The sequence below is a fragment of the Hyalella azteca genome, unplaced genomic scaffold (genome assembly GCF_000764305.2).
Source record: "Hyalella azteca isolate HAZT.00-mixed unplaced genomic scaffold, Hazt_2.0.2 contig6127, whole genome shotgun sequence".
Lineage (NCBI taxonomy): Eukaryota > Metazoa > Arthropoda > Malacostraca > Amphipoda > Hyalellidae > Hyalella > Hyalella azteca.
In genome coordinates this window covers 140,509-284,687 of record NW_025936295.1, presented here as the reverse complement: position 1 = coordinate 284,687, position 144,179 = coordinate 140,509, and the positions used below count along the sequence as shown (strand labels likewise).

The 144,179-nt window shown below is 35.8% G+C and overlaps 13 protein-coding genes across 13 annotated transcripts in view; 7 read left to right on the top strand and 6 right to left on the bottom strand.

Annotated features, from left to right (window-relative positions):
- The first annotated feature begins 62,885 nt into the window (after positions 1 to 62,885).
- On the top strand, positions 62,886 to 66,301 carry LOC108669001 (extensin). The gene is made up of 2 exons (XM_018156286.2): positions 62,886 to 62,906; positions 64,486 to 66,301. Exon 2 carries the CDS (start codon positions 64,508 to 64,510, stop codon positions 65,663 to 65,665), a length of 1,158 nt encoding a protein of 385 aa, XP_018011775.1. The 5' UTR covers positions 62,886 to 62,906; positions 64,486 to 64,507; the 3' UTR covers positions 65,666 to 66,301.
- A 5,309-nt stretch (positions 66,302 to 71,610) lies between these two features.
- Positions 71,611 to 75,431, top strand: LOC108669004 (annexin A11). The gene is made up of 2 exons (XM_018156289.2): positions 71,611 to 71,673; positions 73,809 to 75,431. The coding sequence occupies exon 2, from the start codon at positions 73,819 to 73,821 to the stop codon at positions 74,356 to 74,358; it is 540 nt and encodes a 179-aa protein (XP_018011778.1). The 5' UTR covers positions 71,611 to 71,673; positions 73,809 to 73,818; the 3' UTR covers positions 74,359 to 75,431.
- Positions 75,025 to 76,715, bottom strand: LOC108669006 (glycine-rich cell wall structural protein). Its single transcript, XM_047880745.1, has 3 exons — positions 76,686 to 76,715; positions 75,578 to 75,888; positions 75,025 to 75,547 (listed from the first exon to the last, which is right to left on the bottom strand). Exons 1-3 carry the CDS (start codon positions 76,686 to 76,688, stop codon positions 75,472 to 75,474), a joined length of 390 nt encoding a protein of 129 aa, XP_047736701.1. The 5' UTR covers positions 76,689 to 76,715; the 3' UTR covers positions 75,025 to 75,471.
- Positions 76,716 to 86,380: 9,665 nt separating this feature from the next.
- LOC108669032 (glycine-rich cell wall structural protein) lies at positions 86,381 to 88,029 on the bottom strand. The gene is made up of 2 exons (XM_018156316.2): positions 87,952 to 88,029; positions 86,381 to 87,341 (listed from the first exon to the last, which is right to left on the bottom strand). The coding sequence occupies exons 1-2, from the start codon at positions 87,964 to 87,966 to the stop codon at positions 86,832 to 86,834; spliced, it is 525 nt and encodes a 174-aa protein (XP_018011805.1). The 5' UTR covers positions 87,967 to 88,029; the 3' UTR covers positions 86,381 to 86,831.
- Positions 88,030 to 91,230: 3,201 nt separating this feature from the next.
- LOC108669002 lies at positions 91,231 to 93,591 on the bottom strand. The gene is made up of 2 exons (XM_018156287.2): positions 93,519 to 93,591; positions 91,231 to 92,609 (listed from the first exon to the last, which is right to left on the bottom strand). Exons 1-2 carry the CDS (start codon positions 93,519 to 93,521, stop codon positions 91,815 to 91,817), a joined length of 798 nt encoding a protein of 265 aa, XP_018011776.1. The 5' UTR covers positions 93,522 to 93,591; the 3' UTR covers positions 91,231 to 91,814.
- Positions 93,592 to 97,256: 3,665 nt separating this feature from the next.
- LOC108669003 (antileukoproteinase) lies at positions 97,257 to 98,669 on the bottom strand. Its single transcript, XM_018156288.2, has 2 exons — positions 98,247 to 98,669; positions 97,257 to 98,091 (listed from the first exon to the last, which is right to left on the bottom strand). The coding sequence occupies exons 1-2, from the start codon at positions 98,247 to 98,249 to the stop codon at positions 97,570 to 97,572; spliced, it is 525 nt and encodes a 174-aa protein (XP_018011777.1). The 5' UTR covers positions 98,250 to 98,669; the 3' UTR covers positions 97,257 to 97,569.
- Positions 98,670 to 105,518: 6,849 nt separating this feature from the next.
- On the top strand, positions 105,519 to 106,757 carry LOC108669008 (vegetative cell wall protein gp1-like). Its single transcript, XM_047880751.1, has 2 exons — positions 105,519 to 105,564; positions 105,729 to 106,757. The coding sequence occupies exons 1-2, from the start codon at positions 105,562 to 105,564 to the stop codon at positions 106,296 to 106,298; spliced, it is 573 nt and encodes a 190-aa protein (XP_047736707.1). The 5' UTR covers positions 105,519 to 105,561; the 3' UTR covers positions 106,299 to 106,757.
- A 6,734-nt stretch (positions 106,758 to 113,491) lies between these two features.
- On the top strand, positions 113,492 to 114,645 carry LOC108669007 (vegetative cell wall protein gp1-like). The gene is made up of 2 exons (XM_047880750.1): positions 113,492 to 113,550; positions 113,709 to 114,645. The coding sequence occupies exons 1-2, from the start codon at positions 113,548 to 113,550 to the stop codon at positions 114,303 to 114,305; spliced, it is 600 nt and encodes a 199-aa protein (XP_047736706.1). The 5' UTR covers positions 113,492 to 113,547; the 3' UTR covers positions 114,306 to 114,645.
- Positions 114,646 to 118,701: 4,056 nt separating this feature from the next.
- Positions 118,702 to 120,520, top strand: LOC108669023 (keratin-associated protein 6-2-like). The gene is made up of 2 exons (XM_018156307.2): positions 118,702 to 118,788; positions 119,422 to 120,520. The coding sequence occupies exons 1-2, from the start codon at positions 118,777 to 118,779 to the stop codon at positions 119,938 to 119,940; spliced, it is 531 nt and encodes a 176-aa protein (XP_018011796.1). The 5' UTR covers positions 118,702 to 118,776; the 3' UTR covers positions 119,941 to 120,520.
- Positions 120,521 to 122,275: 1,755 nt separating this feature from the next.
- LOC108669022 (keratin-associated protein 21-1-like) lies at positions 122,276 to 123,815 on the bottom strand. Its single transcript, XM_018156306.2, has 2 exons — positions 123,732 to 123,815; positions 122,276 to 122,974 (listed from the first exon to the last, which is right to left on the bottom strand). Exons 1-2 carry the CDS (start codon positions 123,732 to 123,734, stop codon positions 122,390 to 122,392), a joined length of 588 nt encoding a protein of 195 aa, XP_018011795.1. The 5' UTR covers positions 123,735 to 123,815; the 3' UTR covers positions 122,276 to 122,389.
- Positions 123,816 to 125,480: 1,665 nt separating this feature from the next.
- On the top strand, positions 125,481 to 127,930 carry LOC125177976. Its single transcript, XM_047880752.1, has 2 exons — positions 125,481 to 125,719; positions 126,594 to 127,930. Exons 1-2 carry the CDS (start codon positions 125,621 to 125,623, stop codon positions 127,806 to 127,808), a joined length of 1,314 nt encoding a protein of 437 aa, XP_047736708.1. The 5' UTR covers positions 125,481 to 125,620; the 3' UTR covers positions 127,809 to 127,930.
- Positions 127,931 to 134,382: 6,452 nt separating this feature from the next.
- LOC108669034 (perlwapin-like) lies at positions 134,383 to 135,995 on the top strand. Its single transcript, XM_047880749.1, has 2 exons — positions 134,383 to 134,463; positions 135,217 to 135,995. Exons 1-2 carry the CDS (start codon positions 134,461 to 134,463, stop codon positions 135,574 to 135,576), a joined length of 363 nt encoding a protein of 120 aa, XP_047736705.1. The 5' UTR covers positions 134,383 to 134,460; the 3' UTR covers positions 135,577 to 135,995.
- A 1,818-nt stretch (positions 135,996 to 137,813) lies between these two features.
- LOC108669031 (solute carrier family 2, facilitated glucose transporter member 3) overlaps positions 137,814 to 144,179 on the bottom strand; it is an 8,795-nt gene continuing 2,429 nt past the window's right edge. The window contains exons 4-11 of the mRNA XM_018156315.2: positions 143,602 to 143,726; positions 142,731 to 142,871; positions 141,681 to 141,818; positions 140,908 to 141,104; positions 140,229 to 140,353; positions 139,130 to 139,602; positions 138,754 to 138,922; positions 137,814 to 138,546 (exon numbers count right to left, since the gene is read on the bottom strand). Coding sequence (XP_018011804.1) covers positions 138,456 to 138,546; positions 138,754 to 138,922; positions 139,130 to 139,602; positions 140,229 to 140,353; positions 140,908 to 141,104; positions 141,681 to 141,818; positions 142,731 to 142,871; positions 143,602 to 143,726 — 1,459 coding nt within the window. The 3' untranslated portion in view covers positions 137,814 to 138,455. The remainder of the gene's footprint in view (positions 138,547 to 138,753; positions 138,923 to 139,129; positions 139,603 to 140,228; positions 140,354 to 140,907; positions 141,105 to 141,680; positions 141,819 to 142,730; positions 142,872 to 143,601; positions 143,727 to 144,179) is intronic.

Below are 144,179 nucleotides of genomic sequence, written 5' to 3'. Positions count from 1 at the left end.
AATTGCCAATTAACAAATCACTTATCTCCATATAGATTTTTTGAGAGAGATGAACGATGACCTAATGAAAGAAAAATTGTTGGAAAAGCAAGTAGCCAGGAGAAAATATATCATCTTGGTTATTCAAAACCGATGGTCAAAGAGCTCCGAGAAATTGAAAGGCTGCCGATACACAGGAGGAAGAGGCAGTAACAGAGGATGCCTTTGATGTGCACAGGCTGTAACCTCTCGACAAGGCAGATTTTTATAGAAAGGCAATTAGTTTTTAGGCCCAAGCAAAATTCTTAAAAATGAAGAGCCGATAGGATTTTAAGTATCCGTACAATATTTTGATCTTCTGGTTTTACGATAATGAAAATAAATTAGCGTAATTTTGAAAGAGATGATTACGTTAGGATAAGTTATATTCAGTCCAGTCTATTACTCATAATGAATTATTGAATGTTTTAAGAATATCTATCGCTTCCTTCATTTCCTTTTAACAATCTGGGGAATTTTATTTACATGTACAAGCTCAAAACATTATGTAACAAAAAAATTGTTTACACTGCGCTCAAAACAACTCAATTTTGTCGCAATAAACTTCAAGAAATCTTTTGAAATAAAACGTTTCTCAAATGAATTTGCTTCAGTAAACCCCATGCAAGCGAAATTTCGATGTTGCACAGATGCTCGACGACAAATTTTGTTTACACTTCGATTTCACTTCAATTAAGCCCTAGAGTTTTCAATACAAAAACAAAAGTTGTCAAATGTTGCAAAAAAGTCAATCCCATTGGCCCTAAAGTAGCATGTACAAAAATACCTAATAAGCTAGTACTGAAGGAGCAACAACAGACCCATTTTATTGAAGGACACTTTTGCCTTTGTTTTATTTTTCTAGTCGCAAACTTTGCGAGACCGTCCAGTTTTATTTGCGGCTCAGAGAATTTAGCCGTGTGATCGTCTGCACGACCATTCTAGTCTTTAGCAACTTGCGCCACGTTTGAGAACAAAACAAACCTTTTTCTGTGCTACTCAGCGAGAGGTAGAGTCCTTAAATTCTTTCGGAGCTTTAGGTCCTCTGAAGAAAAACGCCGACAAAGGATGCCGACGAAACTCAAAGGGAGAAATGCTTGATGTCGACACCGTGTGTCATCGAGTGCGGTCTTTAAAGTGGGATAAAGTTTCTTTTTGAACATCAAAGCAATTCTACAAGTTTTCGACAGAGATCTCAACAAGTATTAATTGCATTACGGAAGGTGACAAATAGATGAGACCACAAAACAAACAAATAAGAAAAACACTTAATTTCTTTCATTTTTTCATAGGTAATTAATCCATTGCATTTATCCCCTACATGCCATTTAAATATACGGACTCTATTGAATCTTAAGCTCACTATTATTAAAAGTATGAGCCCTAGGTAACCTCATGAGCTGGACATCTTGCCATACCTGTAATATTTTCAAGTCGTAATGAATATGAATTAGCGATTAATTCCTATCACTATGATAATATCGGAAGGTATTATTATCAATAATTATTATAGGCTTAATCAAAGTCCTATATTACACTGGGTGATTTATTGCACTAGATTAATATTTAAGGAGACCTCAGAAATCGGGTCCAATTTGTAAAAATTTACATCACTCAAGGGGCATTTACTCAACCTCATGAGTCCTGCAATCAATCATGCTTACACGGATCCTTCTTTTTCAGGAACGCGTCGAAGATATTTTGCATCATCAGAAATCTTTCACATTTTAAAGCTCTCAAACAAACTGAATTTCTTACCTGGCGTCCTCGAACTTTAATTCGGTCGAGCCTTGCTCCTCATGTCCTGCCCATCTTAGGTCACGGTCAATGACGTAATAATAAACTGGTACCGATTATTATTATTCGTAATTATTATTATATATAATCCATTCTACATAATATATATATCTATTCTATATAATACCGATTAATATTATACATAACCGATTCATAATTATTACGTACAATATAACTGGTACATTATCTACGTATGTTGGTACCGATCGTATGACAACTGTGAGTTTTAGATACCTATATTATTTTTTAAAAAACTTTGCTAAAATTAAGGATGGGATACAATAGGGAACGCAGTTTTCGGATTCCAATCTTATATCAACTAATTTTGAATTTGGAAGCCGTATATATGTGGTCGCAATTTTTTATAATATTCCCCCGGCATTAAAATTGCAATAAATTTTCGGATGAGCGCAAAAAAATCTGCCTGTCGTCCAGCGAGCCCAGAAGAAAATAGGCGGACGCCAACAGAATGGACGCATTTTCCAGTCTATGGCCCAACCACATCCATAGGAAGTGGCCGCAATATCCACTTTATAGTTTGATCGGATTCGCAGCTCCAGTGAACAGAAGGATATTGCAGCAGTCAAACCAGCTTGGTTTTTTAAGCTGCCATATTTCTACTTTTTCTTGAAATATTCGATATTTTTCTTGGACTAAAATCGGAACAATTATCCTAATTACGTCTTTTCTGGAACAAATAGTCAGCTAATCGGATTTTTAAATTCGCTTTCACGTCGGTAATACGAAATTATTGATGTATCTACAACACTTCTCTTTAACTTCACTTGTCTGTTTTTCTGTCTGTCTGTCTGCTACAAATCTTATAATCAAAATTTAACACACTTCTACTTATCCTATCGACCTGAAATTTTGCACACCTGTGTAGAGTTGGAGACAATGCATGAATCAAATGTCAAAATAAAAGATTTTAGAAATTAAAAAAATTCAATTAAAAAAAAAATGGAAAAATTTTGTCAACAACAAATCTTATAACTGATATCTGACACACTTTTACCTGTCTAATTGATCTGAAATTTTGCACACTTGTGTGAAGTCAAAGGCAATGCATGAATCAATTAATGGAATAATTATATTTAAAAGAAAATTAAATATAAAAAAAATTTATATATTAAAAAAAATGAAAGACTAATTTTTTTAATTCGAAAATTAAATGAGAATTTCATTGTACATCTGTAAGATTGGAGACACTGGATTGTTTGGAAGATTTTTTGCTGGATCTTAAACAGCTGGAAAACGGTCAAGTATATAATGTTTACTAAAACACTTCTCTTTAGCTTCACTGTTTGTTTGTTTGACTGCTTCAAATTTCATAAACGATATTTATTACACTTCTATTAGTCCAATCAATATGAAAATTTGCACACTTATGTCAAGTCGGAGACAATTTATGAATCAATTGAGAGAATAAATAATTTTGAGAAAAAATTATATATTAAGAAATGTTTAAATTTTTTTTATATATTTTATGGAAGGTCTTTTTACTGCTTACTGCGGCTCATGGAAGGTCCTTTTACTGCTTCAACAGAGGCTAACTGTGCACTTTTCAATGAATCGTACAGACGGGAAAATTAAATGACGTCAGAGGAGACGTTGCTGTAAAGTAAATGTCGTATGATTTCCCATCGAAATTCTGGTAGCACATGCGCAGTTGCATTGTCGTGGTGGAAGATCAAGCGCTGTTGCTGTTACTGGGGATGTTTTCTGCAATATTCTTAAATACTTTTTTTAACCATCTATAATAAACAGCTGTAATAGTTTTCTTATTCCCGAGGAAATAAACTAACAATATCCATTCTGGATACAAGAAAACGATGGTCATTTGAGCGCTCAGATTTTTCTTCGACTGGTCCACTTCCCTCTTCGAGGTCAAACTGGAAGAGTCCTGTTTCATCTCAGGACATAATTCGACATAAGAAAAAGTTCATGGCTCTCATCTCACTTCTTCAAAATTTCTACTTAAAGATCTGCCCTTGACTCCTGCTGATCTGGGCGCAACAGCCTGGGAACCAATTAAACGGAGTGCTTGCTTAGCCCAAAGCCCATTCAGAATTGTGTGTGCGATGCATACGAAGATGTTGAGTGTATCATCTACATATTCAGTGGTTTATTTGACCAATTTTTTCAATGAGATCACGAACAGCCTCAATGTTTTCCACACAAACTGATGTGAGAGGCCCGCCTCTGTTTAGGTATAATCTCAGGTCTCATCTCTTCCTCTTCAGAGACGACTAATCACTTTGTAGGTTACTGATTTCTTTGAGGCACTGTTACCATAAGCTTGTCCCAGGTAGTCAAGGATTTGGCTGCTCTTCCACTCAAGTTTTATTTTCATGAGTTTAATGTCTGACCTAGCCTCGATTTTGGCAGATGTCGTGTTGCTTAACGATGGCCGCTTTGAAAATGGTGGCCTGGAATTGTAACATTAATTAGTAAAATTTTATGCAAAAACACGTTATTGCACGATGGTACCGGATAGTTCTATTGCGTTGACATAATATTATTTTTAGAAAATTTTCAGTTATGTCTTTTTTCCCAGAACTTTTTATTGCACCCTTGCATTGTTCCTCCAAGCGAATGCCTTCTTTCTTAAAATTTTTTAGTGCATGCATTTAAATTTTACATCTTCTCTGTAAATTCTACCCGTTAATAACATGAAAAATACATAAGCTCTCTGCTTCATCTACAGGATTTCTCTCAACTTATGGAACATTTTCATATTTGAAAATTTGTATGACTAAATGCAGCCAAAATTCAATACATACTTTACTGAAAATCATGTAATAACTCATGATGAATAAATCATTCACCATTGGATATTACAGTAGATGACCCATTCAATCACTCGCACATAAATTATACCAAGGAACTCAACATTCTGTGTGTCAGCCGACATGCAAAACACACACCAAGAAAATTAATACAAATCCTCATAAAGATCCTCCCGAGATGAAAAAGTGAAAACCCTTTATCTTTCATGCGGTTACTTGGTTCCTACTTCACTGCGTGAGTTAGCAAGCATTTACACTTCGTTTATTTGTAGCGAGCGAGGTACGCTTCGTGCAGGCTTGACAGAAGGTATTTATCCTGCAGAGAAATACTGTGGGCCGGAACATAAGGCTGCAAAATAGAAAAAAATAGGATATAATATAATATATAATATAATAGATCAAATATATAATATATAATAGATCAAAAATAGATAAAAATAGGCTGCCCTGATAAGGCTGCAGGCTTGGCAGAAGATATTTATCCTGCAGAGAAATACTGTGGGCCGGAACATAAGGCTGCAAAATAGAAAAAAATAGGATATAATATAATATATAATATATATAGATCAAATATATAATATACAATATATAATAGATAAAAAATATATAAAAATAGGCTGCTTCGATAAGGCTGCAGGCTTGACAGAAGATATTTCTCTTGCAGAGAACCCGTCTAGGGATTACTGACCCAACAACACACTCGCTCTGCCGTAATTTTGACTGCAAAAATCTACGACGACAAACATGGTGCAACGACGACTGTTTGCAGATGGAGGAGAAGTGAGCTGAACCATATATTACTTACCTCACTTGAGCTGTACATCGGATTACTTATCTTACTTTAACTGTGCCTTACATTACTTACCTAACTTGAGCTGTACATCGCATTACTTATCTTACTTGAGCTGTGCCTTACATTACTTACCTCACTTGAGCTGTACATCGCATTACTTACTGCACTATAGTTGTATATTTCGTCACTTATCTTAGGGTAAGTTTGGTGTGAATTACTCCAGATTCAAAATAGGTATGAATTTACAATTATTTGGAACGATTTCTTGGATTAGGAATGGTTTACCTACTTATAAAAATTACTTCTGTTCCGGCCTACTTACAAATTTTTCCCAGAAGGTTATTATGTTTGCTTCCTCCGTTAAAGCGTTACAATCAGATGCTGACCAGTGCACATTGAAGCAAAAGAGGTAGTGCACGAATGAGAACAATTTCGTATGTATGTATTGTTCAAAATATTTATTTTTAAAGAATCTCTCTTTCATATTTTTATGTTGGCCAATGGCCACTTCACTTACGGAATGGCAAAGTGTCACTTAGTCTTGCGTATATTCGGATGATGATTTAACAGCATTAAAAACACTTTACTGCTCCGAAATCAAGATCCAGGCTCCTGGTAAGAAATAGTCAAACTAAAATTAATAAAAGACAATTCTTCTCGGATCAATAGAAAACACACAAACTAATACGCAAGCAACAATATATACAAAACATAAGAAAATATATGCACAGAAGAAAACGCAAAACGGGCAAACCTTGAAAAAAATTAATAAACCTTAAATGAAGTCACTGAAAAATACAAACCTTATAGAAGTTAACTGACATCAATGAACATTTGGAATGCCCATTCTCCTGATCTAACCTACTAATTTATTAGGATTAAAAATCCTAAATAAAAAATCGAGAAAAAAATGTACAGAAGCATGCTTACCACTACAATGCAATCCAAAAATCGTATTATTATGGGCTGGTCATTATTTTGTTGTTCTTTTTGGACTCAAACATGTTTTCTGATATATTTATATTTATTTACAAAGATGACGCAAACAACCTTTCTACTTTCAAGCTGCAAAAAAATTGTTTTTAAAATATGAATTTCTATCTTGAAAACGATACCTTTGAATGAATCCATTTGCCGAGCTTTGATGTTTCGCGATGTATTGAGAAATTCCTTGCTGGTAAACCATATGAAAACGCAATATATTTTTACCCACCAGTTATTTATTCCCCGTTTGAATTTCTTAATTAAATTTTGCCGTATTCGGCATGTGCCCAACCGTCAGAAAAATACAAAAGGAATTTTGAGAAGCCAGATTTGATTCCATCGAACATCCTCTAATAGTTCGAAGTTACCACGGATTATCCAATAGTAACTAGATTACCTTGCGCTGGAAATGAATGGACATATCCATGACTCATCATTTTAAATAACATGTGAGGAAACAGAAATGAATTACGCGTTAATTAAGCAACGATGTATAGTTAGAGGCTACATGATTAAAGTTCTTTATGCTAGTCTGAACAACAACTAGATGTTAATGACGCATAATTATCATTCGTGAGTCAAGCTGGTGCGTAAGTTTTAACGGTAAAAGAGACATTTATAGCAAGTTTTAATGATCAGCTGTAAAGGTTGTTGCGTACGTTTTCTCATTGAACCCGAAATTCCTAATGCTCCCGTGCAATTCCCCAAGGAAGCAGGATGTGGTAAGAGATTTTATTTTCTTTTTCGGATTCTGCAAGCGGAACAACATTGGCGTGCAAATTGTGTGATACATCATTGATGGCAAATTTGGTTGATTTATCAATATTCACTTTAAAAGTTGAGAAATCTTCCGTGTAATAACGTCTCATAACGTACAGCTAATTTTTCCGAAATGAAAAAAATAATGTAACCAAAATCATATCTCAGATGCTCTCAGAATTAAATATTATAGCTCCTATCTCTAACAAAGAAATTGTTCATCAACCTGATCTATTATTGTTAGAGCGAGTTGGGAAGGAGGCGTGAATTAAAAAAAAATATTATTCTACATTTATAATTTGTAGCCTTTGACTTTGTAAAAGATTAACTTCAGATAATGGAACCTAATTTTCAGTCGCTTCAGTGTCCATGAGTCATTCATAGTGATTATATAATAGTTTCATAACAGTTATATCCAGGGCAACCTAGGGGAACATACTTTACTGCACGTATTTCTACTGGGAGCCTTTTTTTCTAGCAACCAATGCAACCAACTCTCAATAAAGTATGTTCCCCTAGGTTGCCCCGGATATTACTCTTATAAAACTATTATATAATCACTATAATATAAATATAATATAAATTTCATCTAAAGGATTCAATGTCCTTGAATCCTTAATTCAATCAAATGAAGCAGATTTGAAATCAATTCAAATTCAATCAAATGAAGCGTTCCTAAAATTTTTCTCTTGGCCACAAGTGAAGCAGCCCGTATAGCTGATGAACTGAAAAGCCCACCACAATGCCGGCGAGTATCCCAATCTTCCCGTTATTTTTCGTTTTCTGACTCATGGAATTCAGCAATATTTCTATTTTTATCGCCCAAATAATCCAGAATTATCCAGAAATAATCCAGAAGTTTTTATATCTCCGTGAGTCAGTATAATTATCATTCATGAAATCTCAGTAATATCTTAACATGCAAATCATATGTGTACAACGCATCTTTGAAATAACGTCGATAATTAAAATAAAAAACTTTCTTTTGTCCTTCATTTGAGGCTTAAATGAAACTATTGTAAAATAATACTAAAAATTTATTTAAATCAACTGATGATATTAGGGCGATTGTATTTGATTAAATTATTCAACGAATATCTTTAGCATTTGTGAAATATTATTTACAGGCGACATTGTCATTGAGGATCATTTCGCGATGAAATGCGCTTCCAACCATGCCATGTCCTTTATAGGCTTCGACATATTGATTTCCTCAGGGAAAAAATGATTGAACCTTCATTTCACTCAATTAAATTTCTCATTCGTGCTATTTTGCGTGGCCATCAATGAGCTCTGAAAATATTTTATTTTCCTTTTTACCTTCCCTAATATATATGAAGTTATTGATATTTAGTTTTAAATTTCGAAATTTTTCGACAAATATCCTACAACAAATCGAAAAAATGAGAGAGAAGACGCATTTTACTTCAGATGCACGCAAACTTAAATTGACGGTACAATGATTGACGTAGAGACTATCTGGAAGTGGGAAAATCTGATATATACTTGGGAGAGACGAATGCTCTGATGTGTTGCTCATAAGTTCAACTGACTGAACTAACTCTTGAATATGACTTCAGAGAATCGACATTCAGTCAAGCGAGAACTGATAAAAGCGCTTAGTGGCTTAGGTGAGAAGAAAAGAGCTTACGGAAGCATTTTTGTTTCGTGCAAATTCTTGAGACCATACCGTGCAAGAGCTGAAGAATGTCTTTTCGAGTGTTTGCGAGCGACTTTCGACACTTTTATAGTTAGATATGAAGTTAGTTGTCAGATTGTTAGCATGAGAATAGAAAAAAATGTTGGTTTGGAAAGAACTTAAAACTATACTGCAAAGCTGCCAACTTGAACTATATGAAAATTTATTATCTATATTATTTATAAGTGAATACATTTCTATGTATGAGAAATTTTTGAGTTGAATTTTCAAAGGTTTTTATTCTAAATTAATTTCAGAGAAAGACTGAACTGAAACATGAAATTTGAACATCATTTCTGCCCTTTTAAAGTTGATAAATTTCTAGATTTGGAGGAATTTTCAAGTGGCGCACGAAAAATTTTTTTTTTTTACAAATTCTGATTTGGTTGAACTGACGCTCATGAAATTTAAACAGAGTTTCTGTCGTTTTAAACTGAATAAATTTTTACATTTGTTTGAATTTTCAAGATAAATTTAATAGGGAATTTATAATAATTCTATTTTAGAAACGGCAGAACTGACGGTCTTGAAATTCAAACAGAATTTCTATCGTTTTAAAGTGAATAAATTTCTATGTTTGTGGGAATTTTGAAGATGAATTAAATAATTTATTCATACTGATTTTATTTCAGAAACGACACTCACGAAATTTGTGCAGCAATTTTACCGTTTAAAGTAAATCCTTGCAGTTTTAGGTTTTGGATAATCTCTAAGCTCGAAGTTAATAGCTTGGGTTCTAAGTTAACCTGAAATTTTATACGTCTAGACAGCATTTGAACTCACAACTATTGTTGAATAATATTAAAGTTATTACCGAAATACTTCATTCGTATCTTTGCATTTATTAATTTAAGAAAATAATCCCACCAATTAAATAATTTTAAAACATGAAAACACGTTGAATGATGGGATTTATACCCTAGGCAGTCAATCGCGTTGGCTCTGTTTAATTGAACGTTTAGATAATTGAATAAATTAAATTTAGATAATAGATAATTTAATTGAACATCCATCAGAAACTTGTAGCGCGGTCTGCTTCAAGTTACTGCATGTTAGAGCCCATGTACAACGTATGTTACCACCTCCTTAGAAAAATAGATATAAAAATTATCATGCATTTGTTGAGAACTCTAATAACCACTTTTGAACGTCAACGATTCATATTTTGGTTTCGTTTTTTTTGTCTGTGATTTTATGTGTGAAACTCAGAAGCCGTACTATCAAAACTAGTTCAGTACACTTAGCGGCCTAAATACACGTAGCGGTCAAAGTACACTTAGCGGTCTAAGTATACGTTGTGATCAAAGTACACGGTTCAACCGTGAAGTGGATTAAACGTTCCGCGCCGGTTTGAGAGTAACGGTTTGACGTAAAGTAAATGCAGTGGTTTAGGTACAGAAATCGTCTGATGTCTCGCTTGAGATTGGTGGGCCTTGCCTGAAAAGCCATCAGTGACCACAATATATACACCAGAATATGATTCCCCCTCCGCTACCTTGCCGTTGAAATCTCGCTTTTTTGAACACAAGAACTAATTGCTTACCAAAATATCAACACACCTCAAAGAACGTTGCGATTAAGCATTCAATGCTTAGCATGAACATACCATTCAACATTAAATATACCATTCAACATGAAACATATTACATTAAACTTAGCTAACACATTATTTCTTGGCGTTCATGTCTTTTCCTGAAACAAATAATGAAACTTAAGAAATTACTGTTATGAAGAAACTGTAAGGAAAACTGGGTTACTGTTATGAAGAAACTGTAAAGAAAATTACTGCAAACTCGTGAAAGTCTACGGTAAACGTAACTAACATTTAACTATGTATTCTTGTTTTATTTAGGCAGTTATTACCTCACGTTTTCGCATGTGGTCTTGAGGAGCGGGGGCAGGGGTGTGGATGCATCTTGAAGCTCATGCTGAACTGCTCTCATTAAGAGGAACATGACTGAGTCTAAAGGTTCAACATAGAACGTTTACGAACATTCAAGTCGAATAATGTTAACAGAAGCACACGCACAAGTCCATTCCACAAGATCAATTCATTTACCAGAAACAGTTTATAACATTTCTGATTATCTATGTTGTAAATACTAACTTCTCCAAACATCAGTCGGTATTTAGTCAGAAAGGTGAACATGTCAAAGGACATAATATTACATAATATTCCATCACATAAGAATCATGAGTAGGGAACATTTCAAATTCATGTATACGAATATTACGAATTGAGTTTTTCAAATATTACGAATTGAGATCAGCTTCTTCAAAAAATTGTGCACTAGTTTTGACTGGGTAAGTAAATACTATAATAACAGCACTTAATTTACAAACTGATTCTTCAAGCAGGGACATAGGATGCGTTCTAATTTCTAAAAAACTCTGTGGTTGAACTTCGTTTAGAGCCCAAAAGAAAAAGCTTCGGAAAAATTCCTTGTAGAAATTTTTCTGGTCTAGAGAAGAACTAAGTATTAATTCTTTCTTAGTTGGAATTAAGTTTATACAAGGCATTTAATTTAAGTTAATAACTTTCTGAAGGATTTGAAGTTAATGTAACTTCTTTCCTTCCGATGTCTAAAATTTTAGACATTTATTTCTGTAAAAAGTTTCAGTCGAAAATAAAAATCGTGACATATATATGTCAAATTGTGTGATTTTCATTTTACCTTATTGTTTCGTATCGTAAATTATTGAGTTTCAAAAACTTTAATTCAACTTATAGACTGAGGTATATATTCTCTAGCTCACTCTCACTAGAATTGTTTATCCAATGAGTTAATCAGAAAGAAGAGCAAAGGATAGAAAATCCAGCCCACTGTTCTGTATCGCACGGCAAAAAATATCGGAATTTTCGAGCGAAATATTTCTAATAAATATTCTTTCGCCGTGAACTGTCCTTACTACACGAGTGAGTTCGTCTCGAAGGTATTAGTCAGAGCGCTGCATGTTTCGCTTTCGAATGAAAATCTTGGCGAAAGGTGAGCGACGTAAGAAGCATATTTTAGCACCTCGCTCTTGAATTTTCCCCGTCAAATTAATCGCATCAAAGTCAGTGACCGAAGAAGAAAAAATCGTGCTGTTCCTGCAGTCTTCATTTTTTAATTATCATACGATCGTGATCGACATTTATCAAACTCTTGCCGATACTGCTGAAATTCTCAGAATAAAAGATCGACTATTATCGAACGATGAGAGTAAAAAACTTTTTACAAATTACAGCAAGTATGCCGGTAAATCACTTAAAATATTTTTGTTAAACTAGTTAAAAATGAATTTGGATAATAGATAAAGCATATTAACAATATTTTCACCTTTGCAAACAAAATAAAATAAATCTAACGAATCTCATTGATAATTTTATTTAGAATGAGGATAAAGTTCGTGCACTTATGGCCAAGCTTCCTTTGATAAAAATGATCGAAAATCACGAGGTTTGATTTTGTAAAATCGCAGGATTTTGTGACTTCCTATACGTGCTTTCGTCTCAGAAAACGGCAACGTCTGGAATTTGATTTTCTTCTCAAAAATGAATTTTAACTACAAAGTGATCAACAACATAATCTAAATGACTACAGAAAATATCTCGGTAACTAATGCAATTTTAATATTACGTTTAGGTACCAACTACGTCTCAAGAAGTATTATTTAAAGTAAATCATCAATATAAACTTTCAATTCGCCTGAACTATTAGCTACTTATATTATATCTGAATAAACTATTTATATATATATATATAGCTCGTCAGAACGTGACTCGGTATTAGGGGTTAGTAAGACAGGATTTGACTAGCACTAACACATTCAAAAGCATCGAAATTCTTTTGTTTTGTAATGTGGGAAGTACATGAGGAATGGACGAAAACTTGGTGAGCTGCGTTACTCACACGACAATTTCAAACTATCAAAAACTAAACTTTTCCATGAAACATAAATTTCTTCGTATTCAACATACATATAATCATGAAACTTTTGATATTTTTTATGTAAAAAAACTTGTATAAAAAACGAGCAAAATTTTAATTTGTTAATGCCATATTAATTTTATTTGTAATACATTGGTAGTATTCGAATAACATATCAGTTGCTGAGTGACATTCAAGCGTAAGAAATTTGTTGTTGAAATTTTCACGAAAGTTTATTTAAAGAGCGTGAAGTTTTATCTTAACATAGGTGACAGTAATGCATTTACGTACTTGCAATTAAGTGGAACAGGCGAAAGCAACCCCACGGTACACGTCGACACGACATTTTATTGTATGAAGTCTACGCTGTACCAACTGAGCAGTGCAAGCTCGCACCATGGACTCTGCGAGGACCCCGAGTTATAACAAAGCTCTGAATATGAACCAGAGCGCCTGCCTAAGCATATACACGTATTACAATACAATTTTGGATATTAATTATTTAAATAATATATTAATTAACATTAATTAACACGTATTATTTAATTATTTAATTAATTACAATTATATTAATATTATGTATTATAATAATTATTACATATAATAATAATATAATTACATGGATATTAATATATGAATTACAAGGAATTAATAACATACAAGGATATACAGGTATTAAAATACAATGTTACAATATACAACAGTTGGCACCAAGCCAACTGTTGATAGTATGTTTGCATTGAAAGTCATAAATTTAGTTTGCGTGAAAAGTAAAAACTTACAGGAAGTAAGCAGCGTGAAAACTTTCACGAGTGCACTGAATGATTGAAAGCATAATGTGGTAATGATGCAGAAGCTGCTGAATTTTGGAGTATTTAAAAAGCCTGAAATATAATTTGTAATCGCTCTAATCCCAATAAATGCAAATCTTGTTCCCAGTAAAATTAAGGCATTGAAATCTATCTGTATGTATAATGGCACATAATCGAAAATTTCCCTTATCTTTTTAATTCAAAAAATAAAAATAAAAATTTAAATTCATGAGTTCAAAAGAGTTGTGTATATTAGCGTTAAGTTCGATTTTCCAACGATGAACAAATTTTAATGAAGCACAAAGTTGGTATAAAATATTCTTGTTGCTTTCGGAAGTTCAACCGACCAAGCAAAATTGCCAGATTTTTCGAGCACCTCCGATTAAATTTTTCGTTTGCCCTGAAAGAGATGTTATATAAAAACGCGATGTGATGTATCGTTGCTAGGCTACAGTGATGAATAAAATTTTCAGCTCACATGTTTAGGATATCGATCGAAACCCAGTCTCGTCCAAGTACGTGTATAATTTGTGCAATCAGCTCACAGCTTCAATTTAATTTAAATGAACCTTGTACAAAATGCCTTAATTACTTCAAACTGCACCTTTTTTATGTCACGTTTTGCTCCATTTTAAGTCATATGTTAAATCTGGAGAAACGGGGGTTCTAATGGCACCTGAACACAACAGAAGCTGTCGTCGTTCTCCCATTCTGAAGTTTCGCCAGTCTTAGTAGCACTGCTCCATGTGCCTGTCGACACTGCTCCATGGCACTGCCATATAGTTGTCTCCCGCCTCTCTTGAGGTTACCGGCTATGGTGACCGTTGATGCGTAATAGATCTGGGTCTGTAGTATTCGAATATATCAGTTACTGAGTGACATTGTACTCAGTTAGTGACACGAAATCATCAGTACACTGATGTCACTCAGTGTACTGATTGACATCAGTTACTGAGTGACTGAGTAAGAAATTTATCGAAGAAATTTTCACGAAAGTTTATTTAAAGAGCGTGAAGTTTAGGTGCTCTTCGCTCGCGGGGATGATATCTGATCGCGACTAAACCTTCCTCCTGTTTCCTCCGTTAGGGTACGCACACAGTGAAAGTAGGTTGCCAGCGTGCTGGTTACCTGCTGAGGCTGGCGCCTGAAACAAGCGCGAGAGGGTGTTCACAGTGGAAGCAGGAAACATGCTTGTGCATTCCCAATAACGATTGATAAAATCTCTCAATAATACGAATCATACAGTCAAAACTCATTATAAATGAATAAATCGCATGATAAATTCATCATATAACTCGTCAAACTCTCTGAACCGCTGAAAAGCTGTTAAAAAAAATTTAAGAAGAAATTTGATCATGAGAAAAGCTGAGAATTTATCGAAGTCTTTACTGTCTGTTGAACCTGCACCATAAACATGTCATATGCCAAGCAGGTTGAGCAGATAAGAATGTGCAGTACATTCCGGTAAATAGGTATAAGCAGGTTGTCGGCAGAAGCCTATTCGTACAGGTTTCCACTGTGAACACTCACATTATTATCCTATGTTCATTCTTGTGGCCGGTTGGAGCAGGTTGCCCGCGCGGGCAAACCTGCTTCTACTGTGTACGTACCCTTACACGGGACAAGGCGTGAATTAGGAACGACAACTCTGGTGGGTGGCATAGAGACTATAAGGTGCGGTGTCTTTGCCTTTCCTGACGTTGTTAAATTTGCAATACTAATAATTTAGTCCTCTCTAGTTGTCAAAATTTAAATGATCGCAGTACCTTCATTTCGTTAAGCTTTGCGAATTAAATCAAGGAGCTTGTGAGATCGATTTTATTGGTTGGGTGAATGCTTTATGTATAGGTTCAATATTGTAACCGTTAAGCCATACATGAACAATAAGTCATCTATCATTAAATCGTCCCATTCTCAAATTTCACCATTTATTTAGGCTCTGTGATCTCTTGGGCGGGAGCCGATGGGAGCACCAACCCTCTGCTGTTCTCCAGCTACAGCGGTCCCCAATTTCAGTGCCATCTGTTTGAAACTATATCATTCAATAAAACTTCCTTCAACTGATTAATATTTTACTTCCTGCCCAGCGTTTTCTTACACATTAAATAATTGAATTTGATCCATAGTCTGTTTATCCATCAATTATATTCATTAATTAAAGGGTAACAATTAATGGAATTATTAAATTCCGATCAAGATTACTTATACAAATGCCTTTATTTGTGTCCACTCCTATAAATTTTATGATCCAAATGATCAACAACCTTCATTTGACTTCATATCGTTAACCTGCTCTAATCAACGCTCATGAAACATTATTTAAGAAAATTAAATGGTTTAACTTAAGACTATATACGAGAATGTCTTTAGTAACTCAAATCACACTCAAGGATTCCATGTGAAGATTGTGAAGATATTTCTCACACGTTTCCTGTATTGAATTTCTGTTTCAACACGCAAGTCACCAACAACAATCATATGCTATCAGGTTTTACATTCTTACTTTACATAAATCGTAAGCTAACCATGAATTTGAATTATGCACCTTCCTTGTAAGTTCGATCTTTCTGTTAATTATCTTTCATTCTTCAAATTGGTTGAACTCATGATGGAGTTGTTCTCCGAAATGTTTTAATGTAAGTATATGCCCTTCCTGGCAACTAACGTTGAAACGACGCTTAATGAACGTAAATTCGACATTTATCCGCTCAATCAGTGTTTATTCAACGTCAGATGCTTGATTGCTTGATGGGCCATAGTGAATTTACTCGGCGTCCTATTCGTTTTATAATTTTCGGTATTAAGATAGCGAAATTTTCATTAAAAGTTATGCACATTTTCAAGGTTAAATGAAAATATCTACACAATTTATTTAAATCAAAATTATTTTTTGCATTTAAAATTAAGCACTCATTTGTTATAGGCGTCATCTTTCCAATTGGTTCTGCAATGAACGAAATTTGCTAGAAACCTGTGATATAATTTGTATTGCTTTATAAAGAGAAATTACAGAAAAACCTCATTTTTGAGTGCCTATAAGCTATCACACAAGATGTCAATTTATTTGGGTGAAAGCTTTCGGTGATTTACATTCACTTCATGTTCATAAATTGTATTCTCCACTCACTCATGTTTTAATTTATTATCACTTTAACAGAAGTATTTATTTTCATTCGAAACTTGCATTCGCTACAAAAATAATTTATTTACCACACACCTGGTAATTTCATAATCACCTCAAATTATCAATTTATTGCAATGATTTCAAGCCGTTACGCTAACCATGGCAAAATTGCAAAGTATTTAGGTTTATGGTTTATGCAAGATTAAAAATTCTTCATGGTGCTTGCTCAGCGGTGGTTTATGCTCGGCTCAAATTAAGCCGGTCACGGACACGCTCGCAATATTTTGTCTCCAAGGGGTGGTGATCAATCTTGCTGCCGCGCCGAGGTTTGCGGCCGGGTCATTTAATAGCGCCACGCAATTAGGCGCCAGTTTACCTGCTCATATCGCAGTGATAGTCTGAAGAATGGCGCTTAAATTCCAGTCACTTGCATGCAATCACCCCTTAGTGAATGGGCATAATAAGTGAAACTTTTACTTATTATATTAGGTGTAGATTATTATTATTTACTTATTATATTAAAAATAATCTAAACTTTTCTCAGCGATAAACTTTTTGGGGAATGCAAAAATAGTTAGAATTTACAATTTTTGCTATAGAAATTATAAACACCTTGCCCTGAGATTAACTTTTTTAGGGATTGGGTACAATAGGTAAAGCTTTAGGTGCTTGGTTTAGAGGAATTACCTACACCTTATACAGAGACGACCTTTCAGTGAATGAGTTCAATTGGAATAGTACTTTTTCTTGGAATACAGGAATAATGCAGTACTTGCCTAGCACCGACTTTTTAGAGAATTGAACAATATAGAAACTACTCATAATAATAATAATATAATGTATGGGTAGCCAGGCAGTGACTTGGAAATGTGTACAATTGGTAGAACTCTTAAATAAAATACTGGAATTATATACAGCTGTAAGGCATCAGTGGGTTTAGCAAAATTTTACTCATAAAAACTAATTAATAAAAATTTGTAAGTAATATTCAGAAGTTCATTTATGACCAACTTACGTTTTGATGCGATGGTTTAATACAGTATTGGGCGAATATTTATTGATGTTCTAGTTTGTATCTTCATTTAATCATTCTTCATTTAATTAAATTTGACTAATCAAATACTAAGATACTAATTAAATTTAATTAGTATCTTCATTTAACTAAATTTGACTAATTAACTGCAGCTGTTTTAAATTTCTTATAAAGATCACTTGATTGCTTAAATCGTAAATTTATAAATTTAAAAGCAAAGAAAACAGCAAAAAAATTCACCATTTCTTGTGAGAGAAAATGTTTCGGTGTCCTGCTCCATCGTTAGTTTAAAACCCTAAACGCCCTGAAACACAGGTACAAGCTAAAATTCACATTGCAAACATTGAACATAAATCTTCAAATGAAAAAAAATTAATAGAATTTCTGGTTTGCTTCAAAATGTATCGTAAAAATTGTGCTCAACTATTTTTAGGGTATTAGACTCGTCTAATTTGATAATAAGATTTTTTTATTATCAAGATACTCATTTTAGTAATAGCTTTCCCGCAGTAACGAAGCAGTTCTGCTTCACTGCCAATCTAACAGACACAAGAGTTTTTCGAAAAATTTTTTAAGTATTAAAGAGTTTGAAATAGAGATACATTTACAGTGAGATTTTTGGAATTTTTAAGTTATAAATAGTCCGGGATAAAGATACATGAATGTGTACACAACACACATGTGCACACATGTGGGTTGTGTGAAATACTAAGATACATATGATTTCATGTATTTTTGTATTTTTTTCTAACAAAAACTCCAAACATTTTGACAATCATTTCCACAGAATTTTCGCTCATTACCTTGCACAGCCGAAAAATATCCTGAGCCCAAAGAACTGAAATCACTGAGGAAGTCATTAAGGTGTAGAATTTCTATCTACTTCTTATGAAAATGAGAACAACAATTGTGCTTAGCTTCTCTCATTTCGTATGAAAGCCTTTTTGAATGAGAAAGAGCGAGTTCTATAGCAGTGGAGCCAGCAGAAATTAATTTTTTAGGAGCGATGTTTTCGCACTCAGCAGCCTGGATGAGAGCAAGAAGTAATTGTACTTTAATGGAGGACTGCGTTGCCTCGAACGGTGTCTGTTTAAAAAATGAATTTGAAATATGCAAACCTTTTCACGTTTTGTACTGTAATTAATGTGGGAATTACTTGAGAGATATGAAAGAATGAGCGTAATGAAGGTTAAAAGTTCCATTGTTAATTATTACATGTTTTTCCTATTTAAAGCAAGAACCTCGAAAAAAACACATTTCATTAAGGTCACTTTAGCGTCCGAATCAGTCCATTGATGTATGTTAAGGACGAATAAAAAATGAAAATTTATGATATATTCAAACCTATACCAGATTTAGATAATTTAATATTTATTAATATTTTAATAGATTCAATGTCTATGAGCAACATTTCATATGAGTTGTAGAATTTATTTATTATTTTCATTCTTCACAGAAAACCGATTTAATTTCTGCATACAAATTTTCGAAGGAATTACTTCTCCACAATTTCGGGGCGTACATATCTATATGACAAACCATCGAATTCCGTAAAGCTTGAAGTGCAATAAATTTACCGAGCATACCTAAAAACCTCAAAGTATTCAAATACTCCCGCCGGTCCCTAGAAATAAAAGAAGAATTTCGCGAAGTTAAGCCAGGTCCGACGATCTACAATAAAATCTCAAAAACGACTGAACATTTTCGGAGGGAAGCTTCGTTCCAGGAGGCTCTAGATTCCCTACCGCTAATTCCTCCTTAATTTTCAGCTCAAGGAATGACGAGAAGTTTTAATGGGAATAAGTGATATCATTAGCCAAAGCTCTCGTACTAGTACATTCCAGGAGTCGGTGGAAGCTAAAGACAATGTCTTCGTCCAATGCATGAGAAATGTGATAGAGTTTCAAGCAGACGTTCAAGTCAAAAAATCTCTACACTTTTTGTTCATGGAGGCTGCGTTGCCTAAGGAACATCCTCTTTGAAACTAGTAAATGAAACCTGATGTTCATATATAACCGCGAAGTTAATGTGAAACTGTGAGGTTCAAATGAAGCCCGTTCAATGAATTCTTGAGATCTGTCTATTTACAAAAAAAAAATACCTTCGGGGAGGCTGTTTCAGACGGTCGAATAATATTTTATTATTTTCATGCAGTTATTCATTATACAATTCTGCTATTTTCAAAAATGTATTTGCAATTTTTAGCTTTTTTCAACAATTCTAATCTGGATGTTACCATAAGTTTTGGTGGTAATGAAGTTATCCGAACTCAACTTCAGCACTATCATAAATTTTTGGTCTACTCGTATGATTAAATACAACTTGAAAGTTGAAATGTTTCATATCCTGAGCATTCCGGATTTTTGTTTTTATCCACAGATTCAGTAATAATTCGCAAACTTAAATTGAGTAGATGGAAACTTTATCAAATTACCAGCTTATGGACTTTTGGACTTCGTATTATTCAGCATATTTATTTGCAAGGAACTATTCTGATGACTGGCAATCAAACTTTACTTGTAAAACTTCCTCTTGTGCAAAAGTTGTGTAATGTTCTTTGAGCGCGTTTTGAATAGCCGTAGTTAAGTGCTGCTACTTTATGAACTCTTTAAAGAATTCTTTGGAACATCCACTCGAACTCATCTCCATGATATCAAATAGAGACTTGTCTGCATAACTTTAATCAGGTCAAGGATGCAGGCTATGTATACTTAGATTGTTCATTCAAAGACCGGTATTTTATTCATTCAAAGTCCGATATGTCTAAAGCAGTCGAATCGAATTGTAAATCAACACCTCGCTAAAGAAAATAAATGTTGCTCTAAAATAAACTATGATAGCCACCTTATTATATAGTTCCCATATCTAAGTCAAATATTTTAAACGGCCTCGTCGTTACATTTGCATGTATGAATTCAGTCTAAATCATTTAAGTTACAACGCATTATTATAATGTGTTTTATAGTACACTGTATGCAGTTTTATTTAATTGAAACTTCAACTTGAGTTTCTGTTGACTTGAGGAAGAAAAGTCAACGCGAAAAACAGCCAAACAAAACGACTTCAATATTCACTGATCAAACATGTGGTTTATTAAGGAATGATTTCTGGCTGCAATAAAATTTGCTCATGCGAAATTTATTTCTTGAACCGGAGCTGAAACCCGCGAGAGATTAATTAAAAATAACCAAATCAACATATTCGTCCTTTAATTTTTTTCTGAAACTGTGACAGACATTCAATGGAATTACCAAACAATTTCCGTCATAATTTCATAATCACCCTCAACTTTCTGTAGGAGGCATCATCCATGCATTTTCATGTTCACCCCGGCTGCCTTCATGCCTACTTAAGAATCAGTTTTAAAAATCATCCAGATAATTCCCCACACAGTCATGCATGCACAATAGCTGTGAATTGCGCATTCGATTTACTTAATTTTTTCTAAGGCCGTCGTAGACATTATTTGATCCAAACCCCAAGCACGTAATACATCCTAAAGCTAATAGGAACTTGCGTGAAGAGATCCTAATCGAAGTTCATTTCTTCCAAGAAAAGCTTACTCGTCACGCTTTCGAAGTTGAAAGACAATTTGAAGAGTTACATTGAAAAACTAGAAGCTAAAATGCGAGTAACTCCATCAATCCCATGAGAGATTTTCAGAGATAACTTCTGACCAAAGATCCAAGTAGTTTTCCCAAATCAGTTTTTTGGGTTGTATCTCAAGCTTGCGAAAAAAGTATTCCGTAGTAATTAAGACGATCTTCAATTTTTACACAAGATCTCCAGCCTTAAAATGAAATTACTAGAAGTCATTCGATCACTTCATTATGTTGGCTGCAAAATAACAACAATTTCCAATATTTTCTCCATGTATATTGAATATATCAATAATAACAGCCTCAATTTTTTATTTCACTAGTACAATGCGGTGAAAATTTTCTTCACATTGCATTTGTTTCATCAAAAAGAATTCCTCTCATACGCGTTCACATCAGGTAACATGGTCAATACCCTTGTACGTCAAATCTAAAATTCCCTGAAAATTCGCAACCAAAACCGCCATTGACTCGTTGGTAGCATTTTCCCACAGAAACATTTAACTTCCGATCCTAAAAACACTGAGCAGTGAACCCTTCAAACGCAAAGAATGGGTGTTAGTAGAGATTATTCATTGTACTATTGGGTGCGAAGTGCTGCTTTTCCTCTACTATAACCGTATTTACGTAGAAGTGGGACTAACTTAAAGATATGTTAAACTTCACCATAGCTGATAATAATGGATCTGGAACGGATTTTTTTTTAATTCAGTTTCAAAATTTGTTGAAATAATTTGTATAAAGTTTCGGTGAGCTGGTAAAAAATTCAGGATAACGGAACGAAATTATTTCCAACAACCGATATTCGCCATCTAATTGCGTTAGCCTTTATTGTGTCGCTTCATAAACTTTTGAATAATTATAGAATTGAACTACGATTCTAATAGCACGGCTTGGAACGGTTATGCCAAGATTACCGGGGAAAAACCCAATCAGTGTTTTTTCACCTATTTCACCATAATTTGCACTATTATAGGTATTCCTTGAATGATAATGATTTATTCATTGAATTATTTCATATAAAAATAGTTATTTACATTTCATCAAATAAAGTTACTTCGTGTTAAAATCGAAATCTGAAATGTGTTACGTTCTCATTCCATTTGCCCCGATCTCATCAAACACGCGCATTGAGATAATTAAGATAAAGACATAATATTCGCAAGCAATAAATTTCATGAAGGATCGATGATCAAAAGTTGCAAATTTTGTATCAGAAAAGAACAACTGACATAAAATAATTCCAAAAGAGATAAAATTTGAGATGTATATACTATATATAACAATTCACGGTCTCAATGACTGTATCTTCTTGTAAAGCCACGTGTGCAGCTTGGAAGACGGCGACAGCAGCAGCCAAGGTCTGATTTTCTGTATCTTCTTGTAAAATTGAGGTACAAAAAATTGAGGTATCAAAAATAAAAGGTAAAATTTTTTTCTGTATCTTCTTGTAAAATTGAGGTATACAAAATTGAGGTATAAAAAAAAGGTAAATTTTTTTTCTGTATCTTCTTGTAAAGCTACATGTGCAGCTTGGAAGACGGCGACAGCAGCAGCCACGGTCTGATTTTCTCGTCTAGAAAAACAAGCAGCCCTCATTTCGTCGCCCTGAAGTATCAGTAAGAGCCCTCAGGCTCCCTACGAGAAGAGCAGCGACTCAACGGCTCTCTTGAGTGCAGATGTTCCTAAACAAGGAAAACATCGCGACAAATTGTGTACAGCTCGTCACCTGTGTTTACATTTTTCCTCAGGTGAGCGTGTCCAGGAATGCTGAGGGCATGTTGGTGTTGGCATGTTGTTGACATGTCCTGGCACGTTGTAGATATTTTAGTGCAGGCATTTTATTGACATATTCTGGCATGCTGTTGACATGTTCTGGCACGTTGTAGATATTTTGGTGCAGGCATTTTATTGACATGTTCTGGCATGCTATTGACATGCTCTGGCATATAATGGACATGTTCTAGCTGGAATGTTGAGGATATTTGGTGCCGGCATTTTGTTGACTTGTTCTGCCATGTTGTGGGCATTTTCTGGAATAATGTGGACATTTTTCTGGCGTGTTGATGACATGTCCTTGCATGTTGGTACAGGCATATTGTCGACATGTTCTGGCTCGTTGGTGCTGGTTTGTTGGTGCAGGCATGTTTAGGACATTCTGTGGCATGCCAAAGACATGTTCTAGCATGCCTATGCAGGCATTTTGAGGACTTGTTTTGGCAATTTGTGGACATGTTTTCGCATTATTTGTAAATGTTGATGCAGATATGTGATGGACATGTTTATGTAGGCATGTTGTGGACGTGTTGGTGTAGGCATGGCGAGAGCATGTTGGCACAGGAGTAGTTTGGAGATGTTCTGGCATGTTGTGGCCATGTCAGTGCAGGCATGTTATGAATATGTTGGTTGAAACATGTTGTGTTCATTTTGGTGCATGAAAATAACAATGAAAGCCTAGCTCGTGATATCTGTAGATTGAAACAAAGTTCTTTAACATAAAAGCAAATCTTTCTTATATTACTCGACGCTGTTGTTCTAATGATGGTTAATTTGAGGTTCAATCATTTAGTGAAAGAAAAGCTTTATTTGAGGAGGGTTTTCAAGATTCCTCTCACCTGTGTAGTAAAATAAGAACAAAATCACTGATAAATAAAAAACAGCTGGTGAAGCATAAAGCACTCTTTTTCGTAAAAAAAATTGTGCAACTTGTTCCCTAATACAATCAAAATCAACAAACGGTAAAAAAATAAATTCATAAAGATCATGCATGTAATTGACTTTAACTTGTGCTCTCCTAAATGTAGCGACTAGTTAGTTGTGAACTAAATTACATCAAAATATATTGATATGAACATAAACTGAAATATTATATAAAATCAAATTAATTCACAGATACACCGAACAGCCAAGTCCACATGTCGATGATGCCTTGTGTGAGGTTGGAGAAGTACGAGAGCCGAATTGTAAACGGAGTTACGAAACACTCCTAAGTGTCCAGGGGCCGTACTTTCAAAAAGAGTTAAGAGATCGAAAGTTCATCAGCCAATCATTGACGGCCTTTCAAGCAAAATCCACCAATCACAGACAAGAAGATAGAGCGTAAGTACATACTTTTCACTTAGCGAGTTTTGAAAGTATGGCCCCAGAGCTATTGAGAGCCGAGAGCAACAGAGTGTCCCGAGTTGCAGAATGGTCTAACACACAGTTTCCAGTGGCACAGAGTGTCCCAGAACTAAAGTGTCTAAACCTGCAGAGTTTCCAGAGCTAAAGAGAGTCCCAGAGCTATAGAGTGTACAGAGCTACAGAATTTCCACAGCTACAGAGTGTCCCAGAGTTACAGAGTGTTCAGAGATAAAGAGTTTCCAGAGCTACAGAGTGTCCCAGAGCTATATAGTGTCCAGAGCTACAGAGTGTCCCAGAGCTATATAGTGTTCTGGGCTACAGAGTTTCCAGAACTACAGAGTGTCCCAGAGCTACAGAGTGTCCCAGAGCTATAGAGTGTCCAGAGCTACAGAGTTTCCACAGCTACAGAGTATCCCAGAGTTACAGAGTTTTAAGAGCTAAAGAGTGTCTAGGAGCTACAGAGATTCAAGAGCCTCTCACTTTTGGAAATTGTATCGACATCGGGATCTATTTTTGCGAGGGAGAAAAATTTTATTACGCGTGTGTGTGACGATGCTCTAAGTATTCTCGAGGTATCAATTCGACTTCCATGATTGGAATAAAATTTGATGAGAAGTAATCCTGTAATGAAGGTAATATCTGATTTAATCACATTATGTTTTGTACAAATTTTCTTCTCTACGGTAATGTTTGACATCAAACTTTCAAATAATTATAACATCAAATGAGAAAAAATATAACTCAGTACTCACTGCAGTGAGTGACAGAGAGCGCATTTTCTCGTCGACGAAAACTTGAGGTCACGGACGGACGGACAGACAGATAGACAGACAGACAGACAGACGGACATGGCGAGCACAATAGTGCATTTTTTCCATAAATGAGAAAATGCGCTAAAAAGTAATTAAATTTATTAAGCATTTATTAATGCTAAAATTTAAATTATATGAACCTAATTGATACCGACCACAATAACGAGATCGATCATTGGTGCCTTTAACATACATTTATTCGAAAATTAATGTCATTGAATATATCATTAATTACAATATTATGCATTATTGTATTATGACATTTTTACTGCCTCATTTTCCTCCAGTAGGCGACGAGCAAACATCAATCCCAACCCAATCAACACAGTCCACTCGCTTAATTTTTTGAAGTTCTTCAAAAACCAACTGAGTCGCAGGCTACACAAAAGAGAACAAAGCCAACATTTCACAGAGGGGAGATATGAAGCCATGTCTGCATTCTTTTATTCGTGAAGCCCTCACAGGAATTTTTGTGTTTCTTCATCACGTCCGTACTGACAATGCAAGTATTTGCCCAGTAAACACCTCCGAATGAACCTTATTGCAACAATAGCCGCTCGTATGATGAAGAAGTAATTTAACTTACAGCTCGACTTCTCAACTTTATGAGTGAAAACTATTTTTTAACTAAACTTTTTTTAACGTTTTTTGTCATAGGTGAATCACTAAAAGAAGTAGGCCAACTAATATTACTAATGTCATTATTATTTACAAAGATTAACAATCGCACTATTTCTAATTAGAAAAAGTTTTATAATGCATGATGTAATGTCTGGGAGTTGCTCAAATTATGACCAGTTGATTTCTTTTGAATTCTCATCAAAAATAATCCCACAATCATAAGGAAGACAGACCTTAAAATAAATATTACAATAATTTTCATTCTCGTAATCATCAGCCCAAATCGTGTTAATATTGCCCACATTTCTTAGGCGTTATTATTTTATGTCAACAGCAGTTATTCGTCAAGTTTAGTTGAATTTGGCTATAAAACTGCGAAACTGTACTGCATGTTAATCAAGGATTATACTAAACGTCTCATTTCAATATTTAACAATTAAAATAAAAAAATTATTCACATTTATTTTGGAAAACAATCAATCAGTAAACAGCGTATTTCCCGAAATCCAAAAGAATCAAGATTTCTATGAGTGGTGTGTGAATCATCGTAACAAGATGTATAGTTCGTTTATGTTGGGATAAAGCAGTGAAATGTAGTAACTTCTGGCCATTCATTTTTTATCTGAGCTATAACCCGCCTTACGATCTTGAGGCTTTAGTGTTGAACTCTACGTAGAAACAGGTTTAGCGAAGTTACCAATCGTAATTGAAGTGAGTGCCTCTTATGCACTGTTTAGTAGACTTCGTCGGTGATAGGAAGTGAGATGGTTACAGCATCTTAATAAATTGCCGGCCATAATATAGGTGAAAAATATTTTCTTGAACAAAAGTTTAAAGAAACACCCATTTACATGATTTCCTGTGAAACTCTGACAGCAATCTCTAAATCAATTAAAGACACAGTGAAATTTTATGTAAAACCGAAGGCAGAAATCAATTTTGATCAGCCTAAAAATCAAAATTCTTGTGGTCCCAGATTGAACTCTGCAAAAAAAGGCATAGTTTTCTGGTTCAGATCGTTTTTTTCCAGACTTCGTTCGTTTATGCGGATAATTTTCTCCCTAAAAGTGTCGAGCTCAGAAACTTTCTTGCCAAACCACCGCTGCAACGACCGGGCAATGTGGAGGGGACACGGCAAAAAAACTGTAAAATTTTATTTTAGTTTGCTTCAACATTGAACAAGAACAAAATTTGGAATTACCTTGTATAACAGACCTTCAATACAAACCTTCAATAATTTCATTCAAACGTTTCTGGTAAAGCGATATGACATTTTATTTACGTTACTCTGCTGAATGACTGAAAACAATAACTACTGTGAAATCTCTTTGAAATTTTCGTCATAAAATGCATCTTGAGATGAAATCTGTAATATCATATTATGATCACACTCTCATTTTTCGACAAGGGTGACAATCCAGTTACTTAAGGTATTCTGACGTCACATTTCGTACGTGACGGAAATCAATGACGTGGGCAAAATAACCTACTTGTAGCTCGTACGACTTCTGTCAACTTATTCTTCCTACGCTGCATTTGTTGCTGCGTCTGATGCATGGCGAACACAGAGGATTCTGTCGCCAGCGCAGCATTCCGTTGTCGTGGTGACAGTGGCGATCTCCACGAATTATGTCACCAGCGCTGCATTCTGTTGCCGTAGTGACTGTGGCGATCTCCACGAATTATGTCACCAGCGCTGCATTCTGTTGCCGTGGCGACAGTGGCGATCTCCACGAATTATGTCACCAGCGCTGCAATCTTTGCCGTGGTGACTGTGGCGATCTCCACGAATTATGTCATCAGCGCTGCATTTTGTTGCCGTGGTGACTGTGGCGATCTCCACGAATTATGTCGCTAGCGCCTCCTTCTGTTGTCGTGGTGACTGTGGCAATCTCCACGTATTATGTCACCAGCGCCGCCGCATTCTGTTGTCGTGGTGACTGTGGCGATCTCCACGAATTATATCACCAGCGCTGCATTCTGTTGCCACAGACTGTTGCCACAGACACCATTTCTGGTGACTGTGGCGATCTCCACGAATTATGTCACCAGCGCTGCATTCTGTTGCCGGGTGACTGTGGCGAACACTGAGAATTCCCGCTGGCCGCATGTAAGCATCGCTAAAGCCAGCAAGGCTGTCTGCATCTTCGTTTTGTTTTGCCTACAGTTGCAAGATGATGATCTATCATATTGTCTTTATTACTTTTAAGCAAACAAATACTTCTTCATTGTTTAAAAGCTTGCTCAATAAAGTCTTTTGTAACTTTTATTGATTTGCCCTCATGTTTGTATATTTTCCTCAGAATAAATCTTATAAACAGTGAGAGCCAATAAGATGAGTGTTGGTTCATGTTAAGGTTGTATCATTTCCCTGAGCTCTTTCGCAACAACGTTGAACGCCGATGAGAAATTAATTCATTTGACCTCACACTCAAGTGCAGCTACCAGCATTTGTGGCGAGGTCTCGTTTTCAAGTATATATCAGCTACATTTGAACCTGAATTTCCTGAGACTCGAGAAGGTGAATAGTGACGACGGCCATTTGAATAATCCTTCCGTTTAAAAGACCGACACACGATCCAAAGAAATGCTGAAGCCCGTTCTGCAGGAAGCTTCTTCACTGATTTAAAAGCAGTTCAGGTCGTTGTTTACTGAAGGTATCTGCTCAGCATTTGGTAGTGGGACTCAGAAACCCAAAGAAGCTTCCTCACTAACAGTATACAATATTTGAAATTCATGGGTATCTGTTGGTTTATTTACATCGATTAGTTTTTTTACTGTCAAAAAAGAAAACAGATAAAAAATGTATTGATGAGTAAGCAAATTTATGAATCGTTCAGTCCATAATGACTAGTGAATGATCAAACAAACAAAATAGAGGAATATTTCGTGATTCATTAGGTTTAATCCTAAGGATTATCGCTTAAGATTTTTTTGCACTCTTCAACAAGAAAAAATTTCTTTCACGTCGTAGACCTACTTCGAATTGCCAAAAAAAGGAACAATAAAGTAATAAATAACTTAATATTTTATTCAAGAATCAATATTGATCGATGTTCGTTGTGACCAACAACGATTAACAAATTTACCCATACTATTATAGTTAGTTAGCTTTTAATATACATCAATAGTTGGGTTATTATAAAAAAAAGACCTTGCTCTAACTATTTCTTTTAATATTCCAATGTTTCGACTCAGAATGGGTGTGCAAAACAATTTTCACTAAAGTTCAAATTGTTTCAAGCCTGGTGGGAAAACGGTATATATTCAGTCAGGTTCGCTACATCTGCGGTCACAGAATTTAAATTCGAATGAGCTCACTTCACTTTTTCTTATGAAAGCTTTTATCCTCACATGATGTTAAACTTTCATATACAATTAGAATACTAAGTATATTTTAGTCCGCAAAGAATATTGTTGCTAAGACGTGCATTAATTATCCGACCAATTAATATTATTTCCCCGAGCAGTAAAGAATGTCCAGATTTGCTTGTTGAATTTGTTAATGAGCTCCAACTCATTAGGGACCTAAATTGCACCGAATTTTCAATACAATATCTTATTGAAGCATAACTTATGTTATGATTTAACAACGAATTGTTGAGTTCAATTTGCTGTTAAATCGCAGCCCGAATGATTATACATCCGATTTATTTATTATTTTTTTTATACGTTGAAAACCGAAAAATTCTAAAATACAGTTGTAAATTTGTAATGATTATTGAACAGATTGAATTATTTTATACATATTATTGAACTTCTTCGTAATAAATTTTCAGTTGTGGATTTTATTCATAAAAAAAGTCTTCATTTAAGATTTATAAGTAAATTATCCGTTAAATATTTACGTTAGAATCAGTACACCATGCATAGATGTTTTTTCGAGCCTACTTATATAGTTCGTCAAAATTGCTAATTGCAGAGATTAATAAGGCACAAAATTCCCTAATTCTAGTGAATTTCTGGTAGGTAAAGTAGTTTTGGCTGAATTAACCCATCGAAATACAGTTAAGATCAGTAAAAGTTATGAAACGTCAAATGATTACTCGTATACTGTATTTTCATTTCAAGTCACAATTAAGGGGATTAACGTTGTTATCGCGTATACGTTCAAATACAACAATTTGTATGGAAGTATTTCTTGTCGTATCCTGCTGTATTTGATGATCAGATAAATTCACTTTACCCCTCCTAAAGCTTATGAGAAAAATATTCCTGCCATTCCGAGAAGTGAGTGGTAGGAATGATTTGAAAATTGGTTATACTGTACAATTAAATAGTAACACACTTTTCCAAATAAATAGTGACGCAGAGAACGGACGTTGCATCGAAATACCTTTTGCAACTGGGTCAAGACCAGACAAGTGCTCAAACTGCATCATTATTTTGAAAAAGTCTTGCTCATATCTTTTGGTATAAACGCGAAAATATCAATAATAAACTTGACTAACTACTACCTGGAAGCTAACTGCGCTACTAAATGACAGTCAAAGTCATGCATAACAAAGTGGTTGGTAAACGCAGTCTCGACTTTCAACAAAAATCGCACCTAATCGCTGCAAATTAGCTATATACGAAAACACGGGAAATTTTTTCAAGAGCGATTTACTTGCAGGAAGTTTTTAACACAATTCTGTATGGGCGCTTGAAAAGATCCTAAATGAGGAGACGTTGAGAAGAAGGTCGTGGCTGTTGTGAAGCTGAGGCTGTGGATACAAGACTAACGATGCCACGAAGCTTGTGTAAACATTAGCATGAGCGGCCATTAATGCCTTGCTTTATTAATGGCGCATATCAGTCACGCCAAGTCATCAAAATGCCTTCAAGAATGAAAATTCAGGGAAATTTTAGGTGAAAACTTGTCAATCTAGCGAATAAATATCAAGCCGAAGAAATCTGATGAGTTGTTGCGAATAGATTCTGTTTTGGTACGATAATTCTTGCATCATGGAAGCGAGATTTTTAGTAGCTTGAATTTCCTCAAGGCGGAATTTCCGTAAAATGAGCCAACATGGAAGACGTGAAAGATGAACCGTGAATTTAAAGCGAATTCGAGTTGTTGTTTTCAAGGAATCCGTATGCGATGAACTCATCGACAGAAATTCAGAAATTCTTGAATTTCAGCGCTAAAAATAATAATATGTTAAATTATAAAGAATTAGTTACTCTTCTAGTGAAATTATTCATTTGTTCATGGCCTATAAAAATGTTTTTTTCTGCGACCAATATCCCAGGATTTTAAATTTCTCCGCAAGCATTAAATGCATAAACTCAAACTTTTCCAGTTTCACTCTTAACTGCCGGTAGAACTGTGGTTTTGACTATTCCGTATCTCAGCTTTTGACAGATACAATGATAATGCGACGAGTCGAAACGCCAGCAAACCGCTTCAGTTCCGCAGTAACATTTGTGACCACTATAGGAACTGCGCCCAACAAATCCCGTTTTATGCTGTCAATTCCATACGAGGAAATACACAAGCTTCCAACTGAACATAAAATCCAATATAACAGTAACATTTGTGACCACTATAGGAACTGCGACCAACAAATCCCGTTTTGTGCTGTCAATTCCATACCGCAGGAAATACACAAGCTTCCAACTGAACATAAAATCCAATAAAACTCAGCTCGCGAAACAAGTGTATTGTTCTGAGTTTCGAACGTTTTTGGATTGTTGTCTCAATAGACTTTATCGTAGTTTTCCCGGCTCGAATGAGCTACAACATGCTTTTTCGTAAATCCAATTGTACGTATTTTAATAAAATTGCAGTAACTTTTGTGTAAAACTTTTGTAAATAATCGAAATCCTTTTTCATCAATCCAAAAGAATTGATGAAATATGTAATACGTGAATTTGGTAGGAATAAATATCATGAAAAAGTTGTCCAGTGTATGCATGATTTGAATTTGTTCCTATCTATGTCTCAACTCCCCTTCGACCCGACCTCGTAGTTAATTTTTATCAAGAATAAATAACGAGATCGCGATAAACTGCGGTAGAAAAAAGTCGTCCAAGTGGGGGGATCACAGTTAAATTTGAATCAATTTTATTTAGTCCTGATATTTATAACATGAGATTTTAGATGATTTAATATTTAAGTCTTTGGCGCCGACCATTTACAATTACATGCTGAATAATTCTTAGGGAATATGTTTATACAAACGATAACTCATATTAGTGAAGAAATAGTAAAAACACTGCATTTTTCTTCTATCCATCATTCCATTTACAAAATGTCCACCTGAACAGTTTACGGCAATTAATAATCATTATATCCTTGATCCCCATATTTTTATGCGTGTTTTATCATTAGAGTTGAGAAATGGTTTTAGCAACGCGAATATCATTGAAAATTAACTCACACAAAAGGATAACTAAACAAATTTTGATCTAATAGTGGTTGAAGAAACGTGAATTTAGCTCGCTTTTGGTAACTGCAATACGAGACCAAGGCTATTTTATAGGACCGCTTTCAATGGGTGTAAGAAAACATGCGGCGATTTATCTTAAAATTTATGCTGGAAATTACGGACTAATAAATTCTACACACAAAAATTGTTTCTCTTGTTTTGTGCATGAGTTTTGAGCGGGAAAATTGGCCATGAGATTTTCAATAAAGTGATTCAAAGGATGGTAATTAGAATAGCACTCCTTGCGCCCATAGAAACCTCGGGAAAATTGATGCAATACGACAATGGCCATAATGAACGCTGGTCCAATGAAAGCTACTGTACAGGAAAAATTAATGTAAATAATAATTACGTTTGGAAGCAATTAATTATTCTTCCCTGCTTGTTATTAAACGAGAGGAGCGAAGGGGCTAATTAAGCAGTTTTTTAACACACTATTATGGACGCACAATTATTGGTACCACCAGAAACGTGAACTTTTTTCAAAATATTATTTGTGTATATTTTTATTCATTTTAATGCGCAGAGTAACTGGGGTGAAATTTTTTATGGTTAATATTCGTATTGCTTCAGGCATCCCATTGATTTGATTTTCAGAGCACATTGTATATGAACAAAAGCATTAACTTTTAACCTTCTTAAATTTAAAGTTTATTAAAATACAATTTCAACCATTTTTCGTTTCCTTTGTCGTACTCGATAAAATGCCGCATTCATTTGGCCCGGTATAGAAACTCGGTACAATTTCTGCAATATTTGAAATATTTCAAATATTTCTGCAGTATTTGAAAATGAAAATGTTCATCACGTTGTAATTACAAACTGAAATGAATTTTGCGAGTAGAACTCTCAGAGTTTTAATCAAAGAGAACTTACCATTCAGAAACAAGGCCACATAATTTCAATATGAAACAATCATATGTAAATATTTTTTACATGCGATATGCCATGTGCATTAAGACGAATAGCTAACAGCTAGGAAGAGGATTATTGTATATATTTACAGTGTATTTATGTGATAATCCTACAGTGTGTAGGATTATTGTATGTTTACGCAAGCCAGTTCTGATGGTGTAGGATAAGCACTAGTCGAATTGAAATATTTAAAAGGACTTCTGTACGAAAAAATGCATATAATGAATATTTATAGGAATTTAGAACAAAATTTATTGAATTAAAAGAGGATACCATAGAAATAAGCCCAACAATATTATTATATATACATAGAAAGATTGTGAAACTGAAAATAGTTTGATTTTTAACAACGGCGGACAGCCCCATGGTATTATTATATATACATCGAAAGATTGTGAAACTGAAAATATTTTGATTTTTAACAACGGAGGAAGATATTTCCTTTAATTATCATTCTATCTCTTTGTTTGATAATGCCGAGTAGCCATCAACGTCAGTCGACCATCGACTTAAACCCTGGGGATTCCGACCCTTCTACGAGGGAGCGTTGTTAAAAGACGTTATTGGAAAACAATAATAACTCTCTTAAGCTGCTGCTTCAACGTCTTCATCCCCACACTTGTTCTCTTGACGCTCACAATGGCAGACAAGTGAAGTTACGTAAAATTAATGCTGACCACGGTCAAAATTATGGTGTTTTTGGCGCATTTTCTCATTTATGAAAAATGCACTATTGTGCTCGCCATGTCCGTCTGTCCGTCCGTCTGTCCGTCCGTCTGTCCGTACGTCTGTCCGTCCGTCTGTCCGTCCGTCTGTCCGTCCCTCTGTCCGTCCGTCTGTCCGTCCGTATGTCCGTCCGTCTGTCCGTCCGTCTGTCCGTCTGTCTGTCCGTCCGTGACTTTATGTTTTCGTCGATAAGAAAATGCGCTCTCTATCACTCACTGCAGTGTGTACTGAGTTATATTTTTTATATTTATTTTAAATAAATGATACGGTAATCTCTATAAATTTGGATGAACTTGTCGCTTAAATTGAAATGGGACTTACAATTTACCATCAAAGAAACCTCCAAGAAAATTTATCGGTAAATGAGATTGGTTTGGAGATTCGGGTTTGGGGATTCGATAATACGGGTGTAATCAATTATAACGACTACATGAGTGATTTGAATTCGGATTCAATTGTACACATTAAAATTTTTAGCTGAAAATTTTTTCGGCATAATGTTGCTAAAAGAAATTTCTCTTAATTAACGCTGAAAAGCTGTAGTTTACAAATTTACTAAATATATACATAAATGTAAATCCTCATATGGTATCCTAAATCCTCGCTAAGGTCTCATTTAGTAGTATAAAAGTTGGTAGTTAAAAATAAAATTAGTTTCCGGACACGAATGTTTAGCACGGTACGGCGATGTCGCGAAGTGACACACTGAGAAAAATCAATGTCACGAAATGACACACAGAGCAAAGACGCCCACGTGAATGGGGTGGGTATACAAGCAGATTTCTAGTACTGTAACTCCTGCCGCGGTTTTCGGCCAGACTATACGCGTAAACCAAAGTTAACAGGGTATCGGAAGTGTAATAATAACTCTATACTCTGAGTTGGAATCTCTCTAGAATTATAGACACGTTGTAAATGAAGGTTAACATTCGGAAAGTATTTCGTATATAGATTTTCGATATTTTAGCCTTGCTGTCAGAAGAAAAGCCATAACATAGTAATAAGTTCGATGAATAATTTTTCTACTATCAACTTACTTCAGACTGTCGCATTGACAACTCCTGCATTTAACTAATTATTAGTTTTCATTTAAACTAATTATAAAAAATTTAAAAAATGTAAAGTATGAAAGGTAAGGTATAACTGTATAAATAATAATAGAGTATAACTGTATCAATAATATCCAACTTGAAACGCAATGAACGAACGATACTTAAGTTCGTGCTTAAGAAGCTCTATTTTTGGGAAACAAAAGTCAGGAAATAAATGCTAGATTCAGTTACTTTGTTACGTTAATGACAAACCATACATACAGAAAACTTGAAATTCAAGTTTTTCAGCCGCAATTTAGCAAGTTGGACAGTCGCCCTGCAGTCAGTGGGAGGGAAACCATTTAACCCGACAGTTTCCTGCGGTATCACACGCCACTGGTTAAGAATACTCGAACTCAGATTACCTCTGCGAATTTAATCAAAAGTCGTTCAACGAAGATTGGGTGACTGAGCCTGGATTCTCGATTCGTTGATCTCGGACATACTACGCCATGAAACGCTCGTCTTTGCAGCCTCGCGCCGCTCGCGAAACGCATTGTCGGAAAATTTCTGCGTCTCTTTAGCGTAAAAAGCGGCTCAAACAATGCGAGAAACTCTCATAAAGAGGCTGAACAATGAGCTTATTACTTCAGAATATTTCCCTATAAACTTACTCGATTGCCAAGAGATCGAACGGAGTGAGGATTGCGAGAACAATTTATTCGACAGCCACGTGGAACTTTGCGCTTGGGTCTGAATTGAATTGGTCGATAGGCGCCGTACACAACGCGGAATGCGACAAGCCTGCAGACAGATTCTGCTATTACCAAGCAAAGGTAATGAGAGGAGAGGTTACCATGGTGAGAGGTAATAATGACCTGAATAACTTCAGAGCAAAGCACATTGCACCAAATCTCACATTTTTCTCAAATAGCAGTGGATTTGTGATCCTTGTGTTTCATTCGGCAGGTCATCGAAAACACGCAACAACCACTGTAAGAATTTTAATCTACAATCTCACACTACGAAACTTTTTGTATTCTGTTAACTCGACACGTTAAAAATACTCAACGAACACTAAATTTTATTTACTTAACCTTGCAAATAAGATGAAAATCAGATTTTACTTTTTCTTGTTCTTGAGTTACGTAGGCCAAAAATATATTGGGGGAGCTATAGGGATATAAATGTATAAATATCTTATATCCACGTACTCCTGAAACTGAAAATTGTGACTGATTGAGACAACAATTTGAATTCAACACTGCCGAAATATATTAGGGGAGCTATAGGGATATAAATGTATAAATATCTTATATCCACGTACTCCTAAAACTGAAAATTGTGACTGATTGAGATAACAATTTGAACTCAACACTGCGGAAATATCCGCTGAAGAAACCGTGACGTGGCTTGCTGTGCGTAGAAGGGTCACCTAAAGCAAGATTAAACGACTCGCTCAGGTAGTAAGGCTCGTTAAAAGAGAACGATAGCGACCCTTTATAGGAACCTAGCTTTAATAAACGGGATAACTTTGCTCGCAATGGGAAGAGGATGGGTAAAAAATTACCCGCGCCAAAATTAGTGGGATTATTATCGCGGGAAATATGCCGAGCGGGTCCGTGCTCGAAAAATATGGTGTCGTCTTGGCAGCGGCAATACGCGCTAAACTTTTCCTCAAGGAAATGTATGGTAGACATAAACCTCATCACCGTGCCTCAGGTGCGTTAAAATAAATCCAGGAATTTATCACTTAAGGTTCAACATCAAAACATTCATGCGTCTTGATGGAATAAATTTAATTTTAAGTTACTAACGAAACTTCGTTCATTTTAATCACGATCATAAAATTGCAATATGTTATTACAAGACATCACTGATTTAAATTAAAATTCTGGACCATAATACAATAAATTCAGTTGATGCGTGGTAAGGCCTATCGTCTACGCGTAGAACGACTTATTTCTTCTCTATACTACCAGTAGATGCTTAAAATACAGCGCTGAACGTCGGAAATCCTTGCCATTTAGCATGAAGACCATTTATCCAGTCGCCACCTCTCAATGGAACCATCTTAACGACTTTAATCTGTTGAATAATTGGAATTTAATGGTTCAGCCTTCTGTTCGTTAAGGTCATATCAGTCACAGTCATTGCCTGTGATGGAAATCCTCTCTTGGCCAATGTTGCAACGCGCTTCACTTACTTCAGTCTGCCCTCAACTCGAGACCGGTTACTGTTTGATTAAGGGTCTTCCAACGGCTATCCCTCTCGCCATGTTCAGAATTGGAGGCTCAACAGCTAACCCTGTCTCTTCATCTGCCTTCCGAGGAAATATTTTACCCCGTACGGAACCATGTTGTCCAATGGCCTCAAGTTGTTTTCAGATATATTTAACATAGAAGTTTTTGGTTAAAGAATTGCTAGGTTATTCACTGCATGAGCAAAGAATCAGCGATTTAAATTGCTTCTCTTTTGAGCAATGATCAAATTTTTTCATCAAACGTCATTATTTACTCAATTCAAAGCCTAATTGCTAGGCACACCATTTAAAAAACGAAAAAAATTGCTTCCCATGCCGATTTGTGGGTGAAAAAGAAATTAAATCACTTGGTAAAGTTATTACACTTTACTTGCAAAATTTAGAACATATTTTACTACGTCGTGCAAAGTTCGAACAAATGTAAAATTGTTTCATGCAAGTTCTTCAGCGTTCTTCGATGTCTTTCTAAATATTTGTTCTACATTTATTTTCTATCTTCCAATGAATTTCAATCTAAATTCTTCAAGAGAATGAACGAAATTTACACCCTTCGTTTTCTCGATAACTAGAAGAGATTAATGAGCTTGTTTTGCTGATAAGCTATGAAATAAATGAAATTTTTTAGTTATTTACCCGTTAAAAATTAGAAGATTAATTCGGAAATAGGAAACAATAATTCTAAGCTGGATCATGCAAATAATAAATTTTTAAATGAATAAATGTTTCTACACCGGAATGCTTAAGAATCAGTGCCTTGAGTAATTAGAGTTTTACTTGTCAGAGAGGAGAGAGGGGCAAGTTATGATCTGTTTCTTATCTCAGACATTAATTAACTGCGTTCATTTATCATAGTCGAAATGAGCTCAATTATTTTGGCAAACTACAATTTGTTCGCGAAAAATTCTTCGTAAACTGAAATCCTCAAACTAATGCAGCGACCCTTGACTCATTTAGAAGCAATGCGTATACTTAGTTTTCATTTTACCGAGATTATTAATTATTACGGTAATTTATTACCTATAAATCAGTCTGACAAAAATTTTTTTTAGTAGAATTCTAAGGAAATCAAGCTTATCACTTCTCAAATTATTCAGTTTTGGGCATTTCGGATCGCAAAATTTTAATGACCAACTATGAACTTGGAGGTAAATCAAATTCGTGGAAGAAGTCAAATCAAAGTGCCCGAAAATTAATATATCGGGAAAAATTACTCAGCCGCAACGAATACCATGAATTTGCTACCAATCGGGACTTCCAATACAACCAGTATTTAAATCGTGAACCACAGGGGTAATAAAAACTTTACTTCAAACCGATTAAATTGGCTTTTGATGAAGAAGTTCAAAGTTAAATTCAATCTTATATTTATAACTCTGCAATGGTCAAACATATACTACCAATTTATCCTTGAAATGAATTGAATAGATATTTTCAGAATATAAAGTCAGCTTTTCATCAAGAACTACGGATAATTGGGGTGCGAGCTCGCGAAAGATAAAATACAATTCAAGGAAATGTCGTTAGAATTCGTCGCTCGAGCGTAAACTGAGTCACGTGGAAATGGTGAAAATCAATCAACTTTGGTCGGTTTGCGAACTCCAAAGTGTATTTATTCACTATTCAGCATTGAATAGAACTGGACATCGCTAATCGCCGATATATCGCTCAGAGATATTTGAATTCAATCAAGAATCTAAATATTACGTGAAGATATACAGCTTCCTTTAGTGAACAAAAAAAACTCTTTTGATTTTCACGCAAGAAATATATTTTTTTCTCTCATGTGTGTTTCCGAGGAAATTTAAATCACAGTATTTTGCGCTCTTCAAGGATATTAATTAAATCTAGGATGGCAAATAAATCAGCTCCAATTATTCAAGAAATGGAAATACGGAATTTAGACTTTTTGGTTAGAATCAAAGACCGTATAAAATTTAAAAATTGTAAGCGCATTAAACTCAATTTTAGATCAGAATAAAATGACGCTTTAGGCAGAAATTTAAATACGATTAGAGCTTTCCATAGTAAATATTTCCATCTCACCACTTCATGTTCTGATACATCGTAGTTAAACTTGTCTATTTTCAACTCTAATGAACAAGGTTATTCTGAGCGAGAATAATAATTCTGGGTAAAACAAATAGTAACATTAGGTAATCACTGCTCTCAACTCCAACGCTAGTAATATCGTTTATTTTCGCAGAGACATTTTAAATAAACACAAAATTTACGATCTGCCAATTTGAAATGTAGTGTTCAGGAGTTCTATGTTTCGTAATCTTTATGAACGAATTAAGGTAAAACATAAAGCAAACTTGTCAGTTTCGAGCGATTATAGCTTAATGCTGATTGATGACCGCAATTCTTTTGCCATTTGCAAACATCGTCATTATTTTTTTATCTATAATCGATTTGTTTTATTTGGCTCCTCATAATTGGCTGCCAGTGCACTCGCCGTTGGGAAAAATATTTAATATAGAGCTTCATTTGATCTCCTGTGGGTGTACAAAAGTTTAGGACACCACTGCCGTAGGCTATGGCTCGATAGCCTCAATTTAAAAGTCAACGATGGGAGAATATTGCCCCCGGAGAAAGAGAGATTAATGGATCTGGGTAGGCACTCACTGCTGCAAGCCAAAGCTTTGTACCACTGCATCGTATCAATAATTCTCGAAGAAATCTTCTCAATCGAGTTTCTTAACGACCTGCTCTATTTTCAGTCAATTTGGCTAGCTCTATTTCCTGTGCTTTTTTTCGTACTCGCGCACGCATGGTTTGAGTACAGGGAATAGTTCTTTGGAAGAACGGAAGAGAGTTTTATGCATGCAGACAGGAAATTGATTCCTTTCATTCGGACACATCAGAATTAAATTTGACGTAACCATTTAATTACACTCGTGCTGGTTGGCGAGGTTTATGGAGTTTAATTCATCTATGAATTTTGAACAGTAAATTCAAATTAATCAATATTGGTGCATGAAACAAATTGAACAGAAAAAAATTCAAGAAGGAACAATTACACAATTTGACCTAAGTATCCTAACACATATGCTTCCGTAAAGAAGTATCCTATCTGGATCTTATCAAATTGCATCACTCTTGTTAATACAACCCTCCTAATTTCAATTTGCAAGTTTCAAAATCTAGGCAAATTTGATTGCCTAACGCAATGTTGCCCGATTTCAATTTTCAATGCAAGCATATGCACAAAATCAGCCGCATTCATACACTTATCATGTATAATTACCATCTCTGATGTTTTCTTCATCTGCGTTCATGTAATTTTCTGGTAATTTCCAAGACGTAAAAGACGCAGAATCAGATCGACAAACTGAGCAAAGTTATCATGTATAATTATCACTTTATAATTATCAATTATCATGTATAAATACCATCTCTGATGTTTTCTTCATTCTGCGCTCATGTAATTTTCTGGTAATTTCCAAGACGTAAAAGACGCAGAATCAGATCGACAAACTGAGCAAAGTGATCGACGATGGCAACAACTTTGCCTTGATGCTGCCTAACTCGGTTATCCTTGGGAAAGTTTCTTAACTTCTAGAAAGCATTAGATTGGCAAATGAAATTTCCAGCATTCCCTAATGGACCTGTACAATAATTATCTATATATTCGAATAATAATTAATCAAACAAAATTGAAGGTTATCTATCATACCTAATGTTAGCAGGTATCAAAGTCAGTTGATAGGATAAATTTAAAATATCATGAAAACTCCAAGAAAATGTCCAAAAAATCAATCAACTTCCAATAAACAAATGTTCAACTATCTTTACATTATCTCTCTTGCTAAATCCTTATATATAAACAGGAGTTACAATTTATTTCATAAAACATTTGTATTCTATGATTAATGATGAGAAATTTGAAAAGTTTTTCAAATATTTCACGTTATGTGTCAATTAATCATTGTGTCATTAATCATTATGTGTCATTAATCTTCGTCAATTAATGTGATAAGTATATGACCGTTTGAACCTGAATTCTTCTTCATTAAACTATAATCACATATGAGAACTCTCAATGATGAAAGTAGATTCAGTTACTGGTGAATTTTTTTTCAAAAATCATCAGAGCTTTAATAACGGCAAACTGGTCATCTCTCGCTTACGATTTATTTATCAGAAACGACTCAGGAAAATCATTCGAGATGCATAGGGAAAATGCTGACCTTTTCACCTGGCTAATACGTGCTTCACTCGAAGTCTGTCTCGGATTTGTCAAATCGGAGACAATATTTTAAACGTTTATCTTCATTGTAGGTATATACTAGTTAACTTCACGAGCAATAGCAAAGAGGAAAACTTAGGTTTTTTGGATGAAAATGATATTTCGTTTTAACTTTTTCATCAAAAAGCAGAAATAAAGATAGATGTTATTCAAAAAAATCAGAGAAATTAGGTAATGATACATGCAAACCACCGACTGTGCACATGTACATTAAAAATATAGAAATTATGAAAATTTTATCCAATATCTTTCCGGTTTTGGGAAATGAAATAATGTTCTCCAGATCAATACGCACCTAACATCAAGTTGAAACCGAAGACTTATAATTATCACGAATCCAACACTTTCCATTAAACTAAGTTCAATAAAAAATCTTCAGTAAAAAGTTCAATAGAAAATCGACGCTGCCTGTGCAGTGTGCAACAGTATAAATACCAAAATTTAATATACTGAAATACCCTGCCGAGAATCGGTTGGCAGAATTCAAGTATTTCAGAGTGTCCCAATTCGCAGATGTCTGGGCACACGCTAGAACTACCCCACGCCCAATCACCCGGACTTGCTTTTGACGAAATCAACCTTTAGATATTAAATTAATTCAGAGTACAACTAAATTCACGGTAAAACACTATAGATGGAATGAAATACTGAAATTCTCTGAGGAAAAATATTTTCAAGTCTTGTTTTAACATTGTTAACACGGCTTCAAAGAACGTAAAGTTACATTTTCTATCTTGAATATCGGAAATTTATCTGTGCCTTTTTTCTGAAAATTAAAAAGAAGGAAAATTTTCTTAGCCATATACGCATGACAGTTAACCACATTTTATGAATAATTCATCCTCACAGGATCTTAACGTTGACTTTACAAATAAAACGTATCGCCACAAACAAAACATATTACATATAATCCAATAACTCGACCGAATCTCTCGAGTCTATGACCTCTTTTACACGTCGTCCATTACGAACGTGCTTGTGAACGCATTCTATGAAACCATTAGCCCATAATTCTTAATACCCGTATTAATAATAATGACATAATTTGTATTGGAATAATTTCAATTTCAATGTAAATTTTCAACTGCGAAAATTTAAAATCAGATTCTATTTGGAACTCTATCGTTGTAATAAAAAGTTCTATAATTATCGCCTCTGTGAAGTGTATAAATGATTTTTTGTATTCCCGCCCTCGGTTATAAAAATTTTAATGCAAAAGAGAAATAATTTGCAACGTTTTGCTCTTCAATTGACCTAGGTTCCTGCTCGAACTCTGATCAATGTGCATAGAATAGTTCCGTTCTTTTAAGTGCTAATTAAAATTTTGATTTATTTCATCGCTTTTGATTTTTCATAATTATCTGCAATGAAATTTATCGCCATCTCGATTCTACACGGTATTTTAATCGTAAAATAGGTATCATTTCCGAAGCTACCTATCATTAAATAATGAAAATCAACTCTTAAATGAAGCGTTTTGACAAACTTTTAACCTACGGATATCACTAAATTTACGAATAAATCCGAACACGTCAGTGCCAACACATGCCATCTCTTTCCTCATGTTATATCCAATGGAGTGGAATAAGATGCTTCTTGTTTGCACATACAGCGCAAGGCGAGCGAGCATCTGTCGTGTGATCCAATCAAGCATTCGATGATAATTGGATCGCTTCACTGTATTGCAACGTCTCCTATTAACGCACGATCTTCAGAGCTGAGAAATGTTCCAGATCTCTGTTTTGCTGGCAAATTTTGCTGTAGGGATTTCATGTCTGCAGAGATCTGATCAAGTTTTTGAATAATTTACGTTTGCATGTTATGTTGTTGCATGAGATGTTTGAATAGTTTGGCTCCAGGTTCATCCAATATTCATATCTAGCGCTTAAATTCCTGCATTCCATTACTAAATGGATATTGTGCGTTTAGATTAACGCATGATTTAATCCTTCAGTAACCGATTCTGCTTTGAAAAAATGGATCCCAATATGACAACTGATTCTTCAAATAGAAATTGTATATTTTTAACACATTTCCTCATTTATGGAAAAAATGCACTATTATGCTCGCCATGTCCGTCTGTCCGTTCGTCTGTCCGGCTGTCTGTCCGTCCGTGAATTCACGTTTTCGTCGACGAGAAAATGCACTCTCTGTCACTCACTGCAGTGAGTACTGAGTTATATATTTTCTAACATTTTTTCCTTCGTCTCATCTGCTCACTCACGAGAAGAAATCCGTACGTAAGGCAAAAGATGCTGAAGCCTATAAGGTACAATGAGCTTTATTGGTCGCAGATCAAATCCTGTCGGATAGATCTAAGCTGCATGCCTAACACGCGCCCGGCATCAATCTCTTCTAACTTTCACAGACGCATTTCCTGGGCGTCTCGAAAATTTTGTACTTCTTGCCACGTTTCGTTTGCCGCTGACGAATTTTGGCTTTTGACATTCAATATGGCACAACCGACATTTTCAATAGAGCACAACCGACAAGTGAAAGCAATTGTTTTTATATGATTCTTCTTTCATATTTTTGTTCGCAGTGTTTCGCTTATTTAAACATTATGAAATTAATTAAGAAGTTTTCAATCTGCTTCCTAAATTTCAAGTAATGAATGCAGAATAATGCGCAAATCAAAATTAAAAGCGATTTATAATGAGCCAGTTTTTCCCATGAATTAATCCAAAAATATTATAAGGATTTTTTCTTGTTTAAACCAAACTCCACATAATCTGAACTACTATGATATAGAATAGCTGCTATTAATATATAACCCATGGATCTTTGTATTATATAAAGGAATGTACCTTAGTAATACACATTAGCCAAAACTTGATTAAAGAGGAACCGAAATTCCTATCCTTGGTTCTCCATATTGGGGTCATTCCGCCGTAACAATATTATATACTTTTGATTTTCATCTCACTCATAATCCTCCTCTGCATGAAAACAGTAATTGAAAAATCACTCAAAAATAAAGGCTTAAATTATATAGCCTTCCATTATTTGTTCATTCTAACAAGAACATTATATTATTCATTTATTTGCTTTCGACATTTGAATTGCAGCCGATTATACACGTAGAAATAAAATGTCATCTACATATTTTATTCATTTGACTATTTTTCCAGTCATTACCCTAGTGATGCATTTTTCATTAAATTGATGTCCTCCGCCAAGTCATGACAGTCTTCAGAAATTCGCAGTCCATTGATGTGGAGCATCTTTCAAAGAAAAAATCTATTTTCCTATTAACTGCCGTGCCGGGCATCTCGTTGAAATATTGGCTACAGATTTTCCTCACCTAGGCGCAATTTCTTGGTCATATTTTCCTAGCTATGAGCACGCCTCTCCTGGTTCCAGTGAAGCACAGACGTATTTGCTGAAGCTCGATGTCAGCGCCCTCGAGGCGTTCTATATGCGTTTTCACTTGCGATGGACGTTGCAATTTTCTCTACCTGTTTCGAGTGCCAATATCGAGCGCAAATCGATGCTTTACCGCCACACAAACTCCTGTCTATAGCCTATCTGGCTTGGCCAGCAATGGGCCCAGGCGATGGTTGCGATTTGTAGGCTCCCAAGAAGTATTGCCCGGTGCTGTAGTGTAGTCAATTCTCGCGGTCCAGGACCATAGCTCTTCCCTACATTTGGTATGTGCACGGTCAGTGCAGGCAGGGCATAAGACTCGAGCTAATCTAGAGCATTTTCATTGCGAGACTTGAAATGAAACCACAGCTTAGGTCTCCTTTGGATAATGTCTCGAGTTTATCGATCGTACGCATTCCTATCTGCAGACTGGTGTCTAACTATCGGGAATACGTCGCTTCGAGGCAGCAAATTGACGTGTCGACGACATCGGAAGTCGAGAGTCAAAACTTAAAAATTAAACTTACGATACAAATTATTAAATATTTCATGTTGTAGCACTCAGAGATGTATCAATTTTGAATCATTTGTAATTTCTACAACATTGAGATTGAGCGAAGAATTTAGCAAATACCACGAAAATTACTTAACTGTCCTGTACAATCATCCTCTCATATCAACATTAGCAAAATTTTCCGGTAAATTTGCAAATGATATGCATGAAGTATCACAAGTGCAAGCCCGGGCAATGAATATGTTATTAATTTTATCTTAGATTCACAAAAAAAAAATAATAATACATTAACATTCGAAACCACCTGGGGCACAGTCAACTCTAATCCCTTCATCCCATGCACGCTTCCGACGTGAGACATTTATAAGCAACTGATAACAAAGCAGACAATCCCAGGACACAAACTTGAGACCCCCCTAATATATTCTGCCCTACTGTTGCTTTAGTCAGCAGGGCGGGCCATGAATGCTAAATGAAGATTGAGATCCGTCCGTTTGCAAGCTAATCAGAATAAAACAGGCATCTCATGTCCCTATGCATATTTACATCGTGACATGTTTCTATGCACACGGCACTCATGTTCCTATGCATACGGCACTCATGTTCCTATGCATACGGCACTCATGTTCCTATGCATACGGCACTCATGTTCCTATGCATACGGCACTCATGTTACTATGCATACGGCACTCATGTTCCTATGCATACGGCACTCATGTTNTTATTATTATTATTATTATTATTATTATTATTATTATTATTATTATTATTATTATTATTATTATTATTATTATTATTATTATTATTATTATTATTATTATTATTATTATTATTATTATTATTATTATTATTATTATTATTATTATTATTATTATTATTATTATTATTATTATTATTATTATTATTATTATTATTATCTATTGGCGTTTTAACTTTTTGAGAATTTTTTTGATCTATTGATCCTATTCTCAGTATAATAAGTTTCTCTAAGCAAACATTGAACGAATAATAATCAAGTGGAATAACTGCATTTTCCAATACGAAGGTGCAGACGCATGCGCTTTAGAGGCAACAAATAAAACTCTATGAATGCATGAGTCTTAAACCCCCAGCTTATAGCTTAGTTCATCAATTCAAGATTAATTCTTCTTCATAATAAATCTGCAGGGCTTATTCATGTATATTTTACTTTGCTGCTGAGTGCTTTTATTTATAAGCACGTACTGTAAATCGTAAAATGATGTGGTAGCATCACAATATTATTCGGTGAATGTCGTCTGATATTCATGCTGAAACCTTTGGCTTTTTCATAAAGTAACCAATCTGCACTTTTAAGTGATGCTCTTTGACGTTACTACGATAAGTGCAACCCTCTAGTCAAGTAATAGCTATGGAAACCTTTCAAGTAATAAATAGGTTTAATCCACGCATCTTCTAGGTGTTCATTTCGTAATAAATTACGAACCTTCTACGTGCTAATAAAATACCTTAACACTCGGAAAATTACTTAGGATTGCTATTTGTTTTTACGACTAACTTTGTGATTGCCGACGTGTCGTCACGTGGCAAAATTAATACTAGGTAAATTTATTTTAATAAAGTGAATAAATACAGCTATGTTCCTTATTCTAGATTAAAAGATTCACCCTGATTCTGAGTGCAGATTAAAATATTCAACAAGATGCTCTATAAAAGCCGATTTGCGAATTCTCCGTTAACATGCATAGGAGCTCATGGAGTTGAAAACTCAGTTTGTAAATATACATAATATTAAGATGCCAACAAGATGCTAGACTGTGTAGCTGCGAAGTCGTATGTGTTCTCTGTGTACATGCACTGTTAGAAAAATTACCGTTAACGGTATTATACCGGCGTTTCAGTGGCCGGTCGGCACGTGAAAAGAAACACCGTGTCACCGTTTTTATTCTAATTTAACACTAGAAATCCGTAAAACATCTGATAAAAACGGCGAAACAGTTTATTTTCACGGGGCGACCGGCCACTAGAATACCAGTGGGACCGTTTTTTCACCGTATTTTCTAACAGTATGCCAGTATGTATAATATATGTAATTCAATTGTTATATCGAGGTCCTTTATACTAAATAACAGCCGCTATACTGAGTGAGTTTAATGCCTACAACATTACAGTAGAACCATTTATCTACTCTATGAGCTTTCGTATCTCTAACTACTTTTATATAAATAATGACTTTTGCACTTGAATCAGGGTATAAAATTACGAATTTAGCAGTAATTCATGAAAAATAATTATTTAGAGAGTGATTTCCGATCAATGTAAGAACATAAGTGTTCTTCAGAAATATTAATTGCCGGTACGGAAATTAATTTATATATGTAAGAATAAAAATATCAGATCCTAATTTCACCTTTTATACGTAGCTAATGACATGAAATAACTTATAATGAGAACAATAATAAATGAGGGATAATAAGCTATTTAGATGCCGCATCTAAACCGTGCCATTACCATCAGGACCTCAACATGAATTTATTATCAATGCTTTCAATCATGAATTTATTATTATTGAATCATGAATTTATTATCAATGCATTTATAATCATTTATTTTATTATATTCCAATGTTATGCATCTTTTAATTATAAATAACCGACATTACGTCTATAAAACAATTACATATGTAACGGAACTTGTGTTTATCCTTAGTTCAACTACTGTAAATCGTAAAATGATGTGGTAGCATCACAATATTATTCGGTGAATGTCGTCTGATATTCATGCTGAAACCTTTGACTTTTTCATAAAGTAACCAATCTACACTGTTAAGTGCTGCTCTTTGACGTTACTACGATAAGTGCAACCCTCTAGTCAAATAATTTCTATGGAAACCTTTCAAGGATTAAATAGGTTTAATCCACGCATCTTCTAGGTGTCCACTTCGTAATAAATTACGAACCTTCTACGTGCTAATAAAATATCTAAACACTCGGAAAATACTTAAGATTGCTATCTGTTTTTAGGACTAACTTTGTGATTGCTGACGTGCCGTCACGTGGCAAAATTAATACTAGGTAAATTTATTTATTTTTATTTATTATTATTCTAGGCATTTATTCAAAGTGAATAAATGCAGCTTTGTTCCTTATTCTAGATTAAAAGATTCATCCTGATTCTGTGTGCAGAATAAAATATTCAACAAGATGCTCTATAAAAGCCGATTTACGTATTCTTCGTTAACATGCATAGGAGCTCATGGAGTTGAAAACTCAGTTTGTATATATACATAATCTTAAGGTGCCAACAAGATGCTAGACTGTGTAGCTGCGAAGCCATATGTGTTCTCTGTGTACATGCCAGTATGTATAATATCTGTAATTCCGTTGTTATATCGAGGTCCTTTAATTATACTAGACTGTGTAGCTGCGAAGNTCCTGTCTCTTATACACATCTAGATGTGTATAAGAGACAGATACTAGACTGTGTAGCTGCGAAGTCGTATGTGTTCTCTGTGTACATGCCAGTATGTATAATATCTGTAATTTCATTGTTATATCGAGGTGCTTTATACTAAATGACAGCCGCTATACTGAGTGAGTTTAATGCCTACAACATTACAGCAGAACCATTTTATCTTTTCTAGGAGCTTATGTATCTCTAACTACTTTTTATTTAAATAATTAATTTTGCACTTGAATCAGGGTATAAAATTACGAATTTAGCAGCAATTCGTGAAAAATAATTATTTAGAGAGTGATTTCCGATCAATGTAAGAACATAAGTGTTCTTCATATATATTAATTGCCAGTATAGAAATTAATTTATATATATAAGAATAAAAATATCAGATCCTAATTACACCTTTTATACGTAGCTAATGACATGAAATAACTTATAATGAGAACAATACTAAATGAGGGATAATAAGCTATTTAGATGCCACATCTAAACCGTGCCATTACCATCAGGACCTCAACATGAATTTATTATTATCAATGTTTTCAATCATGAATTTATTATTATTGAATCAGGAATTTATTATCAATGCATTTATAATCATTTATTTTATTATATTTCAATGTTATGCATCTTTTAATTATAAATAACCGACATTACGTCTATAAAACAATTACATATGTAACGGAACTTGTGTTTATCCTTAGTTCAACACCGTCGATGTAATCCAAGAAAACGAATGAACAGAATTATAATCTAAATACCAACGGATTTTCATTTATTGGAAGTAGTTCCTATATTAAACAACTACTAATTTAGTAACTTATTCGATAATTTAAAAAAGCTTGAATTTAAGTTAATGATATGAAATTACTTAATGTTTGATAAAGTTAATAAATTTTGTTGATCGGCTAAATTATTCTCACTCATTATTTTACACGTTGTGGATTCTTTTGAAAATTAATATTCGAATTGCCAATGAACAGTGAATAAATTTTCATCAAGTGCAATTAAACCCGAGAGAATGAGATTGTGCAATCTTTATACATATATGAATCTTTAGCATTAATTTATTCTCGCAATACGGATTATAGTCAAACTTAAAAATTCGTTTCCGAATGAAGATCAAGCTCAATCAGCATATTCAGAAATAACAGCCAACCAAATAAAAGTCCTTCCTTTCCGAGTTAGAGAGTGAAGAATTGGTTATTCCCAATAACTCGGATATCCAAAATTACTGAATTTTTGGGGCATCAAAAGCAGGAATTTCAAAATTAGATTTGAAAATTGCAATTGAATTTGAGTATTACTCCACGAAGTATTCATGATGAAATAATTTTATTGAAACCTAAAATTTCGCCAATACCGAAACCTATTTTTAAATTCCTTTTCTGTGACCGCATGATTTTATTTATAAAATTGTTCCTTTTACTAAATGAGAATTTTGCCTCATCTCACGAAAAAAAAAATAAAAAGTTTTTAGAATAATAATTTATAAATTATTTACTGCATGCATGTCAGTAAATTCTAGTGAAAAGTGGAAAGGAATTCACAAATAATGAATAATTTCTAGAACTGTTTTGCAATACTGATTGTGAGCGTTTCTAGGATACTTCCCTGCTAAGATAAGAGGCAACTATGCGCACACATCTAATCAACATCGATCGCAATCCTCAATACAGTTGAAATTGTTGCTACAGCATCTGAGATAGAAATCTGTATCATAGTCAGCAGTTCTCTAATATTCGACAGCTACATTTTCTTTTCATTTCCTACTGATGCCGCTATAACTCTACACTTACGGGCGAGCAATACTCGAATGCAGTGTCTGAGTCCCGCAATATTGTCGTAATTATCACTAGAACAATGCTCGTTCAATGCCGTAGCGGAAACCTAAATGCCGGTAATCCGAAAATAGGCTGCTAATAGGCTTAATGGTCGCTCAAAGTATGAACCAACATGCAGAATTTGCTCAGATAAAGTGAAAGCTCCAGCTCGTGATGGGATGTGAGCATAATAGGTGAATTTCGAATATTTACTACGAATAAAATATTTTTCCTAATGCATTACTAACACGAACAAGTTTCTAGACTTGACCAAGATCACAGTCGGATGGATATTTGATGCTGAAATATGTTGACTGGACTATTTATTTTCTTTCCCGCAATACAAAATTGCCGATTTTCCTAATTTCTCATTCCAAAACAATTTTAGTGGTAAGTATACTTAACGCTCTAAGCGTTAATGCTACGCATTAACGCTTTCAGCCTCGCCCTATAGGTGTGAAGAATCAGGCTATAAAAACCCTGATTTAAGACTTTTAAAGCCATCAACAAGAATTCTCAATACTGGTCCGCTAAAAGTTTTCCAAAGAGTTAAAATTTTCAGGCAACAGCGACTCATCACAGGCAATTCTTTAGGCGATGCATTCACTAATTAATAAATCTATAGGCTGAAAGCCGCTGCTAGATAACCCCGAGAAAAGGCCCATATTTGCTTTAATCCTATCACCGGTAAAAGCATAGAAGAGACGCATGCACGATGCTACCTGAATTCAATTATAATCCAGAAATTTCGCGCTTTTCCTAGAATTTACAAGTAAATTGTTGGCCAAGAAGAACGAATCCACGCAATTAACATTTGATCACCGCTTTTTGAAATTGGAAGTCAAAAATGAGCAGCACAATTTAAGAACTGCTAAATTCAGTGTCATATTAACTTAAGTCATGTATGTCTTTGTCTTGGTTTCAATTATCTCGTCGTGTATGAAATCTAAAGTAGAGTGTATGAACTCTAAATAAAGTTTAATTCTGTGATCTAAACCATTAAAATTCGCAAATTCTATTTGACTTATTGACAATCAATATGGCGTCGGTTATTCCAAGCTCACGCTCTAAGGAGGTATCTGTTATACCGTGGAGCATTGCAACAGTTAAAAAATCTGATAAAATTTCGTTTTTAAGCCAAAATCGATCACAAAACGAATTTAGTCTTGTTATTTGTTATATATCGATTTAAAAGAATCTTTATGCGTCCTAACTACAAGTTCAGTTTCAGGGATTTAATATGATAGTAAGCAGGAAAATTTGTCGCTCACAGAGGACCAAATCGATAACAGATTCGTCTCTAGATCAGATTGTTAATATACAAGGGATATTGAGAGTATATCCGCAATACCTATTGTTTTATTTTAAAATCGCTATGTTAAAGTGGTGGTATTTGATGGAAACTAATTAATTAAATAAGTTTTATGATACGTCTATTTATATATAATCAGGGATTATAATCAATACAGTGTATCTTCCTGATAATGAGAGTGACACGCAAATTGGGAGAAAAATTATTCTACTGATAAAAATTGACCAAATTTAACTTTTATTTTAACGGTACTTCTCAAAGTGTATGCGTTACACATCATCAAAATCACGAGTTTGCATTTTTTTTTTGTTCGCCGTGGATATGTTTTTAATTTGATCCGATGTTTTTACACTTGCTTATGTTTGCGCTTGAGTTTTCTGAAGCCAGCAACTCTTGAATTTAATTAATTGAGAAACCTCTTCAAATATTTTAATTAAGTTAAGAAAATGCTCTTCTGATATTACTTCCACATGCAATAATGTTGCTGCATTTTTATACTTCTTTGGTTCTTTAGACAAACGGGACTTCGACGTCAGATGAAAAATCGGATAGTGTTTGCTGCGCGTTTGGTAAAGTTTGCCTGAGCGTATCTTTTTAAATATCTTGCCTGATTCATGCCAGTTGAAAATTTAGCGGTAGAATTTTCAAAAGTATATTTCAAAAACGAAAATTTCTTACATCTTTTCAACTAGCAAGGAACTTCGTTGAAGAGCTTTTAATTATGCAATTGCGGGAAATAAAAAATCATTATTAAATCATTGTGTATTTCGGCTTTACACGTTTCTATTCAAATGGCCTTTTTAGCGCATTTTCTCATTTATGGAAAAAATGCACTATTGTGCTCGCCATGTCCGTCTGTCTGTCTGTCTGTCTGACTGTCATTCTGTCCGTCCGTCCGTGACCTAGAGACGAGAAAATGCGCTCTCTGTCACTCACTGCAGTGAGTACTGAGTTATATTTTTTATTATTCTAGTTTAAAGAAATTGTGTTTCCAACACATTTCAAAAGCCGACTGCGTCTAAATAGTAAACATGTAGGTTTCCCCTATGATGCAGTCATCCGCAAACGACTAGTTCTGAAAAGTTGGTATCGAGGCAGTTGTCATCATTCGATTTCCGATCCGGTGTGATGCGTCAGGTCTTTCACATTTCTGGAAATAAGACTGCCATTCAGACGAACTCGATTCACCGATAGAGACGAATGCCTTCACCAATAAAAAGCAACTTCGTTCCCACGACAAACACGTCGCTCAAAGAGCATCGCATGAGCTGATGTTGTGAGTAGATGTGTTAAAAAGTTTGAGCGGTTTTCACGGAAGCATTCATGCATGAATGATGATAACGGCATTTCTTCCATGTCATAATAAGCCTCAAGATCAATCTCGATTTCAGACATGTTGATTTGAAATCTTCAAAGCCCTACACATCAAAGTAGATAGTAATAAGCATTTTGGATCATGAAATTTCGTTTCCGAAATATACATTGGCAATCGAACGGTGAAATTTCCTAATCAAAGTCTCGAATCAGCATTGAAATGATCGAGAAATTATTCTAGTAAACCTATGTCCATCATAAAAGGCGGGGATACGGTTCAAATTAGGAAACCATTGTACTTCTTATCAAATTAAATAATTCTTTCAAACAATAACACAGCCTTTACTACGGAAAGAAAATTGAATTTCAGATCCAGGAAAAATACCGCCTTGTATTCCATAACTGAAAATAGGCACGCTATAGCCGACACTTTTGCACAGCTGCATTGCAAACCTTAAACCGCTTTGTGATTTGATCCTTAGGCGAGTCTTTTCCGTGAACTTTTTACCATGTGCAGCGTAAGTTTGCAAGCTTCCATCGGCGCAGGTCGGACTCTGCTCGACAGCTGGCAAGATTTATCGGCACTCGAGTTCCCTTCGGCGCTTTGCCGAGGCCGGCGGAAATTGACTGTTCAAAAGTACGAATTTCGCTAGCCAAGAAATTGCTGCATAATTTCATATCCCATAAACGTGTTCATATACAAAGTTGGGCTCGGCAAACCACTTGATGATGATGGTCGGTTGATGTTCACGGTAACAAGAAGCTCATGAAAAGATGGTCATTTAGTTTCACTTTTCTTATATACAGATGAACTCGGAAGTCGATCGCATCTGAAGTTGAAGCAAAATTTTTGCTGAAACCGTGTCACTAAAATCGACGAAAATTAAGAATTCGACGAGACCACGTGACTTCTTTGAACAAACATCCCATTAATTGTTTCGCTCGTCCACCGCTAGTTAGCGTTAGTCTCATTATGATGATCATGCAATATAATAATTACTTGTTTACTTGAATTCGTATTTTTTATTTGCTCACCTGAACTCTTCTTAGCTAATCTTTTATTTTCTTAAATTTGAAATTATCATGCACTCATGTTCCTATGCATACGGCACTCATGTTCCTATGCATACAGCACTCATGTTCCTATGCATACGGCACTCATGTTCCTATGCATACGGCACTCATGTTACTATATATGCTTTCATCGTCTCATGTTCCTATGTTTGCGGTCATATTATGTGCGTATTTATGCATTTTTCGTCATTAAAAAAACTACTTCTGACACTAATTACAGGAATTAAAAATGGAACAGTGAAAACGATCAACAGTAACTATTGAGGATTTTATATTGTTTCAAATTAGGATTCATCGTAAATAAATTTGTCTATTTTTTGTGTTTGAAGCCTGGCGCTGAAAATGAACATTAGCTGTTCGGGTGCGTATAAACGACATCAAAATTACTTCAATATTACTTGTGAACTTTTATTATTACTTGGAATATTATTTTTATTTTTTTATTACTTGGAATTCGTTTACATTGAAAAATCTGTGTAAAATTATATTTAACTGCGATTTTGATTTAGGAAATTTATGAAGGTGAGTTTGGAAATGGTACAGCGGTTTTTTAATTTATTAGCTATTAAAAATTTTGATCATCTTTTAAATTTCAAAACAGGACTTTAATGAGATTTCGATCCGTGTTAAATGTGGGTTTGAAGGGATCTTTCTTCAATTACTGTAGTTTATTTTATAAGTTAACAAATAAGCGAATTCGAGATGGCAGAAATAAAACTCGTAGACGATGGTCTTATTAGTAAAAAAAATTCATCTTCCTGTGTTATTGATTACATATTGTGAACCAATTAGAAAACATCGGCTTTAGTTACGATTGTTTCGTTGAGGCACAGAACGGAATATCAGTTCATCTATCACATTCTACCTTTGCACTCATAGCATAACGCATTCAACTGCACTATCTTACACTCGTGTAAGCACCCTATACTGTACTAACACTGCGACATTCGCATTCCACCGTTTCTTTTGAGGTTAATACTGTGAAACCGGCATTTTAAGAGTGTTAATCAGCATAAATCATGCAATTAAGAAACGATTAAATGGTATTTAAAATATATGCTTTTGCCACACGTCATACCATCAAAAGTATTATCATAGCATCATCATAACGTCTAAAAGTGCCGTTATCGAAGTGGCGTCAGATTTCTGTATCCGCTCCCTAATAAAGTTAAATGACCATATGGGAAATGGTATAGTGCAATTTTTCTGAAAAATAGCACTTCATTGTAAGAATTTCGACGATGCAATAATCCGAGAAAATTGCTTGCTAATTTTCGTCGAAATTGGTTCCGAATTGCAGGAGTTATGAATGGATGTTTTGACTGTTGTAAGTGTTAAGAAGAACATAAATCGTTCCACGGTCGCAGCATTATTGTCTAAATAAAAACATTATGGTCTAAATGGATTCAGTATAATAATTTGTGATTAGTTCGATGAGATTTAACTGATAGTGGGCTTATCAATATTTGATGATATTTTCTTGTATAATTAGTAGAACCCAGAAAATTCAGTAGAACTTTACTGCACGAGTGTGTTTCACATCCAGATATGTGTTTAGCTCCTATTTAAAACAAAATATTTGTACAAACCAATTTTTTTACCGTGAAAAGTTTAAGCGGTTAGATTAATGCAGAAATAGTTGAGAGTATATCTCGTAACCATGACGGCGTGAAAAACCGCAACTGCCGATCAGCAAAATTTTTGTTGGCAAACCAAAGTCGCAAATATTAATGTTTTGCTAGTAAATATCTACATACGTTAGGAAATAGTTTGATATATTATTATTATATGCAGTCATCCGCAAACGACTAGTTCTGAAAAGTTGGTATCGAGGCAGTTGTCATCATTCGATTTCCGATCCGGTGTGATGCGTCAGGTCTTTCACATTTCTGGAAATAAGACTGCCATTCAGACGAACTCGATTCACCGATAGAGACGAATGCCTTCACCAATAAAAAGCAACTTCGTTCCCACGACAAACACGTCGCTCAAAGAGCATCGCATGAGCTGATGTTGTGAGTAGATGTGTTAAAAAGTTTGAGCGGTTTTCACGGAAGCATTCATGCATGAATGATGATAACGGCATTTCTTCCATGTCATAATAAGCCTCAAGATCAATCCCGATTTCAGACATGTTGATTTGAAATCTTCAAAGCCCTACGCATCAAAGTAGATAGCAGTAAGCATTTCGGATCATGAAATTTCGTTTCCGAAATATACATTGGCAATCGAACGGTGGAATTTCCTAATCAAAGTCTCGAATTAGCATTGAAATGATCGGGAAATTATTCTTGTAAAACTATATCCATCATAAAAGGCGGGGATACGGTTCAAATTAGGAAACCATTGTACTTTTTATCAAATTAAATAATTCTTTCAAACAATAACACAGCCTTTATTACGGAAAGAAAATTGAATTTCAGATCCAGGAAAAATACCGCCTTGTATTCCATAACTGAAAATAGGCGCGCTATAGCCGACACTTTTGCACAGCTGCATTGCAAACCTTAAACCGCTTTGTGATTTGATCCTTAGGCGAGTCTTTTCCGTGGACTTTTTACCATGTGCAGCGTAAGTTTGCAAGCTTCCATCGGCGCAGGTCGGACTCTGCTCGACAGCTGGCAAGATTTATCGGCACTCGAGTTCCCTTCGGCGCTTTGCCGAGGCCGGGCAGAATTTGACTGTTCAAAAGTACGAATTTCGCTAGCCTAAGAAATTGCTGCATAATTTCATATCCCATAAACGTGTTCATATACAAAGTTGGGCTCGGCAAACCACTTGATGATGATGGTCGGTTGATGTTCACGGTAACAAGAAGCTCATGAAAAGATTGTTATTTAGTTCCACTTATACAGATGAACTTCTACAGATGAACTCGGAAGGCGATCGAATCTAAAGTTCAAGCAAAATTTTTGCTGAAATCGTGACACAAAAATCGACAAAAATTAAGTGTTCGACGAGACCACGTGACTTCTTTGAACAAACCTCCCATTAATTGTTTCGCTCGTCCACCGCTAGCTAGCGTTAGTCTCATTATGATCATCATGCAATATAATAATTACTTGTTTACTTGGATCCGTATTTTTTATTTGTTCACCTGGGACCATACTTTAAAAAAAAAGTTAAGAGATATCAAGTTCGTCAGCCAATCATTGACGGCCTTTCAATCAAAATCCACCAATCATAGACAAGAAAATAGAGCGTAAGTACTTACGTTCACTTAGCGAGTTTTGAAATTATGGCCCCTGAACTCTTTTTAGCTAATCTTTAATTTTCTTAAATTTGCAATTATTCTTCTTTTCTTTCTTTTCTTCTGTTTGAAATTATTTTTTCATTTAATTAATACTCATACTTATAAATTTAGCAAATATTTCTGGCTAAAAATACGTTTCGTTGGGCAGCATATATTGCATACGACAATTAGTCAAGTAGGTCAGTCCAGTGTAGATGGTCACATGTGTGAGTTTAATGCACACTGTCACATGAGTACGTCGAGTGAAGAAAATCTAATTTACGTTGTCCCACGTTTAAGCCGTTCAAGTTTACGGCTACCAATCGCTTGTGACATGTTTTTATCCTCCAAGAGACGGGCACTACCAACATTTTTCGATCACAATCGACTTTAGTGATGAGGTTGCCACATGAGAACAGCGGCAGTGTGTGCGCCATGACAGTCAGCAGCGGTATTGAGTTGGTAAAAAACTAATTTAGCCTCTGCTAATTTTTAGCGCATTTTCTCATTTATGATAAAAATGCACTATTGTGCTCGCCATGTCCGTCTGTCCGTCCGTCCATCCGTCCGTCTGTCTGTCCGTCTGTCTGTCCGTCTGTCTGTCCGTCCGTGACTTCACGTTTTCGTCGACGAGAAAATGCGCACTCTGTCGCTCACTGCAGTGAGTACTGAGTTATATATTTTGTGTATATTTGAGTACCTTGAAAGAACTGCGTATTGTTTAAACTTGGCACGTTTTGAAACAATTAGATTCGAAAGTCCACCGTATAGTAATCGATGGTCTCCCATGAACGAATTAACGTCGACTTCATGGGTATCATTTTGTTTGAATTCCTTTCCATACTAATTAAATTCAATGAATACAGCAAACAATAAATTTACTAATGTATTCATCATACACAATAAATATATAAATGCCTTTTCTAATAAATACATAAATGATGTAAGGTGTAGTAAATCGGCATAAAGTTTTTACACTACCGTGGTTATTCTATAAGATGAACCCAATTTAATAATTTTTTATATATATTATTTTAAAATTATTCATTTTATTTTATTTTATTTTATTTTATACTCTGGAAGATCTGAAGAACCGTATCACTGCTACGGTACACTCAGTAATAGAAGATATGCTTTCTTGTGTATGGGACGTGTTTGGCTACCATTAATTTAGATGTTCGCCGTGCGGCACAAAATGCATGAACATTTGTAAATAAGCAAAACAAAACTTTGAATCTTTTTCTTTCCATTGATGAATGAATTTCTCATTTTGATTTTCAACTTGGATAAATACGAATTTGTGAAATTGGGTCCATCATTTAGAAAAGCCCCGATTAATGGAAAAGTAATACACGTCAAATTTTCTTATTACGGGTACAACAATCAATAAATAGCTTGTAAAATTTGTGCAGTCGCAAATTTTTCAAGTAATTTAACATTGAAATAGAGAATTTGTTGGATACAATCTCCGATTGTTCACAATTTAAATTCCTGGAAAGCAAATAGACTAAGGAAGTTCTAAGCCGATATCAAGTCTCTCGAACTTGTAGTGTCGAATTTCGTTCCACTTCACCGTACCCAATTTAATAAATTTATTAAGATCATTATTATAATTTAAGATTATCGTTAGAGTCACAGAGTTCTGGCATACATTACATACCACACGAACTTCTCATCAAATTCATGACTCGGGGACTGTGGAGTTTTTTATATGATATTTTATATTGTATTATTTGTTATAGTGTAAATGACGAACGCTAAACCGCCGCCGGCTGCTGTCAACGTCGCTCATGCAGGTCGCGTTCATTAAACTTTGGTGCGCGGATGCCACGTCGAACGTTCCGGAGTTCCAGCAGCGTAACTAAAACTCGTGTTGCATTGTGTGACAGCGCCAAAAGTTACATTCTATTTCAAACTCTACTTTGTTTAGAAGTTGAATGAAGCTGAATTTGGATTTCTCGAAGGTTTTACTAACTGAAGATACATCTATTGAAAATTCAGCATGTGAATTATTAAATAAAATGAAAATGCATGTATTTTGTGATTTATTCTGTGATTTTCTGTCAAATGAAATTTTCTAATAATGTCCGTCCTCCCGGGATTTTTACCTCCATCAGCAGCCTTCATTTCAATTCCGAGCTTTTGATCTGGCGCGATGGAAAAACAGCCTTCGCGAGATTATGATTCATAATGCCTGATCTCGAGGGTCACACCAGAGGAAATCTCTTCGTGTTTCTCAATAAAAATTAAACCAATGCGAAAAACGATAAATTTAAATGAAAATTAATGTGTTGAACAAATAATTTTTGAGGCAGAAAATGACCTGCAAATTTGTTTCTTTAACATTCCGGCAGTGATATGTGGATAATATTTTGTGTTACTGTCATAATTGGGATCAATTTTCCGAGGAAATGAACCTAGTTTCCGTGTAATAAATCCTTGTATTTTGGTATAACCAAAAAATTAATGATCTTGCTGAAAAACAGACAGCCAAATGAACAATAACTTCCCTCATTTATTGCAACAACAATACCCAAAGTTAATTAAATTAACTCCTCCAATATATTTAAGCAAACCATTTATTCAAAGCTACGAGCCGCTCAAACGCGGGTATCAGAAAAAGTTTTTTGATAAATCACTTGTTCATTTAGAAATCTCGTCAGATTTACAGGGAGAATCCTATCCACTTAGATTTTATTAGAGAATATTTCCTGCACAGAAAACAGTATATATAAACACAGTGAACAACTTCGTTATATCCTTAACTTGTGATCAAGTAAAAATTATGTATATTTTCCCTTTTAACCACTGAAATGAATAGGCATTTCAAACATTTTAATTGGATAATAATATAATATAGTGTTGTATAGTGTATTATTGTTTATTATTGAAATTATTATAATATAATATATAGTAATTCGTTAAGAAGTAATTCGTTAAGAAGTAATTCGTTAAGAAGTAATGCGTTAAGAAGTAATTCGTTAAGAAGTAATTCGTTAAGAAGTAACTAGTTAAGAAGTAATTCATTAAGAAGTAATCGGGATTACCGCAAGGCTCCTGATGCAGCACTCACTGGAGGCGTCTCCACCCACGAGTTCTTCCATAGTGGAGACAATGTCATGGCCAACGACGGCTGGATATGTTATTTGATGCTGCATTTTTGGACGATTGAGCTAAAATAGGTGCTTTAAAACTAAGAATAAGTCTGTAGAAATCCATTAAATTTCTCTGAATGGACAAAAGGACAATTGTGTCACTAATATTACCTTAGTTTAGGTGTAAAGCTCTCAACGATTCAAGATATATCACTTGAGTAGCATTAATAACGATTGGAGTGCACATGATTCAATTCTTGATGCCATTAACCCAGTAAATCCCGTTATGGTAGTCCTGATAAGCCATTTTTAGCGCATTTTCTCATTTATGGAAAAAATGCACTATTATGCTTGCCATGTCCGTCCGTCTGTCTGTCCGTCTGTCCGTCTGTCTGTCTGTCCGTCTGTCCGTCTGTCCGTCTGTCCGTCTGTCCGTCTGTCCGTCTGTCCGTCTGTCCGTCTGTCCGTCTGTCTGTCCGTCCGTGACTTCACGTTTTCGTTGACGAGAAAATGCGCTCTCTGTCACTCACTGCAGTGAGTACTGAGTTATTTTTTTCTGTTATCATCAGAATATCAGAAAAAAATACGCGACCAAATCCGTTAATTATCTTGTTATTGCTTCTATTACCAACTCAAGATGCTATTCACTTTCGAATAATGCATTATGTGTATTAATGAAGCATAGTTTCGAACGAATGGTAATGTGAGTAACAAATAAAAACCCTTATTTAAGTAGAAATTGCATTAGATCTATAATTGATAACATTTTTTTACGCGTTCAACTCTAAATCAACTTCTTTTTACCCTACGAAAAATTTTTATCGTCTCCATAGGTGCGTATTAATTCAGTGAAATATCACAAAAAAAAGTTTTGTTACTGGCATCATTTTATTATGAATTCATCATAATCATCTCCTTATTGCTCCCATAATCGATTCTCTCTTCGCGAAATAAGCGTATTAATGCAGTGAAAGTTCACACAAATATACATTAGACAACAAATAATGACATTTATTTATAGTTATGTATTGCGTAGGGTCATATTGGCTAAGTTTATTATGCATTCAGTAAAACCACCTCCATATTGCTTCCATAATCAATTCTCTCTTCTCGAAATAAGCGTAAGTGAAAGTTCACACAAATATACAGTACATTAGACAACAATTAATAACATTTATTTAGTTATGTATTGCATAGGATCATATTGGCTAAGTTTATTATGCATTCAGTAAAACCACCTTCTTATTGCTTCCATTAGCGAATTCTAGTTTTTTAACTACGCGTATTAAGACGGTGAAATTTCACAGGAATAAAATGCGTGCAACTAATAACTATTATCGCGGTAGGAATTTTGCTTCCATCAGCGAATTCTAGTTTTTTAACTAAGCGTATTCAGACAGTGAAATTTGACACAAATAAAATGCGTGCAACTAATAACTGTTATCGCGGTAGGAATTTGGCTTCCATCAGCGAATTCTAGTTTTTTAACTACGCGCATTAAGACAATGAAATTTTACACAAATTAAATGCGTGCAACTAATAACTATTATCATGGTAGGAATTGCGTAGGATCATATTGACTAAGTTTGTTATGCTTTCAGTAAAACATTCAGAATGCATTCAGCATTCTTATTGCTTTCATTAGCGAATTCCATTTTTTTAAATACGCGTATTCAGACAGTGAAATTTCACACAAATAAAATGCGTGCAACTAATAACTATTATCGCGGTAGGAATAGCGTAGGATGTTGTTGACTGCATTTTTTGCGCTTTCAGCCCACGTCTGCCATGCCTGGGCCGCATTCACCTTGGCCGTCAAGACCCGGAAGAGAGCGAGTCTAGTGAGAGTGAGGTTTATAATCCCGTTTGTGTGAAGTTTGCTTCTTGATTTTACTCAAATATTGATATAAATTCAATTTAATTAGGTTGATTTTCATTCAAATTGAAACGCTTTATTGATGTTAGGAAGATTCGGGCCCAGTGGCAACTCATGAAATAAATATAGCAGTTTGACTCAGCGTTGAGAAGTCAAGGATTAGTGGTTAATTTAGTAAATAATATTAATTAATTAAAAAATACTGAGAGTATACATAATATTAAAGTATATAAGTTTCCAAAATATTTTGCGGTCATGGGCCGGTGATTAGCAAGCTTGCCCATTGCGTAAAGAAAGCAAGCAAAATTAACCCACAGTGCCAGGCATATCGCTCGGTATAAGAAACTTCAGGAGTCAAAGTCTAGGTCATTCGGGGTCTAGTCATTTCCAGGTGCGTGGTGCACGTGTTGTCGTTATGTCGACTTACGAATATTGTTGGTTCGTGGCTTGTATAGTCTGAACTTACAGTCAAATAATGAACTTACTCATTTACTAAACTTACAGTCTTAACAACGAATACAGTCAACAGCCTACGAATATTGTTGGTTCGTGCTTGTTTAGTCGGAACTTACAGCAAATAATGAACTTGTTCATTTACTAAACTTACAGTCTTAACGTGTGCCTACGAATATTGTTGGTTCGTGCTTGTTTTGTCTGAAATTACAGTAAATAATAAACTTAATCATTTACTAAACTTACAGTCTTAACGTGTGCCTACGAATATTGTTGGTTCGTGCTTGTTTAGTCGGAACTTACAGCAAATAATGAACTTGTTCATTTACTAAACTTACAGTCTTAACTTGTGCCTACGAATATTGTTGGTTCGTGCTTGTTTTGTCTGAACTTACAGCAAATAATGAACTTACTCATTTACTAAACTTACTTTCTTAACGTGTGCCTACGAACATTGTTGGTTACTGCTTGTTTTGTTTGAACCGACATTCCTAAACTGAACTTATTTATTTGCTGAACTTGCTGTCGTGCTGCTGACTTGGAATGCTAGCTTGTGGCTAGTTTGAGTCTGAACTTACTGCAGTGTCTTAAAGTATGTTAACGAATACTGGCTTCTTTAGAACTCAAATTTCTATGTTTTGCTATTCAGCAAAAATATACTTCAGTTTCAGTGGCGTCACACAACGCTCGTATTAGAATTAATTTGTTTCTGTGCGAAATTCATTAGTTTTTATTTGTTAAAGAAGCACTAGCATGAAAATTTTAGTCTTGGTTTGATAAATATTTCTTAATGATACTTCTAACTACTGCGCTTTCGTTACAAACTTTCACTCTTTTAATGTTTTAATTTTTCAGTTTTCCTACATGCGTTTTCAGGTTGTGACATGTTTATCCCAATTCAGCCGAATGTTTAGTTGAATTGCTAATTGCTGCTTGCCCTTACACTCATAATTGGATTGGAATTAAGATTAAAAATACACAATTCGATTGTTTCCTATCAACAATAAATAAGTTCCTCAATATAGCAGCATTCGGATTGTTATAGTTATTATTTTATTCTTCCATCTGAATGCATTAAATGAATCAGTGTATTACAAAAATTTAGAAAGAAACCATTCATTTGCCACCTTTGAAGCACAATCATAAAGATTCGAGCAGAATAATTACAATTTTAAAATGTGATCTCCAGCATCATTTTTCGAGTAAAAATATATTTTTTTAATTCCTTATTAAATTTACTGACCAAATAGTGACGTAAGGAACGGTTTGGACTCGCGGTTTCGTTACCAGTCCCACAACTTTTTTCTCAAAAAATAACGCCAGTAATGCCACAGCCTGAAGCTCTCTTTAATCAACAAAATTTTTTTAGGTTAAAAAACTATTCCACTCGCTGCACCCGTCTTGCCGAGCTGCTTTTTTTAATTGAACCTGATCTTGAGTTGCCACAGTCGAACACTTTCTTGATAGCAGCTCCTCTTTCCTTCACGCGATCTCCTAACAGTGGCGTTTTTCCGCAGATTCTGGAGCTCCTCAGCAAAAATGGTCGGATCATCAGTTGCTGGATTGCTCTCGAGCGTCTTCACAGGTTTTTTATTGCTTCAGCAGCTCTCGTTCGCCGCAGCCGACGGCCGCGGCACCGCAGCTACAGCGGCCGCTGTGACAGCCAGACAGCGGCCGTACTCTGGCCCTGCGTCAAGTCCTACACAGCGTTTCTTTCTTGGGCCTGTAAAAGGCATATTAGATTTCATGGACGACATCTTCGACGATGATGATTACCGCGGGCATGGTAGATATCCACCATATGGGGGATATCACGGTGGAGTTATTCCGCCTTATGCTCCCAGCTATGCTCCATATCCACCTCATGGAGGTTATCCACCCCATGTAGGGTATCCTCCTCATGGAGTATATCCACCACACGGTGGATACCCTCCTCATGGGGAATATCCACCTCACGGTGGGTACCCTCCTTATGGAGGACATCCACCTCCGGGAGCGTATCCTCCTTATGGTCCCGTTCATCCCCAGCCTATTTATCCACCTCAAATACCCTATGGCCCTTCATTCCCGCATGGTGCATATCCATCCCATCAAGCTATAGTACCAGGTGATTATGGTCCTCCTGTGGGATACCCCAACCACAACGCCATTCCAGTTCCCCCAGTTTATCCCGCGCCAGCCCCAGCGTACGGTCCTCAACCCTACAGCCACCCACCGAATTTCGGTTACGACCAACCCAAGCCAATAGCGAGCTATGGACCCCCGGTCCCTGTTAAACCCGTGGTAGATGCATACGGACCACCGATTTCTGCACCTCCAACCTATCCCCAACCTGTTGCCAGCTATGCACCTCCAGTTCCTCCAAAACCTGTGGCGATTTATGGACCACCAGCTCCTCCGAAACCAGCGGCTACGTATGGACCACCAATTCACCACAAACCCATTTCTGCTTATGAGAGTCCGAGCCACGTAAAGCCGATCGCAAGTTACGAGCATCGACCACCGCCAGTCTCCAGCTACGAACCCCCGCCACTCAAAAAGAGACCGGACTCCACTTATTTTGCTCCGCATGACGATGGAAATTCTGCAATCTTCGAAAAAATTTCTCAAATTCCTTCAGCTGATTTCGTCAGCGCCGAGCAGCACATACCTTCTAAGCCTCATAAATCCAAGAAAGAAAAATGGGTCTGGTCATAGGTCATCATGAATTCAACTCCAACATGTCAATACTATATTCAACGCCGAGACTCGAAATATTTATATTTATTCAGGGATTTACGCGAGCGTGATAGGAACTGATTTTTTATCTTCAAGACAAAATATTTTAAGGTTTATCACCAGGCTTCTCAGCCTCTAGCTTGTTCGTTGTGAACAAAAATAATATATCTACTTCTGAAAGTTTAGATTACTATATATAATTGGTTTTGAAGAAGTTTCAATAAATAGTTTCCGAACACAAATCTATATTTTGGACTTATTGCTAAAAATTATTTTGTGTGATTGTCAATCAATAAGTTTGCGATGATGATTTTTTTTATTAAAAACTATCATTTTTTATTTTTTTTCTATGCGCATCATTTAAATTCCAGGAGCACAAGGATTTTTTTAAATTACATTCCTCATCCATGTTGTAAGATTCCAAACGATCGAATTTCGATTGAACTAGTCCACGTAAGCTTTAAAATTAAGTTAATAAACTTGTCTTCACTAACATATTTATTTGTACAGCCTATATGCTATTTATTTATTCTAACTTGTCTTTCTATAGACTCTGAAACATTTCCTTCTTGAAGGTTTAATTTCATACTAAATAAATTCTGATGTTTCTCTTTCCTTTTCTGAATCATTCGTCCGGCGAGGTTTCAATTTGTTATCGGAAAAAAGTGTACATTTAAATGAATTTAATTAAGAGTCAGTCGTCCCCTAACGGAACGGCTGCTGTGCTCTGTTGTAGAAGCATTTAATTGCTTAAAAATATACCTCTGCCGTGCGGCAAAAAATTCTACAAGAGCAACCCAGGAGCCATACTTTCAAAACTCGCTAAGTGAACTTAAGTACTTACGCTCTATTTTCTTATCTATGATTGGTGGATTTTGCTTGAAAGGCCGTCAATTATTGGCTGATGACCTTACGATCTCTTAACTTTTTTTGAAAGTATAGGCCCAGGCAAGGAAAATTTAAGAGTAACAACCAGGCAGATCTGTAATCAGCGTCAATTATTATCATATGATGTAACCGCATTATATTAGGACAGCAATTTTTTTACTCACAAAAAAAAAATTTCGGTACATAGTAGAAAGGTATTCTTGGCGAGTTGATGATATGATCTCACATTATTGATGAAGGTTAAAGTTTACTTAGGTTATAGCCTACTTAATTAATGTAGGGTATAGCCTACTTAAGAAAATAATTTTAAAACCTACTTAATTAGTACTGCAGATTATTGCCCACTTGCAAATGGAGGTTAAAACCTACATAATTAATGAAGGTTATAGTCTGCTTAAAAATGCAAATTGAAGCCTATACTCATTTACTGCAGAATATTGCCTACTTATAAACGGATGCGATAGCCTTCATAATTAATGCAGATTATTGCACTGTTAGAAAAAAACGGTGAAAAAACAGTCCCACTGGCGTTCTAGTGGCCGGTCGCCCCGTGAAAATAAACTGTTTCGCCGTTTTTAACAGATGTTTTACGGATTTTTAGTGTTAAATTAGAATAAAAACGGCGACACGGTGTTTCTTTTCACGTGCCGACCGGCCACTGAAACGCAGGTAATACCGTTAACGGTAATTTTTCTAACAGTGTGGCTACTTATGAATGGATATTAGAGCTTACTGAATTAATGTTGACTACAGAATACATTAATCAGACCTCTGTTTTGTTTTGCGGAGACAACGGCATGAGCTTTGAAAATGCGCTAGTAGGTCAAACAAACACATGCCGTCTAAACGACATATTCAATTAACGCCAATAGATAGAGGTATAAAATTCTTGCAGGTATAAAAGTTTTGTGATGAGTGCAGTTGTGACAAATGCAATACATTAAAATTATGGAACTCATAAAGAATGCTTACATTAGACTCAATTATAATTTATTTATAACTTTTGCTTGTGATTGTAAACGTTTAGAATAATACAAGATTTTAAAATTGTGAATCATTTTACTTTGTACAGAAGAAATCTCCTCACGCGTATCTCTTGATTTATATAGAGTTCATAAATTCTGGTGCTGATTCAACATTGATTACTGTTTATTCGTCAAATATAAATAATTTGAAACATTATTTTGGTTCAGTTTCAAATTAAGAATGATTTTAAGTAAATTAAAAGTTAAATCAAAGTTCAAATTGAAGTTTATGTGAATTTAATTGCAATTTTCTTTGCGTTCAAATTCTTATTTTCACATCCGGTATTTTCAAAATTGAAATGATTCAGTGTCTGTAGCATTCAGTGTCGTCAGAATCAGTTGAAAGATCCTTCCACTTCGGTGGAAGAATATCTCACTGTGATTTCATCTAATTGACAAATAAGTTGATCAAAAATGGAACGAGTAGTTCATTAGAGTTCAGTAGTAAGGAAATTGATTAATGCAATACAGGTTAATTTTACATTAGTACTCGAATCACTACGATCGCAAGGAAATGCTTACGTCGAACTAAAATAACCATGATTATTCATGATGATAATTGTTATCTACTTTTTCGTTGCTAGTATTGCAATGCAGCGCAGAATAAGTGATGTCAAGATCCTGGCTACCTCACCAAGACAGTCGCTCTTGTTTAGGAACAAACATGATCACTTAGCCAGCGATCTAAAGGCCGATAGCAAAGTTCATTAGACGGGACTTTAGTCACTTATAGTCTTAAGCCCAATCCTTAATCGTGGATTCTTAATCTTACTTAATTATTTTAATCTTAAGCCCATTCTTAATCGTGAATTCTTACCCTTTATAGTTTATTCTAATTTTTGGCATACTAATCTTCTTTTTGAAGTACAGTAAACACTGCAATGTGTCCTAATATTTTTTCAGAATTTTTGTAATGGTTAGTAATTGCACTCTGTTTGGTCTGTAGAAATAAATATTCCATTATGAACGAGGCGTGACTCCATGGCAACAAGCAAGCCTTATCAGGAATTTTTATAATAATTGAAAATAATGAAGCTGATAAGACATAACACAAGAAGAAAACTGATATCTCATAAGACAATAATCAAGCTGATAACGTATGAGGCAATAATGAAACTGATTACACCCGTATTAATATTGGAACTGATAACACACTAGACAAAAACGGAACTGATAGGGTGATAGCACATGTGATAATATTGGAAATGGTAGCACATAAAGCATGGATGAAACTGAAAACACCCATGATATGTATAGTCTGCATCATTAATAAATCTAGGCCTACACCCGATTGAAAGACTTGAGTAAAACTTAAAATAAGAATAGAACGTTAAAATTCACTGGTATTTACGTGGTACAGAAATGGAACAAGTCTCTAAAGCAACGCTGAAAACCCGGGACTCATGCAAATCATGAATGCAAATTGAGTTGAAAATCTGTAACATGACCTAAGTCATCATTCGTGCTGTTCAATATTGTAATGTTCTAGCTGACGATACACCAATTTTCCAAATTTTTTATGCCTTTCAATGCCATAAAAATGCGCTTAAGTTTTCCCATCCGTTCAACCTTTAAAACCAGCGACATCCAATTTATTAAAAAATATAACTCAGTACTCACTGCAGTGAGTGACAGAGAGCGCATTTCTCGTCAACGAAAACGTGAAGTCACGGACAGACAGACAGACGGACATGGCGAGCACAATATTGCATTTTTTCCATACATAAGAATGTGCACTAAAAATGAACGAAAAGATAGTTATTACTCAATGGATTCAAGGTTAGTAGGAGCATATTAGTCATGCTTTCAGGCTCCGTGCCTGATGAGATCTCCGAGAACTTGTGACGCCGACACGGAAGGAAGACGTGTTTCAACGTCATGCCTACACTCAAATTAATTGATACTCTATCCAATTAAATATGTTAAAATAACGATGCGCTTCTTGTCTCTGCACTTAATCAGAATAGCTATGAGCCCAATTTTGCAAGGCAATTGTACGCATCAGTGTTACATACAAAAAATAGATACATACCTGGGGCCATACTTTCAAAACTCGCTAAGTAAATGTAAGTACTTACGCTCTATTTTCTTGTCCATGATTGGTGGATTTTGCTTGAAAGGCCGTCAATGATTGGCTGATGAACTTACGATCTCTTAACTTTTTTTGAAAGTATGGGCCCAGTGCCACTAAATGGACAATATGATCCATGCATTTCTCAGAGTGTACGGCCTTGATTTATTATACGCTATAGCGTCACAAGCTGGACAAACTAATAATAGTGAAGGGATTCACACGCAGATCGCTGAACATTACGCCATTTTTCATTTATATCAAAAGTGTTTAGAATTTTAATGCAATTGAAAATCCGAAACAGGTAAATGACGAATGTTACAGAAAGTTTAGAAAGTTTTCGATAAATTTCATTCAACTTTGAGTAAAGTTCGAATCTAACTTTTTTTAACAAAAATTTTTTATAATCTCTTGAGTTCAATGCATGAAGCCATTACCGATGCACGTGTGAGCCATATTTATTTATTAACCTTCATATACGAAAACCTGAATCCTACGAGTTTATGAACCCTAACTTGCTAAAAAAATTATTCAACGTGTGAAGTAATCGCGTAATGACTCACGCGAAAACTCCTTTACATTATTGATTTCAATCGGAATTTTAAAACCAAGAACCGAGACAAATATTTAGAAACTGATTTTACCGACTCACGGGCCTGACTTTGGTTTTCATCATATATCATTATGCGAAGATACATGACTAGCACCGAGAAAAGCATCGCAACGGCTGGATCATTATTTTTAAGAAGGTCTAAACTTCGTTGGTGCTAAGACTAAGGAAAAAACTTTAACCTCAGATCCTCGGGAGATGCGAAAGTTTTTGGTGTTAGGGCCCTCGCTTCCTCCTTGCTAGCTGCATTGCTACAGCCTTCTAAGGAACGATAACCTTCCTGACACCTACGCGGCTATACGCAGACCCTCATCTTTATTGTCTTGATGTGAAATGTAAATATAATGTAAAATATATACAAGTAGCGGTAGTGATTGTCTTAATGAATAAAGTGTGTCTAGACTTAGTCACAACTAACCTCTGAATAAAGTGTGTCAAGACTGTCACAATTAATGTGAAATGTAAATATAATGTAAAATATCTACAAGTTGCGGTACTGATAACTTTAATAAATTGCCGTCTATGAGTTTTATAAACTTTTAAAAGATCATAGCATAGATTTAGTTAATTTTTGATTACTTGTTCCCTTTTTTACGTGATTGAAAACTGCGTGTAATGGTTCGCGCATTGTTTATTAATTTTCCGGCGAATATTACCTGCGAATAATGTTCTTTAACAGTCATTGCGTGGATTTTTGTTTTACGTTTTTATTTCAATTAATGAAATGATCCGTAAAAAATTATTGCTGCAGTTACCTAGCTCATAATACACTGCCCACCAATTTGGAAGAATGATTGAAGGTTAATGATTTCATAATTGAACTACATTGAATGGCCCTGTTAGCCAGGAAACCGTATTGCACTCCTTTTAGTTAAATATTATTTTTTGAAAATTTATAATCTGAAAATTTCTAATATATATTTATATATTATATTATTTTTTTATATCACCAATATCACCTGAAATTTCAGGAATATCTTTCTATGCTGCCATCACAACCCTCACTTTAGCCAATTATAAACATATTAAGCAATCAAGGTGTGTTTTAATCCCACGCGACTCGTGCCTCACAGCTTCCGGCCTGATGCAACATTTCAAGCAGGAATTCTGTATATAAAAACCATACAAATTTTTGCGCATGTGTGCCAGAAGGTTAATGGTTAATTTCCTCGATCAAACACCCCAGCGGCTTGACTTTCTTGCGTGTCCTACAGCATCCTGCGTGGGAGTCTTAATTTCTTCCGGTCCATTTGAGGAGATGGGCAACTCCGGAACAGAGTTCGCAGCTTCGATTTACTCAGGCGTATTTAAGAGAAGCTGTGCAGGTGAAGCTGCACAAGCTTGTCGCAAGTGAGACCTGAAGCATACAGTGGTGCAGTGACCACCAAAAACGGTAATACTTCTTTTCGGGCGCTAGAATACTCGATTATGCAACATATAATTTTTCAAAATAAATTTTATAATGTAGTACGAACCTGTAACGCGCAATGCATGATCATTTCTCATTTGTTCGAAATCACTCTATGTCTTAAAGTGCATCGTTAATAAAATATTTGTAAACCTAGATTCACTGAAATAATATCATCATAAATATCATTGATTAAAACGACGACAGTTATATATCATAAAAATTACCTCTTACGTTACCTGATTGGCTTATATTCCAGTTGTTGTCTCAGAATTTTTCTTCAATATGCCTTACCAATTCCTCACATTTGCCATTAGTTTTGCTGATCTCCAATGTTAACTGAAACAGTTTCTCGCTGATGAATAGGTCAGCTAACCAACAGTTTTCGTTTGAATCGTCATACACGCATCATAAGTCTTCATGAAGCATACATTCATAATTGAACCCAAGTCTATCGTGCAACTTTAAGAAATCCTTCTCAAATCTTCGCTTAAAACCCTTTCGTGTAACACTGTTTCTGAATCCTTAGTGGCAACATCGTCTATGAATATTTCGTGCAATGTCGTTTTGATCGAATAATTCGTGCAACCTCGTATCAGAATCGTTTGTGCAACATCGTATTTGAATGATTCTTGCAACATCGTTTCGTAACTCTTAATACAAAATTGTTTATTAATTCTTCGTGCTACATCGCTAACTAATATTTCATTCAACATCGTTCCATTCGCTCACAAGTGCACAGCCGACATAATCTGCAATAGGCTTTAGTAGCCCAATTATCCAGCCAGAGAGAACAAATTTCCGGAGCAATTACTATTAATCCGCCCCAACGTGATGCTCATAAATGCGAAAGATCTTACGAAATGCAATACGAGAAGTTATTCGCAAGTCAATACGAAAAATGTCATTACTGTAAATACAATACGAAAATGTACGATGTAAATGCAATACGAAAAGTCATTACTGTAAGAAAGATCGTACAAAATACCGTGCATAAATAAAATAGTGTGCATAAATGTGCATAAAAATACCGTGCATAAATAAATAGACGGCACAAAATACAGGACGAAAGTAAGCGCAAATAAATGAGCACCGTGGACAAAAAGCATGGAACATCTGAAATACAGAATGTTGCATGCTGGAATGCCAACAATAAAGTCATATTTTGTTGAAGGAACTGACAGTCGTTTTTCAAATTGTCTCTATAGCATTCACATTCTTTGAGTGTTTTTTCGATAGTTTTTTTTATAAAATACGCAGTCAAAATCAATACTTGAGCTTGTTCAAAAATGTGACGATGAAATAAATACGATGACTACTTCTATTAAGTTACAAGTGATGCATTTAATTGTTTGCTCATAATTTTTTTTATTGAAATAGCTTCCAACCTATGAGAAATTTGCCTAATATTACGTTTAGCTCGTAATTTCTATCAAAAAGTATATTTTTTCTACAAAGAACACAAAATCTATAGCTTGTAATTTATAAGTGAAACCGTCGAGCAGTAGGGTAACATGGGGCAGCGAGCCCACTGCGGGTCACGGGCCCATAGCGGGTTTCTCGCTAAGTATGGCAGATATTGATCCGTGTTCTCTACCGCCGGTCGACAGTTTCACTGGGATGAAGTGTACGGATTTACGTTTTGCTAAGTGTTTGCGTTATTAAGTTTAAAAATTGAATAACTCTATAGGCGCCTAATTCACATCATACATTCCTCATTAGTTGCACCTTTAAACAAAACAAAGAACCACCTCGTATCAATTAAAACTTCGTCAAAATTTTAGTTTAAAAAAAGTGGGGGGCGCGCTGCCCCACGTTACCCTACCAGTATTGCATCCTCCACGCAAAGAGAGATTATATTCAAATAGATTTATATCGTATGCATTATGAATTTTTTTAGATAATTTAAACTCCTTTTAATCAAACAAAGAAATTTCGCTTCAATCAAATTAGCCGTTTTTGTTTGTACTTAAAGATTACATCGTGAGTCCTGCGATAAACTATTAATCATTTATGACGCTTTATTCATCAACATCAAAATTTCCCCTCATGTTCATTTTATGCATCTATTTATAATTGCAAGGCAATACCAATTCATAACACAAAATTTATTTTTGCAGGATCTTGACCATGACAACGAATAGAATAGTCATCGGTCTGGCAGTTCTTGTCTGCCACGGAGGTGTGCAGTTGTCGCACGCAGATCGTGTGAGCTCGTACGCCCCACCACCAGCGAGGGATTACTACAATAATTATTATGATGCCTACGGAAATGCCGCTCCCAACCAGCGATTCTTTCTAGGTCCAGTAAAAGGACTCTTGGATAAATTCGACATCTTTGGCTTAGGGAAAGGTAATTCTTTGATTCCTCCTTTTGGATGTCCTCCTTATGGAGGAGGTGGATACTACCAACCACCAGCTTCATCAAAGGGATATCCTCCTTACCCTCCTCCTTCCGGTCCTTATCCATCACGGCCTGACAACTATGGACCTCCGGCAAAACCTCCCGGTTATGCGCCACCAGGTCCTCCAGCTTATGATGATCACTATAACCATCACAGACCAAGTGACGATCCAAAAACTCACTACCGACCAAGTCATTCAACTTCTCGACCTGTTCAAGACGACAAGCAGATGCTCAACACCCGACCTCATCCACTCTACGGTTGATGGCTGAGTTAAACCATAGTGCTGATGGCTGAGCTAAGCCATAGTGCTGATGGCTGAGCTAAGCCATAGTGCTAATGGCTGAGCTAAGCAATAGTGCTGATGGCTGAGCTAAGCCATAGTGCTGATGGCTGAGCTAAGCCATAGTGCTGATGGCTGAGCTAAAGCCACAGCAAATGAATGTGCTAAAGCCATCGTACTATGGCTGAGATAGAGGCAGCTTACTACATCTGAATGTTGTCATTTCTCTTTTGGCAGAGATGGATTATTTATTTTATGATCTCGGAATAATTGTAAAGAATATCAAATTGAAACGTAGTAATTATAGTGCAAAGTAACGGTACGCTTTGATAACTGTACAAAAAATGTTTACCTTTTTATTAGCTCGAATTTAGCATGAGTTAAGTGCTTTTATAGGAAATATTCTAATATTTCTAATGTGTTTCGAATAAATTGAGAAAAGGCTACCTACCGTTACACTTACTTAACAGCGAAGAAACATTTTGAATACTAATGCTTATTTTCTGTCACTATTAACATTATCAGCCAGCTTCTGAAGAAAATTTCCAGTTTACAAGTAGAAATAGATGATCATTATTTCTTGACTGAAGTTCCGTCATACAATATAAAAGTTGTTGGCGTCGTGATATTGTGAGTCCAAAGATTAACTTCCTCAAGGGTAATTATAAAGACTCTATTTATTATTTATTTCATAAATATTGGTAAGAAATAGGCTTATAAAGTAAGAAATTGCTTTGGCTTTCTACGTTTCAAATTATTTATAGTTCACAAATGCCTTATACTAACATAGTTGAAAATACCAATGCAATTCAACATGTAATTCGGCCGTAACTTTTATCAGTAAAATTCTAAATGAGGTCGCAGAATTTATTACGCGATCTGAAGTCAACATTGACACTTCAGCAAAATTAAATAAGGTATTTCGGTTAAAATTTCTAATTATGGAACTCAATATTTATAATTCATTTGTAAATTTACTTGTTAAGTACCTGATGTTTCGTATATCTAACATTATTTAGTCAATTGCCTAATGCAAAATAAATACTTATTTTATCTACTGATTTTTATTACTGTTCTGCACGAAGCCCATGCAATTTATCCAAAGTAAGGTCCACCATATCCAAATCCCCCATGACCAAAACCACCATGGCCAAAACCACCGTGGCCAAATCCCCCTTGTCCATAAAGTCCATGACCAAACCCTCCGTGTCCGAAACCACCATGATGCCCATAACCAAGATGATGACCGTGATGATGTCCATGATGATGTCCAAATCCACCGTATGGTTTAATGAAGCCACCGTGACCATTATGTCCTCCATGGCCATAATGTCCTCCGTGTCCTCCGTGTCCGAAGAGGAGGCCACTGACGGCCGCCCCAATGTGATGGGGAGACAGGAAACGAGCTGTGGCTCCTCCGCTCCCGCCGCCATGATGGTGGTCTTCAGCTCCCACCAACACGGCCGCTAAGAACAGCAGCACCAACAGGGAGCGGTTGATCGAGTATTGCATCTGTAGAAGGATAATTGTTAACAAGGAATTTAAAAGCAAAGAAAACGCCAATAAAATTCACGAAAACGATATTGATACGTTTTCAATATCGATATGGTGAATGTTCTTGGCGTTTTCTTTGCTTTTAAATTCCTTGTGAACTTGCGATATAAGCAGACTGATAATATAAGTACTAGGATAATTCTAGCAATTTTGGTAGCAAATTATGCGTAGAAAGTTTCATTACATTTCCAAGTTTATTCATGTCGTACACCAAAGTGGGTTTAAATGCAGAGTGCTGAAGATTTTTTAGTATCATTTAATTATTTTGAGGTCATTAGTAATACGTTTACTTGATGTTTAGATTTATAGACACATACGCAGCGCTGAAATTTTTTACATTGCCCAAATGTAAAATTTAAAATACTCATTGAAATTGAATTGAAATCCGTCTATTGAAAATACTCATTGTTGCACAATAGTTGTTGTTTTCGTGATAAAATCATCACAACGCAGAAGCAGCAGTGCTCGAACTGCAGATAGTTTATTTCCGAATCCAATCCTCCTCCGTGTAAGCGAGGTGCTACATGTGGTCACGTAACGATTAGGGCCCACAGATCTAGAAGCTCCCGAACTTTGAAAATATTCATATAGTGATTATATTTCGTATTAATAACCCTGATTTAATTGACGTTTGTTCCCAGTAGCACATTCTGTATAACTTTATTTACTATTGCAATGATAGAAACTCAAAATATTCTCTGAAACGAAAGGAAATTTGTGGATTAATCGCTAATAAAAACCCTAGATCAACCCACCATATGTTGCTTCGTGAGGACCCGAACGTGAAGGCGAGGTAAGTGAAGTGTCAGGCGTCGATTCTCTCTTTTATAAGGCAGGCTTTCGTAGCCACCTTTTTTCTCGTAGGAAATACAGAGCGGAATTTCCGGTGCTCGGAACGAGTACCTTGAACGAACGAAGTATATAGGAAGTCAATCAGTTATTCTATAGGTTGTTGCTTCTCGCAACAAGGATGTGCAATTTACTGGCAGTGAAGTGTGAATATAAATGCTTTACAAGGTAAATTCAGGCATAAATAATCAGGTTATGACAAGTTCTTTGGCTGCCACAGGCTGCGATAACAATTTTAGAAATTTTTTAAATAAATTTTGTGCGATCCATTACATATGCATGCAGTGTATTGTAGCGTTTGCTAATTGCACTATTATTTCGCTAGAAAATTCAATCATAGTCTTTCGATTTCAACGATTATTTTTATATTTCAGTTAGTCTTTCAATACATTTGCATGCAATACCGCGATTATTTTCTTCTATTAATTTGCTCGCTAAAGCGTTCAGCCAACAATTCACTCGCCCATGTTGCAATGATTATTGAATTGAATTCATTGCTTTCATCTTGATTTACAGATCAAATGCCTCTCAATTCTGTTCCAAAATTGAGCATGAAATGTAATTAACGCCCGTACGATAAATTGGATCACGTTGGGCTCGTTCGACTACATTATTTTATATATTTTATTATTTGGAAATTCACACACGACTGAGACATTTTACTCAACTACTAGACTCAAATTTGAGGCCAGATTGAGTGAGATTGAGACTCAAGTGGGCACAATGACCAGGAATTATTAATAGGCGTCATTATTTATAATTTTAAAAATTTCAAAATGCAACGTTATTTATAAAAAATCATGAAGATATTGCCGTTCTTAATTTTTTTATTGAGTGGTAATATGAACCGATTAAACGTTTTTTATGCTAGTATCTGCTGCTGCCGCTACTTCAATTCTATAGCTACGACACAAATTCTTTGAAGCTTAACACTAGTCGGATTGCATAGGTACAATTGCATGTAAACTCGGTCGTCCGATTGCAACATTGTATAATTATAGTCTGACAAGGGTTAATCTTCTATTCAGAAGATATTTTTGTATTGGCAACTCGTTCCCCGCAATCAACGCATTGCATTTTTGATCAGACGTGAAAGTTATCTTGGAAAGTCCCAGAATCAAGTCTTGTGGCATTGGCAATGAAGGGTCGACAATGTCGAGGGATTCCCGCTGAAAGTCGCATCGAGTTGCCCTCAGGCGCTCTAAAGCGGAAGAGAACTTGGTAGCTGCCAACAAAAAACGGAAGCGCAGGGAAAGCCAAAAGATGGAATACAACAGAGGAACCCAAAACTCCTAGGCAGATTAGGAGAGAATATTGCATACAAAAATTTATATTGCATATTGCATTTACTGAAGAAATTTATAGGTATTTTAAATAGATTTGGAATAGAGTGGATCCTTTTCAGTTGATTTTGAATGACTACTGACTGAATTTTGAAGCTGAATTTGTTCTTGAGACAATAGTGAATCGCACTCTTAATGCTGCGGAAGTAACTCAACGTGTAATGTAAGTTAAGCTTCTTCGTAACAAACTCAACTTAACTTAAAATCGAGTTTGCAATTTTGCACCCTCTGAATTTTTTCTCCTCTGAGTTTTTTACTAAATGACTGAAGTTTATTTAAAAACTATGTTAATAGTATGCTTATGAATAATATCAGCTAATGCAAGCTGGTGTAGAGTATTAGAAAGCTGAGAATCTATGTCTTTATTTATTTCTTTTTTGGCGTGGGGTTTTATATGTGGCTAAAAATGATTTTATGCAATTTCTATGTTTGAGACCATAATTTAAAAAATTCCCAGTAAGTAACCTGACTTGAAGCTTCCTTGGCTTCAATATTAATTTTTTTCTACTTCACTGACACTAAGCAATAATAATTATTCAAAGATGGACACCGTCTTATGATTTTGTTTTGCAGCTTTCCTAATTAAGGAGCATCGAGCAACCCTGTACGTATACCCACATAATGTACCTGCTGTATGTCGCTTCTGATTGAAGCTAATCTCAGGTTGGAAGATATTTCCCAGCTGTTTTTCTTGATAATCTTGCATCTTGGGCGTCTCTGTATAATTAGTCCCCGGCTCATGAACGCCGCGTCTGTTCAACAGAGAAGAGCTTCTGTATAAGGAGAAGCAATTAGGCGTGATATTCTCTCCCGAGTTTGCCAAGGATGACTCGAACTGAAATCTGGTGTAGAATTTCCTTTTCCTTTCCTTGATCTGGAGTAGAATTTCCATAAAACTTTTAGAAGTCGTACGCCTGAATGGAGCAGTGAAACCCTGAAATTATGCCACTGTCACTATTACGAAGCTGACAGTTTGCCAGGCGTTCGTTTTCAAAAAATATATTGCTTTTCCTTTGATGCCTTGCTATTAAGCCAGATTTATTTAGTTCTTTATAAAGTTAAATAAAAAAAATTATCATGCTGAGAATGACGAACTTCGAAGTTTTAAATTAAATGTTCTCATTTAATTTCCAGCTATGGAAAGCGTTGAAAAACGTTGAAGCTACGTCTTAATGAATGAAGGCATCGTCGAATTAAAAAATGGTTAAGTTTTCTGAAAAATGAAACACTTTCTTAATCACAAAACAAGCAGAGTGCACTGATATGCCCTATATTTTCGGGCCAAACTTGGTAAGGATGATCCATACAAGGATAGAAAGTATAGCAAAGTACATCGCTATTTGGACATCATATTTCCCAGAGTGACTTAAGTTATTACTGCCATGCGATATAGAAAGTACATCGCTATTTTGACAATGTAACCCTTCATATTTCCCAGAGTGACATAAGTTGTTACTGCCATGCAATACACATGAGATCGACTACCCCAGTTGAGGATCACTGTTGTCAAATTCTCAATATCTGATCCATACAAGAATAGAAAGTACATCGCTCATTTGGACAATGTTCCCTTCATATTTCCCAGAATGACTTAAGTTATTACTGCGATACGATACTCATGAGATCGACTACCCCATTTGAGGATTACTGTTGTCAAATTCTCAATATCTGAACCTCAAAGAACATTAACAAAATGATCACAACGAGCACCTAAGATCGAACTGATCGAACGCAATAAAACACTCGCGTCGGCTCCCCATCGACAGTTTGATGAACCGTAAAGCAGTTCGAATAGCCTGCCTAATAGTCTTTGGGATTTGCACACAGCAATCTTCATTCAATTCAAACAATTAACACGAGAACAAGGGCAGGTTGTTTGTACAGAGGATGCTAATGGATTGAGAGTAATTGTAAAAATTCCGCATTGTGAACGGCATTTATCTTTACCGTTTATCGTGATAGTATACGCGTAACCTTAGTCAATTAAATTATTAAATAATTGAATGAAGTCATTGTTGTTCACCGTTCTAGTCCGTTACTGCAATTTACTTCTGATGTGTTAGGCATTTTCTGTATGATGAAATTACCTATTATGCACAGAATTAACTGCAGATTATCAAAAGGATACACCAAATATATTTTATTCTTTGGTATTAAATAGTTTGTACATCTTCGTACAAGCATTCAAGATTTTCAGGAAGATAACTGTGTGATATCTATTGAACTCAGTGCCCATTCCGATAAGATATGAGGAAAAATGCTAAAAATAATTTTTATTAAATTGATCAAGTAATGTTTCCGTTAAAATGATCATCTCTCTGTAGTAAATCATTCTGGTGAAAACATTTGAGACCTAGATGCAATATTCAGGTTCGAAACAGTTAATGTTATTAAATGGCTATATTATTTGTTAAATATTATAAAAACAAATTAAACTATTAAGTATTATTAAATAATTCTATATCATAATCCCCTGTGTTACGAAATCCTTCCCTGATTTATCGACATTCTACAATTTCTAGAACCAACACATTGAAACTATGTTCATAATCGCGAGTATTCCCGCAAATCATATCGAAAGAACAGCCCTCATAAAATCTTTCTTTTTGACTCATGCGATAATCGTTAAGATGTCTTATCGTTAAGATGTCTTATCGTTAAGATATCTTATCGTTAAGATATCTTATCGTTAAGATATCTTATCGTTAAGATATCTTATCGTTAAGATATCTTGTCGTTAAGATATCTTATCATTAAGATATCTTATCATTAAGATATCTTATCGCTAAGATATCTTATCGTTAAGATATCTTATCATTAAGATATCTTACCATTAAGATATCTTATCGTAAAGATATCTTAAAGATATCTTGATATCTACCATCACTCTACGTGAGTGAGATTCATCGATCAAGTGGCCCATCGCAAAAGTGGCCCAGCCATCGCTTGCGGCAGTTGCTTTGCCCTCTTGTCTGGCCTTTGATATCCGCATAAACCTGCGGCAAAAATAGCAAATTAAGAAGACGTTTTTATCGTGCAGCTCCACAGATCAAATCGTTACGTCTTCGTGAAATTGTAGTTCAAAATTTTAACCTTTTCGTAAATTAATTAACCTGTTTTTCGATTATCCTATTGGCTATTTTTCGATTAAGAGGGATATATTTTCATTGGATTTGACCGAATGCACAAGAATAGTAGTTTTTTTGTTTGTAAATTCAACGCGCACTGTTTTTGCTTACTGCGCTTGCTCATGACACTTACCTAGAATATTTATATACTCGCATATATTTTTCAAGATAAATAAATTATAAAATTGTAGTTTATTTCATAAAATTAAAAAATAATTTAAAACGCGAAGTAAATCGCCATCGCTTCTGTAAAGATTGGTGAATTTACGTGTCGTATTCTTTGCTTTTAAATTCTTAACTTCTGTAATATTATTAAACACGTGACTTGAAATACTTCAAATTGCATGTACAATGATTAAAATTACTTTTCAATACGGACAGAAAACTAAAGTGCTTGAAAAGTTAACATTACGGCCTTTGCTCTCTATGAACGTTTGACTTTCATTTTTTTGAATTGCAATCAGATATTTTAGAATATTTAATAATTTGCCATCATATTTTATTTTGGAATGTTGGGATTTGTATGGAACTTGCAAGGATGAAATATGCTAATATTATAAGAGCGCGTCTTTTATTCTTAAGATGCTGCTTTGAATATGTTGAAGTCTTACTTCGAATTCCGTTTTTTATACACTAGAGGTAGAAACTGTTCGGTTAACCAGTGACTGCGTTAAACAGATTTTCTAAATCTTTACAAAGCTGGAACTCACATCTATGACCTATCACAGTGTTGCATTACTCGCATATCTATCACATCTTCTACAGCATTTTTTCCAACAAATTATCTGACATTTTTTATTCGTGATCCTAATCGAAAGTCCACAAACTTTTACCGTAATAAGTAGCCATAACTCTAATTATTGAAAGTTCGCGTACACAACTACTACGCATTAAATTGGATACTCTTATCTAATCTGCTGCGTTAGTTATACAAACTGATTTCAAATTTATAGAACATTTTAAAATATTTTTTCACATCCATTTACCAACAATTCTTACTTTCGATTGTTATGATTTGTATGAAATTTATAACGTTTCTTTTGTGTTCTGTTCATTCCTTGGCACATGCCATCGTCATGCACTTTCTTTGCTATGTGAGACAACGTAATTCCAGATTTGCATTCAAACCTTAAATAGCTGAAGTCTCATGAACGGCGATGGGTTTTTTTAAATCCTGAAATCCTTGTTGGGCCTATGGAAGTTAGGGAAATTCCCTAACCAAGATTTTATATTGTTGGTACAATGGTACTATCCTGTCCCCATAGACAAAGCTGCTTAACAGTAATCGTGCATATTTGAAACCTATACCTCACGTTGTAATAAAATATTATTTAAACTTTTATTATTAAAAATATTATTATCACATTTTAAGACCAAATTAAATATACTCCACTCCATCATGTCCTCTTAATTGTCGATAAAAAAGTTCCATTTTTTAATAGAAATTGCTTTTAATAATTAATTTAATTTTAATTATACATTATTAATCATGATAAGAACATTTGTAATTTCAAGTCATAAGTATAGCCAAAACTTCAACTTTCAGGCATAAACATAAGCAGACAAATCGGCTCAGTTGTGTTGGACTGCAGTTCAGTTGGGTTGGACTGCATGCAGTTCAGTTGTGTTGGACTGCAGTTCAGTTGTGTTGGACTGCAGTTCAGTTGTGTTGGACTGCATGCAGTTCAGTTGTGTTGGACTGCAGTTCAGTTGTGTTGGACTGCAGTTGTACGAGCCGGACAAAGCGCCGTTCCAGAGCCTCTGATGCGCATCGCGAGCGCTGCATCTTAGTCTTTATTTTTGTCGTACCTTTGACCTTGGAGACACGATCGCCCTGAGCGCGGCTCTGCAAGTCCAGCGCCGAAGCGAGCAAAACAGCACGCAGATATTTTCGTCAGTTTTCCCTAAATTTAACGAAACAATCCTTATTCACCAAAGGTTTCAGTAAAGTATATAGGGAATATTCTTAACCTAAAAGAGTTGATCACGATTCTTATTAACGGTGTACGATTAACGGTATACGATTCTTATTGAATATAGTATCTGCTAATTCCATGAAGAACTTTGTAATAACTTAAAAAATATAACTCTGTACTCACTGTAGTGAGTGACAGAGAGCGCATTTTCTCGTCAACGAAAACGTGAAGTCACGGACAGACGGACAGACAGACGGACATGACGAGCACAATAGTGCATTTTTTTCCATAATGAGAAAAGGCGCTAAAAAGCCTCAAACTTACGTTTGAGGCGCATATTAATTATCTAAAGTTCTGAAATCATTTGACGCTATCCAAACGCCTTTTCTCCAATACGCTCTTTCAAACCTGATGAGTAGCTTGATACAACAACACACATTCATCTGTCGCCTGATACTGCAAATCCGGGCCTCTATGAGATAGAGGCCCGGTCTAGCTTCTTCGTATCTTTCTATGTCCGTTATGGCGACCCAGATTTAGATAAATATGCTTGTAGGAGTCCTGATCCGATAGCAAAACCTGTCAGTTGTACGTACTGCGTGGAGAGGACGCTACAGGGGTTTGTGCTGAATTACTGATAAGTAACTTTATTTTGATGTAATTGATCCTGTTCCGTAGGCACGAAGAACCAAATATCGCTCATAATTTTGAATAATTCTCGAAGTTATTTCTATCATTGATGAACGAAGAAAATCAATCTTCGTTACAGGACAAGTTCGTGTTTACAATAGAAATTGTTTTGGAATAGAAAGAAATAGGATGAAAATGTTTAAAAGACATTAAAAAAATCTTTTTATAATCATTTCAATTACATATATATGACAAACGAACTATGCATAGGTGTCTCTTATTAATCCCTTGTACGTATAAGTGTTCCGTAACGAGAACGTTTCTATATATATACATATATATATATATATATATATATATGCTATTCCAATCACAACTCAAGTTTTCAAACAAATTGGGTGTGCGCAGAAATGAAATCGGAATTCATTTCCTGATGAATTACTTTTTTCCCTCAAATGAAAATATTTCCTTTGTTGTACTATTAATAACCTCTACCACTATTACCTGGTAAACACGAATTGTACACAATCCCGACATACCTCGACTACGAAACTGAACCGACCTGACCTAACAATAAAATACAAATAAATGGAAAGAAGACAGTGGAAAAAAATGACTTCAAAATAAAAAAATTTCGAGATAATTTATTGTACTGCTTGTAAAGCTGTTCATTAAATGCCCTCTCACTTTTACAGAAAATTTTCGAGCACCTATCAAGAATTTACGTCAAGTTATCAATGAGTGGAAAAATCTTTTGAATTAAGAAGATTTGGATCTGACATTTTAATTAATAATAATCGCTATGAAACTCATTGAGGCTGCACAACCTAGATGTACATTTCCTCATCAAGGTACTCTATGGATGTCATTTGAAGTCTCGAATTGAAGCTTTTTGGTGAAAAAATCTGCCCCGGGATTTTTCCAGACAATTTTCTTGTGGCCTCGAGGGAGTGAAGTAAAGCCGCATTATAGAATACCACGATCGACATCAGCTATACCGTATAGCATGGCACTCATAAGCTTCTTTACATAGCGTCACATCCATGTTTCAAATTCAAATTCAGTTTTAATTGTTCAGCTGTGAAAAGTTAATGTATAATAATATATAGATTTCTTCTATCCATCTCAGTTGCAATAGAATTATTTACGTTTTCTTTACTTCTTGCTGAAAAAATTTTGTTCCCTGGAGTCATTAGAGGAATAGATAATCCAGTTGAAACTCATTAAAGCCTATTCATAACATCACATATACTAATATACTATTTTCTGATAATATAATAATAGAGATAGAATATTAACATACTGTTAATATAATCGCTTAGCTCCACGCACATTTTGACACCTTAAGAAGACGCTGAGAAATTCACTCACCTATTACAATTAAGAGACTTTTCTCCAGGTTTTTAAACGAAACAAGAAACATGCCTTGAAGACAAACTCTAATTATTCGTTATCGTCAATTTAAATTCGAAAGTCGTCAAATATTTATGAATCGGGGCAGCCTTCTTCCAGCAGCCAAATCTTCTGTACTCGTTTTTCTTTATTTGTCTCTTTTTTCCATTTTTCTTATTTTTCTAGAACGAGTTTATACTATCCGGTGACGATACAAAATGCCAAAGGGTTCGACGTTGGTTTCTTTGTTTAACGAAAAAACTGGCCAACTATCCACTTCTGAGCACTTATCAGAACTGGAAATTTCTAGATAAAAATATGCTAAAACAACACCTTATGTTCTTTTGACAGCATTCTATGGAATATTGTTGAAGTAATGCATAAAATTTTTGTTTCATTATTATAGTCTTACGTAATTTGATGGCGATTGTATTTGTCAAATAACTTTCAGGTTTTAGACAGAGTGTTTGATAATTCTAAAAAAAATAAATGTTATGTAAGCACTAGCTTATTCTTCATATATATGAATTAGTTCGTAATGATCTAGTTATCGTCATTATGTTCCTGTATTGAATATCAACATTCACTTGTTCATTGAGTGTTTGTTAATGATCGATTTTACTCAAGCTATATATAGACGTTTTTCGTCCTAGTGGGTGAAATTTAAAACTTTTATTGGTTGTCTGTCAGATAACATTATTGGCAGACTGTTCTTAATTTGGCAGCGAATTGTTTTGTTTTGTTTGTTGAATGAGAGGATTTTTATTTCAATTCGCAGTTTTATTCATTTTATTGGGATTTATTTCAGTGCAAAATCTCAGTGCGAAGGTTCACTTGTTGATCATTCCTAATTTATTTATTGTTGCTTGATTCGAAGCGATAGTTTTCATTGATAGAACCAATGATTTTGTTTCCTATTTTCCAACACCCAGATCTGCATTAACATGATCGTTTATTTTTCAATAGAACTCGTCAATTAATAGATATGACTCTATTGGTCAAATGAAAATATGCTTCGTTACCACGAAACGTCAGAGCTCACCACAATATTTTAGCAGCACGCGAATTAAAGTAATACAGTCAGGTTTTCAATTAATGTGCGCTATTCCATACCATCAAAAACTAAAAACGAATCATTAATAAAACAATAATTTTCTTATTGGAACTTCACAGGTAATAGTTTTTTTTGTAACTTCCAAATCTTTTCCAAATTATGGGATTTCACACTAAAATTCAACATTATATAAGGGCTGGAATAATACAAATTGACTTTTATAAGATATTGTCATGCAGAGAATAAATACGTAAAAAGACATACATGTACTCATAATTGAGATGAATTTTCTTCTCGACATTCAAAATACTTAAATTTTCTGCATAATGAAGAAATGGTAACAATAACATTGCATCTTGGGGACATTATAGGACGGCTAACAATTTTATTGTTATTCTTTCATCAAGGTCGCAACAAGCGTGAAAATTTTCCAACAGTTTTGCTTGAAGAGGTAAGAATTTCAAAATTGTTATAATGATAATGCCTCAAACATGGCACCCGAATTCGAAGTGCTATTAATTAATTATTCAAAAAATTTATTCACTTTTTCCCATCCAATTGCTGATCGGAATATCTTCATGTTGTGTACTTATTGGTACACCGGCGGCTTGCACACGTGTTCACCGAGGCACCTGTCGAAGCAACACCTGTCCGCGTTGAAACAATCGCCGTGTTTGGAGCACGGTTGTGGCGGCCCGAAGTTGGACCGAAGAGGACAGACAGCGCGCACTGGCGGGCAGAGGCCAGGCTTGTCGACGATGGCAGCCACGGGATGGGAAGGAGGCTGGTTCGCGGACTCGCAGCAGTACGCTTGTCCTTCAGGAGTTTTGCACCAGTAACGACATCCACTACTTCCGAGTCCTATTGAAGGTCCTCCCACTGATCCTCCAGGAAACCCGGTCGGTTGAACGAAACCTCCTGGGCCTCCTGGAAATCCACCACCGATACCTGCTCCAGGGAATCCACCACCTGGGAATACTCCACCGCCACCGAATCCTCCGCCGAATCCACCACCTCCAAAGTTTCCACGAGTCTGAGTCTTTTTGGCCTCTTGTTGGCCCTGGGCGCTCACCACCAGCACGCACGCCACAAACAAAGCCTGCGCGGAAATGAAATTTTTAGGTGACTTTAAATGAGTTATAAGCGAGTACGGTACCCAACACTATATAGGGGTCCTTATTCTAAATACTGCAGCTGGATTATGGTTTAGCTACGTATTGTAAAACAAAGAAAATTCGACTAAATGTCATTACTTCTTCATCGAACTATATCCAGTATCTGCTAATTCCATGAATTTCCTCTATAATGTTTAAGGTATAATGATTCGAAAAGTGCTCAATTTGGCTGAAAATCTCAAGACAACCTTGTAAATATTACGTTACGCGGTGAATAACAACTATAGTCAACACTTATATAGTCTCGAAATCCATCCCAACACCTGAGATCAATGTAATATATTATAAGTTTTTCGAAAATGATTGGTTGGAGAAAATAAATCAATAAATCCGCATAAGGACCGAGATTTGGCAGAAGCCACTCATTAAAATCGTTAGAATAGCCTTCGCTATGGTACTTTCTGACGAAAAACTCTAAATATAATATTTATTCATATCAACAACTCTTGGGTACTTATAATGCTTCATATCTTGTAATTTTGTTTTCAGATCTTAGCGCATATCGAAATAATTAACATTTTATGCACAACTTACCTTGAAAGCCGCCATCCTTGCTCACGTCGGGATCTCGATTGACTAGATCCTTGAGGCTCCTAGCCTTTTATTATCTCAAGCAGAACCTTTTTTTCACGGCTTTTTGTTCTCATATTCTTACTTATTTTGTAGCCCAACAAAGCGGAGCGGGACCAAGAGACCGAGCCTCAGGCTATACCTTCGTCGCTCCTTCCAACCCCCTGGATGGAGTAGCTGAAGAACAGGTCCTGGTGTGGGTTCTCGGTATCAGCTCTCGATGAAGCGAACTATGCATTTTTTGTTTTGCAAATTGCCTGTATTCTTAAGTAGTTGGTTCCATGAATTAAATAAAATTATACGTTCTCGATAAAGTTGCTGAAACCTTGTAGAGTTTTCTCGCGGTTCCAAAAATGATATCCAGTTACTTGTGACGAACATTTCATTCAATCAATAATTTTATATTTCTTAAAAAATCAATTTAAACAACGGAAAAAAGTTTGTGTTCGTTAGGTTTTTCACTTGGGGCATTATCTCTATTGTCTCCCAATACCTGTTCCTGGGCTTCGAAATAAACTGTTTTGTTTCCATTTCATTACTATTGATTTACAGGCTCCCAATATTGCACTAGTAGGGCGTAAATAGATGTTAATGAATGTAAAGTAATAAAATTGAAGCAATTTTTCCATAGAATATCCATTTAAAAATAAACTCCACAACGGAGCTTTGTATAAAAGTTTAACTAATGATAATTGTGATACACAGGAATGGTGACATTTAGTTACGCCTCGAAGAATCACCAACAGGTTTGTCCTATACAGCCTTGTATTAGTTGAACGCTGCTCTGTTTCGTCGGCTGCTAGAACGTGATAAGAATTATATATAAAAAATAAAGATAATGGTGGTTTTTCAAAGCTTCTCAAAACGTTTAATTAAATTATGGCAAAAACTTCAGAACAATCGTTTGTTGATTGTTTGTCAAAATGTTCATTTGGAATGACGAATGTTTCATTGATCGAAAATCTGTGGAAAATTCAGTTGAATTTTCCGTACAGAGGGCTGTCTTCGAAATAAATGTAATAATGGGAATGGCATCTCACCTCCAGATATCAAATATAAGTTAATTCAGTTTTTGATCCTATGGATGGTAATTTAGTTATAAAGAGAATCTGTTCTTTTCAATCACAAATTAGTGTATTAATTAATAGGTGAAATTATTTAAACAAGTCTTTCACAATACTTGACTTGAGGGTTATCTCAGCATGCATACAATAACTGTTAGGTTTATATATGAGATCTATGAAATAATAGATCGAGCAGGACGTGTTCCTTGAGCTCTAAAATTAGGCACAAAATAGTACAAAAATACATTAAGCCGATTGTCAATCCGAAAAATTTCAGCGAATTTTTAATTGTGAACTAATATCAAATTCAGCCAATTTTTTATTTTTTCGATCTCGTGCCTAATATTTCAGTAAAATTTTATATCCGCCTGTGCGTTTTTTTCTAGGTCACACTATCCATAAATCGTTCAAAACCGCAACAAAAACACTAAGAAGACAGGACGCCCGTCGACCAGCGTGTACGTGTTTGAAATGTGAAGCGGCCGCACTGGTGGAAGATTGTCTGGTTAACATTTACTCCATATTTACTCATAGAAACAAATGGACTTAGGCTTTACAGAACTACTGTTCCATTTGCTTCGCAAGGACTCATAGAAGCAACTCACCTTAGTGTTTACGATGAAATTTTGCTCGATGTTTTGGTTGTAAATCGAGTATGTAAGAAATGGACTTAGGCTTTACACAACTGTTCCATTTGCTTCGCAAGGACTCATAGAAGCAACTCACCTTAGTGTTTACGATGAAATTTTGCTCGATGTTTTGGTTGTAAATCGAGTATGTAAGAAATGGACTTAGGCTTTACACAACTGTTCCATTTGCTTCGCAAGGACTCATAGAAGCAACTCACCTTAGTGTTTACGATGAAATTTTGCTCGATGTTTTGGTTGTAAATCGAGTATGTAAGAAATGGATTTAGGCTTTACAGAACTGTTCCATTTGTTTCAAGGACTCACAGGAGCAACTCAACTTAATGTTTAGTGTGGAATTTTGCTCGAAGTCTTGGTTGTAAATAGAGTCCCATTATGCAACGAAGTTTTTTGTGTAGCCTTGAATGATCTGAGTTTTAGATATCATATCATCATAAGAATTAATCTTTCACGATCGTTTGATGTTTGATTCTGATGATTACAGTCATTTAAAACTTCTAATATGAATTCGCCATTTTTGGATGAATTTCTTAATTAGTGTTTTGGTGTTCAACTGCTAGTTATCAGTTGTACAATAAATCATTTCATTATAAGAAGATAGCAGCTGGCAAATAACAAAAAACTACTTAATTTAGAGCTACGCTTTCTTCATCCTTTGACCTTCTCGCAGATATTGCACAACCTTATTTTTAAAACACGCTAGCGAACTTGCAGAGTCAGTCTCTACCAGTTCGTATTATAGATCACCTGATAGGGACAGTGTAGCCAAACTTCCAAACCGGATTCGCGAAAACCGCACGCAACGACCAGGCGAATCAGAGCTAAAAAATCCCACTGATAGTGCTTGCCATTGTCTCTCTTGGTCTCAGCTCAGACCAAGATGATGGAAGAAAGTTGGCTGGAATATTACATCGATTATAAAATAAAGTGAAGTTAATTCAGGTCCAGTCGTCTTCAAACAGGGAGAAAAATAAATGCATCAGAATTAACGCTATACTTCGTTTCTAAATTTAAGGGCAAAAGTTTTTTCTTCATACGAAGACAAGTGTCCCCAGATATTGATGCAGAATTTCTTCGAACATGCTACATCTCCTCCAAAAAACGTTAATTTTATCGAAAATATCTTTATCGAAAATATCTTTCTTAATAACAGTGTAAAAATTATATATAAAATTTCTGGTGCGGGCCCGATTTTAGCGGGCATTAATTTTAAAAGCAATCACACGTATTGCATTAACGATACAGATGAGTCATTGTAATTTTGGTTGTTCAAAACACGCTTTCGACTCGTCACAATTTGTAACGAATAATTATCCTCTTTCCCTCCATTATTTACTTTGGATTGATTGAAGACGAATTAATATAAAGCGTTAATTCAATTAAAGAGTTGATTCAGGTAAGCAAAGTGAGGAATCGATGAAAAAGTGTCGGCAAAGTTAAAGAATAATTAGCTCAAGCCAAAAATGCCATTAATTGTACATTTCCGAAAAGAGATAAAAAGGTGAAATAATGATTTACTTGTATATTTTTTCTCGAATTATTTATTCATTTCTTACAAGCGGCAAATCATACAGGATCAATCATGACCAGCATTAAAAACCAAGATCATAAATACGAGAAACCGAGTTAGTTTGGTTTTCACATTTAGAATGTTATCAATGAGCAAAAAAAAATCTGAAATTGAATGATTATTTGTTCCCGAGTTCTTACTCGAATACAAAAAGTACATGATTAAGAATGGTTATCATGATCAGATTTTTAAATTTCAGCGTACATTTCAGAATCTCAATCAAAAGTTATCAGGTACGGAGCTGCCTAGAAACTTCGTAATATTTCATTAAAATAAGAAATTAGGCAAATGTGATTCCTAAGCCTTCAATATTGAAACTCTATTTTCATTTCAATAGTACAAATACTTGCTTAAACTCGGCTGTTCAGAGAATATTCTTTGATCAACATTTCTTTTGATAGCAAGAGAACTTAAATCGTGTCGAAGGCATGCTAAACTTTACTGTTCAACACGAGCAAGCTACCAGATAAAACTAACTATCAAAAACCTTCATTAAAATATTAAGAAAAAGTCTTCTCAAAGACAAGTGCTATTCAAAAACTGTTTCTAATAAAAACGAGGTCCTATAGGAGGTTTGCAAACATGTCTTCCAATACAAATATCTAAACAGCATTTTTCATCCGCGGGGCACGAAAAATCGCTGGAACATGTACGAGGACTCCTTCTTCTGCCGTGGGCTTCAGGACACACGCTTCTAACAGTCGGACAGTGACCGGTCTTGACACCGACTCTGGTGCTGATGGGATCTTTGGTTGATTCACAACAGTAAGGTTCACCGTGAGGACCCAAACACCAGTAGCGACATTTAACTGTCTCAGGGTACACGTAGTGATTGTTCCCGTTGAAATCGAACCCACTTGCATCAGAATAACTTTGGAAGCGGTTTCCTGGCGCGTTGAAGTTAGAGAAATCCTCCGTATTGTAAGGGTTGTATAATCCCTGAATGGGATCTGTGTAGTCTGAAAGATAATCTCTTCGGACTCGAGTGTGGTCAAAGTCTCCAGCGTTAACAGGGAACCAAATCGGGGCTTCTGATGTGAACTTGGATCTCATGAGCACTGGTTTGAACGTCGTTGACACTGCAACCTGTCCATCGTCATCAACTTCTGAAGTTAAAAATGTTATTGACTCTTCCAGGGTGGTAGGTAAGTGTTCAAAATGCTGGCCTTCATGGAGATCGTCTTCAGCTTTGGCATCCATTAGCTCATGAAATTTCTTGCCATTGATTACGTTTGCCAAGAATGATTCATAATCAATATTGTACTCTGTCTGGGCTGCTCCAGGATTGTAGGCTAAAACAACCGAGCACAAAAGTGTAAATAACACCGCTCTGCTGAAAATCTGTAAGTAGAAAAAATTTTGCGATAAAAACTGCCGAATATTGTGCGAGCAAACTGTTAAGAGTGTTCACAATTGATCAACATAATAGAATAAAAATAAAGATTGTTGAAATGCCAAACACATGACTATTCTGAGAATAAAATATTTCCTCGAACGGTAATATATTGACGAATTTGATACCTACGCTGAGGCAGAACGGGCATAATTACAAGCGGTTACAAATGTCACTTTTATTAGTCACCATTCCACGTACGAGTAAAAGGAATTGTTGTGCTTATTCAATTACTGACAAAATTTATCAGGCAAAATGAAAATGGTGATTAGGGAGAATGACTGAATATAATCTTACTGGTATATATAGGGAAGGTATAATGAATAAACCCGTAGCCAATCAGGCTAAATCACATAACAGTGAACCGAGCTTGCTCTGTTAAACAGGTTGTAATATATAAGAATAAATACGAATATGGTAAAATATAAAAATAAATATACTACATAAGAAATATTTGTTATCTATTTTCGTTGAAAATGGAGAAGACAGAAGGCAACACGCAGCGACAACTCCGTTAACAACCAATGCTCTGCCTGCTCCCAAAATGTCGTTCCTATGTTGGTTTATTTGACGACATTCACTAGTTCCCTCATGAACACTTCTTTCGGAAGAAAAACTGACGAAGGTGGTGCCATGTTTTCAGATTTGAGTCCATCGAAGGTGTTTCTGAAATCCACCACACAGGTTTCCACACCATACCGTCACTCCGTCATGCATATCAAGCCTGCTTAATTCTCTATAACCAACCAACCTCGTCTCTAAATCTTGGTTCGAGTGATTAGTTTTAAGAAGATGAGCGATGCTCTTAAAATTTCCTATTAGAACAATGTTGGAATAAAAATTTTCACACCACTCACCATGTCGACGACAGCTGCTGCTGGACTTCACTGTAAATCACAACTGACGAAATCGACAGCGCCTGTACTTTATATACTCCTATTGCCCATCCGACCTATCTTTAAAAGGCGGATCGTATCGAATTGCTTTGTGGTTATTACGTCCCAAGAAAGTACCTGCTTTTCAGGCCAGCTTTATCCGAAAATTGTGTACCCTGTTGTTTCTCTTAATCTGTATGGGCCATATTAAACCTAGAAATTTGATAAAGAAATCTGTTTAGATCTCCGTACCCAAACAAGATACCTCATCTCTTTTATATTGTGCAAGGTAATCTATGTCCGCTTCAGAGATTAGAAGAACATTTTACTCGCCCTGTGATGTGAATCTGAGATAAATTATTCGTTGAGCGCCGGCAAGCGCTGAATGATTGATATCTACAAGATCAATAAATCTCTACTTCCCCATATAAAATTTTTCAGTCGAGGTCGATAAGTGCATGCGTAATTGTATGTTGGAAAACACAATCAGGGGCCATACTTTCAAAACTCGCTAAGTGAACGTAAGTACTTACGCTCTATTTTCTTGTCTATGATTGGTGAATTTTGCTTGAAAGGCCGTCAATGATTGGCTGATGAACTTACGATGTCTTAACTTTTTTTGAAAGTATAGGGCCAGAACTTCATCTTATGGTCTGCACATGTGAATTCTTAACGCAACCGAAATTATAATGTAACAATGTCCATTATTTAATCAATTGGAAAACATTTTTAAATTTGTCCTAACAATTACATTCACAATATGAAATCTTTCCTTCAAATTGGAATAAAGAAGAAACAATAATCTATAATAGCTTTATGTAAAACTGTTGGAAGTATTAATTGGATCGCTCACGTCAAGCAGTCCCATATATGGAACTTTTTTTTATCTATGAAGACTTGAATAAAATCATAAATTCCTCCATCAGTGGAAAATGAGAAATTTTCGTTTATCCCTGATTTTAGAAATAGCCTAAATCAATTAATTTTTTCAGGTCTATTTGAATTCTAGGCGATTGTATTTGCCCATTGGATGCTCAAATGATTTACTCTAATTTTTTTTCGATCGCGGTCGCAACCGCAAAGGAATCCGGTAGATGATTTTCCATTAAAACATCGAATGAGCCATTTAATTGCGAAATAATTAACATGAAACGAAATGAATTTCTTCTGTTACCTTGTGAGATTATAAAGTAATTCGAAAGATCCAGGGAACATGGGAGGGAAAGCACACTCTCCTAGCTTTTTCACTTCACACAGAAGCAAAAAAGAAAGAATCAGACACAAAACGATTTAACCTTTGAATAAAGATTTATGGATTCAAAATTCAATATGTTGAGCGATGGTAAGAGGAAAAAATTGCCCGCTCTATATGTTCATTTGGAATAGTAGCAAATGAAACTGAATTTGTTTGCCTGTTCTTTAAATGACTCGAAATTTTTCATTCAGCATGCAACGAAATTGTAGAATTTAGATTAGTTGTATTGTTTCTTTGCTTTTAAAGATGCACTCAGCTTTTATTGTTCACCTTTTTGACAGCGAATTGCTACTTTACTTATCTTAATTGAAACTACCTTACTTTTAATGGACGATTTGCGAGTAAGTCCAGGTAGCTGCGGTAAGGTATTTTTTCTGTGCACCGTATCGAGAAATTTAGATATACGTATCTGTTATGGTAATTCCGGTACCTCGATCTTCACATGAGTTAAGCCCGGCCAATATTATAGCTGACTTATACCATAGGTAAATTGCCTGGAAATTTTTTCTTCCATAAACAAATCAGTGCATGGATCAGCGGCAATCTTGTAGAAACATGAGTGGCATGAGTTTACACTCACTTACCGTTTCAATTATGTTCACATTAAATCTCTATCTCCAAACTTCATACAATTGAATTTTGGCCAAGTTGAATGGATCAACATTTCAGTGGAGACAATGCGTAGTTACTTTGTTGGAGTGGTTCTTGCATACTCGAAGCAACTGCATGAAAAGATTTTTAATTTTCTAGTAAAGCATTACCGTTAAATACAAAGGTAACTCTAATGTCATCAGATACTCATCTGATAAGCCAGAATCAGCCTTTGGAAGCAGTCTAATATTTGGCTTCAACCGAAATGAATCGAAAACCTTTATCGTTTTTTTTTTCGTCTTTTCAATCGGATGAGGCACGATATCAGAGTCTCTCCTAACAAAAACATGTCAGCAAACAATTTCCAGGCAATTTATCTATGCTACCAGTCAGCTATAATTGGCAGGGCTTCCCGCATGTAACGACCGAGATACCGGATTTACAATAACAGAGATATCAAAATTTTACGATATGATGCCAGGGAAAGATACCGTACCGCAGCCGGTAAATGTTACCTGGCCTCACTCACTAATCATCTATTGTAAAAAAATAAGTTAAGTAAGATTTAAGGAGCGTAAATAATGTAAACAAATAAGTTAGGTAAGATTTAAGAAGCGTAAATAATCGTTTTAGTGTAGAAAGCGAACAAGGAAAGGTAAATGAACCTTCAAAAAGCAAAGAAACGAAGAATGAAAACTAAATTCTACATTCTCGATAACTGTTGACAGAGAATTTTCGAGTCGTTTCAAGTACGTTTAAACGAGCTCGTTCCCATCTACTACTTTTCTCATTAACGTTGTTAAACAGGTCATTTTCATTCTTTAACGATTGTCCAACAGTTGAATTTTGAATCCATAATAATTGTTAACACTAAAATTAACTAGAATTGCGCCTTTTTTCTCGCTGTTTCCGTATGAAGTAATAATTCTAGAAGCGTGTTCTTCCCGTAACTGTCACCTGGAGCTTCCGAATGGCATTACAATGTAAGAAGGTAACAAAAATGCGTACACTGACGCAACGCTACATGCTAATTTATTAACGATTATATAATTCATGTATTGTTCAGTTGGAAACCAATCTTCTGGAAACCTTCGTTGTTAATTGTTACCACGACCGCCAGATTTAGGGGTATCATTTAATTAAGCATTCAACGGACACGTAAAAGCGTCTAGAACTTATATAGACGTGACAAAATTATTGATTTAGGCTATCTCTAACAACAGCGTTAATACGACTATTTCTCGTTCGGCTTTGGTGGTCTAACTCTAATTTATGATTTTACTTCAAGTTTTGACGGATCTAAACATAGTTAATTAAGCCATAGGATCGATTCACGTGAAAAATCTAATATTCCCAGCCCCTCAACGTTGATCTACTTTAGATATTTATTTCTTATTAATTCTACTTTGAACAAGAGAATTCATCTTGAGATCATAATTGTTAAAACGACTCTACAAACTGTGTTCCATTCATTAAAGGAAGGTAATTGAATCCTGAGAGGTAATTCCATTTAAAACTACCAACTTTCAATTACGTATTTATGTACCGACCTTCAGTGGCCGATAAATTTCGATTTTCCACCCGCGTTCTGCACCGTACAATTCAAGAAGTAGCATCTTCTTTTAGGAAGGTATCACTGTTCAAGAGATCGTTGGCACGTCACGCGTTTGCTTAGATTCTTCAATATATTTTGCAGAAATACCGCTACCAAATTACTCCGACAGATTACTTTTACTTCAATATTTCATAAATAAAATAAATTACTCCAACAAGAATCCAATAACTGATTGCACGATGGCGTTTTTACACATAGGTAAACTTCTCACATCAGAGACATGACTATCCTTATGCTAGGAATAAATGGAAACCAATTGCCGTATTATGAAATTTTATTTAAAATCAAATTGATATAGATTACCAGCAGAGCCAAACCCTATAGGCTACCAAAGCCACAAACAAAAATTATACCTGACCTGATGTAATGTTGCTTGACTGGTTGCCGTCTGCCTTTTTATTTTACAAAGCAACCTCGTCAACAACATAAGGAGATAATCCTAAGAATTTGTAAGTTTGTGTGAAACCAGGAACTGATTTGAATTAGGATAATGACGTAGGTATGACGTAACATCTACACAAACAAAACATGCTACAACAGACATAGGTACCATAACGTCGAGTACGAAGAAACTAAATTGTGATGGCAGGCTTGCAAGTTTTATGCCCAAGGCAATTGTCAAAGCAGCATTTCAACTTGCCATCGCACTGGACGTCGTTGACACAGGGGTTAGGTGCAGCAACTGCGTCGTACACTGGACACACAGTCCTCACAGGGGGGCACACGCCAGGCTTCTGCGCGGGTGGATTATCGCAACAAAAATATTCAATGCGTCCGTTGTTGTCCTTCTTGCACCAGTTCGAGCATGCCTTCGGGGTGGTTGGCTTTGGTGTTGTCGTCGTGGGTGTAGGGAAAACTGGTCGTCCAAGGCCGGAGACGGTGTTAGCACCTCCAGGGAAAACTGGTCGTCCGAGGCCGGAGACGGTGTTAGCACCCCCAGGAGAAGGACCGGGAGGTAGATATAGGAAAGGAGGACGGTGAGGAGAATGAGGTTGAGGCAGGAGAGGTCGAGGCGGAGGATGGTCCACCGGACTCTGAGCTACTGCGAGGCACAGGATGCCCAACAAAAGGGACATGGAGGCGAACAATCCTGCCTGTTGAGTGATAAGGGGAAATTAGCTCATTTGAAAGAAAAATTATTTATGCATTTTCACGAATAAATAAATGAAGTGAAGAGTTATGATTACCAAATTGGCAGCTGACATTGGCTGTTCACACGATTATTCGACTAGATTTGAACTGATGTTACCATTTCGTGAGAAGATTAAGAAGTGAGCTCAAGACGAAGTCTGGTTTTCAAATGGTAGATTAGGACTCTCAACGACCTCTTTATATACATTAGGACTCTCAACAACTTCTTTATAACAACTTCATTTTGGATTCAGCATCACACGTTTTCTTCTACTTCTAAGCTGATTCGTAAAAATTGTAGACAATCAATTTAATCAGCAAGTCAAAGAAGGAGGAGATGCTTATAAAAAAATTTCACGTAGCAATGGTTTGTCTTTGTTTTCATGCATTAGCCCGAACAGGCATTTGTATTTTACTTCCAGCTGGAGCAAGTATCTTAATTTGTTTCTCTTGATGTGATATATAGACATTAATTAGAGCATTAGCTCGACGTTATTGCACGAGCACGTAGCTGTACCACACCATAATGATTACTGAGCGAGGCTTGGTATTTTTGCTGAAATTTCACATTTTCATTTTGGCGTTTTCTAAGCGTACGGTATTGGGTATATTAAATATATATACATTTGTCAAAGTTTGTTAGAGTTTTAGGCTGAAGCCCAGTACCAGAAAATAGAAGAGTTATTCTGGTACGTATCCACAATACAAAACTTGTCGTGACATTTTCTGGAGTTAAAATATTAATTAGTTTTACTGGTGAAATCGAGAAGCATTGCAGAAAGTGGAGAGGATTAATGGTTGAGGCTTAGACTTGAAATTGAGGGATAAAATTTCCGTCGTTTTTAATTGAATGTTTTAAGTAATTGGAAGAAAAGTGCTGTGACAATTTTCAATTAATCTAATAAATTTTCTATCGAATGCTTTGATAAATTGTTAGCAAATTCAGGTGTTCGAATTAAAAGAAATTCGGTTCTTTCCAAAATTCACTGCTGTATAATACCGAAAAGAGGATTAATTTAGAAAGTTAGTAAGCAACTATAAGGCCACTTCAAGATCATATTGTTTTAGTTTGAAAATCTAAATTAAGAGTGTCTAAAATTTTTGTTTATAAAGCAATAATTCTTTATGAGTGAGGCCATTTCTTGTAGTTTTATATAAGTTAGATTTAATTGCATAGATTCATTGACGGTATACGTAAATATCTGTTGAATGATATACAAATCAGAGCTTTTCTTATTTTATTGATGCGAAATTCACTAAAAGTTCGAATTAAACTTTTGCCTATTTACGATAATTTTCGTTACCCGGGGCCATACTTTCAAAATTCGTTAAGTGAACGTAAGTACTTACGCTCTATTTACTTGTCTATGATTGGTGGATTTTGCTTGAAAAGCCGTCAATGATTGGCTGATGAACTTACGATCTCTTAACTTTTTTTGAAAGTATAGTCCCAGACATTCAGGGTATGAATAGCATCGGCAGGCGTGAATGTCTCTGCAGACTAAGGGGCTAAGCCAGTCACAGTTGTTATTGGCTTATTATGGGTTTTAATGATAATAGGATTCCCTTAATTAAGGATATCCCTGACTACCCTAAGTGTGACAAATAAACAACTGTTTTAAGGTCTTTAGTATGTTAAGGGTATTTGTTAACTTAAGGTATTTATTTGTTCGAGACTGGAAATTAAAGGAAATTCCTCTCAATTTAATTTTTTAGATTGTTTTAATTTATTAATGGGTACACTAAATTAAGCAATAATTCACTGGAATAATAGTAGATTAAGAATTTATTACTCAATTTAGTTACAGTTGTTAAAATAAAAGCACGTGTTACATTTAATTAAGAAAACTTGCCGTACATTGTAATATTTTCTAGTCATGAACAGATAATTAGGCCTTAATTACAGTTCATGCCAGTTTCTTTGTCTAACTTATTAAAGAATTTGATCCCAGTAATGGGATTTCCTTTAGGGATAATCCAATAATAAGCCAATAACAATCGATACTGGCTTAGCATCTTAATTTGTCTTCAAAATGCTATTCGTACCGTAATGTCTGGTAATGAAAATTACAGTAAGCAGGTAAAAGGTTCATTCAACCTTTTTGTTAATTTTGCAATCGTAAAACAAGAAAAAGCTCTCATTTTTACATCATTGAACATTTACAAATATAATCGGCGAATTTTTTAAAGTAAATCTAATTTGTAAAAAACTACAAAAATGGCCTCGTCCATAAAAAAGTTATGGTTGCGAAAACTAAAATATTAGACACTCCTAAGTTAAATTTTCAATATCGATCAATTTGATTTTAAGCGGCCATTTATTGCTTAAATAGCTATTAACTTCAGGAAATAATCCCATTTCAGATATTACACAACACTAAATTTTGAAGAAAACTGAAGTACTTTTCTAATTCGAATATCTGCATTTTCCAACTATGTATCAAAGCATTCGATATGAAATATATCACATTAAGGGGAGCGTCTAGGGTAAAATTTATCTCGGCTATTTACAGACGGATAACTCTGAAACTTGGTACACATATGTAAAATAGAAATCTAAGACTTTTTTGTTCATGTAAATTTTTCGAAAACAATGAAAGAAAACGTGAAAATCTTAGAAAACTGCCAAAAAGGGGGTACCGTAGAAATTTATCTCCTCCTAGGATTTTCAAGCTAGAATATCGAAACACATATCATTCGATGCATAAAGACCATATCTAAAACTGAACACACGCGGTTTTTTGGATTTCTCATTTTTGTGGGTATGGGAGCATTTTTCGTAAATTTTTCTATTTCCCCCCCGCTACCCCCCTTTTTGTGAAATAAAATCCAAACTATAACGAAATTAGAAAAACGCCCGTGTTTAATAGTAGATAATTTTGTTGCGCATCGAATGGTATATGTCTCATTGTTGTAGCTTAAAAACTCTAGGAGGAGATAGGTTTTCCGTGACAATAAGTGTGAATGTTGAGGAGAGCTCGACAAAGTCCCGGGCGCACTGCAATAGGCACTCAATGTAGCATAGATACCAAACTAAACGTTTCTGGAGCTTGATTCCACTCAAGGATGATGGGAGCGACTACATGCACATCTCTCCGTACAACGCCCGGAGGCACACTGAGTCAGACCTCATAGAAACACTGTTTTTGTAGTGCTGGGCAGCGAATTAGCTCCTATGTACTTACTGAAAGAACTCCCCCCCCCCCGCGCCCCCTTTCAGGAAGTGTCGTGAACGTATAAATCAACGTACAGAGATGGTAATGGTACCGTTGGATAGGCCAGAATGTCAGCTTTAAGATGAGACTAAACACGTAACTGCAGCATAACTCAAGTAGACACTATATTCAAAGAGCTCAGCAGCTAATTAGTTCCAATCTAATTACTTAAAGAACTCCCCCACCCGCCCCCTTTCATGAAATGTCGTGAATTCATAAATCAACGTACAGAGATGGCAGTGGTACCGTTGATAGGGCAGAATGCCAGCTTTAAAATGAGTATAAAAACCGAAAAAGTGGAAATTTCCAATTTTAGGCTAGACGCTCCCCTTAATTGAAAATTGCTTCCACTCAATTTTTCAATATCGTTCCACTCTCCAACCCTGAAGGCTGGAATTGTCAGCCTTCAATTTTAAATCTCAGCCTCAACCCTCGATCTTCTCCTCTTTCTACAATGTCTCTTAATTCTACCACAAACCTATTATTTGAGCTCCAGGGGCCATACTTTCAAAACTCGCTAAGTTAACGTAAGTACTTACGCTCTATTTTCTTGTCTATGATTGGTGGATTTTGCTTGAAAGGCCGTCAATGATTGGCTTATGAACTTGCGATCTCTTAACTTTTTTTGAAAGTATCGGCCCAAGTAAATATCACGACGAGTTTTGTATCGTGTATACGCGCTCCAATTAATAGCCCTTCTATTATGCGGCGCCAGACTTCATACTAACTGACAGAAATAAATTTTGACAAATATAAATAAATATCCAAAATACGTTGAAAGCGCCAAATAAAGATGAAATTAAAAAATATCATTTCATTAACGCTGCTCAGCAGCGTTATAGTGCGGTACAAGCGACATATTAATCAGGAAATTGTCATGGAAATCTAGTCAATTACTACGAATTAAACAAAGAGGCTCGTTCCAACCGTAAATTAAATTCAAACTCTTTTTTGTTTCCATTAACGGTATCACGGACAAATCAATGCTACGTGAATTTATTTTATAAGCATCTTCTCTACTTCAAGGAACTGATTGAAGGAATCAGCGTAGAAATGGAAGGCCACGCACGATGCATAATCAAAATCAAAATATATAATATATTCTGTTCCTCTATTTCAGCTGGAGATATTAATCAGAAATGATGAGACTTTATGGTGTACGTTGAGGCTCCTCGATAGAGACGTGGTCTGGTACTATAGGTGAAAAGCCGAGAGTTTCTAGACTTGCGACCATTAATTATATAGTCGTAGACTAGTTACTAGGTTAGGAATGTTACTAGGTAACCTTCTGTGACAGTTTTCGGCGTTGCTCACTGCAATAACTTTTAAGAAGACTTTTCCTTTCCCCTACTAAGTTGGCGATGCTTTAACAAAATTTGTAAATCAAACGCAGCCACTAAAACTTAAACATTCTCAGTTACAATTTTGTTGCGATTACGTTTTTTTTTACAACACTTCTCTTTAACTTCACTTCTTGTCTGTCTGTCTGTCTGCTACAAATCTTGTAATCGAAACTTAATACACTTCTACTTATCCTATCGATCTGAAATTTTGCACACTTGTGTAAAGTTGGAGACAATGCATGAATCAAATGTCAAAATAAATGATTTAAAAAAGTAAAAAAAAAAATTTCAATATTAAAAAAATTGAAAAAATAATTTTGTCAGCTACAAATCTTATAACTGATATTTGACACACTTTTACCTGTCTAATTGATCTGAAATTTTGCACATTTGTGTGAAATCAGAGGCAATGAATGCATGAATCAATTAATAGAATAAATAATTTTGAAAAAAAAAAATTATATATTAAAAATTTTATATATTAAAAAATGAAGAATTAATTTTTTTAATATTCGAAAATTGAATGAGAAATTCAGTGTACATCTTTAAGATTGGAGATACTGGATTCTTTGGAAGTGTTGTCTTTAAAAATTAATTTTTAAACATATATTATTTTCATTTGCACTATCTTAATGAACGTTTCATGGACATGAATCTTTTCGTAAGATCGGAACGCGCATCAATTATTAATGTGCACGATTTTCACTACTATGAAATTCGTGTACGTTTTTTATCGCCAAAAATGTACTGAAAAATATGATACTTGATTATATTAAGACGTAAGTGCCAGTAAATTTGTTGCCAGCGATTTCAAAAGAAAATTATTTATAATATTCGAATGTAGTTGATTCGTAAGTAAATGGTTGTAGAAAAAGATATTGTGTTAAATTCCTCATTCTCCAGTATCGATTTGTTTACTAATTCTAGGTTACCTTGAGTAAATTCATTTGTCTGGTTTCATCTGAAATGATATGCGTTTAAAAATTACTTTTTAAAGATAACACTTCTAAAGAATCCAGTGTCTCCGATGTTACACATGTACAATGAATTTCAAATTTTATTATCAAATATAAACAAATAATTTTCAAATTTTATTTGTAAAATTTAAAATAGATTTAAATTTTTAAAAATTATTTATTCTGTCCATTGATTCAAGCATAGTCTCCAACTTTACGCAAGAGTGCAAATTTTCAGATCGATTGGAGAAGTAGAAGTGTGTTAAATATCGATTATAAGATTTGTAGCAGACAAACAAATAAACAAGAAGTGAAGTTAAAGAGAAATGTTCTAATAATAATAATAATAACAAACAACAAGATGTGAAGTTAAAGAGAAGTGGTGTAAAAATTAGAAGGTATTCTTAGTCGTGGGTTGCGCAGTAAGTCTCAGGGTGAGTTGCTTGTTGGTTTCCGTCAAAATCGCAGCCAGTTTAAGCCTTCGATTTCACTTATATCTCTTAACATTGTGGCAAAGTAGACATTTTTCAACTCTTCATTTTTAAATCCCATGAGGAGACCAGGGCCTATACTTTCAAAATTAGCTAAGTGAACGTAAGTACTTACGCAATATTTTCTTGTCTATGATTGGTGGATTTTGCTTGAAAGGCCGTCAATGATTGGCTGATGAACTTACGATCACTTAACTTTTTTTGAAAGTATAGGCCCAGTTAAGTATCATGGATACCATGTCATGCATTGATTTTATAAAATTCTTCGACCACATAAAGGGATTATAAATGAAGTGGTTCCTAAAAAGTTTCTCGTTTGCCGCTACGCCTGGGCAGTTTAGCCTTCAAATTAAATATGTCGAAAGAATATGTTTAGTTTTCATTGTATTTAGTTTTTATTGTACAAACAGTCTTATGAACTTTAAATCGGCGATCATCAGTGCAGCCATTGCTCAAGTATCATACGATAACCCTTTATCTCTGTAATTGCACGTATATAACATGCAGTGGGGGGAAATAAATATTCGTACACTTGAAAAATCGTATTTTAATGTATGTAAGTACACAAACTTAACAGGAAAAGTGATTTGAATTATGTATAGAGATGCATAGTATTCAAAAATACTATCAAAAGAAATTAAATCTCAATGCAACAAAAAACAATGCAACATGTTCACTTTTCGGGTGAAAAAAGTATTCGTACAAAACAATAAATCCGCATTATTTTAATTTAATACTTGGTTGAATACCCTTTATTCAGCTCAACAGATACCAGTCTATTTCTATACGTCTCGACCAATGATTTGCAGATGCTGACTGGTATTTTATACCATTATTCTTGGCACACCACCTTAAGATTCTCAATGTTTGTTGGGGACCTTTTCTTAATTTGAATCTTCAAATACCGCCACAAATTTTCAATCGGATTTAAGTCCGGCGACTGGCTTGGCCATTCCATAACGTGTACATTTCTATCAGCTCTATTGCCACTGAGAAAAATTCAATAAAATTCTAATAAATCAGTCAAATTAAGTGTTCTTCGCTCAGATAGCAGGGCACTTCACTACTGCAACTTCACGAATCATCACATATTGTATCATTCACAGTAAATATAGCTGATATTTATTACTTAAAATTAAAGGTAAAGTATACTATACCGCACATTTTATTTGTTATTATAATATTCTCTTACTATATGTTCTTAATACATTATCGAGGGAAGGAGCCAATTATGTCCGCAGAGTATCCACGGAATCGTTGTCTAAAGTGAAGCAATCTCGTTGATTCTAGAATAAAGAGGTTTGAATTATTCATAGATTAAGTGATTGCGAAACTGTTGCCAGGTATATAAAGAGGCCGTTGAGAGTCATAATTTATCATTTAGAAAACAGATTTCGTCTTGACATCACTTCTTCATCTTCTCACGAAATGGTAACATCAGTTCAAATCCAGTCATATTATCGTACTATTAACAGCCAAATTGATAAAATTTTTAGGTCATCATAACAGAGCACAAGGTTTTTCTTTGTACATGAAAATACTCAATTTCAAATTCTTTCTTTCGAGTGAGCTAATTTCCATGTGTTACTCTACAGGCAGGATTCTTCTACCTCATTTCCTTAGTGTTGGGTATCCTGAGCATCGCAGTAGCCCAAAACCCAGGGGTCAACAATCCCCTACCTCTCCCCTCCCCGCCTCTCCCTACCCCGCCTCAACGTTCTCCACTTGGAGCTCTTGGTCCTCTCCCTGGAGGCCCTCAGAGTCCTCCTATCCCATATCTACCTCCCGGTCCTTCTCCTGGGGGTGCTAACACCGTCTCCGGCCTTGGACAACCAGTTTTCCCCGGAGGTGCTAACACCGTCTCCGGTCTTGGACGGCCAGTTTTCCCTAAACCCACGACGACAACACCAAAGCCAACCACCTCGAAGGCATGCTCATCCTGGTGCAGAAGGAATAACAACGGACGCATTGAATATTTTTGTTGCAATAATCCTCCCAGGCAGAAGCCAGGCGTGTGCCCCCCAGTGAGGACTGTGTGTCCAGTGTACGACGCAGTTGCTGCACCTAACCCCTGTGTCAACGACTACCAGTGCAATAGGAAGTTGAAATGCTGCTTCGACAAATGCCTTGGGCATAAAACTTGCAAGCCTGCCATCACAATTTAGTTTCTTCAAACTCGATGGTATGGTATGTCTGTTGTAGCATGACTTGTTTGTACAGATGCTACGTCATACCTCCGTCATTACCGTAATTCTAATAGGTGCCAGGTATTCGTTAAACTTTGTAGAATATTTTTCCAAGGTTCACGACGATATCGATCGACTGTCGTATTCGTTAAATACAGTGGCAAACACCAACCACTCAAGCAGCATTACAGCGTGTTAGGAATAATTTTTGTCAGTGAACTAGGTAGCTTATATGGTTTGGCTTTTAGTGTCTCCTGTATCTATTGTGCTATTAAAAAATATACTTAAACACTGAAATTTGTTTCCATTTTAGGCTATACGTAGCATAATCCTGGCCATGTTTCATACGTGAAGCGTTTTGCGTAGTCTCAAAACGCTGTCGCTCAATCAAGTATTGGATTTTTTGAAGGTTTGATCTGTGTAATTCTGGAATAAATTCCGCGGTGACGGTGCGGTATTTTCGGCATAATCCTAATTGAACGCATGATTTATCAACGATCTCTTGAAGAGTGATTAATTACTTCGGAAGCTTTTATTTATATGATAGGGAGTAAAACGCAGTTTGGAGATGGTAATGATTACAATCTAACATAAAAGAGGAGTAATAAGAGTCAAACAATAAGCCTACTAATGTGAATCAGATATACTCTGACAAAATTATTTCCTTTTTCACAAATTATTGAACGATTTCAATAATATAATGGCGTACAAAGAAAACATTTTCTGCTCCAGTGTCAGAGCAAAAAATCAATTTATTGGGGTTTATCATGGATGGTTTTTTCAAGTTGTTTCATAGAAAACGTGCAAACTCATCAAACGATGGGTAACCTATATAAATTATCATTCATGTAAATGCACAACAGAAACCGTATGATTTTACTGCATCTAAAATCATAAGATGAATCATATGCATTTTATGTTAAACGTACGTGACCATCCGATGTCAGTTTGAGCTTAAAATTTCCATCAACTGAATATGAAGCATTTCTATCAACATGAAGCCTTTCCAGTTTCCACTTAAACGTCTTACGTCACCAAGGTCCAAGTGGAAAGGCTTCATGTTAAAATTCATTTAGCAAAGAAATTGTGGAACGTCGAACGAAGTCTAGCCATCATGTCAGGTCACTCAGTGTCGTCTAGGGAGCGCAGCCGTGCAACACCAATTTTGTACAATAAACAACTGTGGAACATTAATGCAAGCCGCTATCATCTGTGTAGATTTTTGTTCAGGAATGAAAGAAAACGTGAAATGTAAAGATAACTGGGGGATAATGGGAGCAAACAATAATTCTTGCGATCGATAATGATACTTCAACACCAGTAATAGGCGATGGGATGGGAGGACAAACAGTGCCAAGCATTTTTTTATCTGTTTCAGATATTTTTCGACCTGTTTCAGATATTTGCCTCTCCTGATCAATGAAAATTTAAATTTTGCGTAATTTAGGAATTTATCTCCTCTTTTAATTTACGAGCTACAGCATCGAGATACATATCATTCGATTCAAGTAGCAAATATTTAGCAACTACTAGAAGCATTTTTTTCTGATTTATTTTCTGATTGGATTATATATTCAAAAAATGAGTTGAGTTGAGGGGAATGGATAGAATGAAAAAATTACTCTGGGAAAGAAAAGCAAAATCAGTATAGGGGATTTATATAGTGATTATAGTCGAAATAAACTTTTATTACAAACAGAGCTGGGCAGCGCTACTTTGAAATGTAGCGACCACTACCGCTACCGCTACATGCTCTAAATGTAGCGGGTGGTAGCTACACCAACGATTGCTTAAATGTAGCGACGCTACCGCTACCGCTACTGAAAATGTAGCAGCCGCTAGTAGCGGCCGCTACATGTAGCGCGCTACTGCCAACCTCTGGTAACAACTAACATGTTGACAGTAGTAACAGGCTGAGGTTCTCAGGTTGACAACATTACACCGAAATCTTTAGTACAGTTTTATTCTGTAATTTAGATTATGTATGTATCATGCTGTTTTTTGTATAATATTTAATACTATTAAGTAAAATCTAAAGGCTTCATCTATAATTGTAGCGGTAGCGCTGTAGCGGCAAAACATCGTATCGCTACTTAAATACGTAGCGAGCGCTACCGCTCCCGCTACTGAAAATGTAGCGGCCGCTACATGTAGCGCGCTACTGTCCACCTCTGATTACAAATCGAACATTGTTTTTCTCTATGTTGTAGCTCGCTAATCAAAAGAGGAGGTAGATTCTTAAAATGACCTAAAATTGAAATTTCAATTGTTTATGAGGGGCAAATAATTGAAACAGGTCCAGAATGAAGTAAAAGATAAAAAATATATAACTCAGTACTCACTGCAGTGAGTGACAGAGAGCGCATTTTCTCGTCGACGAAAACTTGAGGTCACGGACAGACAGACAGACAGACGGACATGGCGAGCACAATAGTGCATTAATTTTTCCAAAAATGAGAAAATGCGCTAAAAATTCTTGGTAGTGCAACTCGCCCTATCTCATCGCCTATTACTCGTATGGTGTAGTAGGAGTCGTATAAAGTATGCGACGTAAGACTTATGCTTGTCCATTTTAACGCGTATAATAATCTGAAAAAATAACTCTTTAAAATAAATCTTTGTGCCAATTTTGAGACAATGTTCATTTCTTCATATTAGAAACAGCCTCACGCACAAACTATAAAGCACACTAGAACATACGGTTTGATGCGTTATAGTCGCACCTTTTCCACAAATAATACTAAATGAGATTAGAAAACTAAAAAGAAATTTCTTTCGATTTTTGGGTCAAATCCCCCTTAACTAATAACTGTTTTTAGTTATAATATTTTATCAATCTATTTTCCAGTAAGTTATCACTCATATTAGTTTGCCAGATCATAAATTAAGACCACGTGACGCATCTAATTGCGAAAAATTGCCTAAAATTGTTGCGTAATTTAGAGTCACAAATACGTACTAAATTTTTAGGACCTTAGTTAAAGTTTCTATGTCGTGTCTACTGCATTCTGTACTCAATAATGGAATTCCGTAATGAAAATTCTTTTCTTATTAAATCCCGTAATAAACCATTTACACTTGGTCCCTATAACAAAACGTACTGGCTTAGCCCCCTTATAAGCTAAGATATTTACCCCTGATATTTTATAGATATTTTATAATAAGCTAAGATATTTACCCTTGTCAATGCAATTCGTACTTGAATGCCTGGTATCGAGAATTAGTGTCAGTAAGCAAAGGGTTAATTCAAGCTTTTATTGAATTTTGAATTTATAAATCAGGAAAACATTTAATTTTTATTTCATTCATTTAACGGGTATTTGAATACTCCATGAAAGAATCTCAATAAATTAATTTAATTAAGTACAAATCAAATATAATTTGTAATTTTCACAGACCTACAAGAAATGGCCTTACCCACACAGAAGTTTTGCTGTAAATTTCAAATTTAAGACACTCCAAATTGAAGTTTTCGTACTAGAATCATATGATCTTGAAGCTGGCTTATAGTGATTATTGTTGACCGTAAATAATCCTGTTTTTAGCGCATTTTCTCATTCATGGAAAAAATGCACGATTGTGCTCGCCATGTCTGTCCGTCTGTCTGCCCGTCCGTGACTTCACGTTTTTGTCGACGAGAAAATGCGCTCCCTGTCACTTACTGCAGTGAGTATGGAGTTATATTTTTTTAATTGTTCCACACACTGAGTATGAAGTAGAACCGAAGAATATATGTATTTTTAATTCAAACACCTTATTCTCCAACTATGTTTCAATGCATTTGCTTCAAAATACAGTGATTAATTGGAAAGTAGTATAAACTCCATTGTTTAATAAAGTTCCAATATTTGTGAACGCTGGGGATTTCTAACCTTCAATTTTAAATCCAAGCATCAACCCTCGCTCTTCCCCCATTTCTACCATATCTCTTAACTAATTGCAGCACTAAAACTAAAATTACAGCTCCATGTATTTTCACGACAAGCTCTGTATCGTGGATACGCGCATAAACAACCCCTATATTTTGCTGTGTCATAATTATATTAAGCTAACTAACACACACATAAACTTTGAGAAATAGATAACAGATATCCCAGCAACACTAATAAAATGCCGAAGAACGAAGGTAATTTTTAATAAAAAAAAACATTGGTCCTCGCTCAGCACTAGTTATGCATGGTGTGATGCAAGCGACGTGCTCATCATGTAAGTGTCATGGAAATATAATAAATTACAACAGATCAGAACAAAGAGATTTGTTTCTACTATAAATTGAATTCAAACGCCTATTTGTGTCTGTGAATGGTAATAAAGACTAATCGAGCCTACGTGAATTTATTTCTAAGCATTTTCTTCTCTTTGACTGGCTTCTTTGACTGATTGGATGGGTGCTTTATGTTGTCTGCAACTGTCTCCTAATTAAACATGATAACCAATTTTATTTCAATGTAGTACAAAATTGTCTTATCCATAAACTGAAACTCATCATCAATAAACCTGATTACTATCTCAAATTATTTTAATCCAACACGGGATTCAAGGGAATCCTTTATGTCATATGTATATTACATTTAAATTAGTTCACCACTTCAATCTCTTCAATTTTGCAGTTCACTACATATACTAAGTATATACGGCACAAAATATAGTTCCGCATTACATCTTGTGAAAATTTTCGGCGTGCTCATTGCAAAAACTTATTAAAAGAATCTCCCTTTCCCTTTCTAAGTAAACCATGTATTCAATAATCACACTATAATTTTGTAAGTCAAACGCAGCCACTAAAACTGACTAGATCTCAGGCACAATTTTGTTATTATTAAATTTTCATTATTTGCAGTATCTTGATGAACGTTTTATGGACATGAATCTTTTCATAAGATCGGAACGTGTATTAATGACTAATGTGCACCATCACTAATATGAAATTCGTATAAGTTTTCACTCGCCTAAAAATCTACTTCAGAAAGAATTTTTAATTATATCAAGACGTGAGTGTCGGTAAATTTGTTGCCAAGTGAAGAGATTTCATAATAAAATTATTTATAATATTCGTATGTTGTCGAGTCTAAGTAAATGATTGTAGAAAGAGATATCTTTAGAAATTCTTCATTATCAATTTGTTACTGATTTTAGGTTACCTTGATTGAATCCATTTGTCTGATTTCATCTGAAATGATATGAGTTTAATAAAAAATAAAATAATATGAGTTTAAAAATTACTTTTTAAAGACAACACTTCTTAAGAATAGTGTCTCCGATGTTACACATCTACAATGAAGTTCAAATTTTATTTCCATATATTAAAACAATTCATTTTTAATTTTTTTAATATAATATATGAAAAAAAATAAATTTTCAAGATTATTTATTGTGTAAATTGATTCATGCATTGTCTCCGACTTTACGCAAGTGCGTAAAATTTTAGATCGATTGGACGGATATAGAAGTGTGTTGAATATCGATTATAAAATTTGTAGCAAACAAACAAACGACAAGAAGTGAAGTTAAAGATAAGTGTTGTAATTATAACAGACAACAAGAAGTGAAGTTAAAGAGACGTGTTGTAAAAATTAAGTGGTTTCTAAGAAGTCCCTCGTTTGCCGCTACGCCTGGGCAGTTTAGACTTCATATTAACGATGTCGAAAGAACATGTTTAGTTTTCGTTGTACAAACAACCTTGCGAACGTTTAATCTGCGATCCCCACTGCAGCCATTGCTCTTGTATCATACAATAGTCTTTTGTCTTTTTAGCGCATTTCCTCATTTATGGAAAAATGCACTATTGTGTTCGCCATGTCCGTCTGTCTGTCCCTGATTTCACGTTTTCGTCTACGAGAAAACGCGCTCTCTGTCACTCACTGCAGTGAGTACCGAGTTATATTTTTTGTCTAATAAGTAGACCAGCAAAATATCCTGGATACCAGCATTGTCATACATTGATTTAGAAAACAATTTTGAACCAGATCTGGGCGCTTAAATTAAATGGTTTCTGAAAAATTTTTCCTGGGGCACTACTTCTGTGAATGGTTACTGCCATTGCGCTATTAGGACATCAATTAATAAGGTAGCAAGAATAGATTTCGATGCATCGTGCAAGAGGCACTACGAATAGTTGATACAGATCATGAGTGCGGCCACTGTTCCTATATATATATATATATATATATATTAACATGGTTCGTACAATTACCGGACAAAATTAATTACAATATATATATATATATTAACATGGTTCGTACAATTACCGGACAAAATTAATTACAATTCGTAACATTACCGGACATCGGGTACAAAACCGGACAAAAATCGAGTCCGGTAATTGACGCTAGTACTTATTTATGTGTAAAAACCGGACACGAAAATAAATGAACTACATTACCGGACACCAAAAAAACGCCAACCTCGTTAGGTTAGGGTTAGAGTTAGGGTTTGAAGTGTCTAAAACCCTTCTTTAGGTTGCTAGAGACCGTTTTACTGAGGTTAGGTCCAGCCAGGTCAAGTTTTTTTTATATATTTTTTGCAATTTAGAAAAAAAATTAATTAAAGTCCGGTAAAGTGGAACTATAACTATATATATATATATATATATATATATAGTATTAATCGACAAACTAGTGCCTCTATGTCTCTGCTTGTACGAATGACTTTTGCGTTTCATTTTGTTAATTTTTATGAGAAGCTGGTTCTGGGTCATAGGAAAAATTTTAAAATTAGGTAATTGATCAAACTTAAATCCTTAAAGTTGAGTATTTTGACGTAAGTAAAATTTATTAAAATTAGAATAAATAAATCAAATAAAGTGATCTTCGCTCTTATAGCACGACAGTTCACTTATGTAACAGCACAGATCATCAAATATTGTATCATTCACCTATGATCGCGGCGTTATTAATGACTTAAATTACAGTTTACCTGGAGATTAGACATTGTGTCGCTTGAGAATTTAGTCCCTGCGTATATACTGCACATTTTAATAAATAATAATATTTTCTTACTTTATGTTCTTAATACATCATCGAGAGAAGGAGCCTATTATGTCCTCCAAGTATCCACGGAATCGTGGTCTGGTGATGCGTTCTCGTTTTTTCTAGAAGAAAGTGGTTTCAATTATTCATAGATTAAGTGATTGTGAAACTGTTGCCAGGTATATAAAGAGGCTGTTTAGTCATAATCTATCATTTAAAAACCAGACCGTCTTGAGCTCACTTCTTCGTCTTCTAGCGAAATGGTAATATCTATTCACATCCACTCATTATCCTGTGGACAGCAGCCGAAAAAATAATTAGGCATCCATTACACACCTGCATGTGGTTATTTAATTATCCGCGAAAATGCATAAATAATTTTTTCTTTCTAATGAGCTAATTTTCACGTTTTACTCAACAGGCAGGATTGTTCGCCTTTACGTCCATTTTGCTGGGCGTCCTGAGCATTGCAGGAGCCCAGAGCCCAGTTGACCATCCCCTTCCTCGCCCTCTACCGCCTCAACTTTTTCCTCCTCAACCTCTCCCGCCTCTACCTCTCCCGCCTCGACCTCTCCTGCCTCAACCTCTCCCGCATCGACCTCTCCCGCCTCACCGTCCTCCTTTCCCATATGTACCTCCCGGTCCTTCTCCTGGGGGTGCTAACACCGTCTCCGGCCTTGGACAACCAGTTTTCCCTGGAGGTGCTAACACCGTCTCCGGCCTTGGACGACCAGTTTTCCCTACACCCACGACGACAACACCAAAGCCAACCACCCCGAAGGCATGCTCGTCCTGGTGCAACACGAAAATCAACGGACGCATTGAATATTTTTGTTGCGATAATCCACCCGCGCAGAAGCCTGGCGTGTGCCCCCCTGTGAGGACTGTGTGTCCAGTGTACGACGCAGTTGCTGCACCTAACCCCTGTATCAACGACTACCAGTGCGACGACAAGTTGAAATGCTGCTTCGACAATTGCCTTGGGCATAAAACTTGCAAGCCTGCCCTCCCAATTTAGTTTCTTCGCACTCGATGTTATGGTTTGCCTGTTGTTGTGGTATGTCGGTTGCATGCTTCGCTTGTATAGATGCTACGTCATACCTACGTCATTATCAGAAATTGAAATCAGTTACTGGTTTCACACTAGCTTACAATTTCTTAGGATTATCTCCTTATATCGCTGACGAGGTTGCTTTGCTGTCGTATTTGTAAAATAAAAAGGCAGACGGCAACCAGTCAAGCGGAATTACTTCGGGTCAGGTATAATTTTTATTCGTGGCATTGCCAGCCTATAGAGTTTAGCTCTGCTTGTATGCTATATCTATTGTGATTTTAAATAAAATTTTATAAAATTAGAACTGATATCCATTTATTCCGAAGAGTTGTATTTATAAAAATGGTCAGGTTTCTGTGGTGATCTGTCATACGTAGTGTAAAAATTGATGGTTATAATTTTTGCGCTAAGCAAAACATAATTTTTGGAGGTTATATCAGAGTAATTCTCGAACAAATTCCGCAGTGATCGTATTTCCTAAGAAATTTATAAGCATACTACTTGAATGCATGACTTACCAACGATCTCTGAAACTGCGATTCATTTTTCATTTCAATTCAATTTTTTTTTTCAATTGAATTTCATTCAATTTCTATGATGCCGTGTAAAACGCGGGTTTAAGATGTTAACGATAGCAGAAAAGAGGGGTAATAAATGATGAATATCAAGCCCAATAATATAACTCAAACATACTCTGCAAAAATTATTGCTGTTTGAAAATTATTAAAGACTTTTTAAGAACATAAAGGGCGTATAGATAAAAGATTTTTAGTTCCGACGAACTCAGAACATCAGTTTTATTTAGGTTTATTCTCTCTAATTTTCTCAGAATCCGTCGTAGAAAACGATTAAACTTTTTCCCTAATGGGAAACCTAAATAAAATAATCTTGACATAAAAACGCAACAGAAACCGTCAAAGTTCGACAGCGTCTAAAAGCGAGAAATGAATCGTATTTATTTTATGTGTAATGTGCGTTATCAAAATATGTCGATTTGAAAATTAGTGTCTTTCAATCTCATGAAGTTCAATTGGGGAAGACTTCATGTTAAAATTCACTCATCAAGTCGAAAATCGAAATTGATATGTGTAGAACGTGAATCTTGTCAGCCTGTCGGGCACAAGGGGCTAATAACTTCATAGGGAGGTTAGCTCATTTTACAAGCATGACTCAAGTTCAACTTTGAGCGAAATTTGAATTTTGCCCTTCGTTGCAAAGTGTCGGCGCCCATTACTGGCCGTTAGCACTTATTTTCGTGTTCTTCGATCTAGTGGAGACGGAGAGAAAGGATGGAATTTTATTCCTAAATCATGTAGAGAGTGTCATTTTAATTATATATCAAATTTTTTTAAGTCACTTTCGATTAAAGTTTAACTATGTGTCAATACTCAATAGTACCAGGGGGCAACCGGGCAAGGAGGCCCAGTAGTCACAGTTCAGAGCATGGTTGAACTATATCTGCTAGTTCAACCATCGTTCAGAGTACCAGTTGGAGCAGAAAGTTATGGGCTTGATTTCAGCTTCCTCCACATGTTCTGGTCGAATTGGAGAGGAGGCAAGGCGGTATATGAAACACCAAAATTGGATCAATGAGTTGCGTGTTCGAGACCGCAACAAGCTGTGAATATTCTGCGATGTTAAGTATGTGCGTCATATGTAACGGCCTAGTTAACGCTGACACCGCTAAAATGTACTACTATACAACCGTTGGGACTGAAAGTAGTTAGTAGCTTCTATGGCTGAGACACCTTGGATTATTGATGATATTGCAACGAAAACTTAGCATCGTCTCTTGCAGTACATTCCCAAATTAAATGTCGGCTGAAGCTAGTGAATGCATCAAAATTCGCCTCATAACGATGGATATACATATAACAAATTTTTCCTTGCAGACATTATTGCGCGATTAACGCACTCCGTTCTCAGCCAATAAAATTCAATTGAATTCTGGTCATTATGAGCTTTTCTTCTTTCGCCGACCAGCACAAAATAGACTCTTAATACGAACCTCGAGCATGTAATAACTACAAAAATTGAAGAAAGCACTATTAAATTATAATTTATCTGGACGAGCAATGCGTGACCTCCTATAATAATAATAGCGGTTTCAGCGTTTATTGCTTATAGGCCGTAGGCCTGTCGCTGATCCTTAACATCGCAGAATATTCACAGCATTTTGAGGTCTCGAACTCGCAACTCCCTGCTACAATTCTGCTGTGCTTAACCGCCCGGCCTCCTTGCTGATTCTGACCAGAAACTGGCACACAGAGCTGGGATCGATCCCGCGCCTCTCTAGTGCGTCAATCTTGGTACTCTGAACTTTAACCATTGGGCCACCTCCTCTTTCCAAGTTCAAAAATTTTCAGTTTTCCAGCAGTCTGAACAACACTAAGCGGACCTTTGAACTTCGAACACATCACGAATTTTATTTTCAACGTCTCTCGTAAAGCAGCCATGTTCTACAAGCTTGTAAATTGCTCTCTATGTTGGCTTTTAAATGAAATTCTCATAAGCTTTGGACAATCCATTGGTGTACAAAATTTATTGATTATAGGCTTCGTACTCTATTATTATATATAAATTAGATCAGTTCGATAATACAATGAATAAAATCTGCATTCCAGGCAGTGAATACCACTTATTTTAAATAATGTTCATAGTTCGAAGCGTTCAAAAACATTTGTATGCCAATTAATAATTCATAGGCTATTTAGATTGAAAGTGACGAATAGTTAAATGTGCCAAACCCTTGAATTAAAAAAATCTCCCTTCACCAAAATCACCCCAATCACGATAAAACTACCTTGTCAAATATCGTGATTTTTTATTGTCTTTTAAAAGTTTTCAGATACTCTAGATGCCATCAATAATGTCGTACATTTCCTATGACTGCAGCAATAACAAATTACGCGAAAAATTAATGATACGTCAGTTGCTCATAAATTGAACTTTTTCGTTTGAATTTCAAATAGGCGTTCAGTTATAATCATAGTCTGTTGTATCCATGCTCTCAAATGATGATGTACATCTTTTAAGATTATTGAAGGGTCTCTTTTATATGCTCATTAAACAAAAATTAATAACATTGTCCAAACTTTGCAACGAATCGTAATTTTGAGACGAAAAATATCGAATGAAAATCAGTCTAATTAAGTTTCTCCATGAATAACTGAGATTGATCAGTGAGGTGTTATTGCACTTTAGAATAATCTGGCGCTTTTCATGAAAATGTGATAACTTTTCTTAGCAATTAATTGCTTCCAAAATCAGTATTTGTAGTTTGAAAAATTTTTTCCTATCATTGCTTCCAATAACACCTGCTTTGACTGAGTAGTAGTCATCTCGGTTGCGTCTTCTCGTGCAAATAAATCATCAAGAGAGAAATTACTGGCAATCCTAGGTGCACGTAAATCCATTTCTTATGTATTCTTGCTACGTCTTCGACAAGCTGTTATTTATAATCAACAACCAAAATTTGGTGGCAATTGAAGCTAAAATTTTGTTTGAAGTCCCAATAACCATTTTTTACCATTAACCCACAGAAAAGCAGATTTGGTGATTTAAGACAATTTTACGGCCAAAGAAACAATCATGAATGATTTATTCAAATTTTACATAGCTTGCTATATCTTTAATTGTTTAATTATTTGCGTCTTATTCAAGCAACTTGAGAAATTTACTTCCGTCTGTGGCTAATTTGTTTGAAAGTTCGACATAAGGTTGGCTACGCAATACTGCACTATACTTGAAAAAGCAAAAAAATGTGAAGCTGTTCTGTGTGATATTATGATCGCATAACTAATAAAAATGTATGAACTTGCCATCAGTATTATCTTATGGCAGCGAAGCATGTAAGCGCAAATATTTATGAGTCCGCGGCGCACGATGTGAAAGGTCGGCATTTTATAGTTATAAGTTCAATCGACTTGAAACCTTTCAAAAAAAATTCATGGTCCATTTTTTACCCTACTGACACTTAATACTGACCTCGTAATTATTGGTACATTTCGATGCAGACGGAAAATTTTACCGATGAATATTTTGCTTGAAGATTCAGTTTGCATAATTTAAATATATTAAAATTGAACGAAATAACGGACGGAATTTAATTTCACTCGATTTTTCCCGCACAAGGCCTCAAGTCTCTAAAGATTTATCAACATCAAACGATAAAAAATTGATGGATGATAGAGGTACACAATATTCGTTATTGAAATTTTATGCTCAGAATCATATCATTACAAAACTCCAAGTTTTTCGAACGGCGCAAGTTCAGCTAAGGTGATCATTTTCAAGCCATCCCTTAGACCAACACGAAATAGCTATTTGTATTTATCGTGTCTTTAATGCCAGACCTGCTTCCGTAACCACTGCGCAAGCACCCCCGATACTTGGCGGCGAACGTTCGGTTCGGAATCGAAATCGCAAAGTGACAATGTGCTTGCTAGTAAGTGTATGTAGCGAGAATGTAGAGCACTCTCGGGATATGTTGAAAAGCATGGGGGCGAAATTTAGCAATTGCAGTTTGCGGTACAGAAACAGTGTTATAAGCCTTTAGTTGGGATAGCAATGTGGTTTTGGTTCGAAGCTGATGCACCATACACGTGTTACGTATCAAATTTTGAGTGATTTTTTGCACTATTGGATATTTTCTGCCCAATCAGAGGTCAAGAAGCTTCGTAACTACGTTGTGTTGAGAAACTGCATACGGTGAAAATTTCTAGTCATGTATACGGTGTACGCATGCATCTGCTAGTCTACAAACTAGATACCCACGTGCGAAGTGGATTTCGATCTAAATGTGGCTAAATGTATTCACACAGCGTGGAATGATTGATCCCGCGTAACCAAAGCTGTCCATAATTACCATTAAGATATTGTAATACGGGAAAATAACGCATAGCAGCGGGTGTGGGATACTAACCTGTTATCTTGCTCAACCTTGCTGATTGAACATGCATCTTACTGAACTAAACCTGGTGATGCATCGAACTGTAATTACCTAGTCACAGTAACAACGTAAATATAGTCTTGTTAGGGGCATCCTCCGAAAACTGACTGAATGTTGTTCACCCCTCAGATCACGCGGCTGCTGGTGCTGTTTACTACACTTCTTGTCATGGGGGCCACGAATCCTGTTAACCTGCCTCAGGAACCAGCGCCTCCTATAACTGATCGACCTGACGTCGGAAGACCCGGCGGCCCTCCTAACCCCCCAGTCAGACTACCGCCCTCTCGACCAAACGATCCGTTGCGTGATGCATCGGATGTCGTGCGGCCTGGTCGCACCGAATTCAGAAGTGGCGGTTACGGAGTTAGCGCAGGATATGGTTCAGGGTTAGGTAGATACGGCGGGTACGGAGGCTACGGCTATAACGGAGGATATGGTGATGGTGGTTACGGGAGCAACTACGATGATGTAGGTTACGCAGGATATGGTGGAGACTATCTTGGGGGATACGGAAGTGGATACGGTGGTAGTGGTGGAGGTTATGGAGGAGGGTACGGCGGGTATGGAGGAGGGTACGGCGGGTATGGAGGAGGGTACGGCGGGTATGGAGGAGGGTACGGCGGGTATGGAGGAGGGTACGGTCGGTAAAGTGCGTAGGAGGCATATAGTACCGGCCCCGATGGAAATTGGGAGTTTATTGCAATTTAGGAAAAAATTGTTTCCATGCCGTTCAGTGAACCAAGTAGGACTTGGTACGATCCAGCGTATTAAGCTAAGTTAAGACTATATAAAAAATACGTATTGATGTGCTTTTCATTCGTTCCTTCAAGGACAACCTTTGGCTCGGCTCGAGGTTGACGAGATGTTACTTATTTTACTTGAACCAAATGTCCGTCAACGATATTCGTGGAATCAAATTACGTTCGGAAATTTGCTGATACTCCTGCGTGAAACGTGATTTGTTTCTAGTTATTGCAGCATGAGCCGTCATACGAGTACTAGATTCCAATAATTTGAAACCTCTTTATCGAAACTGCCGCTACTGGCGAATTGTGGTGGAAACCAAACTCGAGGACGAAACTGCGAACCTTGAACAGTTCTCTTGCGGGGTACGAGGTAGTTCGTGATTGGGCAGCGACTGTACCGCAAGTTTCTGAACTTACACTGATTCCATTGACCCTATGTTCCTTCTTGCAGTGATGAATTCGAACTAAATTTAACCATTTCATTATTGTCGTTCGACAACTTCCCTTACTCCCTGGGGATACGTCTATAATATACATATATAATTGATACGTCGTCTATACCAAAATTTCTTGAATACAAGGCCTTGCACTGTGATCGTCGAACTACAAGTTGTCCTGGAACACGAATCAAAGTCTGGCATATAACTGAAGAATTTGCTACGCTGGATTATGCATGCGGGGTAACGGACGCCATATATGCAGTTAGCAGGTTATTGATATCGCTTGGCCAGGCTAAGTTTGTCTATCGCATGACTGATCACTAGTAAATTGGAACGAACATCGACTGCTATTTATGAATTAAACCCGCTTCCCGCAATGTACCGCGAATCACAATGGACATTTCAACATTTGCATTGTGTGTAAAAAACTACGGAGGAAGATTACGTGACTTAGTTCATACCAAAGGTGCGCTTATTCAGGGCACAGAAAAAGCCCACTAAAGAAGTAGGCTGCTCTCCATACTCCATTGCGTTGAGCTTGAAAGGGAAAGTCTAGATAGCTTTTTTCCGTGTACATTACCTGTAGGACAAAGTTGTTATAATTTAAAGTATTTCGGTATACTCCATGTTCATTTTTTCTGTATTATGCGTTGAAATTGGCTGTGCGAACATGGATAAATCTTATTCATACTCACAGGAGCATTCTTACTATATAAGTTCCAGTAATGTTGAGATATATACGAGGTTGCATCGGATCGACACGCAGTTCAATGCAGGGGGTTCTTGAAGAGCTCTTGATAATTCAGCTTTATTTCATTCACTTCACTGCGCTCCCTTGGAAGACAGGATACTTCAATAGGACAGTATTCAGTGTACTATGAATCTTTTACTTACTCAATGGAATCTATCATAAACCTCATCATTTCCAGCTCCTGATAATTTGTATTCTATAAAATTTCAATAAATACTTTAAATAGCGAAATATCTAATATTCGAGAGAAATAGAATGCGGATATTTCTTCTAGTCCTTGTCCTGCTTCCTTTCAAACTCTCTAATGGCATGACATGAACGCAATCAATGACGATTACAAATGTGATGGAGAACTCTATTCAAAGTTTTTCCGAAAGGTCTAACTTGCTACTCCAAACTTGCTTCTGCATGCCCACAACACTTGTGGATGGTCAAACCTTGGTTCTGGCCGGCATGCAAGGAGCCGCCCAGCAGCAGAGCTACAACTTTAGACGTCATCAAGGCCCTAGTAATTGAAGGTCGTCTTCATGCTGTGTGTATTACAACTAATTAGCTCCGTAGTTCAGAAAAAAAACTGGTTTTAAGCTTTATCTCCACATTGGACAGAACTGCAAACGCGGACTCCAGCGCACTGAATAGTCGTCAACTACAGAAGTTAATGGTGTATTCACTCGATATAAAGATATCCCGAGTTATTTGTATCTGTCAGTGCGGATTACGTACAACAGTCGCTGCACCCACCTCATTCCTTACAGCCTTGTAGGAGCAAGATCAATGTACCAGAAGAATCAGCGTCGATGGGCTATTTTAGAAATTTTCCTGTACGTTCTACTTCAAGCTTACTGTCTCAAGTAAGTAGGACATAATTAATTTAATCTTGAATCGTCAGAGAAAATTTAGCCACTAATACATTTCAAACCATGCTAGCGTCGTCCTATCATAGGTTAGGAATGGGGTTAACGCTTCACTGAATGAAATTCAGGCTTAAGAATTTCAATGCACATAAGTACAGTACAGGATAGTGTAGTGGACAAATAAAACAGATATACCATGTTATTCATTCACTATTTACTAGCTCCGTCATTACATGTATGCATGTACGCATCTTGGTCTGTAGGTCTCATCTTCTGTTCTCAGACGTGGTCGTAGCAGCTAATGGCTCAGTAGCCTCCGCCATATCCTACTGAGCCACCACCGTAACCGCCACCGAATTCTCCTAAGTTATGACCATAACCACCACTGTAACCCCCACCGTAAGCTTGGCCATAGCTATCACTGTAGCCTCCGCCATAAGATGGGCCATAACCATCACCGTAGCCCCCACCGTAAGCTAGGCCATAGCCATCACCGTAGCCCCCACCGTAAGCTAGGCCATAACCATCACCGTAACCCCCACTGTAAGCTGGGCCATAACCATCACCGTAGCCTCCACTGTGGGCTGGGCCATAACCATCACCGTAGCTCCCAACTTGACCTCCACCATAACCAAAACCTTGGCCGTAGCCACCTCCGTAGCCTCGGCCGTATCCACTTTGATAGCCTTGACCGTCCCCGTATCCATGATGTGGTTTGTGATGCCCATGATGGCCGCCCCCAAGGAACCTCTGACCATCAAATGCCCCGGCGTGATGCCCTAGCGGGACATAGGGGTTAACGGGACGAGGTGTCGTCGTAGTTGTGACCTGGCCCGAGACCAGCGAGGCAGCCACACCCGTGGCAACCATCACAAACATTCGTATGGAAATCTGGGAAAAGAGATAGATGGAGGATTAATTCGAAATAAAATCTACGATTTAGGCACACCATCCACAATGTCGAACTGAACCAGCTCCTGTAAAATGGAAACTATAGTAGGCCTATAGACCGACAATTGACATTACCAGAACCTTAAAAGGGATGGAGCTCTATGGGAGATGGGGTTACAGAGCTGGAAAAGCTTTACATTCAAAATGCTAGCCTCTGTTCTACTTCTCTTTTACGTACATCATAAACCTTGAAAAGCAGGCAAATCATCGTCAAACAGCCACGCATGTTATGGGCTTTCGACCCACAAACCCGAAACACTTTGACGTATATTCGTGAACAGCTTCGTACATACAGTGCGATCACAAAAGACATGAGAAGACAATTTTCAACAGTTTAGGCTAATTGAGCCGAATCGGCATCGCTAGGTTATATGAAAGCGACGATGCGCCGCAGGACAAGTCAAAAGATTTAAATATCCAGTCACACTTCACAGTAACTATAGTAGTGTGATTTTAGAATACTATTGCATACCAAGCATAAACTTCACATGCCTTTGGATAATGGAACGCGATGCTTTCGAGAAAAAAACAGCATTTGAGTCGTATCAAGCCTAAATATTTCATCACAGAATCTGAATTTGCTTAGTCTTCACAAGTGTCGCTAACGACCAGTATTACAATAGTCCATATCCACTCGTCTTCTTACATCAAACAAACTTCTTAATTAAATGCTTCAAGAGACTAGAACGGCACCCACCATTATCGGAATATGCTCGAGTATGTTGCACTACACGCGTCTGGTCAATGTGGCCTTAATGACCAATGAACAAGAAAGACTGTAATAGATAAGTTCGCTGTAGATGTTGCCACACGCCTTCACACACAGAGTTGTTTTCAAACGAAACTGTGAAAAAGTTTTTTGTGAACCAGAAAAATACGCGAAAAATAATAATACTGATATCGATCTTCCGTAACTGTACGGTAAGTGGTTTACGCCAAGCAATAATTAATAATAATAACGTTTTATAACCCGGTGTTGATTGCCATGCATTCGTTCAATATGTTCAAAGAAACGACAAATGCAGTTCTTGATGCATTAAAGACTCAAGGCATTTCGGCTCAGACTTTCTAACTCATTTCAATATCCTGTTACGTGAATAAGATTTACTAATACATTACCTAACCTTCAAATTCATTTATTATGTCATCAGTTAGCCTATAGTCTAAACTAAACTGAATCGAAACTTGCTAAACACTCATTATTAAGATGCTGCTTTCCAAACAATTGGTTCAAAAAAAACAATCATACATTAGTGACAATAAATATGATGTGAACAATACTGCATTTCGGGCCTTACATTTTTGATGCAGGATCAGGCAAAGAATGTTAGTTTTTTAATTTATTTTGCAAATGAACGCTGATCTATTCAATATGAAGAGTTGTTGAAGTTGAAGTTGAAAATTTTTCGTAGCAGTAATTGCTTTAAGTAGCAATTATTGTCCAATCTATCGTACACTTAATGAATATACAGTAAAAGAAGTTAATTATCATCGTTTGTGCTCGAACCCTAATTTCAGCAATCTAATTCGGGGACGTCAAAAAATTCGAGCAATTTGAACGAACGCTCTTAAAGTTTCAGGTGTAGATGATTCTGACATTGAAGCATGAGCAATATTATCTGGTAAATCTTCAATAAAATCTCAATTGAACAAAATTATAGAGCAGTAGTTCCTGCAAGTAGGAGCGCGCCCCAAGTAGGTGGGACGCAATATAATTGGGTGGGAGACTTGTTTTATTTAAGCCCATCATTGGGGCGTTGCTGGATCAAATATAAATAGAATTGTGGAGACCTTCCATTCAAGAGAAAAATCGCTCATGTTCGGACACAGCTGCGGTCGAATCGTAGGATCATTTGCGGGGATATATTACTGAAGTTCATGCGTTAAATTTCAAGCCATCTCTGAACATGACTAACTTCAGCGAATGTTCAATGTTCACTACATATTGTCCGGTTATCCGCAACCCTTCACAACGACCAAAAAATGTCGGATTAAACTACTAACATTTTAATTATTGAAATTTAATGTACCAATATCTAGTGGAAAATAACCAAGAAGAAGCAAAAAAGTTTGGAAACAGTAGTTTAGAGTGAGAAGCTTCTCCGGACACTCGTCATTCCGTATTCTAATCGAGCACGAACGGTCGATTCATTAAGTGATCATGTATAGATTGTCAGTTTAGGCACCCTACCTTGCATTAATTAGGAAGATCAAGTTTACTAATTATTATTTCAACGTAGTGCGCTCGATTGCTGAACAAATACCTTTTAAAATGTGGCCTTTCGAAAGCTTAATCGGATCACGACAGAGATCAATTTTTTCATTATTCGTGATTGAATTTCTCAATTTCAGTTCAGGTATCAAGATATAAAAGGCAGTCTAGTACGAGGGCTTGTTCCTGAACGTAAGCTCTAAAGATACTGGGAACAAAGTTTGGTGGTCTTAAACTTTTTACATCGATCAAAGTTTAAACTTTGTCAAATCTTCTACCTGATTATGTAGTAAACGGATTCTCAATAGATAATCCCTCTACATTTCAATTGCTCTACGAAATTTATCGAAGAATTTGTTCAGTGAAAAGTCATCATGATTTATGGTTCATATGACGTCACAAAACCTGAGGAAACATCAGCGGAAAACAATTGCGAGAGTTCGCCTCGTTCTAAGCGATGTGTAAGATTTAAGGTAAGTTTCTTTTTTATAACTGAATTTATCCAAGTAAGTTAAGTCAGCACTAAAGATCCGGCTCCTGTCGCCAATTCTATAGAGGCATGGCCAAATTTAATTTGCTTGTTTTGAGTCTCGAACTCAACAACTACAACTTAATAACCCAATGTTGTCGCCCTGCTTAACCACACTCTTCAATTTCAACCTGAATTTTCACATCTAGCTGAAGGGTTCGATCCCGTAATTCACTCTTCCAATATTGATGATCTTAAACACTTGGCAAATCCGAACTCTCTTTTGCGAATTATGAACAGGTGCTCGGTTACTAATAGAGTATATTCAGTTTAGTTCAAGGCACAAAATGCTATTGTAGTTTCATAAAAACTGACTTCCATAAAAATATCATTCCGCAATGGAAGAGATACATTTGTAATGAACAACATTTTTTATCAAAATTAATCCAATATACTGATATTTTTCATTTATCTATATGTTTTAAATCTGAAATTTTTTCTGTTTGGATTTAATGCTATTCTCACAGGAATTTTCTTTAGGTTTAGTGATTAAAGGTCAGTTTTGTAGATTAAAATTTTTGTGATGAGACCTCATTTATCTTAACTTTCGTTGATAAAAGTTTACCTCGTATTATTTTCTACTCTTTGCTTTTCTGCTTGAAATGATTACACGTTCAATGTGTTTGAATCCTTTATATGTGTTTAATGTGTTTATAAAAGCGATTACGAATCTTGCTCTAGTGGTGACGTTTATAATGATACCCGTATTTTTAATCTTGTTGCTCATGCTTGTGCTTCTAATAAACTGTCGAAATGCGAACTTTTAGTAAGCTTTATGTTTAATTTGGGCAATCATAGTAAAAACATTCTATTTCCAGGGTTGTATAGCAGTGGCAATTTTTATCGCCAGCATGATCGTGGTCTTTGGCTGCATGTATGGAATTGATCGACCTGGTACCACCACTCCCACAAGAAATGGAAATGTAACGGAAACAGGAGAAAAATGTAAGAATTCGTCCAGCTTTAATAATATTTCTTCACCTCAAGTAACTACTCAAGATTACATAGACCATGAAGTTTCTGTTTCATCGTTGAAACAACAATCTTCTACCGAAGACACTATCAAAAATCCGATTGCAGATCCTAATGACGATTTGATACATAAAAACATTACGTGGATTAGCGAGTCAGTTATAGGAAATAATCAGCCTAAGATGAACCGCACAACAAACCCGGACCTAGAGGCAAGAAACTCAACAGAACAAAGAAAATTAAATGATAATTTTTTGGAATCGCGTATTCTCGATGAGCCTACAGAAAGAACTGCGTCGGTTGAATACACCGGATCGTCTCTCACCTCCACCGATAGTTCTTCAGCACCCTTTCCTCCTAGGGAGCATCACTATGAAACCCACAATATAAAGACTCAACGAAACTCCTCTCAAAATTTCGAGGAAAGTGACGAGTCAGTGGAATCTGATAGGGAGCATCACTATGAAACCCACAATTTAGAGCCTCAGCTAAACTCCTCACAAAATTTCGAGGAAAGTGACGAGTCAGTGGAATCTGAAGAAGATTTGGAGCAACTAAACCCTAAGTTGACCGATGTGTCAGCCGAAGGACCTCGTAACCCTGAGTCAAGCCACGCGACGATCGAAGCATATCAGCAAAGTCACTCTTCAGCACTAAACCCATTAGTGAATATTGATTCATCTATTCAACAAAGTATTGGCAGTTATTCGGATAAAAGTCAAACCGAGTCGGTTGCCCCTTCTTTGACGCATTCATTAACTTCAGACTCTACTGCCAATGAAGCTTTGGATTTATTGACGCAACCGTTAAATTATTCTCTCCAACACGAGACAGAGAAAAAGAATACGAATTTGAACTCTGAACAAAATTTGGAGCCTGGGAACACCGCGCCGACTGATGAATTGTCAATGCAACTTGAAAATCCAAAGTTGGACAACTTGGCAATAGAAAATCAATGGCCTCAAAACTCCTTCGCGCATAATTTATTTAAAATCGAGGGAAATCCGCTAAATGTGGGTTTGACTACAAATTCTACTGAAGATCAATCAAAAATGATTTAGGCTAACGCCTCTTATGATGGTACAAAGGGTAATACAGAACCTATTAACTCCACCCATACAGATACCAAGTGACGTAGCCCCAGACCCTGGTCATTCCATGATAGAAAAATATAACTCAGTACTCACTGCAGTGAGTGACAGAGAGCGCATTTTCTCGTCGACGAAAACTTAAGGTCACGGACAGACGGACGGACGGACAGACAGACAGACAGACGGACATGGCTAGCACAATAGTGCATTTTTTCCATAAATGAGAAAATGCGCTAAAAAGAGCTACAAATTAATGCATCACAAGCTGGTACTTTTTATCCAGGTTAAAAAAATTTACACCAATAATGTAGTTGCCACCAGAAAAATGTTGTCTCGTTACGAGTTCCAAGCAATCAGGGACTATCTGCTTTCCTATCCAGTATGTGAATGGAATTGAAGTGACTTTCTTTATATCGATTTTATTTACTGTTAAATGAACATCTGTACGTCAAACATCTCCTCTATTACACATAAACATTTCTTTAAAATTTAAAATTATAAAGAGGAAGTTATTTATTAAACCTTCTAGGTTTTCATTATTGTCATAATTTTTCCACGTTAATGTTGAGTGAATGAGCATAATTAGAAAATTATTAAACAATGAACAACATAAACTACAACTAACTGTGCTTGAAATTTTCGATTATTTCAATATAAATAATTTTTTTTATTCTTATTGAATAGTACGACGGTTACATTATATTACGGTTAATTATACTAATTACTATATCAATTGGATTGATTTATATCCGAACCAAGGCTGAATGCTCATTCATAACGACATTAATTGAATAGAAATTATAGATGCTTATTCTATCAGTCTGAGAGCATTTAGTCGATCTTCCATACCAACGTGACTGAAATCTTTGGCTCCATTTTTTTGTGACCTCAAACAAAATTGAAATACATGGAGAATAAATAACAATATTACATTGGTTTCGTTCTTTTAATGAATGGTAAATTAATTTATTCCTAGCTCCTTTCACCTAATTTATTTTTTTTAGGTACAAATCAGTTTTTCACTTAGGCGGTCTTCAACGTGGCCTGTCAACAAGCATGCTTTGCCTCTCCAAAGCATCGAAAGATGCTTTAGATGCATTAAGAAGTGTCTAATTTTAATTTTTCTCAAAGCAGCATAAACACTATAAAGCTTTTCTTGACAATATAGTGAGACGTCTATGGAAATAACGCGGAAAATCAATAAATATTAACGGACAAATTTTGGATATGACTCATAGCCAAATTAAAAAACGCGAAAAATAATGTTTTTTTTTTTAATCACGAGTTAATACGCGATCTCGATCATTGAAACTCCGATGACCAAGCATCCCATGAAACTTGATAACTCAATCCATTCAGTGTACGTGATTGAAAACAGATGATAAATAACCGCTATTAAATAGTGACGTATTATTTAAATATCATTTTATGTTTTTTATGAAACAATGAAGGCGATCAAGGGATAATAAATAACGTTTGTGTGCTTCCTTGTCGCTAAGCTACAGAGATAATTTATCGCGGCTTTGTTAAAGCTTTGTCGTTGAAATATGTATTCTATACGATCATTTGGTACGTAAAAATCGTTCGTAAGGATAAAATCTAAATTATTAATTTATGGGGCATTTATTCCCAAATTATCATAAAACGTCTTTATATTACAGTCTGGGAATTCCATAATAAACTCGACTAATATTAATCAATGTGTTAATTATTATACCTTATTGGCTTCTTTGAAGTATCATTCATGAATACCTCATCATGCATGTTGTGCGGGGCCTATACTTTAAAAAAAAATTAAGAGATCGTAAGTTCATCAGCCAATCATTGACGGCCTTTCTAGCAAAATCCACCAATCATAGACAAGAAAATAGAGCGTAAGTACTTACGTTCACTTAGCGAGTTTTGAAAGTATGGCCCCTGTTCGTCATCACCAGTCTCCAGAGCGTCACAACAATATTAAGGTAGAATGACTATATAACAAAGACAGTCACTGTATCGTTCCCCTGCTCCGTGGTTGCACAGTGCCTAACTATATATATATAATATAATATGCACGTAATCCAAATTATATCCACGCTACAGAGAAGAACGCTGTTGACCACTAAAATGAGGATTGCTGCTCCGAAGACGCCACAGTGGAATTCCTGAAACGGAGAAGATAAAAATATAATCTCATATTCAATATAAGCATTCAATAATCGAGAAAAAGTCATTGATTTTCAATTAATAGGGCGCATTAATTTAAATTGAGTATTCCATATTAAGAAACACGAATGATATCATTAAATAATTTTTAGGTTGCATTGGATAGTGGACAAATTAATCTTCTCTCTATGCTAAGAGTCCCTCAAAACAGAAATATTACGCACTTGGGAGAAATTAGCAGCTTAATTACCATCCGTTCGTTCTCCTGCATGGGCTCACGTGTTGAGTTAAAACATGGTGGCATGCAGCTGCATGTGGAGCGAGTAAACTTAGTTATTATTTATTTTACATAATTTATCAATAAAAAATATAACTAAGTACTCACTGCAGTAAGTGACAGAGAGCGCATTTTCTCGTCGACGAAAACTTGAGGTCACGGACAGACGGAGGGACAGACGGACAGACAGACGGACGGACGGACATGGCGAGCACAATAGTGCATTTTTTTCATAAATGAGAAAATGCGCTAAAAATAGCTTCGAAGCCTCATATGTTAGGTAATCGATCGTTTATAGTGAGGGCTCGCTGTATTGTGTTTGTTGCGGTATATTAGATTGTCGTGGCGCACACGTTACCGTGATTACTACGTGGAAACCATTTCATAAGAACCATGTGCAATCGTATAGCTTTGCATGGTATTACACACTACACTTGGAAGATAAAAACAAGACACTGGTGACTACTGTTGGTAAACTCATAAACTTTACACAGTGTTCATATGCCTTCCTCATTCGGCTTCCACTACTCGCCTAACTTCTATCCAAATTACAAAAATTTCACCCAACGAGACGTCCTTCTCGAAAGAACCATTTGTTTTTTCATATTAATTGAGAAAAATACTTTCAAAATAAATTAGGAAAATTAAAGATGAGCTCAGAAAACTTCAGAATAACAAAGAAAAATAAAGATTCAAATAAATTAATAAACAAATAATTATTATACGCAGAGGTGGGCAGTAGCGCGCTAGCGGCCGCTACATTTTCAGTAGCGGTAGCGGTGCTACATTTAAGCAATTATAGCGGTAGCGGTAGCGCCCGCTACATATTTAAGTAGCGATACGAGGCTTTGCCGCTACAGCGCTACCGCTACATTTATAGATAAGGCCTTTAGATTTTACTTAATAGTATTGAATATTATTTAAAAACCAGCATGATACATACATAATATAAATTACAGAATAAAACTATACGAAAGATTTCGGTGGAATGTTGTCAACCTCAGCCTTTTACTAGTATCAATTACATTTGAGCTACATTTAAGCGCTACATTTAAGCAATTGTAGCGAAAGCGGTAGCGCCCGCTACATTTAAAGCATGTAGCGGTAGCGGTAGCGGCTGCTACATTTCAAAGTAGCGCTGCCCAGCTGTGATTATACGGTATGACGATCATAACAAGATTAAATTAAAGGTGTCGGTAAGTCACAGGCAGCGGTAAGAGACTGAAGCCAGGTCCATGTGCAGCATCTACTAACATCTTTATTCATGCATCTAATTTTATATCCTATAACTCATCTTATGGATTTAGAGTCTTAAATTAGAAGGCGTGATAGAATAAATTCTTATGTGACTAGGTATATTGCCGTTTATTATCGAGTAGCTGCATTTAAAACCCATCACTAAATATTCATTTGCACATTTTATGGCTCCTGGGCGACCTGAATACTTATTACATCAGTGCTAGACATGGTTGAATTAATATATTTTAATTCAATTAATTCAACCATGAGTGCTAGATATCGTCAGTTACGACTTGAGTTTTTGATTGAGTAGGTGAGTAGTTAATGTTTGATGGTCTGGTTTGAGCTTTGTTGAACAACAGCGAGCAATACATCTTATTAAATAAAATTTTAATCATGATATATTTCTAGATTTATATTTTTATTTTAAGGAAAAACTTAGTTCATTCAATGTCCATTCAGGTGCGACAAAAATTAACAAAAGAAAAAAGATTTTCATGAATACTTATTGTGGTTCGATATATTTCTGACCAAATTTATTGTTAGTATTGAACGTTTCTCTGATGACGATTTGTAGCTGGGTACGTATACATATCCTATCACTTATTGTTATTATCCTATAATCTACACATAATATTGTAAACCAAATGTAGCGGTTGAACAAATTAAATTATTCTGGTGATGCGTATAACTACTACATAAAGGTTTTGTTCCAAGCATATGTAATAAATATACAATCGTACCTAAGAAATGTGGCACATGTATAAATAATAACGAATACAGTCGTACAGAAGTGTTTTGGCCCAAGCATACCTGATACCTAATATAGTCATACACAAGTGTTTTGGCATAAACATACATAATAACAAATACATTCTCTCATAAGTGTTTTGGCCCAAGTCATTAAGGCGCGAGTCTTGAGGGAAAACAGGAAACCGACAAAAGCGAGATAAGTCGTGCAGATATGGCGCAGAAATAACGTTTCTGGAGCAATTTAAATATATATATTATTTCTGTACACTACAGGTTCAGAATTTAGATACTCTGCGATAACTTGACTGATTAAAAGTTTATCATATGCATGGCCGTACCGAAATTTGTTCATTCCGTTCGTTGTTATTTTTGTATTCACTCTGAACAATGACATAAGGTTATTCATAAATTTTTGTTCGAAATATATTTACAGAAAAATATGTCAATCAATACTTTCCAATCAACCTTGGGTTAATAATTCTTTAAATAATTCTTTGACTTCGATAGAAATTGATTGAGTAAAATAAAAAAGTTGCTCATTTCGCTAACAGTTCTTTACGTGTCACATTAAATCATCATTGACAACGTGTAATCGAATTCAGCCTTTAATGCTATTTTATACAGGGTGGGGGCAGACAAACTTGCTTATTTGGAACATATATTATAACAAAAGTATTGAGTATATACAGATGAATTTTGTTATAGCATAATCAAGAACAAGACAATTTTACAATTTGCCAGTTTTAAAGATGATGTCACGCAACTGACGTCCGTTATTGTCAATACATTGTATCGGTCGCGTCGGGAAATTGGTGTCGACTCTTTCCAGCATCTCAATTGGAATGTTGGCGACGGCTTCTCGAATGTTATTCTTGAGATGGTTCAGGTTGTTGGGTCTGTCATGGTACACGACGGACTTCGGATGTCCCCACAAGAAATTAACGCAAGGCCGTTAGTGGCTGGCCGTTGAAGATTGCTCCTCGAAGAGATCACGCGCCCAGGAAAAGCTTTGCTCAAGAAAACCAAGGATATTCTTAATGTATGCGCAGTTGCACCATCTTGCTGCAACCGAATATCGTCCAAGCTCATCTCGTTCAGTTTTAGTAGGAAGAAATCCTGTAACATCGTCACGTAACGCTCCTGTAATATCGTCATGTAATGCTCAGATGTCACCGAAACTGGCCTCTCCTTTTCTACGAATAACTAGGGACCGATTATTCCAGCTCGGGATTTTTTCGCACCAAACTGTAGCTCATTGCATGTGTAGCAGTCGTAGATGAAATTTTGGTGGGTTTTCAGCGCTGCAATGCCGCATGTTCTGCTTGTTAACAGCCCCAGAAAAATGAAAGTGCGCCACATCGCTCAAGAACACACGCGTGTCATAAACATAACATAACATAACATAACATAACATAACATAACATAACATAACATAACATAACATAACATAACATAACATATTGATCTCGGTGCTGAAGTGTAGGCCTGATGTGGCCTGTCGCCGATTCTTTTCCTTTTCGTGCCTTGTTTACAGAAAATCTAATATCGTTTCATTTGACCGGATATTTTCAAGACTGGCGATAGTTTCAAGTAGCTACTAGACTTCCACCGAGTTCGATATGGTGCTAGGCATTTCAAATCTTCAAATCAAAGTCATCAAGCAAGTGTGGCGCTGCGTGGCGATGATTGATTCACCATAGGTAAAATATGCCTCAACCGCAAAAGCACGTTCCACGTTCGTTCATTCCATGAGCACTGCAAATAAAAAATAAAATAAAGTAATGCGGCTCATCATATGAACAAAACTATTCAGTTTGCGCTCTCGATTAAGCCCTTCCTTAAAATTATCGTAGCAAATAACACTCCAGAAAGCACCCTGTATCATCGTCACTTGTAACTCAAAATATTTTCAGCTGTCCTAAAATTCAATTCATTTCTCTTTTATCTTTGGTTGGGGAAAATCAGTCGAAAACAAATAACAATGTTATTGTTCGTTGTGTTTTCGTAACACTGCTAGGCCATCTGTCTGCGATAGGCCTGGCATTGTTTACAATGAGACTTCTGGTCCGCAGTTGCGAGTCCCACAACAACAAAGAGCGGAAATCCTTCAATACGGCCAGTATTTAAGAGGATGGTCATGTAGGTCTCGTGCTGAGATCTATGCTATCTGGTATTGCGTACACGATTATCTGACCACAGCTCCTTAAAATGGTGAGTTATATGCTTTTCATATACATTCATATACATGAATATATATATGAAAGTCTAAAATGACTTTCATATTTATATATTTCATTCTTTAGTCCAGCTCTAAATGTCCCTTGGAAAGCTGATATTTGACCTTTCAGTTCCTATCAAGAGCCTAATTCGCCGAATATAGATAAACAATAAGAAAATTGTTAATAAGAAATGCTCTCTGCATGGTCTTTAATGAAACCTGCATTAAAGAAAAACTGCTGCCAAACTACACCAACATACATGTATGTGTATGTTTCAGAGTATATATTATTTTATATAATTTAACCTATTTCACGTAATTACGTTAATTTATATGTGTATGTATACCTGACTCGAAAGCAAAATATATCTTGCCCTTCTGTCTCTATATTTTGTTCGTTTTTCACTAGATTTGTCAGAAATATTTGTTATTAATTTGCATAGTATAAAAAATTTATGTTATAACATTAGATGTATTTTTCCGTTGCGGACTTTAGTTTTTCTAGCTTGATATGATTTCAGTAACCATCATTGATATAACCATACTTCATATGATTTACATACCGAAGCTATTAAATATTTTATTCTTGCCGCTTAACTTCGGTGACCAATCATCTGATAACATGGGAGCTAAAATATGTGATTTACATCAGGATATTTATATTCAACTAATATTTTTGTAAAAATTATTTCGTAAATTCGTGTATTTTTAAAGAATTAATTTAAAATCCTGTCATTTATTTGCAGATTCGCTCCCTCTTGTGCGCTGCACTAGTAGTGTTGGTTACGGTTGAAGCCAGCCCGATGCCAAACTTCGGCGGTATCGGTCTCGGCCCAGGCGCCGGTCTCGGTCTCGCCGGACCGGTGAGCGACACGTGCCGATACTGGTGCAAGACAGACCTCGGTCAGGCCTACTGCTGCGAGAGTGGCTTGGAAGCTCCAGGAATCGTGGCCGCTAAGCCAGGATATTGTCCTCCCGTGCGGCCAACTTGTCCTCGCTTCCGTGCTCCACAGCTCTGCTCCAACGACGGCGCATGCAAGGGAGTGGACAAATGCTGCTTCGACAAGTGTCTGGGAGAACACGTCTGTAAACCACCTCTCTTTTAATTAAATACAAAAAATGCAAGGGAGGTGACAAATGCTGCAATGGAGTGGACAAATGCTGCAAGGGAGTGGACAAATGCTGCAAGGGAGTGGACAAATGCTGCAAGGGAGTAGACAAATGCCTGTAATGGAGTGGACAAATGCTGCTTCGACAAGTGTCTGGGAGAACACGTCTGTAAACCACCTCTCTTTTAAATTAAAAAAAAAAATGGCATATATATTCTGTTCTGCTGCACTACTTGCCGTAAAATAGATTCCCGAAAATAAGACTTGAATGATATTACTACTAAATTGTTGTTAAAATGGTACGCGAGTTATGTTACTATGTCATATCCTTTGTGCCAACAATGTCAACTTACATATGCTCTCGAGTTCGTATTTTCATGTCAACAATCCGAAACAAATAAATGCAATGAAATTTGTATTTTGTTTGTATCCTTATATGTGGTCTGGCTTATGTCCTATGAATATAATTATTCATATGATTATAAGTATTAGCAATTGCTATAGCACCTAATAACATATAACAAAAAAATATAAATTTTCTATTCCTAATTGAACGATAATTTTACATAAACAACGTCGAACGATTACAAAACGATTGGCAGGAATGTTTCGTACATAAATGAGCTGGAATAAATGTTCTAGCTCACGCAATAGAAAATCATAATACAGGGTGTACCAGAATTATAACTGACACTTTTAATTTGTTAATGAATAAAAAACTAAGAACGTTATGAAGTTGAAACTTGTTTTATTTAAAAGAAGAACATTTTTATGGTAATATAGTATCCTAGTTTTTAAATATAATATCTTTTAAATGCCCACCACAATTGTTTTGACAAAATAGGGCTCTTCTCTTCGTTGCTTTTTTTGATAAAATCTCTTTATCGCAAATTTTCGATAAAGAGATTTAATTGTGTTTTTTGAAGGACTGATTCTTGTTTTGAAATGGATCCTGTAATCACGTTGAACTTCTGTTATTGACATCGTCCTGATGTAGGTTTGCAGAATTTTCGTTCTTTCTTCTTTGCTGTAGCGAATCATGATGAAAATTTAAGGCTTGATAATTAAACACAAATTTAGCAAGCTATACAGGATAATGACGTAACTATGATACAATATTACCATGAAAATGTTCTTCTTTTAAATAAAACAAGTTTAAACTTCATAACGTTCTTAGTTTTTTATTTATTAACAAATTAAAAGGGTCAGTTAATTCTGATACACCCTGTATAACATTTTAATTCTAATCCTATCATGTCCCGGCTTGAACATATTTCGCGAATTCATATGGGTTCAGCTAGTTTCACCACGCATCTATAGGGATCACCGGTTTTAAGTTACAAATTTTATACTTACTATATAACCGCTGAATATAGGTTGCGGCCAATGAATTTAGGTAACGAGTTCAGAAATTACAATGACAAGTTCATGCTTTAACTCGCCAAAATTCCATAATAAAAGTCTGATAACAAAGTCCAACTCAGGCATTTACAAAAAAAAAAACAATTTACTGACACAATATCCATTATACATCATGAAACGGTGAGTCGAGTGGACAACACTTTGGACCGTTGACTTAATTGAGCCACAATTATTATATATTTTTGTTGCTTTAGATTTTAACATTGAATATTCATCGCTCTAATCCACGCCATGAGCATGCAATTTTTTCTTTATTTATGCTAAAAACGTATTAAACTATTTAATCCATCTTGGCAAATATACCCACTTTTTTATATCTAGTAGATGGTTCGCTGTACTATATTATTGTCAGGTAATATAGCAGTAGTCATTACAAAATTTTATGTGTTGTTACACCGTTCAGGAATATTCAATAATTTTTGTGTTTATATGAAATTATAGAATTTTGTTTCTTAATTTTGTATGAATAGGTCGAATGAACAAGTTATTCGCGATCATACCCCCCGAAAAGTGGTGAACGATTCCTTCTGCGATAAAATTGGGAGTTAAATCTTTATATTTTATTAATTAATTGATTCATTTCAGTCTATCAAGTTAAACATTAAATAAATTCTTATATACGAGAAGATTATTGTTACATGTCATCAGGTAATGTCAACGCATATGTCAATCGGTATTAAAACATAAATGTGTTCACAATTGTTAAATGCCTCGTCTCGGTTGAGGAACAAAATTATTACAAATATATAACAAAAAATTATGTAAGGAATTCATTTTAAAACACTTTGAACACTATTAGTTTTTCAATAAGATGAAATAATTGTCTAAGAATAATTTTAATAACGTTTCCTTTTAGGTCATGCAAAAGCTCTTCAGGATACCGCCGACTCCTCAAGGCCTTGTGTTGTTTTATAGAATGTCAGTTGGCCTCTATTTCCTAACATTATTTCACTAAACAAATATGATGATTTAATTGTAGTTAAAATTATTTATGCGTATCTCAAGTTACAAACTCACAAAAGTTCAAGCGAGAAAAATCAAAATGCTTCCCAGTTGTCCCTCCCTACTGAGGCGCACAGACACGAGGTTTAGAGGAAGGAATATCATAGACATGGTTGAATTAATATTCAAGCATATTAATTCCATTCAACCATATTAATTAATTCAACCATGATCATAGCTACCAACACCATGTGTTGCAGCACGTAAAAAATAAGTATAAGATTCCTTAGTCGTTAGTAATGAGTTGATTTTTTCTAAGTTCAGTTTCAGTGTCTTTTACAGACGTGTTGCATAATTTTAGGTTTCTTGAATCACAAAAGAACGATCTAAAATATTTGATTTTGTACGAGGTTGATTGACACTGGTTAAAAATTTATTCCATTATTTATATCTCGATCATTCTTAGTGATCATTGAAGACAATATTTTCTGCATTAAATGCCGCTTTAGGAATTATCGAGATGGTAATAGTTCCGAGCTCTCCCCGGGGTTAGGCTCGGCGAGTTCTTGGCCACTTTTGCACGATTTAGGTTCTGGCAGCCACCTGAAGATTAAGGGCTAATTTAGAGTAGCAACTAAAATTTACTGTAAAATATTTTGTAGAGACAACAGTAACTATTATCTCAAATCACACGAGTGATACTGCGACATCAAAAAACGTTTTTATACATATATTTTATTTTAGTCGTATAAACTTCAGCTTAACGCTTAAGAAACAACGAAGTATACTTATATTAAGCTGAATACTTACTGAAAAACGATGAGCAGCACAAGGGTAAAGGTCGTGAAGAGCAGGAATGAGTAGTGCTGCATGTGTCGCTGGATCAACGGGAACAACAAACCAACCAAGAAATTCCCTCCCCAGTTCGCCGTTCCGCCTACCGCCAGCGCCACACTGCGCGGACCGTCCGGGAACGTTTCTGGCAGAGCATCGAAGAAAATATTAGTTTATATTCTCCTATTACTCAATGTTTATCTGGTATTTTATAATAGTAAATGAACAGCAACTACTTTATGTTTCACAAGCGAACTGGATTGGAAATTTTTAAAATTTCCTTGAGAGAAGATGAAGCAATAACCAGCATAAAGTTTTATGAACACGAATCAGTGTTAACAGTAGAGCTGACCTGCAGCATATGAGTACGGCACTGGCCCTAAGCCGACACCGTAAGCGAGAACGAAAATGACTGTCGCCACCAACGCACAAACACCGGCCCAACCCCCTTCATCAGGCTGGGGTTCAGTCATTTGATCTTCAAACTGTAGGTCGTTATTATTGGAACTCGGTTCGGAAGTTTTCATTGCAGAAAAATTTCTAATTGTTACAGGATCCTCAACCGTGCAGTTGTTGAAAAGCGAAGCAGGTTGAATGGGTGCCATTCCAGGATATTTCGTGTCTAAGACAATATTCGAGTTTCTGAATATTTGTCGAGTCATATTTGTTGAATTGATCGATTCTTCAACGGGAGCAACAGACGCCACCAGCAAAGGGATATCATCTGAAGATTCTTGTACCACTGAGAGTGACACCACGAGGACGATAAAGCAAGCTATGGTACCAGTCATAGAAACCGTCAGTAGAGCTCTTCTCCTAAAGTATCTGCTCGAAAAACATTTAATATCTTAAAACGAATCACATTTGTCATTGACACTCTGTTTACATGTAAAGTTTGACTAAAGCCATTTATTGTCATGAATGTGAGCGCATAATTGAAATTGATGACATAAAATTTCAAGTTTTTGAAAATAACTTTATGAATAATGCACAAATATTGTGAAACGCAAGATGCAATTCATATTCAACATGATTAATTTTACATACTCAGATTTTACCCAGACTGTAGTACGCGGTTTAACCTTTGAATTCAATCTTGAGCAATTTTCTGTCAATGTCTCCTCAATAAAGGTTTAAAACCCTAATTTTTAACATATATCGTAAAGTTAATCTATAATTCTGCACACGGATGTCGTAATAATCTTTGATCTATCATTAGCTAGGTGTACTTTATATTTAGGAGCCGTTTTACCGAATGGCGGCACGAGCCATTTCACCAAATGGCGGCACGAGCCATTTCACCAAATGGCGGCACGAGCCATTTCACCAAATGGTGGCACGAGCCATTTCACCAAATGGCGGCACGAGCCATTTCACCAAATGGCGGCACGAGCCATTTCACCAAATGGCGGCACGAGCCATTTCACCAAATGGTGGCACGAGTCAATTACCGTAGAAGAGGCAAAGCCGTGGCCGACATGACGACGTTCATCAGGAAGATGCAGAAGGTGGCTACGACGACCTGCTGGCCCTGGAGCCCTGCGCTGCGATACACCAGCGTGGAGTAGTAGAAGACCTGCAACACAATGATAATAATTACACATAACGATACAAAAAGTGAGGATTTATTGCGTATACTGTAACATTATCGAGTTGAAATAAACAAAAAAATCGTTGCATGCGGTCTACATCAACATTTTCATGTGAATTATTTTAGCCGATTTAATGCTTCTACAGCATTGGTGTGGAAATACTTTAGTTACACAACATTTGCCCCATCATAATGTGTATGCTAGAAACTTGTCTTCACATCATTTCTTATTTTGTTCAATTCTAACTTCATTCTTGAGTGAAACTTTCACATTAGACATCACTCGTGTAAATTTCTGAATCAGGAAAATGGAGACAAGGCTCGACACTGAACACTGGCTCGACAAGATGTGTGTAGTGAGGAAACAGCCTCTCAAAATGCACACCTTTCGAAAATAACACAAGAACAACTTGCAACTTTTCTAAAACACTTCAGAAACTCTAAAAACTTCATTGCCTGAAACTTCAGTTTCAAGTTAAGTGAAACTTTGATTGCACTCTGCAACAGTATTTCCCCAATGAAATTCTCTGCCGACGCACCGCGTTGACACCCGACAGCTGTTGAGCAACATTCAGTAGGAAAACGAAGATCAGGAGTCGCCGTAAGCTTGAATCGCCCATGATTTTTTTGATCGTCCAAGAGCCTGCGTTGGTGGACCGTTGAGCAGCGCTTTCCAGGGCCGCAAGCTCCCCAGCCACCTCAGCTTCATCAGATGTTCCACGCAGACTACACAATTCTGATATTGACACGATATTTGTAATTATTAAAACAAAACACGAACACTTCAATGTTTCTTTATCAGTGTAGTAGCGAATAAAGTGCTGCTCTAAGTTATTATAGCAGGCAATGCAACGCTAAGATACATATTGTACGCTGCATTAACGTGAGAAGTTTTCTAAACGACTGTACTTTTCTAACCACTTTATAATACTGTACAGTGTGCAGCATACCAGAAAATTTCAGGGCTATTTAGGAACAGCTTGAAATTTCACCACTACAATACATTAAATTTCATTATAAAAAAGCTCTCTCGAGCAGCATGCAAGTTAAATTTAACCTGATGATGATTGTTATATATTAAGTAATATATGCATATTGGCGTGGAAAAAATAATTGCTGCTTAAATTACTTTCAAATAATGCCAAAAGAATTTATCAATAATGTTCATAGGTTGAACGAAAAAAATTGGTCAAATCGATAAATACACTGTAGTTATGACCTCTTTTCGTAAATAGCAAATTCGTTCACTAAAGCGAGAAAACAGTGAAGATTTCTTTTCGTATTTAATAAGAATATTATTTTAAAGTAATACCTTTGACTGCATCGCCAAACTCCTTGTTGAAGAGGTACGTGAAGGTTGGAGACTCAGGAGCGAATACCAGCAAAAAGAAGCCAGCTCCCACGTAGGGTAGGCTGCCGCACATCAGGTATATCCAGCTGCACTCATTGCCTGTCATGTAATTCAAGGGTATATATTACAATTAAACTTTTAAACTTCCTGATGTTAAAGAAGATTAAAGTTTTATGGTTATAGTTTTAAACTCAATAAAAATGGTTTGAAGCGCTGATGATCGCACTAAACGTAAATTAAAAAATATGATGAACACTAAAATATTGTTTAAATAATCGAAGCCTCAATATAGTGATTTAGACATGACTGTTGTGGATTGAAATGACGAACATTAGGAACAAAAGGCAAAATGAGCTGACAAATGATCTCAATATTTGAGAAGGTACCCCGACAAAACGAAAGCGAAAACATAACTAAATTTCTGTCTAAATGTTCATTAGTTCAACAAGCTCTCTGCGCACGATTTGCAGAACATCTAATGGAATTTTTTTTTTAGAAATAGCGTCGGGCAAGACTAAGTATTGGATGGCGTACAATTATTATGCCTATATATATACTGTAAACTATTGACTACTGTAAATGTATCAGCAAAAAGCCATTTTAGTGCAAGGGAAGCGCATTTTTGCCCTGCCATTCTCTACGTTGATGTGCAGAGTAACCATGCAAAAATCGTCAAAATAAACTAACAAATAAATAATATGCAAGATTGGAATATATTTATAAAATATAATCCTGTCATGAAAACGTGCGGAATCTAGTCTAACCAACGCAGGCAGAAGTTAAACACTGTTCGAAAAAACAGTGAAAAAACGGTCTTAAACTGGTCTTCTAGTAACCAGCCGCGCGTGAAAATAAACCGTATTGCCGTTTTTTTCAGATGTTACACGGGTTTCTAGTGTAAAATTGGAATAAAAACGGCAACACGTTGTTTATTATCACGTGGCGGGTGGTTACTGAAACGCCGGTAATATCGTTTAACGGTAATTTTTTTAACAGTGTATGAGAACTCACCCAGAACGGAGGGAAATCCTTCTATGTAAGAGATGAGCATGCCCAGTGTAAAGCCCAGGGGCACAAGGGCCGAGAAGACGCCGGACAAAGAAGGCGGGCAAATTTCGGAGATGTAGAGCGTCACAATGCAGGTCGACATGCCTGTGGTTTGAAGTTGTTCGATAGTCATAAGGTGCTTTGACACGGGGACAGTAGGTACTGGAGATCAGTTTAAAATTCGATTACTAATTGCCACTATTTACCATTGCTGAATTCTACGTCTAAATGCCACTTTTGACTTTGTGTATAGACTCTACTGACCACGGAATTAAGGATCCAATAACCGATTATAAAATTAATATGATATTTTGTCGCACTTAGCATTTGAAAGTTCTGCTGGCCGCCCAGACTTTCCTGGAGTACATGCATCGTTATACGGTGCTACAATTTTCTAAGGTTCCATCATGATCAGTAATTCAACAAAATCGTAAGTTATGCGGGCATTCAAAATGTATGTATTTGTAATGTAATGGTAGCACGTTTCGTAGAAACATCTTAGCCGCGTTATTTGCAGTTAACCCTTTGGCGCAGAATCTTTTTTTCGCAAAACTTTCTCTATCGTAAGATATTTTTCATAGTCTCTGAAAAGTCTCAATGCTCACCGGCAGCAAAATCCTAATGCTCATGTCTCTGTTGCATAAGTACTTTGGCAGGCACAAATTGGAGAGTAAAGCAACGATTTTCCATACCATTCAACCCCACTATGAAAGCTGACTGATACTTGTTGGATCAATTGATCTATTTGATGAAGTTTTATTATAAGAAAAGTATAAATTCATCAAATTGCAGAAAGTTATTAGAAAATATCGAAATTACAGAAGGTTAATTTCACCAGCAGAGAGTCCGGCAACGAATCTTCCCAGGATCATGAGCTCGACGTACTCGTGTAGGTAACACACACCGAAGAGTATTGCTGATACCGTGCAGATGAATTGGGTTATGAACAGAGAGAAGCGTCTGCAAATAAGAAACACAGTTAGCTGAAACTAAAAATTTTGACTACCAATTATGGAACAGATTTTTATAATATTTCTGAACTCCAGAAGTGAACATGACAAGTTTAAGGTGCACTGGACAATAGTCTTACATTCATGATTATGTATTTTTATACAAGCATAACGTAATAACACATACATTCACACGAAGTTTACTTGCGTAGTAAAGGAACGCCAACACTTGCTTAGACACCATTGGTGGTCTATTTCTTTGCCTGGTTGGGAGGAATACACGTGGAAAATTATTTTGCAGATAAACAACCATTCGGTATACCAGGTTAATGGACCTGCATGTCATTCAGAAGCTATTTCTATAGTACCTACGAGGATAACAATAAAAATGAGTGATGAATACCAATCAAGTAGGATTTTCAGCTCGTATCTTTTGGTTTACGATCATATATAAACATTTTTT

Coding starts and splice junctions, on each gene's coding strand:
- LOC108669001 (XM_018156286.2), top strand. CDS start 64,508: ATGGTCGGATCATCAGTTGCTGGATTGCTCTCGAGCGTCTTCACAGGT.
- LOC125177976 (XM_047880752.1), top strand. CDS start 125,621: ATGATTTATGGTTCATATGACGTCACAAAACCTGAGGAAACATCAGCG. Junction 125,720..126,593: donor AGCGATGTGTAAGATTTAAG/GTAAGTTTCTTT, acceptor TTCTATTTCCAG/GGTTGTATAGCAGTGGCAAT.
- LOC108669004 (XM_018156289.2), top strand. CDS start 73,819: ATGACAACGAATAGAATAGTCATCGGTCTGGCAGTTCTTGTCTGCCAC.
- LOC108669006 (XM_047880745.1), bottom strand. Junction 75,548..75,577: donor GGTGGTTTCGGACACGGAGG/GTTTGGTCATGG, acceptor TGGACAAGGGGG/ATTTGGCCACGGTGGTTTTG.